Source organism: Pinus tabuliformis, chromosome Q, assembly GCF_031772625.1.
Source record: "Pinus tabuliformis cultivar Carrire ecotype Pingquan chromosome Q, CPIR1, whole genome shotgun sequence".
In the NCBI taxonomy this organism is placed as follows: Eukaryota; Viridiplantae; Streptophyta; class Pinopsida; order Pinales; family Pinaceae; genus Pinus; species Pinus tabuliformis.
In genome coordinates this window covers 365207309-365351487 of record NC_142296.1, presented here as the reverse complement: position 1 = coordinate 365351487, position 144179 = coordinate 365207309, and positions in this window count along the sequence as shown.

The following is a 144179-nucleotide window of genomic DNA, read 5'->3' as shown; positions in this document are numbered from 1 at the left end:
GGAGTAGTCTCTTGCACTCGATAAGGATGCGTACTACAACAGACATAGTGCATGATTGTAGATTCATTACATGTTTAAGGGGAGTGTGTTTAGTTTCAAAGATGGAATTGGTTAGATACATGATTGGAAGATGAGGTTCCTATTTTTGGTCTACATTAGTCTTGTGTCAACATGGTGTTGATTATGATAGGGAGAGTCATTCTCTCATCCGACACATTTTTGGCATTATACTTTAGTGTTTGTATGACCCTTTTCCATTTATGTCAATGGCGGAGAGATTTTGGATTCTTGAGTCAGCCTCACATGTTGTATTGAGGTTGATATCAATGCCAAAGAGGGAGTTTGTGGCCATTGATGTCAACAAGATCATGGTGTCGCTGGTCATATGCATGTGTGATGTGTGATGGTTGATTGGCTTGATGGTCTTGTTAGTTGGCATTGATGTCAACATACCTATGACTAGACCTAGTGGAGGTTGAGTAGAGATGAATTCCTCACGTGATGTTGGATTGAGTATTGACATGCTATGTTGGTTGGAGATGTTGCTACAATAGGAGGTTAGATTGCTGCTCTTGTTGTTGCATATGTCTCTTTATGTCTTGGATACATTGGATTGTTGCTTCATGTGTTGAGATGAGGTTGTATGTGTTGCAGGTAGTGGTATGAATTAGAGATACTGCTACAGGAGATGTAGATGCTACTACATGTATTGGAGATTTTTAGAGAGGTTGTGGTTGTTTCTTGAGGAGTTGGAAGTGTTGGTATTGGTACTAAGGTTGGTAGAATATGTCTTATATGTAATTCACCTGTTCTTATCCTATTTCATCAGTTGTAGACTTGAAATAGAGGTTTAGAGGAGTGGTCAGGTGCTGAAGAAGGTGTTCCATTAGTTGGCAGAGGTTCTAGACTAAAGATCCATTGGTTTTATTCATCCTTAGCCCTAGTCACATGGAGCGAAGCTTGTGGGAGTGGCTGAAAAGTTCTAGTCACATGGAGAAATGCCTATGGGAGGAACTGTTATGTTCTAGTAACATGGAGATAGTGTCATGCATGCGAATGAGCATTTGCACAAGTTTTTCTCTGGATTTATCGCGTTGATCAACCAATTTTTGTATTGTGGCGACGTTCTTCTTCAAAACTTTTTGGTTTATGGTCAAAAAAGTTAGTGGGACCTCCATAAGCTAATCAAAGTTGAAAATATCAAAAGGATAGTGGATTTAGTGGTTTGATGGAGTCAATGAGTTGAATCTAGATCAAATCAAGCATATGAATAGAGTTGTGAAGCCTACTAGTTTTGTGTAATTATTTACTTGGGAACTTGAGTTCATCTTTATATTGGAGATAGCTCAATGATAGTTGGGTTGGTTGAGTCTTTTGTGTGTTGAGTAAGTGTGGAGGATTGTGTGCAAGCTACATGTGTTTCCTAATGATGAATTTCTGAAGCAGTTTGCAGTTGTAGCAACAATGAGCTGAAGTATGTTTCAACCATCATATTTATACAATGAGTGAGGAGTTGATTTGAAGATTGAAGTAGAGTTTTTAGGAGTTTTTTTGCAGCTGGTGTGGAGTTTTAGTGTGGAGTTTTTTATTGCAGCTAGTGTTGTAGATTTGTTATTTGATTGTGCTTTGATGCTATGTTGTTGCAGTCTTTATGTTGAGTGAATTGGGAGTCCAGTTTGAAAATATATGAAACGAGGCTCACATGGAGGAAGTAAGGGAATAGAACCTTTAGAGTATATATTTATTTTGTGGAGTGAGTAGAAGGAAGATATTTCTCCATCCAATAGGAGTTGGATAGTCCAATGGGAGTTTAGCGAGGATCATTGATCATGGGAGCCTTTAGCGGATGGTAATCAGTAGATCCATGATAGAAACAATTTTTTGTCTGATAGGTGCCAACATACTATGAAATGAGTCGAGTTTTCCAACTCATGGGATTGAGTTGATCAATGTAAAATTTGTTCAACAAATTAATAAAAGAATTGAGCAATGCAGCAATAGTGGGGTGATTTTTTTCCTAGTGAAGTGTTTTCCACTAGACATACTTGTGTCCATTGTTTTGATTGATTTTATGGTTGCATGTTTATTTTGATTCTCTAATCTATGGTTGTGTGTTTCAGTTCATGCATGGTTAAAAATATTAATAATTGGAGAAAATTTTATAAGTGCCATCACTACTAATTCACCCCCCCTCTTAGTATTGATCTGGTTTCTAACAATAAGTGCACTGTAAGAGTATGTAAGTTGTGTTAAAGGGAACATATGTAGTGCACAATGAATCAGGGTAACCATGATAAACATTACGTTAAAAACATTTCAAAGCTGCAAGCACATCGAGTCAGCATGTAAATGAAGCATTCAAAGTTACATTCAAGGAACACATAGTGCGTTAAGCATTGTATGCAGTACACTGAGTAATAAGAAGAGGTAAGTTACATGTCACCATGTTATTGGAAGATCTATAGAGAGAGTCACACCTCATAGAAGTAGCCTGGACATCATTACATCCTAGAAGAGCAATATGTGCCATCACTATCGCACATTGCAATAATACACCATTGCCTAATGCAATGTAAGAAACAATTGATGCAGTGAAACAAGCTATTGAAGATTGGAATTATGCCATAAAGTAATGATAAAATGAACATCAAATAAGTGATGAGGGTGTTTTTAATAGTGCATTGAGAAGGAGCTATTAAAATTTCATCAAAATGTTCATGGAAAATATTCCTTTAAGATGTGTAGAGGCAATTGTAAGGGGTCACAACGTGTACCATTGAAGTCAAACCAAATCACCATCGCAAGTTATAAATACAAAGGTGAATTTTTGAAGCAACAAGAATGCAATATTGTGATGGAATGTGTGGTGCATTGGTGCAATCATGCTAGTGGGGTAAAGAAGCAGGCAAACCTTATCCTCCTTACTATTGGATATCCTGCATCTGCCGAATCGCCAGTGCAAATGATAACAATAACACAATTCTGCAAAATGAAATCACACAACTAAACTATGACCATGTGATTTTGTTTCACCTTCCAACCAATCACCAAATAAATAATTTGATACATTTATGCTCAATAGGGTTATGATGGGAAAAGGATTAAACAAACGTGTGGTTGGGATACTATGATGTGTTGGAAGAAATATGAAAGGTTATGTATACAAGAAGAGTATAATATGATATACATATCAAGCCATACTATAATGTTTCACACGAGAACAAGACTAAGGTTATACATAGTAAAGGCACAAAAATTATATAGTGGTAAGCGCAGGTCATTTACCAAGTTTGGATTTGAATGAAGTGATTGAGTTACATATGATAGCCCATAAGAAAGGAAAAATATGACTAGATGCTCATGTGTGAAAGGACACCTCAAATACTAGAAAACTTGTATATTGGTCATGCACGAAGAGATAATTATTGAAATACCCTCACAAATGCCAAAGAAGATTCAACCAAGAAATTTTTACATCAATCTTTTGCGGCTATGAATTCGTATTTACTCCTCAATACTTTTATATGAATCAATTTTAATTGTAATAATTATTTCTTATGTTATTAGAATATGCCCATATTGAACCCTAACGAATGATTATGTGTTTGTAGGGTTAATATTGCAAAGCGTTTATGAGGTGTTTATATCCAAACATTTTTTGGAATAATGATCCAAATTGGTAGTGGTCGTCAAATATTCAACTAGTGCCTAGGTGACCCTTGAGCACAATGAAGGCACCACCAAGTCGCTACATATAGAGCATGTTGAATTTCTATTTGGCCTATTGTAAATATATTATTTTGCCAATTGTGAAAAATATTCAAGTTATGTAAAGAACAAAATAAGGGACATCAAAAGTCACGACAGAAGTCTAAAAGTCCTAGGGAAGATAAAGAGTCATTTGGAAGTCGAAAGGTCATGAGGGAGTCCAAGAGTCACAGGAGAAGGTGAAGGGTCACCCTCCTCATTTTTGTAAATGTAACCGCATGCCTCATTCAAGGGGACTTTTAGCACTTAAGATAACCTAGTAATAGGATTATTATTTTGTGCTTAAGGAGTTGAAGGAATTCTCTCTTCATAGCCTATAGGTGGAGAGATTATGAGGCTAGTGTTGTGTCATGAAGATGATATGAGCTACTCTCATCCCACTATTAATTTTTGATGAGCTTGTGTACATGTACATGAATGGGTGACAATATTAATGAGAAGCTTCCAATTCATGCATTAATTCCCATACATTTTAATGGAACTTGTAATGACTATTTATGTATGTGGGTTTACACAATGATTACATGTTTATGAACTATTTTGTTTCTTGCAGTTGGTGTGTTGGCTTTGAATATTTTCCCCTTATTTAATGTTAATGTTAGTGATTAATTGCTAGCTAATTTTCATTTTGTCTCTAACACTCACTTACTTGTGTATGCCTTAGTTTGTTTCAAATATTTGATTCTTCCTTAAGGCATGCTCTCACTCGTGATGTTATTGTCATGTTCTTGTATCATGTTCTGCAAGTCATCAATGGAGGACTAATTTCATCCTCATTTGTTTGATATATTACAATTGGTATCACTGTTATCTCTAAATTCGATATCCAAGATAAAGACACACATGTAATGGAAGCCAAGTCAAAGTTTTTGATGGGGCTCCTATCTGAAATGGTGTGAGGTCTAATTGGGACTTCATACCGGGGAGACCCCCTAGTGTTGGTGGATTATCTAGAACCATCAACAAGACTAAGACCTTATTAGCTATCCATGTGGTATTCCTTATAGGGTAAATGTTTTTAACATTCAAAATATGCTTCAAAACTTTATATATAATGATCTCTAATGATGGGTATATACCCTTGTTTCTATTGGAAAGCTTTTGTATCCATCTTCAACAATATGGTATGCTAAATTATATTTGGAGAATATACTTGTAATTCATGATAAGTCCATGGAAATATGTCTTTATATTGTTTTAACAAATTGATATACCATTTCCTTTCCATTTGAGTGAAAAAATATCCAAGAATTTCCACATTTGGGTCTTGCTAGGTTTCTAGATTAATTGCTTCATAACTCTTTGAGGACCTCATTGTTTTTGTATTAACTAGTTTACAAACCCTATATTCTCAATACTAGCCACTTTCTTTGAAATGGCATTGAAGTGAGTGTTAGTGATTCTTCCATTATAATTTGTGATACACTTATCATGCTATTCATCATCAATGATGCCACCTTTCAACATTTTAGTATCAGGTAGGAAATGAATAATATATTGGTCACACTTAAATACTTGTTTTTTTATTATATTTGTTGGGTGTGACTTTTTACCTATTTCTTACACCTTCTTTCCCCAATTTTGATCCTCTTATCCTCTAGGCCCATGAAACTTTACATGATTAATCACCCATTTTCTCACTTTTTACAACATATTCCATTGTTATGTTATTTTTCCATATTTTATTGAATAATACGATACTTTATTTCTTTTTGTGGCTAACTGGGGTGAGCATTGGAGGAGTGTTTTGGAAGTTCTTCTCCTTTTTAGGTGTTTCATGCGGGAACAAGGCTATGAAGTAAACAAACATCTTTGATTAGCTTCAGAGTAGGATATATCAGTTCATTGTTACACCCTGCATGTTGTTACAGGTTGTTGTTACACATTGAATGTTGTTACAGGTTGTTGTTACACTACGCACTGATACAGAGAACCGTTGTTACACACAGGATGTTGTCGCTTGTGATTGTCATTACATCTCGAACCGCTATTCACTCACAAGATGCTATTGCACTGGAGCTGCCAAGATGTAGGTACTATTCCACATAACATTCGTCGAGCATTTAGGAGTTGTTTATTTTAGAAGCAACAGACCCAAGTGGTTGCAATCCTAACTAATATATTTAAGAAGTCTTTGTATTTAGAAATAGGTTGTAACTACTTTTATTTTTTATCAGCATGAGAATTGTGAGATTCTCATGACTGATCTATTCCTAATTTCAGGCATGTAATAATTATAAAAGAAACTCGATTTCTTATGTATAAGGATGTCATATAGAAGAGTACTATTACTCTGCTTCTGTAACTCTGAATTATTTTTAATATTAAATCACTACAGTGATGTTGTTACTGCTCTTCAGCTGATTCATTAATTAATCTCATGTTATTCCCGCACCCCTTCTAAGGAGGAAGGGCCCTCCTCTTTAGCAGGGACTGCAGTGGTAGAGGTAGTGTACGTTCTTGTTTTGTTTATTTGTCATATGGTTTCCTGATGTTGCTGTACAAATTATGAATTACATTCGTTGTTGTTCCAATTTATATTCTACTGTTACATTGAGTCAATCAACAGAATGGTAGTAACCAGTTGGAGTAGATATTAATCACTCTGTAGGACACCCTTACTTTGGTAGTTTCGAAGTGTGATTTCAATTCTGTGGAGTGTTTTTATTTCTACATGAATGGTTTGATTTATGCAATTTGATTCAATGACATATTTTACTATTCTTTCTATTTTTTTCATTCGTGGCTGTAATGTATTGGGACAAAGAGTGCAAACTCCATTGAAACAATAAGACCTACCCTTTACAATTAAATGTTGCAATCTCGGTCATTTAGGATTTATTAAAACAACACTACATTTTGGCGCCGTTGCTGGGAATGGTAGTTGACGATACCGTCAGCCAAGTTGTTTGTTTGATGATAGAGTGTTCCTAGTCCACAATAGTTGGGTAGTAAGATGAGAAGTAAGAACTTGCGCATTGCTCTAACATACTTGGGTAGGCTCACCATTGTGATTACTAGGGCACTTAGGGCATGGTTATTTCAGTGTTTTGTTTAGCATGTCTTCAGCTCTTCAGTTGTTGGGTGGTAAGACGAGAGGTAAGAGCCTATGCATCACTCTAGCATACCTGGGTAGGTGTCACACCAAAAAATGTCACCATGACTATTTGCAGTTTGTATGGCTCCATCACCTGTCATACTATCCTCCTTGGCAAGTCTCATGCCTTTGCTTTCCATGTCAAACTCAAAGAAAGAGAGAAAAGTCATTTAAAGTCAAGTTATCTCTAGTACGCAGTTTCTCTCAACCTTACCTGCGGGTACGCAATCCAAGTTCACAATACCTGCGTACTTGTACGCTCTGTCTGTAAAGCAATGGGTGCGTACTCCTGTAAAGGTCAATAAGCACAAGTTTCACTCCAAAAACGTTACTTGTGGTTATTTCTAGAGCATTCTAGAAGCTTGTTTGACGTGTATGGAGCGCCTCCAGATGGTTCATGTATCCCTATAGAAGAGGAACTTATCCCATCAAGAGGGGAGCTAACCCACCCAAAAGAGGGGCTTATCCCATTGATGGTGGACCTGATTAACTTCCTCTACAGCACTATAAATACAGGCATTGGGCTAGAAGGAGGGGAGGTTGAAAGCTAAACATTTCTAAGGGTAGATGCTGCTGGAATTAGGACTCCCATTTAGAAACTTGTGAGGAGAGATTCCCATCCTTTCTTGTTTCATTTGGAAGTGGGTGAGCTTTGTCAAAGTAAAGGAGAACTCTTGATGGACCCTGGGAGGGACTTGCACAACACCAAGGCTCAGGTTGTAATTGTTCCTTTTGTTTCCTATTAATGCAAATGAGTCCATTCTTCTCAATAACTTGTTATTTATGAGTTGTTTCATGTACTCCTTGGTCTATATGTTAAATATGTTTTATTTTATGAGATTATCAAGTGCTATTTAATCGTTTGATTGTTAGTGAATGCAGGTTTCGAAGTGAAGGAGGAGCTCATCCGGATCGGCGAGACTGGACTACTACAACAGCGTTGGACTACAGGTAGGATCTAAACACTTGATTTCTTGTATGGTAAATGCATGTTTAGAGAAGGATTGCTCTTGTTTGTCTTGTTTGTCACTAGAGAGTCTTAGACTCCTAGGGAGGTTGGTTGTGTCCGCACTATCGACTCTTTCCGCCTGACAAAATGGCGACTCCGCTGGGGAATCCATTGATGTGAATGTTTTTTCCTTTGTATGAACTTTTGATCTGAGAAAAGTCGTTTGTTTTCTGGTTTTTGGCTATCTGACTGTGTTTTTGGGTGGGCTAGCTTAGGGTTAAATTAGATTTTAGTTTTTCTTTGTTTTGCTGGAAGTACGCAGCCTCTGCGTTGAGCACAGTGCGTACCTGTACGCACTGCAGCTTTGTGCACAGAGCGTACCCGCACCTGTGCAAATAGGTCGCCTGCGTACCCTGTCAAAATTAAGAAAATTTTAATTTTCTCCTTTTTTGCCTTTTAGATTTTAGTTTTCATTTATTTTTTCTGCCCAGATCCACTGGTTTTCTGCCATTAATCCTCATCTAAGCTTGTTTTCATTAGCATTCCTACTCTAAGCTTTCATCAATTGGGTGTTTTGTGTCTCTTTTTTTTGAGGAATTCTTAATTTGATTTCCTTTGGTCATTACTTGGAGGTTAGTCTCAGTCTTTTCACAATTTTGCATCTTTTTGCTTTTGTTTTTGCAAAAAAAATTCCCCCTCATTCTCCGGGGGGGGGCTAAATTGTGAATGAGTGTTAATCGCCTTTGAGTGTTTTTATTTTATGATCTTTGGAACTCTCACCCAATTTTCTCGACTTGCACTTGATTGGTTCTTAGATCACATTAGAATCATCTTGTGTTTGAGAATTATCTTGCATAGATCCCATTTGCATAATTAGAATTCTCATTTTCAGAATATGAATGAAAAATGTGCATAGATTACATTTGCATACTCTTCAAGTGAATTGTGCATAGATTACAATTGCATAGTTTATATTCTGAAAAATCAATTGTAGATTTAGATCAGTTTTCTTTGATTTGAATTTACACAAAAATAAAAATAAAAAAAATGGTTTGGAATTGATTTGCATTAGTTTTTCTTGATAAAATTAGTGCATTAGAGAATTTGTTATATTTTCTCTTAGTGATCAATTTTTTGCATTGTTGGAAGTGAATGGAAACTCTCTCCTTACTTTAGTTAGGATTCATCGAATTGAAAAGATTACATTATCATATTCGATTGCATTTAGTTGAGTCGGGTCATAACACCATTGGTTTCGTATCCATTTACCCTTTGAGTAATAACAGCCTTAATAACCCAGTGCTTAATTAAAATTCATCTAGTAATTTTTACATTTCTAGGGCTCTGAAACACCAACATAGCTTAGGCTAGTGTCTTGGAGTAGGAGAGTAATTAACTCTCCAAGACAGTAAAACCAAACAAGTAGCTCATCTTGTGGTAGGATAAATCCAACTGTTACATTTATGCTCTGGGAAAGCTCCTCTTAAAGGAGAAGCACGAGACCGTGTCCGAACCAGTGAGGGGATCAATCCTCCTTCATTGGGAAAGACGCCAGATACGCACGTACTACAAACGGTAAACCTCGGATTATTGTCGAGGAGCCTGGGGTCACTTGTCGGTAAACCTTGGATTATTGTCAAGGAGCCGACAAGGGGATTGAGCTTGTTACTCTGCCCTTGCGTGCTATCGGGTCGTAGACTGTTCCCCCAGGTGTATTTGTTGCTGTTGGTGACCTTAGTGACCATTATCTTTAGGGTTCTACCCAAGGTGACGGTGGAGGGAAGATCCCACTGTACCTGGAGCAGACGTCGGCTAGACTCACTTGGATTTTCTGGGGGGTTCACTTCACTCGAGACGGTTAAAGTGGAGGAACTTGGTCCAGTCTATTCATTAAGCAGGTTGCCGGGGTAACTGTTCCACCCGCCACTTCTGTACTGAATTCTGCAATGTTGGATTTCATCCCCAACTAGTGTTTTCAGTCCGGAAGGTTACTGTTTGTGTATGGTTTGACTCCTAGATTTGATAGCGCGTGTTAATTTGTTTGTTTTTACTTTTAGAGACCATAGGTGTGAATTGTGAATTTTAATTGTTAGGTGTGAATTGTGAATTGTTAATTTTAGTTATAAATTGTTAATAAAATTCACAGAAGTTGAATATAATGGCAAACGTTCCGGAATTTACCAACCTAGGAACCCCTCCTAACGAGAATCCTAGTACTTTTCCTTACTTTGGAAATGTTGGTCCTCCTTATATGGCTACTTTGTCATTACCTGGATTTACAATAGGATTACTGATATGGTTATTTTCAACTTCGTTGGCCCAAAGTACTCCAATTGTTCCACCTCAACCGGATGCTTCACCTCAACAGAGTTCACCATCTAAACATCACCAACCTTCTGTTGACCCTTTACCTTCTTCGCCTAATTTTTCTTCCTCCATTTCTTCCTCTTCGCTTGGTAAAAGCCTTGACGCTAGTAACTAGGTGTCTAAGAAGAAGAAAAAAGGGAAGAAGAAGAAGAAGAAGACGAAGCAAGATAAGAAAGAAGTCAACCAACCAACCACGACTGTAAGTGTTAGTTGTGTTGAGGAAAACTCCGACATGCATCGTAAACCCAAATACCCTTGCAGGCTTTGTAAGGGTGACCACTTCCTTGTCAATTGTCCTAGTATTCCAAAGGTCTTGGAAGTATGGTCAGAAAAATCTCATCAACTTTCCATTGATTCATCAACCAATGATTGTCAGGTTTCTAGGAAAAAGGGTAAAGTTAGGTTTCCTTGTAAGTTATGCAAAGGGAGTCATCAAACTCACATTTGCCCTCACATGGATGAAGCCTCAAAATTGTTGGAAAACCTTACTGTTCCACAGCAAGAATTTCCAAATGGTTACCGTAAACTTTCTCCCAACCTACCGTCAACTGACGGAGTGATTGATCTAAATTCAAGTACAGTCGATCACACTCTTCCATTGGAGAGTGAAACTCATGTCACTCAGGTTGACGATCAATTAGTTGATCAAGTGGTCGATTCAATTTCACATTCGGTCGATCCCACTTTCCCTTTAGAGAGTGAACTTCATACCGCTCAGGTTCTTCTTGTTACATCAGATTCTTCTATGCCGGGGGGCATTTCACCTGTTTCTACAGAACCCCCTCCAAGTACTGAGGTCTTTTCCTTTGATTGGAATAGACTGACAGAACCTCGTCTTCCTTCCTCCATCCCTTTCCAAATCATTGTTAAGGCTGGTGGTAGGGACATACATTGTACTCAGGTAGATGAAGGTGCTTCTGTTAGTATTTTATCCTCAACTGTTTGGAAAGCTTTGGGTTTCCCTCAGCTTGCGCCTATTACGCAGAATCTGAAAGCTTTTAACAGAACCATTAGTGAACCTTTAGGGATCCTTCCTAAGTTTTCTATTACCTTGGAAGGTAAAACTGTCTGTATTGATCTTATGGTAGTTCGAGGTCCCTTGGATTTCAATTTACTCCTTGGGCGAGACTATGTTTATGCAATGAAAGTTGTCGTATCGACACTCTTTCGCGTGATGTCTTTCCCTCACAATGGCAGTATTGTGACTGTAGACCAGCTTTCATTCCCTAGTCTTGTTTCACCTACCAATAATATGACACCCCTAAATGTTCCTGATTCTAAAGTGGTATCTACCCTGCCACGGGTTAATTATGTGGCAACTGGTCCCATGCTTTCAGTTACCGATGTAATTGACATGGAAAATTCTATGGGATTACTTGAACACGATGTTCTTATCCCTTTTGAGTCCCTTGACATGTGTTCCTTCCAGAGAAGTATTCTTCCTTCTGATGAAGACCTCTTGGAAGCCATGATCAAGGTGTGCCCATTGACATGTATTTCTTCCAGTTGGAAAAATGAATCAGTGAGTGTGAGGAAAGTTCCTTTTACTGTGTCAACCTCGTTAAAAAATGAATCAGTTGTGCGAGGATAGTTTGTTCCTCTCTCAACCTCGTTAAAAAATGAAATTGGATGTTACGAGGAAAGTTCCTTTTACTGTGTCGACCTCGTTAAAAAATGAATCAGTATGCGCGAGGAAAGTTCCTTTTACTATGTCGACCTCGTTAAAAAATGAATCAGTGGGTACGAGGATAGTTTTTTCCTGTATCAACCTCGTTAAAAAATGAAACAGGTTGGCTACGAGGATAGTTTTTTCTTGTATCAACCTCGTTAAAAAATGAAACAGGTTAGCACGAGGATAGTTTTGTTCCAGTCGCAACCTCGTTAAAAAATGAAACAGGGTGTTAGAGGATAGTTCCTGTTACTGAGTCAACCTCATTAAAAAATGAATCAGAAAGATTTTAGGATATGTAGGTAGATTGTAGAAAGCAAGGGTTTGAGGATAGTTCCTGTTACTGAGTCAACCTCGTTAAAAAATGAATCAGGTATGAGGATAGTTCTTTTCTTGTGTCAACCTCCTTAAAAATGAAACAACTCCCTTTTCAAGTTAAATATTGAAAGTAAACCTTCATTCCATCCATCTGGTTGAATGCAATGAAGCCTGGGGGGCATGTACCTCGCTTTGCATCATTATACTGGGGGCATGCGAACTTCTTGAGCATAGTTCCTTGTCTTGTGTCAAGCTCGTTAAAAAATGAAACAAGGATAGGTTAAATAGGTAGATTGTAGAGAGTAGTCATGAGCATAGTTCCTTGTCTTGTGTCAAGCTCATTAAAAAATGAATCACGGATTTTAGAGCATAGTTCCTTGTCTTGTGTCAAGCTCGTTAAAAAATGAATCAAGGTTTTTTAGCGTAAAGTTTTTGTTAGGTAGATTGTAGAGAGTAGTTATGAGCATAGTTCTTTTCCTGTGTCAAGCTCACTAAAAAATGAAACAACTCCCACAAGTCTTTCCAAGATCTTGAAAGTAAAGCTTCATTCCATCCACCTCATTGAATGCAATGAAGCTTGGGGGGCATGTACCTCGTTTTGCGTCATTATGCTGGGGGCATGTGAACTTATAACAAGCATAGTTTTTCGTTTCAAGCTTGCGTAAACATGAAACCAAATCCGAGCATAGTTCTTTTCCTGTGTCAAGCTCGTTAAAAAATGAAACAAATCCTCCTCTACTTGTATCGAGAGTTTGACTAGATCTCGTAAATGTTAAGTTGTATATTTAGGTTAGTTATTTCAGTTTTTGCATAATTTTCTTACAGTTTTAGGTCGAGTCTTTCAAATGATCTCGTAACTCAACCTTCATTTCATCCAACTGGTTGAATGAAATGAAGCTGGGGAGACATGCGCTCTAGCAGTTATGCTTAGGGGGCATCAAGCACAGTTTTCTCTCTGTTTCAAGCTTGTGTAAAAATGAAACTACTTTGAAGCATAGTTTTTCTCTGTTTCAAGCTTTTGTAAAAATGAAACCTATCTCGAGTCAATTTCAGTTATTTTCAAGACTCGTTAAACTCATGAAAATCTCGAGATTATTTTGCTATCTTTCATTCTCGTAAAACAAATGAAAATGCCGAGTTCTTTCCGTCTTTTCCTGCTCGTAAATTAAATTGAAAGTCGGCCATATGAGTACATTTTTATCATTTTTTCAAACTCATTAAAACTTACGAAAAAGTGAAAACCATGAGTACATTTTTATCATTTTTTCGAACTCGTTAAAACTTACGAAAAAATGAAACCTCAGAGTCATCTTTTAAGCCCTTTTTCTGACTCCTAAAACATGAAAAGATTGCCGAGTTTTCTTTTTAGCTCGTTAAAATGGAATTAAAAAGACGGTCCCCTTATAGCCCTTTTCTGACCGTAAAAACAGGAAAAGATTGCCGGATTTTTGTCGTTTCAAATTCGATACTGGAAATAAAACGACGTGTCCTTGATCGCTTTTTACTTTTCAGGTCAAAGACACTAATCATGAAAGTACTCCTTGGTCGTAAGATCAAGCGGTTCTCTCAAGTATTATTTTATACTTTTTCGGGCTTGGGAGACACAAATTTACGAAAAAGTTCAACCCTGGAGTCTTCTTAAGTTTTTCAGACTCTCTAAAATTGAAAAATGCCGAGTTTCTCCTATACTGGACTCGTTAAAATTTCACAGTAAAGGACCTGTTCGATTACAAACAGGAACGAACCACTCCTTCCTAGGGTTCGAATCAAAACTAGGTTGGACTCATCCGAAGGATGAGCTTATAATCAAGCATATGTTATCCTCCTCAAGCTTGTTAAAAATAAAGAGGTACTTGCCAGAAATGGTGGGGGAAAAGAGAGAAGAATGAGCCTATTTGTTATCCTTTGTCTCAGAAGAAACCTTATTACCACTCTTGAACACGACACTTTTCATTCACCTGGGTTGGGAAATCCTTTGCCTCACAGTTGATCAAACCACATTGAAAGTCTTCAATCGGGTTCCGGGGATTAACTTTGAGTCATTCGTTACCAAGCCATCTGTTGTGTCGTTATGTGTTCAAGAGGTCTGCAAACAAAACTTTCATCTGCAAAATACTTGTCATCCATTTCGACCATCCCTGAGTCAGTCCTTACAGCAACATTTTCTCCAACTTGGACTATGATTTCGTGTTGTGGGCTTGCCTGCAACGGGTCTCTTTCTATCGACATCAGCACATTATCTAGAGAGATGACTTAGAAATCGTCAGTACCTTGAAATCTGCATGCATCAATGGCAGGTTTCTCGCCTTGGACGTCAGTTTACATCACTGACTTTCGATCGAAGGATTCCGTGAAATGTTCGACATCAACTCATTCATTCACATCTCATGGATTGTACTGGGTACTTTGAGAACCATTGACATTACTGGTGGTCTCTCTCACACTTGTTAACAGTTTACATCATCGACTGGTAATCAAGTGGTTTCTACCATGTTCGACATCAACTCATTTATTCGCATGGCTAGAATCGTACCAAATCGGGAAGTAGAAATGAAGACCCTGGATCTAGTTTCCACCATCCAGGCTGCGAGGAGTTTTGTATTCATTATATAGTAGAGCAATCATAAACAGATGGCTGTGTCCATACTGTGTCTACAAAAGTCTATAATTGTGATGTACTGCAAAATCATTCCTGTATCAGAGCAGTAGTTAGATTGTTAGTTAAAGTTTTCAATCTGAGTATGGGAATGCCTACCTCAGCGGTGATATCATCTTATATATGTATTTTGTGTTGAATATTTGCAGGTTTTGACCGGGTCCTCCGCAAGATACTCCTTGAAATGATAAAGTACTTCACCCTTCCTAGATCATATAAAACCCTAATCTACTTTAGGCTTTGCACTTTAGGGGGCAATCTGTTACACCAAAAAATGTCACCATGACTATTTGCAGTTTGTATGGCTCCATCACCTATCATACTATCCTCCTTGGCAAGTCTCATGCCTCTGCTTTCCATGTCAAACGCAAAGAAAGAGAGAAAAGTCATTTAAAGTCAAGTTATCTCTGGTACGCAGTTTCTCTCAACCTTACCTGCGGGTACGCAATCCAAGTTCACAATACCTGCGTACTTGTACGCTCTGTCTGTAAAGCAATGGGTGTGTACTCCTATAAAGGTCAATAAGCGCAAGTTTCACTCCAAAAAAGTTACTTGTGGTTATTTCTAGAGCATTCTAGAAGCTTGTTTGACGTGTATGGAGCGCCTCCAGATGGTTCATGTATCCCTATAGAAGAGGAACTTATCCCATCAAGAGGGGAGCTAACCCACCCAAAAGAGGGGCTTATCCCATTGATGGTGGACCTGATTAACTTCCTCTACAGCACTATAAATACAGGCATTGGGCCAGAAGGAGGGGAGGTTGAAAGCTAAACATTTCTAAGGGTAGATGCTGCTGGAATTAGGACTCCCATTTAGAAACTTGTGAGGAGAGATTCCCATCCTTTCTTGTTTCATTTGGAAGTGGGTGAGCTTTGTCAAAGTAAAGGAGAACTCTTGATGGACCCTGGGAGGGACTTGCACAACACCAAGGCTCAGGTTGTAATTGTTCCTTTTGTTTCCTATTAATGCAAATGAGTCCATTCTTCTCAATAACTTGTTATTTATGAGTTGTTTCATGTACTCCTTGGTCTATATGTTAAATATGTTTTATTTTATGAGATTATCAATTGCTATTTAATCGTTTGATTGTTAGTGAATGCAGGTTTCGAAGTGAAGGAGGAGCTCATCCGGATCGGCGAGGCTGGACTACTACAACAGCGTTGGACTACAGGTAGGATCTAAACACTTGATTTCTTGTATGGTAAATGCATGTTTAGAGAAGGATTGCTCTTGTTTGTCTTGTTTGTCACTAGAGAGTCTTAGACTCCTAGGGAGGTTGGTTGTGTCCGCACTATCGACTCTTTCCGCCTGACAGTAGGCTCACCACTGTCAAAGACTGAGACACTTAGAGTGTGAATTAATACACATAGGGTCCATGTGCGCAATTGTAGGGACTATAGAAATACCAAAAATACCCCCCACTCTAATAAGTCACAGGAAAAGCTGGTCATAAAAAGGAAAGGAAGAGTGTATATTTGGAAAGGAAAACATTTATCCAGTAACTAATCTCTAAGGCAGAAAAAGAACAATCAAGCTCTCAAAGGGATGCAAGGAAAATAGGGCCACAAAAAGCTGTCGCTCCCATAACAAGGGCAGAAGCCTCTTATTCATCTATCTTGGGGCCATATCATTCTAAAGCTAGCACCTACACTTTGAAGATCAAGAATCCAATTCAGGAGCAGCAGGGGGAAGCCAGTAGCTAAAACTTTAGGACCAAAGGATAACGGGAAACTGAGGGGGAACATCAAATACTTGAGATGGGACACCTATTGCTTTATCAATATCCAGGTTCAGGTAGTGCAGCGAAACAGCCAGCGCTGGAGATACCTGAGCCGTCAATCACACCTACAAGAACATCACAAGAACAATTTGAAGAACGTCAGTTACAACAAGGGTTAGAAGGATTAGTCATGGGGGACAACAATGACAATAACTCTAAAACAGATGCTACCATTACCACCTTTGAGTTCCCAATTGGGGATATTTGGGGTGACACTCCTATGAAATTTATCCCTCTATCATCCTTACCATCCTTCCAGGGGATGACTGTGGAAGACCCAAACACCTTTTTATTTGAATTTGATGTCTTATGCAGGAGTTATGACTATATCTCAGATGCTTAGAAACTGAAATTATTTCCTGCAACTTTAAAAGGGGCAACCTTGAGATGGTTCATGGGATTGGGCTCCACTTCTATTCAAACATAGAACGATATGAAGGAGACATTCTTATCAAATTACCAAGACTATTACAAAACCAGGGACTTAAGGGAGGAAGTATTCAGAATGACGCAGAAAGAGGACGAAAGCCTAGAAGACTATGTAGAGAGGTTCCACTATAATCTGTAGAGGTCTAAGCACAACGATTTAGACCCTGAAATATTGAAGACCATATTTATTAGAGGAATGAGGAACAACTGCCTTGACACCCTAAACCTACTACGGAAAGGGGATATATCGTAGAAACCATTCGCTGAAATTGTAGAGCTCTATCTAAGATGCTCTAGAGGATCGTCAAAGGGGAGAAGCACAATTCTAGATGTCTATGCCCCAATCAAAAATCTGCAGGAGGAGGAGTAACCAAAGAAGAGATCGGGAATTTTTCAAAAATTTCTAGACCAATATCCTCAGTACTCTCTCTGCCCAGATAACAACAACACAGATCAAGAAGACACAAGAAGAAGCTGGTACATCTTTGGCCATGTTATGTTCGAATTGTCGGAAGAAGCATCCTTTGAGGGAATGCGAATTGAACAACATCAGCTTGTGTAATATTTGCGAGCTGGAACATTCGACAGGTCAATGTCTGGAGCTTCCTAGACTGAAGGTAGTACTTAGAGAGTCAAGCGAGGAGGTCCAATCCTCTTATTTCATTACACTAAGGAGGCCATGGCAACCACGACCTCCAAGTTTGTGTCAAGATTTTTCCTCTTTCAGTTCGTGGAACAATGCATATAATACTCATCAATATCCATGGTAATATCCTACTCCTTCTTCAACATAGTTTCCTTCACCCTGGAACCACTGGTCTCCATCTCCCTCTATCTAATATCCTCAATCTCAACCATACCCTTGAAACCATAATTGGAGAGGAAATGCCCAGAATACAACTTTACATGGATTACCAATGTAGCAATAGCTACAATTACCTCATTTCCAAACTCCTTCTCCTACACCACTTGTGCGACCCCAACTACCTGTGCAACCTAACCCAAACCCAAACAATAAAGCATCTTTGGGCATAAAGGCTTCGACTACCTTCCAAACCTACCTTATTACCCCCATGGGGCTTAATGAAATTCAATTTTGATTGGGTAAGGTAATTAAACCAAGTCACTCCCCTATCATTACAGAGGAGGAATGTGAACCTTCCAGAAGATATACTGTAGGCTCTGAGGTGGTTGTTGTGCCTATAACAGCCGATACAGAGGACTGTTACTGTTGTAACAACCAACTCAAGAAAGGCTAATACACGTGTAACAACCGACTCGACTGTTGTAACTCAGGACCCTCCATATCCTTAGAGATTGGCTAAACCTGGAATGACTTCAAAGCCCGAATTTGATTTTCTTAGGGAGTTGCAAAATCTTCATGTATGGATTCCTCTGCTGCAAGGCCTTAAAGAAGTACCTATCTATGCTAAAATAGAGCGATATTTGTGCATCAAGAAACCTGGGAGGAAGCCTAAAGACCTTGCTACCATACATGTGATGGGTAAATTATCTGCATTAATGTCTGCTCAGCCTCTTCTAACTAAGTATAATTATTCAGGAAATCCTACAGTTACTGTCTACATTAATGATCAGCCCATAGCTAACACATTGATCGATCTTGGGGCCACCATTAATGTAATGACAAAGGACCTCTTTACCACCCTAGTGCTACAGGAACTTAGACATACTTCTACTGTACTTGAATTAGTGGACAGGTCTCGTGTTAAACCCGAGGGGGTGTTAGAGGATATAGTGATTACAATAGCTTCCCAGAGATATCTGGCTGACTTTCTCATCTTACAGCCCAAATCCAATTTGGGGGGGCATCCTTTGATCTTAGGGAAACCTTGGCTGGCCACTGTAGATGCATTTATAGGTTGCAGATCTAGGTCTATGGTGATCATGGATGGCCAGGTGACAAAGAACCTTAATCCTTACCCCCCAAAACGAAATGTGGATTTATATAACCCATGGTTGGATGAGTTTGAGCCTGAATCAGATCTTTCCCTACCACTCCTCACTCTGGGGAAAACCCAGTATTTCAAGGATGAGACAGTAGATGACATCATTAATGGTTTTATTAGTAACTTGCTTTCTATCGCTTCTATTAAAAATTAAAATGAGGAAGAGGAGGTAGAAGATATATATTTTGAATAAATGAGAACCACTCTGAATACCGGCAGCAGTCCAATTGAAATAGAACCAAGAAAGTTTTTGAATATTAACCCCAATCTGATTGCTGAGCAAAACCAACTGTTGTTACAGCTGTTACAAAAATACAAGAAGGCATTTGCATGGGACTATATAGATATGAAAGGGATCCACCCTAACCTGTGCACTCATCGTATTTATTTGAAGGATGGCTGCAAACCAGTCAGACAACCACATCGCCACATGAACCTTACACTGAAGGAGGTGGTGAAGGAAGAATTACAAAAACTCCTTAGTGATAATTTTATTTATTCGATATCTGACAGTCAGTGGGTGTCTCTGCTTGTCATCATTCCTAAGAAGAATGGAAAGTAGAGAGTCTGTGTGGATTACAGAGAACTCAATATGGCCACTCAAAAGGACCATTTTCCTTTACCATTTATAGATCAGGTCCTTGATACCCTTTCCGGAAAGAAATTCTTTTTATTTCTAAACGGGTTTAGTGGCTACAATTAGATACATATGTCCCCGAAGGAGCAAGATAAAGCAACCTTTACTTGCCCTTGGGGAACTTTTGCATACAGAGTAATCCCTTTTGGACTCTGCAATGCGCCAGCAACCTTTTAGAGGGCAATACTGGGATTTTTTTCTGATTTGTTGAATGGATGCCTTGAAATCTTCATGGACGATTTTACACCTTATGGAGATGCTTTTGAAACATCATTAACTAATCTGGAAAAAGTGTTGGAACGATGTGTATAGACTAATGTTTCTTTAAGCACTGAAAAATGTCACATGATGATAACTGAAGGGATCATGCTTGGACACTACATTTCTGCTGATTGGATCAAGGTAGACCTTGCAAAAATAGAGTTAATTCTAAAAATTCCAACCCCCAAGACGCAAAAAGAGGTACATAGTTTCTTGGGGCATGAAGGGTATTACAAAATATTTATAGAAAAATTTTCAAAAATTGCATCGCCATTATTATCTTTTCTCGTGAAAGATGTCGACTTTTTGTGGACAGGAAAGTGTGAGCAGGCCTTTTTAAAGCTGAAATGTTGTGTATTAGCAGCTCCGGTCTTGCAAGGACCTAATTAAGAGCTATCATTTTACATAGCTACAGATGCATCTGATATTGCTATAGGTGTTGTTTTGGGCCAACTGGAGGATAGGAAACCTTATGCTATTTACTACATAAGCAAAAATCTAGCTCCAATTGAGCTCAACTACACAGTGACCGAGAAGGATTTCTTAGCAGTTGTGTACGCCATCAATAAATTCCGACATTATATCACCGAGTATCAAGTATTTGAACACACTAACCACTCTGCCATTGGTTTTTTAATGAATAAAACAATTACCAATGGTAGAATTACATGCTGGTTATTGTTGTTAGAAGAATTTGATATCACAATTGTCAATAAACCTGGAAAAGATAATGTAGTAGCTGATTTTCTTTCTAGGTTAACTATTGATGACAATTTCATTCCTATTGAGGATTCTTTCCCTGATGAATATCTCTTTTCTATTTCTACTTACTCACCTTGGTATGTAGATATAGCCAATTATCCTGCTACAGGGAAGTTTCCACAGTATTTGTCCTCCAAGGAGAAAAAAAGGATTATACAACAAAGTGCTACCTATACCTGGATAGATGGGAATCTCTATCACACAAGACCAGATTTCTAGATCAGACGTTGTGTTAGAGAAGATGAAATCCTTGCCATCCTTAAAGCTTGTCACGATGAACCTTGTGGAGGGCACTTTGCAGACAAGCGAACAGGGTACAAAGTCCTTTCGACAAGGTATTAGTGACCAATGATATTTCAGGATGCAAAGAATTTTGTGAAGGGATGTGATAGTTGCCAAAGGATGGGCCAACCACTGTAATCAAATGAGATGTTGTTACAACCCCAAATCGTCTTCTAACCTTTTGAGAAATGGGCCCTAGATTTTGTGGGACCAATTAATCCTTCATCAAGACAAAAATATTACATCTTGGTCTGCACTGACTATGTCACAAAATGGATTGAGGCAAAGGCACTAACCAGAGCCACAAAGCAGGTTGTTTCAAACTTTCTGTTTGAAGACATCTTTGTCCGATTTGGTATACCTAGGGAGACAGTCACAAATGGAGGGCCCCTGTTTACATCCCATATGATCCAAAAGTTAGTTGAAAAATATAAAATCCATCATAGAATCACAGCACCTTATGATCCACGAGAAAATGGTCAAGTGGAAAGCACTAACAAAGTCAATGAGGGGATCCTTACCAAGACTGTGGCAAGTCACCGAAGGAATTGGGCCAACAAACTTCCAAAAGTGCTGTGGGCATACAGGACTACATGGAGGAATACCACGAGATTCTCACCATACGAACTTGTGTATGGAAAAAATCCCTTATTCCCTATTGAGTTCAAAATCAAGAAACTAAGAATAGCATTGCAGGTAAATTTGGATCTGGCTACAGCATAAAAGTAGAGATTGAACCAACTCAATGAATTGGAGGAGAAACGGTTAGCTGCTATCCAACAAACAAAGATTATCTAGCAGCATAGAGCTAAGTGGCATCACAGTTTCATCAAGAAGAAGAAGTTCCAAAAAGAAGATTGGGCTCTCTTATATGACTCAAGATTCAAAGACTTCAAGGGTAGGCTCTGCACCAAATGGCTAGGTCCCTATGAGGTAGTTGCAGTCTTTGACAATGGGACTGTAAATTTGGTGACCATTGACAGTGCGAGGACACCATTACTAGGAAATGGGAACCGTCTTCAGTTATATCACAAACCTGCTTCAAGCGATTCATTCGTCAACATTGTCACAAATTTAGATCTTCAGATTAGAGGAACAGGGGAAAGCCCCCCTGTGCTGCAAAAATTATAATTTCTCCAACAAGTGTAACAGCTGAAAATCACCAACTGTTGGCGGTTGTTACACCTTTAAACCTAAAAAAAACAACAACAATAATAACAACATAATAAAACAATTTGGCTGTGAAAACCTTTTCTGGCACAGAGAGACAATTTCTGTAGCAGTTGAAAACCACTTTGTGTCAGCTGTTACACATTCTGTAACAACATTTTTTATTTCAAAGCATACTTTACGATAATGTTGTTACAAGACCTTGTTTTTTTCTTTATATTTTTGTAAAAATTAATAATACATAATAGTTGTCTTGGCTATTACACCTGTAATCGCCGACGATTTCTAGAAATCATTCGAACAAGATATTTATTGCAAATTATAGCAGGTATCATCGTGGTTCTTGTCATCGGAGTTACGCATCTCGCCACCAACAACTGCGCCCCATGTAATCTAGGTACATCATACAAAGGTAATATCATTATCTGTTTTTATTCGGTAATTATGGCAACTTAACACGTTTTCCCTTTTGACGGCTAAGGTTGGTTGTCACATTTAAGACAGGGGGAGCGAATCATATTGCGACATGACCTTTGCATGACCTATAATTATTTAAAATAAATCGCAATTAAGGCACGATGATCTGGTAATGATTTTCACTTAATGATAGATCATACCAAAAAAGGGAAGTGTACTTTTAATGAGACCTCCCATAAACTAGCATTAATAAGGCAACATTACTGTGCAGTACGAACCATGATTGAAAAATCTTAATTTGAAATTCTCACTTGTGCCACCCAACCATTTACCCCTACTGGAGCATTGCATCCCCATTCAGAGTGCTCAGAGAAGTGGAAAATAATAGTTGTAGGTTGTAATAGCTAAGTAATGTGCCAACTACTCTGGGACTTCTAAAGAAAGGAAAACAACGCTGAATTTGTGTAGTGATGGGTGGAGCAGCAATTCGTCATGAGCCAGGGTCAACAGAGGCTTTGGAGAATTGACCAGATTTTTAAGGACGCGGGCTGGTTTGAGTTATTCCAGAGGCTGGAGGGATCAAACGAGGGAGTTTCCCTGGAATTTGTGAAGAATTTAGAGAGAAATCAGATGAAGGTTAGGGGATTGAAGTTGGAGGTTAGAGAAGAGGTGATTTCCCGAGTGATGGGATTACCAGTAGAAGGAAAGAGGTGGCTTAACAGGAAGGCTAATGAACCCTCCTTGAAGGGGGATTTCCTCCAAGAGGAAGAGTTGTTGGTGAAGAAAGGGAGGGGGATTGACAGGTTGTCACTTCCCCAACCATGGGCTGACATTTCCGTTTACCTCATCAAGTACATCAAATGTGAGGGAAGGGAAAAAATTGTGTTCAATTACCACTTTCCATTGCTAAACCACCTTCAACATCGATGACTAATAAATATTCCCTACTTCTTACTGGGAAACATTAAGCATATGGCTGCGGCCGTGAAAACAACGCCGCATCCAAAAAAATGCATCACAAACCATGGCCTCATCAAGCTCATTGTGCTGGATGCCTTAAGCTGCCAGGGCAGTGTTATAGACATTTTTGTGCCTTACAGCATAGAGCATGAAATGTCAATAATCTAAGGGATCCAAAGTCCCTAAACATGTTGTTCCTACCCCTAGAGGAACAAGGTCAGCAAACCACAGCACTTCAGATCAGTTCTCCACTGAAAAACACTCAAAAACAGGTCAATTTTGGATCAAAGCAGCTGCTCCACTAAGCATCTGCGCTGAATGTCAAAAGCTCTATGGTGTACCTGCGCTGCATAGCAAGTGCAACAAAGGCTACCTGCGCTGGGCGTACTTTGACATGTGGAGGAATCTTTTCTCAATGTGCCAGTGCCCAGGAAGCTTCCAAAATGACACTTGGATCAGAAGATTCGCCTAATGATGAGTTAAGAGCTTCTAAAACTCCAAGTGGAAGGTAGAAACTCCGAGTGGACTCAAGGACTGAAGAACAACTGGAGTTGAAGAGGACAACAAGTCACACATCAAGCTGACTTATCTTCACTCCAAAACTCTATATAAGGATCTCATCCCATGGGATCTGGAGGCCGGAATTTAGTGCAAAGAATTGCTGTTGGTTTACAGTTGTGAGTATTGGGTGATTGCTTGAGGGAGGTGAAGAGGAGATTTCTTTCTGTCGGGAAGGTGATGCTGGATTGGACCTCTCACGGTTGTATCACCGCCTGAACCTTACTTCCTTATATTAATAAAGCATTTGAGGTTCTTCTATCCGCATGTGTTTCAATGGTGTATTGTCTTACTTGCGTATTTGATTTATGCTAATCCTTGAATCAATTATGAATGCATGCTTCTTGTAGTTTCCTTTTCTTGTCTTGTTCGCAGGATCTCGTGTAGCTGGGCCCGTGAGAAGACTTGGAGCTGGGAGCAAGCGGCAAATAGAGGAGATTGGATCGACCATTTGCGCAAGACATCGATAAGTGGATCTCTTCCTTTCGTCTCTTGCATGTCATAAAGAAGTAACTTTAGATAGCTTTGCTTCAGCTGTTGCTAAGGAACTATCACCCTTAGAGTGGGATAGGGTCATTCGGTGATACACTTTACCGTCGTGGTGTCGATACGGTCCTGAGAAGGTGTCTAACCCATGAGGAGGCCGAAAAAGCCCTGAATGAATGTCATTCAGGCACCTGTGGGGGGCATCAATCTGGATATGCTACAGCACAAAGAATCTTACGAGCAGGATACTTCTGGCCAACCATGTTCAAAGATTGCATAACCGCAGTTAGAAGTTGCCATGCATGTCAGATTTTTTGATAGCAAAACCAGAAGACCCCCCGCTCCTTTACAGCCAATAATAGCTGTGGGGCCTTTCGCCAAGTGGGGCATCGATTTCATGCAATGTAACCCCACCTCGACCGGGGGGCATGGGTATATTATAGTCGCAGTTGACTATTTTACCAAATGGGCCGAGGCGATGCCTACATTGGATAACACTGGTGAAACAGCAGCCCTATTCTTTTTTAATCATGTAGTCGCCAGATTCGGTGTACCACAGGCCATAGTAACAGATCATGGATCGCATTTTCGCAATCACATGATGGTTGAATTAACTGCCAAACTAGGATTGTCTCACGACAGCTCTACTCCGTACTATCCGCAAGCTAACAGACAAGTTGAAGCAATCAACAAGGTCCTGAAGCACATGCTGCAAAGGATGGTTGGGGTTCACAAAAGAAGATGGCATTTGATCCTGTACTCGGCTTTGTGGGCCTACCGAACATCGGTAAGGAATGCCACTGGGTTCACACCGTTTCAACTGGTATATGGCCTAGAAGCAATCCTACCGATCCAGTGTGAAATTTCGTCCCTTAAACTCGCAATTGATCTCCTCCCCGGAACCTCAGAAGAAGAAGCTCGTTTCTTGGAGTTAATCCAGTTGGATGAAACCCGTCGTGATGCCGCCTTGGCCAACAAAGCCCATAAGAAACGAGTCAAAGCGCAGTTCGACAAAAATGTCAAACCCCGTGTCTTCTCGGAAGGTGATTTGGTCTTGCTTTATGACCAAGAATCCGATAAATTGGGAGCTGGGAAATTCAAGTCCTTATGGATGGGCCCTTATATTGTTAAAAGTGTGTTAGCAAAAGGTGCCTACGAGTTGGTAGATTATGACGGAATTCCACTGGCGCAACCCCGCAACGGGTTGTACCTTAAGCGTTACTATGCCTGATAGTAACCTGTATGCTTTTGTTACATTTTTGTTTTCGCTAAAGCGTTTGTTCCGGTTTAAGTAATCCGCTTTTTAAACTTATTGCAGATGTCAAATCCATTGGAACCGTGGGTTGGATATGCTGACGGAGCGAGTCGTAGTTCGAGGAACCTATCCTCTGCAGCATGGGCCATTTTTGACCCAAGCGGCGAGTTAGTGAGTTTCAGGGGGGGTATGTATTGGCCAATCAACGAATAACATCGCTGAGTATAGCGCATTGATAGAGCTCCTCTCTGATGCCATCACCCATGGCATACACCGGCTAGTCATCAGGTTAGACTCACAGCTCGTGGTACTACAACTCAATGGTACCTACTCTGTCCGAAATCCAGCTATTTATGGCAAGTTCCTAAGAGTTAAAATCTTGGAAAGACAGTTTGATTTTATCCAATATCAACACATTTCCAGAAACTTAAACACATTAACCGACTCATTAGCAAACTATGTGTTAGATAGACATTTGCAAAATTGATAAAAAGAGAAGCATCATCGATGTTTCATACATGGATCACATAAAAACTGGAATAAACCCCGAAAATCAAAAATATATATAACTGTTTACGGTTTACATATAATGTTCTGTAACCAAGACAAAATCGGTCATACGACCCCAAAACTCAAAATGGCTGGGGGGCACCCTAGCCTAGTGATGCTCATGATAACATGCCACGGCCTGTGCGATCATGCGCAGAAGACGAGACCATCGTCTAGGAACACCAGCAGTATGTCGCTGCAATCGCAGAGGCAACTCGTCAATCCGTACATCCGGAATCCCAAGGGTAAGACCCTCGACCTGTTCCTGCACAGCTGCAAGAGTCTCGGCCAAGTCAAGGTCACGGAGAATAGCTCTCCCTGGAGCCTCCCCTGCTGGGGCAGCGGCCGGAGCTCTCGGACGAACTGCTGGACGGACGGGACCAACATCTGCATGCACACATGAGTTTGATTAGAGTCTTGATAGAGTAAAGCACAAGGACATTATAAATAAAAAATAGTAAACAGTGATAAGGTCAAAATATTTACCAAGATCACCCCACTGCTCGCCATCCGGTAGTACCAAATCCGGATCACCTCAGAAATCCATACCAATATATGGATACTCGGAAAAAGCCATATCCTGCCGCTCGAACCACCTAAAGAAGGCATCAGTAAAAGTAATCTGAGATTGACCTGCATGTCTAGCCATGTGGTCGACCCACCTCTGCATGCGTGGCTCAGTAGGAGATGGCAAGTCGAGAACAATGTACTGAGGTTGCATCAGGGGTATCTTCTCCAAAGCGAAGGCAGTCAAAACTGAACCGAAGTCAAAATTCTTCAGTTTCCCGTCCTTTACTTTGGTCAACTGGTTTTTCATCTGAACCAGTACTGCGTCACACCAGTTAAAAACTTTCGGCTGAAGACATTCCAGGGCGTGCTGCACATAAGACCTGTTGGCAACATGAGGGGATGCGCTGCCGACCATCCTACAAATCGTGTACAGAATAGACCTGAGAAACCTGTCAGTGATATCACGGATAGAAACCTTGCCGTCTCTGCTCGGCTGGGATCCCTCCCTACAATACTGACGGATATAATCTTTCACGGAATCGCTCCCTCGGGCCGAACTGGACAAGGAAATGGGGGCACCCCGCCTTGACAACCCAGTCAAGAAGTGAATGTCCACTATGGTCAAAGGGATGGACTTGCCCCTAATCTGGAACACTTGGTTAACAGGATCCCAAGCATCAAGCAGGTACTGCAGTAAACGTATCTGTGCCCTCATGCTAGATATACGGAAGAATTTTAGCAAGCCACAGTTCCGCAACGCGCTCACGGTAACAGGATCATGGAGGGCAATCATGTCCTCCTCTTCATGCTCTCGTTCTCGCCACGTAAGAGTCATTCTGCTCCAATAAACTCTGCAAAACAAACAAGAGGAGGAGTAAGATCCCTGACTCGGTAAAGAAAATGGCAAAATTCTCATGAAAAAGTATGCAACCAAAAAGTTTTCTGCGCCCAACGCAGGTAGGGAAGGGTCTCACCTGCGTTGGGAGACAAACTGCCTTTGAAAATGAAAACCCCAATGCAGGTTTCGATATGGGGCACCTGCGCTGATGGAAGAGCGCCCTAGAGAAACCCCAGGGGCTCATGGGGGCAGGAAAACAAGCATAAAACTGAGAAATAAGACCATGAAAAGATAGAGCTAGGGTTTAGCTCCTACCTGGTGGAAACGGCGCTGAAAATCGTCCACAGAATCTCCCGAAATCAGCTGGTGAAAAATCGAGAGGAAGAGGCACCTCCAAAGCTCCAACAAACCAAATGCACATGAAATGGTAAAATGAAAGGTAAAAACATCTTTTAATTGCTTTTTACGTAGTTCAAAGTAAAATATTAGTATTTTTACTTCATGTTATCCGTTTCTAACAAGTTTGTTGCAGCAATTGATGAAACAGTACTATCTCTGGAAAAGAAAAACTAGTCATGGTAAAATATGAATTTGACCTTATCAAACGAGCAGTTTTGGCAGAGTTCATGCTCGTTAAAAAATAAACGCAAAACCGAGCAGTTTTAACGCGGACTTCATGCTCGTTAAAAAATAAACATAAGCATGTGAGCAAGCTTTCCCCCAGAGTTCAAGCTCATCCATAAAAAAATGAACTGGTAAATAACCATTTGAGACCGTAAATTCATCAGCCATAAAAGCCTTGGTCGTGTTTATGCACCGTCACCTCCACTTTTCATTTGGCCGATCATTCACATCCACTTGATTGTTTACCTATTTTGAGGAACAGCTGCGAAGAGTGATTTCACTTAGCCATCCTTGTAATACTGTCGTGATTGGAAAATTCCAACCTGTACCTGGAATCTGCTGCTATCCCTGTTTATCACTCGTTCCTCAAAAGACGAGTCTTCTTTGAGCTATTTTCACTGACTCGTAAAATATGAAAAGTTTGCCAAGTTTTGGCCTTCCAGCTCGTTAAAAGGACCGGAAGAGCTATCCCTCCTCTAGATTTTAATCTTTTTGGACCTGAGGGATTATTGCACAAAAAGATCGAGCGCTTGTCTAGTTCGGCTCGATAAAGATATCGAACATTCATCCCTTTTGTATTGTTTTATACTTTTTCGGACTTAAGGGATTAGATGACGAAAAAGAACCCCTGGAGTCCACTTTATGTACGCTTTTCAGACTCTCTAAAAATGAAAAGGACCGAGTTGTCTTTGTCGCTAGGCTCGTTAAAAATATTGAATAGCGACAAACTTGTCTTTAGACGAGAACGAGTTTCCCTATCGCTAGGCTCGTTAAAACATAGTGATGGGCTTGCCCGAAGGGCAGGTTATAGAACAAGCATATGTTATCCTCCTCAAGCTTGACAAAAATAAAGAGGTACTGGTCAGAAATGACTGGGGAAAAATTGGGAGAACCTCAAAGCTTAATGGTAGCAAGTCGCTCTTGAACATGACACTTTTGCCTCCGTAAATATCGGGTTGGGTTATTATCATTCACCGGTCCCTTCACCATGGTCTCGCCATACCATCCATACATGGGGTAATGCTACCGATCCATCACATCAGTGTCGTTATATGATCAAGAGATGTCATTCAGAAAGTGTCAACCGGGTCCCATCCACTACCATACATCATCTTTCATCCTTCCATGACCGCCACCCTGAATCATATTTCACAGATCGTTTTCACCATCATCACTAGCTCCGTTCCGTGTCACTGATGTGGGATTCATTAAGGCCCTCCTTTGACGGATCACTTCTTGTCGACATCAGCTCATTATCCAAGAAGTTGATCTAGGAACACCCCCTCAGTACTTTGAAGCTTGCATACCTCAATGGCAAGTTTCTCATTTCCGGCGATAGGTATACGTTAATGACCTTCGACCAGGAGACTTTGCGTGGTGTTCGACGTCAGATCCTATATTCACACCACGTGAATTGTGTTGCAGTACCTTGAGGGTCATCATCATTATCGGTGATTCCTCTCGCGCTTGTTAACAATTTACATTATTGACTGGTAATCAAGCGATGTCTTTCCATGTTCGACTTCAAGAAATTCTCACATGGATCGACTTGTACTAGAGTGAAGATCGGACAAGTTTGAAGACCCCGATCTAGTTTCATCCATCCGGGCTGCGATATGTATTCAGGAGATAAAAAACATAGACATGTGCAGCAGATGATCATCCTACTAAAAGGATGATAATTAAAAGCAGAGAATTATCAGTCTATTATCAGACGATCGTCTGTCTATGTACAGCAAATGTATTTATAAAGCTGAGCATGGGAAATGCCCGCATCAGCTAGATCATGAAAAGAAAGTATGAAAAGATAATGTATTGTATTGTATTTTGTTTCAGGTCACCTCCCGACGATTGAATGAACTTCAGATCCTCCTAATAAAGCATTTCACCCGATAAATGACCTCATACTTTAGGGGGCAACTGTTATAGACATTTTTGTGCCTTACAACATAGAGCATGAAATGTCAATAATCTAAGGGATCCAAAGTCCCTAAACATGTTGTTCCTACCCCTAGAGGAACAAGGTCAGCAAACCACAGCACTTCAGATAAGTTCTCCACTGAAAAACACTCAAAAACAGGTCAATTTTGGATCAAAGCAGCTGCTCCACTAAGCATCTGCGCTGAATGTCAAAAGCTCTATGGTGTACCTGCGCTGCATAGCAAGTGCAACAAAGGCTACCTGCACTGGGCGTACTTTGACATGTGGAGGAATCTTTTCTCAATGTGCCAGTGCCCAGGAAGCTTCCAAAATGACACTTGGATCAGAAGATTCGCCTAATGATGAGTTAAGAGCTTCTAAAACTCCAAGTGGAAGGTAGAAACTCCGAGTGGACTCAAGGACTGAAGAACAACTGGAGTTGAAGAGGACAACAAGTCACACATCAAGCTGACTTATCTTCACTCCAAAACTCTATATAAGGATCTCATCCCATGGGATCTGGAGGCCGGAATTTAGTGCAAAGAATTGCTGTTGGTTTACAGTTGTGAGTATTGGGTGATTGCTTGAGGGAGGTGAAGAGGAGATTTCTTTCCGTCGGGAAGGTGATGCTGGATTGGACCTCTCACGGTTGTATCACCGCCTGAACCTTACTTCCTTATATTAATAAAGCATTTGAGGTTCTTCTATCCGCATGTGTTTCAATGGTGTATTGTCTTACTTGCGTATTTGATTTATGCTAATCCTTGAATCAATTATGAATGCATGCTTCTTGTAGTTTCCTTTTCTTGTCTTGTTCGCAGGATCTCGTGTAGCTGGGCCCGTGAGAAGACTTGGAGCTGGGAGCAAGCGGCAAATAGAGGAGATTGGATCGACCATTTGCGCAAGACATCGGTAAGTGGATCTCTTCCTTTCGTCTCTTGCATGTCATAAAGAAGTAACTTTAGATAGCTTTGCTTCAGCTGTTGCTAAGGAACTATCACCCTTAGAGTGGGATAGGGTCATTCCGTGTTGGATACTTTTCCCCACAACAGGCAGGAATTGGGAGGAATTCATGAGAAAGAAGGCCATAACCACTCGTAGGAGACAAATCGGGACATACGAGGAAGATCCAGCAGCAAGAAAGGAACATCCCCAGCCTTCGACAGTAAGGGTTGGTAAGAGGCTAGTCGATAAACCAATTGGTGATAGGCGGCCAAAGGAGAGAATAAGGGTTAGCGGGCACCTAGAGTCCCCATCCATGTCAAAGAAGAACAAAGAGGTAGTAGAGAAGAAGGACAAGGAGCAAGCTCAGCTGGATGAACCTTCCTCACCTGGTAAGAGCGAAACTCAATCCTTGCTGTTAAAAATTGAAAATTTAGAAAAAGAGAATAGAGAGCTAATGCAACAACTAGCAGATGGGAAGGCAGAAGCAAGAGCCTTGGGGTTAACACTTTGGTCGAGGCCATAGACAGGTCCAGGAAGGGATATTTTCTGGGTACTTTGTGCATGGTCTGTGCTCAGAAGCTAGTGACAGCAGAGTTTAGAGTTTGTGCAGCAGAAACCATCTCGAGGGAAATGAAAATGGAAACATGGGAGGCTGACACACAAAAACCCATTGAGGACGTTGTTATTACACAAGAACCAGCAACTGAGATGGCGCAGTCCATTGAAAGTCATTTGGTAGCGGATACACAAGAGCCCTTGGCTGACACTGCTGTTACACAAGAACCAACAGTGGAGATAGAAGTCAGCCAAGGAAAGGAAAAAGAAGCTCGAACCCATGAGCCTGTGGTTGACACTGCTGTTACACAAGAACCAACGTGGAAATGGAAGTTGATCAGGGAGAGAAGGAAACTGCAACACAAAAATCCATTGATGACGTTGTTGTTACACAAGAACTAGCAGCCGAAGTGGAGCAGTTTCACCCTCGGGAGGTTGTTACACCCTCAATTGATAGTGCATGTGGGAGAACACGAGATCTTGATGAAGGATGGTGTTCTGAAAAGATGTTATTGTTACCAGAGCTACAGAAATGGAAGCAGCAGGGGCTCTCTGTACAGGAGGGGGTGATCTTGCTCAAGGCACACAACAGGATGATGGATTCCCTTACGGAAAAGTGGTTAAAGGAAGAATGGGAAAGAGAATGGGAAGCATAGAGGCACAAGGAAGCCATGAAAAAGAAGGATGAAGAGTTGTATCAGTTACAATGATAGGTCTCAGACCTGATGAATGACAAGACAAAGCTCTGTGATTTTCCTTGAACCTGCTAGCATGTAGGCAGTCATCCCCATCGTATCCAGTGTTCCTTTGGGAACAATATTATTTATTTCTATTGAAAGCAGTTTTTTAGAATAGTTCTTATTTGGGTTCTTCAACCTGAACTTTTCTTGAGATTTTTCATACTTGCGATTTTGATGAACAGAGCTTGCTTTGCGAGCTATTTTTGCATAATATCATGTGTGAGTATGTCAGCATGAAAATGGTAGCAAGTGTCTTCTCCTATATGGGAGATTTGCAGTTACAGGCCTTTCTTTCATTTATGAGGAACCAGATTGAATGGCATCTGGCCATGAAATCAGCAGAAATTAATGAAGAAAGGACAACATTATGGGTCAGATTAGAACCAGGGATGGTTTATGAACTCAAGCATGAGTTTAAATTGTTCCTAAGAACTCCAGAGATCAGGGAACAATCAACCACCTATAGGAAAAGGATTGTGAGGATTTTCCTCAATTTGCATGCACAGATGAAAAGTCGAGCGCTAGCAGGGTGTCTTAAACGCACCGAAGCCTATAGCGCTGAGTTGCAAGAAGGGGATCCTTTTGAATACAGAATTTTTGTGGTTGATGTTACACGGGTGCCTAAGTATGCTCATTCATGCAAACATTGGGGGCATTCTAGATCAGGCTCAGGTTTAAATTTCCTCTGATTTGGTTACCAGTAGAAGAGTATCAGCCGGACTACCACCTATGTGATTATGAAGAAGAATCTTGGCCATGTCAGTTGATGGCCATTCAAGGGTACAAAGCTCTGGGTGAAGACACTACTGGTGCTTACAATTTTACAGACTTGCATCGGGGGTATAGCAGGAGAAGCTGAGATTCTGCATGGGGACATGCAGTTGCTTCAGTTGGGGGGAGATGTTGGGTGTGAATTTTTACCTATTTCCTGCACCTTCTTTCCCTAGTTTTGATCCTCTTATCCTCTAGGCCCATGAAACTTTACATGATTAATCACCCTTTTTCTCACTTTTACAACCTATTCCACTGTTATGTTATTTTGCCATATTTTACTGAATAATATGATACTTTATTCCTTTTTGTGGCTAACTAGGGTGAGCATTGGAGGAGTGTTTTTGAAGTTCTTCTCTTTTTCAGGTGTTTCTCACGGGAACAAGGCTATGAAGTAAACAAACAACGCTTATCAACTTTAGAGCGGGATAGAACAGTACGCTATTACACCCTGCATGCTGTTACAGGTTGCTGTTACACATTGAATGTTGTTACAAGCTGCTGTTACACTACGCACTGATACAAGGGACTATTTTTAAACCCAAGATGTTGTCACCAATGATTTATGTTACATCCCAAACCTCCATTCACTCACAAGATGTTGCTGCACCGGAGCTGGCAAGATGTGGGTACTATTCCATATAACAGCTGTCGGCCATTTAGGAGTTGTTTATTTTAGAAGCAACAGATGCAAGTAGTTGCAATCCTAACTAATATATTTGAGAAGTCTTTGTAGTAGAAATAGGTTTTAACTACTTTTATTTTTTATTAGCATGAGAATCATGAGATTCTCATGAATGATCTATTCCTAATTTCGGGCATGTAATAATTATAAAAGAAACTCGATTTCCTATGTATAAGGATGACATATAGAAGAGTATTATTACTTTGGTTCTGTAACTCTGAATTATTTTTAATATTAAATCACTACGGTGATGCTGTTATTGCTCTTTAGCTGAATCGTTAATTAATCTCGTGTTATTCCTGCACCCCTACTAAGGAGGAAGGACCCTCCTCTTTGGCAGGGACTGTAGTGGTAAAGGTAGTGTACATTCTTGTTTTGTTTATTTGTCATATGGTTTCCTAATGTTGTTGTACAAATTGTGAATTACATTCGCTGATGTTCCAATTTATATTCTGTTGTTACACTGAGTTAATCAACATAATGGTAGTAACCAGCTCGAGTATATATTAGTCACTGTGTGGCGCGCCCTTACTTTGGTAGTTGCGAAGTGTGATTTCAATTCCGTGGAGTGTTTTTATTTCTACATGAATGGTTTTATTCATGCAATTTGATTCAGCAACATCTTCTACTTTTCTTTCTATTTTTTTCATTCTTGGTTGTAGTGTATCGGCACAAATAATGCGAACTCCATTGAAACAGCAAGGCCTACCCTGGGATGACAATTAAATGTTACAGTCTTGGTCATTTAGGATTAATTAAAACAACACTACAATATTCTTTAGTACTATAGATCTGAATGCAAACTTCATAGAAAGCATATCCGATGACATATATGTAACAAGTGAAAAGGCCAAAAATGTAGCGACTAATGAATTGGTTATTACATTCTTATCCCTATGAATATATTGAGGATTGAATGATCTTGAAACAAGTGATCAATCCAAATGCCTCTCCCTATATATTTTAAAAGATAGAGAATGACAATGGAATGTGCTCCTAATTTTCCTAACTACTACCTTAGAATTTCCAAACACTTGAAAACCTTGAATATTAAAATTCATGGTTCATTAAGTTCCTAGAATTAAAGCTTTATATTCAAAAAAATATTTGTGCAAAAGAATAATAACCTAAGAGATAACATAGTTCTATTTTGATTGAGGTTAATAAGAACCCATGTCACTCATGTACCAGCAAAGGAATTGACCCCATCAAATAAATATGCCATAACCTATGGGATGGTAAGTTACGTATATTATCATTTACTATATTATAAGCAAGGGTAGTACTAGTTTGATCCTAAGGAAGAATGGGTTCTTCAAGTTGCATTGGAAACATGAAATAAGTTAGCATCATCTTAGATAAGGAATGTATACAATCACAATGTCCACTTCTTGGTAAATCCTTGGGTCTAAAGTTATCTAAAATTAAACATTTTTCAACTTGTATACAATATTTGCTTCATATGTCTTACTATATAATTTGCAAGCTAGATTTAAAAAAATTGAAATTGAGCTTTTAGTATCCATAATAGGTCATCACATTATTGAAGCATTAAGGTCACCATATAATTGTGAATGTTGCATTTTAAAATGTTAATGATTGATAAAAATGAGGTATTCTTAACTCAAAAAAAATTCTATCATTGATTTTTAAAGTGGAGAAATTCTTAGTTATGGAGATTTATTTTAAATATTTCAATAAAAAATCTCATTGGTCACAAATATTTAAAAGGTTAAGCATATAAACATTTTCTCATGTTTTCTTCAATTTCTATGATATTATGTCTTGCATCATAGGAAGACGAGGGTTGATATGGTATGCATCTTGACATGGAAGGGTTATGCAATATATCAAGAACAACTTGTTTCTCATTCCCAATACATAGTAGAAAATCGCTATGTCCTTGCCTAACATGTACCTATGAAACTTCATTTTCTCCTTACTCACATTTTTCTTCAAAATATTTGATGTTAGCGAAGAAGGGACTATCCCAAATTACCATTATAGTTGTTGGGAATAAGTTTAGGTTCTCAACCTATATTGTGGTTATTTTGTTCCCTTGTTTCTTTATTATGTCGGAAGATGTCCAAAGCAATCAAGAACCAAGGACATTTTTTTTCCTATGAGGCTTTTGGTGTAATCTACACCAATATTCTATGGCTACCTTGTCTAGAGCATTATGACTAATCATTTGAGGTAAACATTATGGAATTGGTTAGGTATTTTTGGTTGTTCTATTTTTGTTATATTGAAATTCCCTACTAGTTGAGGCTCCTTTGTTATGTTTCATTTATATATTAGCAAATTCATTTGTAAATTTTTGTAAATTTTTTTGCATTCCCTCAATTTCTAAGTCATTTATACTCAAGTTTATCTTGGCATTGGTAAATGGTTGCAGAAATTCAATGTTTTCTTTGAATTATTGTTTTAAGGGACAATGTGAAAAAGTGCAACATTTATGTGAGAATCACCTAAAGAATAAGATTCCCTTCTCAAGTTTAATATCTTCATCATAGCTAGCTTCCAAAAATTAAATTTAAAATCTCTTTATTAGGATATCTATATTGAAATTAAGTTCATATAGGCATAATCCCAAGGTGAGTTGTTAGATGTTGTGATCTAAATGCCCATATATGCCCATATCTTAAAACATTGTAATTTTGATAAATTTTGGGTTATGAACTTCTAACATGTTCTTTGGGGGCTTTCCTATTTTATTTTCACCCCAAAAACATGAAATCATGGGGATATGGCTTATTCTTTTAATTTCCTTTCTCATGAGCTAAGGAAGATATAAAATGGACAAATAAATAAAAGGTTATAGTCCCAACAAGGAACCCCTTCTAGATTTGTAAGATTCATCCAACTCAACATTCGTACTTAACCTTGATTTCATCTCAAGGTTAGGTATATTGTGTATTGTGTTCTTTTCCTCTTAAGGTTTTCTTGGCATTTATAGAATACATTTTATCCTATTTTTTACAAATGGGTGTAGTTAACATGTCTCCTTTAAAAAATAAGCCACCACCATTATAACAAGTATATGTTTATTTACATATTATAACATTTCATTATTTCATTCATTAATAAAGTATGGGTTTTACTATAGTATTTTAATTTTTACAATATATCTAGGTAATGCCTCAGATTAGTGTTATGTTTATTTAATTTTCAATATAATATAGATTAGGCAACTAGTTTTGATAATACGCAAGTATGAAATATGAAACTCATTGAAAATCCAAATTTTGTCCTTGGGTTGGATTTTCAGTTTAGTCAATTACAATGTAATCATCTTCAAATTTATCCAAGAAATTGTTTTTCAAATTCTTTCCAATGATGAGTAGAAACACACACCAACATATTCTAAAATTAGGAATTTTCTTTGCTTATGAAGGTAAAATAGGGATGTCTACAAACTATAACTCCATGGACAATATTTTTAAATTAAATATCCTATATAAAGGCTTTAACATGATCTACCACTGTAACGTTATCATTTGAATTATACTTAGGTGAATATATTTTGACATTTTTAGGTAAAGTATGGAGCTAACCAACTATCCTAATGCACCTTCATCTAAACACGTTAGTTTTTCTCTAGCCATTATCATTGCATTTGGTTAATTGTTAGACTATGTGTTTTGTATTATAAGATTTTGAATGGGGTTCTTGAGTATTTATTTTCTTTTTGGTGGAATATAGTCAATTATGGAATTAAGATCCTCCATATGTTCTGTTTCTAGTTATATGCAATAAAGTATCATTTAATTATGATATCTTTAGAGCAACAAATATTCTAAGCCCCAAGAGTTAGCTCAATCGGTCAAATCAAGTGCCTCGCCAATGGGAGGTCACAGGGTCGAATCCCGAAAGCTCTTGGGGTCAGGTCAGTAAATAGGCCGAGGGGTGTTGATGCCCTTCGGGTGGTGTCCACTCAGTGTTAAACAACCCTGGACGTAGCGGCTACCCACTGACCCGGGTATCCATGAACCAGTAAGTGAAAAACAAATATTCTATGGTAAAGAAAATCCATACTTGTATAGCAAAGTTGTAAGGTATTATTTCGATTGGTTCCAAGGGACAACTTCCATTACGAGTTGCTTGATTGCGTTTCTCTAAATAAGTTTTAGCAAATCCTTCACATATTGGATATATGATATCTTCCATTTGGTGGTCTTCTTCACTTGTGACTTCCTAGGATCTATGGTATTCTTCTCTATAATCCATAGAAGGAAATACCTCCTAGCCCCAATTTTTTTTAAATGAGGTCAACTTTCACATGGAACACCATTAGATAAATATGGCCAAATTAAAATCTTCACCCAAGATTACAAATCCAAATTGCAATGCTAATTTACTATTTTTTTTATCATTTTTAGTCGTTTGGTTTTATGTAATTTGATAATTTTATGTATTTTAAGAGTAAGGATGGTTGGGTCGGTTGTGTAGATAAAAACTACCACATAATGGAAGGAGATTTAATTGAGAAATAAACATGAACAACATAATAAAAATAAAGTCACTTAGAAATCAAAATACACATTTCTAGTCTAACACAATGTTGAATTTACCATGTTTTCACAAACCAATAAATTGAAACAATTTATTATTAATGTATTATTTGTTAGTAAAAAATAACTACAAGCATGAACTCAATGAATAAACAATCATAAGAAAATACTCATATATTGGTCATGGTAAAAGCAAAGAAACTTCACCACAAATCAATGTGATTATACATATTGTCTCAATTGGTGTTTAAAACTCATATTACCTAATCCTCCTCAATAAGTTCCCTTTTTCAAAATGAACATCTTTATAATGGGTTCACTACAAACATATACATGGAAGATTCAAGGAGGAATTACAAAATTAGCCTTCCCCTACTTGTGATTGTACACATAATCCTTCATCCTTTCATGCCTATTATAAATCATTATAAATATGAGACTAGAATTATTGGTAGGACTTTACAAAGTTTAATTTATCTCTAATGTAGTCATAAATAGTACCTAGCTATGAGAATAATATATTAGGAATACTTAAGTTGTATTTGGATCCTCGACAAATTTGACCAAATTGATATGGATGATACTCTTAACCATAAGGATTCTTGATTCAACGAAATTACATGAGATAACTTCACGGTAGGGCCTTATTTTCATTACGGAACATTAACATTATATGTGGCTCTATCATCTCTGAAGACTCTATTAATCAATGGTCATTGTCCCATGACAAATTACGTAAATATTTTGATTCATCCCTCAGATTGACATTCACTTCTCTAATGTTAAATGATTTCAATACCTCTTCATTCCAATGAAGTGGGCATATATTGGTAAGGATAGATTTATATCTCTCCTTTCATAAAACATTTTTTTTTCCAACTATTGCTTCTTCTTTTCCATATCCACAACTCCTTATAATAACTATTTTTTCACCATTTTCATACTAGAAAAATATCTCTTTTCATATATGGATATGTCAATACAAGTAAAGGATCAATGGGTCAATCCAATCTTCTAAAATTTGAGTGAATGCAACAAATTTGACTATATTATCCTTTGAAGCTTTATAGTATGTACCTAATTTTCCAACCTTGTTATGTATTCTTTTAGCAATCAAGTTCCCGCATGTGATTAAATATTTCCTATCCACAATTTGGGATTATAAGAAACCTAACTATAGCTAAAGTTGTAGAAAAATGTAGCAAGAAAGTCTCAATTTGATTTTTCCTTGGTCAAATTGAGAAAAAATGAATTTTTACGTCAGCAGACAACTTGGATGTGGTTAACTTGTGTGACATGGCTTGTGTCACCCAATTTATTCATTAAATTTGAGTTATCGGAGTTGGAGTTCAGTTAACCATGTGTGATTGATAATTTGTACCAATCAAGGTCAGTTATTTCAAGTTGTTTTCAGTTAAACTAGTTCTAATTGTTGGAGGAACTAGTGGAAGGACAATTGTGCAGTGAGACTTCAATTTAACTCAATGACAATCTAATTAAATGATCAATCGACCCAAAATAGCTAGTGCATGCAGAGAATTTGATTTCCCCAGTTGTTGTGGAGATTCCAAGGTAGTTTAACATCAGTTGTAGACTATTCTTGAGTGTACAGGTGTTGCATGTAGTTAGTGATCAATCTTGGGAATTTTGAAATCATTTTGGAGGAAATTCCTAAATAATAGGGGCTTAATTTCCTCAAGAATTGTACAAGGAAATAGGGGCTCAAGTAGAGGTGGAAATTGTTTAAATCTAGGTCAAAGCTTATCAGTGAGTAGAGAGGAGATAGGTTATTCCCTTGTAGGTTGAGCTCAGATTGAACTAGTAATTGTAAAACATCTCTATTCATCAAATTAGTGCAAGAAGACATAGGGGTTTCTAGCAGATTTCTTTCCTCTAGAAAAATATTTTGTGCATGTGTGTTATTTATCATTGCATGTTTGTGATTGATGTTCTAAATTGTGAATGTAATTCCGCAGAGTACTAGAGTAGGTTTGTGTTTTGTGATTTTGATTAAAATTTCATGACAAGTTGCAAATCTACACCATAATTTCTACAAAATCTTTTAGTTTTTCATGGCAAGCATCCACAACTATATATTGTATGGTTTTAATTACACCCTTCTCACCATCATTATTCCTTCACTTGTGAATCTAATTATTTATAGCTTTGATTTTCCTTTCATATATGTCAAGTAAATTATTTAGCAAATATTTAGTTAAACTAGTTCTAATTGTTCGAGGAACTAGTAGAAGGTCAATTGTGCAATCAAACTTCAATCTAGCTCAGTGATCATCTAGTTAGCTTATCAATTAGCCCAAAATAGCTAGTGCATGCAAAAAATCTAAGTTCCCCAGTTGTGGTGGAGGCTCCAAGGTAGTGTAACATTAGTTGTAGAATAGTCTTTAGTGTATAGGTGTTGCACACACTCAAAGGATAAACCTTGGGAATTGTGCAATCATTTTGGAGGAAATTCCTAAATAATAGGGGCCTAATTCCCTTAGGAATTAGGCAAGGAAATAGGGGCTCAAGAAGAGGTAAGAATTGACTAAGTCTGGGTCAGAGCTTCTTAGTGAGTAGAGAGATAGATTATTCACTTACAGGTTGAGCTCAGATTGAGCTAGTAATTGTAATACATCTCTATTCATCAAATTAATGCAAGCATACATAGGGGTTTTTAGCGAATTGCTTTCCCTTGGAAAAATATTGTGTGAAAGTGTGTTATTTCTCATTGCATGTTTGTGATCGATGTTCTAAATTGTGAATTGAATTCTGTAGAGCAGTAGATTAGGTTTATGTCTTGTCATTTTGATTAAAATTTCATGAGTAGTTGCAAATCTACACCATAATTTCTACATGGTATCAGAGAAGGATTCACATTAGAATAGGAATTTCAAAGCTATTTCTCAAGAGTTTTTAATTTGCAGTTCAATGTAGAAGGACTCTTCATAGTTGAGAAGATGACCTTCAATGGGCTGAGACTAGAGTATGCCTTGGAAGGTAGCTTTAATTTCATTGCATGGAAGGATCACATGGAGGCGGTGTTGGATGACAATGAATTGCTAGAATATAGAAAGGAATGTATTGCAAAACCATAGGCATCTGATGCATAGAACCTAGCCCAATGGAAGAAGGATGTAGCCAAGGCAAGGAGAATAATATTGGGGGGAGTGCAAGACCACATTGTCTCAAATCTCCATGGGAAAGAAACTCCTTATGTAATGTGGCAAGTACTGACAGGTCTATTCCAGAATAGTAGTGACCATAGGTAACTAGCCCTCAAAGACAAACTTTGAAATATCAAGATGCAAAAGAATGACATTATTCTGCAATATCTGAGCAGGTTCACACAAGTTCGTGATGAACTTGGTGGGGTTGGTGTTAATGTTGTAGAAGATGAATTGGTAAGCCTAGCCCTTCTAGGCCTTTACAAGAGCTGGCATAGCTACCACTATTAAGTGAACGAGAGGGAGAAACTACTAAATTGGGAACACTTATGGTCTGATTTGGTACAGGAGGAAATAAGGTGGAATACCAAAGATGGGACTTCATCCAAGGGCGGGGAAATAAGGTGGAATACCAAAACCCGAATCCAGCCAAAGGAGTAAGAAGAAATACTTGTCCAAAATAAAATGCTTCAATTTTCATGAATTCCGACACAATACCACAAAGTGTCCACACAAAAGGTTGAGCAAGAAGACCTCAGGAGGAGCAGGAGGTGAAGCCTTGGCTTCACGTTTTGAGCTTGAATTCAACCTTATTGCATGCATAACCAACATAGTGATGGGGAGTGTGTGGTACTTCGACTCAGGTGCATCATTCCACATGACAAGATGTAGAGACTTTTTCAGTAACCTGGAGGAGAAAGATCTCCATATGCATATTGAGTTGGGGGATGATAGAAGGTAAAAAAAAACTGGGGTTGGTATAGTCATGTTTTAGAGGGAACCAAGATCCCCTTTGAGACTCAAGGATGTCATGTTCGTTCCAGGACTAAAGAAAAAATATCATCTTTTTTGTAGCTTTATAAAACTGTGGTTATGATGTGATCTTCAACAAAGTGAAAAAATTCCTAAGACTAGCCACGAGACAAGTGAAGCAAATCAAGGTTCGTGTGAAGAACCTATATCAGTTAGATGTGGAAGATTATGTTGCATTAAGTAGTAAGGCGGAGAAATTGCAAAGTCTCGATGTCAGTGAACTTTGGCACAAAAGACTTGGCCATTTGCATCATGGTGCCTTAAAGATTATGTAACAAATAACCACTGGCCTCCCTAAAGGAGCACTTGAGCAACAAGATGTATGTAAAGGATGTACCTTGGGGAAGTATGCAAAATCCACATTCCATTATTGGGACAACAAAGCACACATTGTAGTCTTGGAAAGGATCCACTCTAAAGTTTGTGGACCTTTCTTAGCAGCCTCCACTGCTAGACATAAGTATTTTTTTATTTTTATTGATGACTTCTCAAGGAAGTGTTGTATCTTATTCATGTGGAAGAAGGATGAGACATTCTCCAAGTTCATAGAATTCAAGGAATTGGTTGAGAAACAAATCAATAAGAAGGTGAAGGCTCTCAAGAGTGACAATGGAGGTGAGTATGTTTCGAATGAATTCAAAACTTTTTGTGTTAAATAAGGCATTTGAAGAGAGTTGATACCAACCCACAACCTACAATAAAGTGGGGTGGCTGAGAGAAATAATCATAGAATTGTGGGAGTTGCTAGAACTATGTTACATGACCAAGGGTTACCTCTACATTTGTGCGCTGAGGGATGCAATACAATATTCTACTTGCAGAATTGGATTCCTCATTGAATTCTTGGTATGATTACACCAAAAGAGGCCTTCTCGGGGAGAAATTCAGATGTGTCTTGCTTCAATATTTTTGGAACCTCTCTTTACTGCCATGTCTCTAAATAATCAAGGAAGAAGCTTGAGTCGAAAACAAATTTGGGGGTATTTCTGGGTTACACAGAAACTCTTCACAACTATCGTGTGTATTTAGCTTCCCTCAGAATGATAGTTGTGTGAAGGGATGTAAAGTTTGATGAGGAGAAAGTGGTGCAGTGCTCTCTTGAGAGGGAGCTTCAGATCCCACCAGAAGAGGAGTATTTAGCTCCAAAGGAGGAGCCTCAAGAAGTTGTGGAGTAGCCACAAATTGAGGAGCATAGAGTGGAGACATCCACTCAAGCAAAACCATCCAGAGAAGGCAGAAAAAATAACCAGGGAAACTGGTAGAATTGTGCATGAAGCAAGGGAGAATGTGAAAGCTCCTTCAAATTTCTGCAGGCAAAGGAGGTCACCTAAGAGGTACATTGGCTACATGGTGCTAATGATTGATATTGTAGATACCTTGCCATCATATTTTGAGGAAGCACTAGAGAAACTTGTATGGGTTGATGCAATGGTGGAAGAGTATGAATCTATTGTAGAGAACAATGTTTTGGAAGTTGTCCCAAGACCAAAAAATAAATCAGTTGTGGTTTCGAGATGGATCTTCAAGGTTAAGCATGCAATAGATGGAAGAATATACAATTATAAGGCTAGAATTGTGGCCAAGGGATGCTCTCAAGTTAAGGGAATTGACTATGAGGATACCTTTTCTCCTGTAGCAAGGTACTCATCCATTGGATCAATTCTTGCACTGGCTGCATAGATGGGGTGGAAGATCCACTATATGGATGTAAAAAAAACATTTCTAAATGAATTTATTGAGGAGGATGTGTACATCAATCAACCATAAGTTTTTGAGACATTTGATCGAGAGTCTCATGTGTGCAGACTCAAGCGAGCATTATACGGTCTGAAACAAGCACCTTGTGCTTGGTACACTAGGATCAATAGCTATCTCACTTGTTTGGGCTTCACCAAAAGTGAAGTGGATGCAAACCTCTATCACATCTTGGTAGAAGGTATTTTTCTTATTATTGTCTTATATGTTGATGATTTGATTTTAACTGGTGATGAGCAACCGATCAAATCTTGTAAGGAGGACCTTGCAAGGGAATTTAAATTTAAGGAGATGGGTCTCATGCACTACTTCCTTGGGTTGGAAGTATGGCAAGACGATGGGGAACTATTTGTGTCTCAAGGAAAGTATGCAAATGAGATACTACATAGATTTATATGCATGGAGAGTTGTAAACCCATGGAGACACCTCTAGCGACCAACTAGAGGAAGGAAGATGCCACTTTAGGTGAAGAAGTGGATGCTACCATTTATTGGTAGTTAGTGGGTTCACTGATATATCTTGTGAACACACGACCATATATGTGTTATGCAGTCAACTAGCTGAGCCAAGTTATGTTTAGGCCAACCAAATTATTTTGGAAGGCAGTTAAGCATGCTTTATGGTACCTCAAAGACACTACCCAGTATGGATTATGGTATAGACGGACAGAAGGAGTGAATATGCATGGCTTCATAGATGTAGATTGGGCAAGGATTCCATCTGACCAATAGAGTACATTAAGTGGAATTTTCAGTGTTGGGTTTGTAGCAATTTCCTGGTACAACAGGAAGGAAAGATCTGTGGCGCTTAGCTTGGTAGAAGAAAAATACATGGCTACAAGTCAAGCAGCATGTGAGGCAATCTAGATGAGAAATATATTTATGGGACTGTTTGGTCAGATGATGGATCCAACTTTGATCTACTATGATAATCAGAGTTGCATTAAGCTCTATGAGAATCCTGTATTTCATGATCAATCCAAGCATATAGATATCTAGTATCACCATTTATGGGACTATGTGTAGAGGGAGATAATGTTGTTACAATACATTTTGACAATTTGAGAGGGAGTGTTTAAAAATGTTCTTATTGAGAGGGAGTGTTCAAAAATGCAACACAAAAGTCTCAATTTGATTTTGCCTTTGTCAAATTGAGAAAATTAAAATTTCCACATTAGCAGACAACTTGGATGCAACTAACTTGTGTGACATGGCTTTTGTCACCCAATTTACTTAGTAAAATTAAGTTAGAGGAGTTGGAGTTTAGTTAAGCATGTGTGATTGCTAATTTGTAGTAATCAAGGTCAGTTATTTCAAGTTGTTTTCAGTTAAACTAGTTCTAACTATTAGAGGAACTAGTGGAAAGTCAGTTGTGTAACGAGACTTTAGTCTAACTGAGTGATCATCTAGTTAACTTATCAATCAACCCAAAATAGTTAGTACATGCAGAGAATTCGAGTTCCCTGGTTGTGGTGGATATTCCAAGGTATTGTAACATCAGTTGTAGACTAGGAATTGTGCAATCATTTTGGAGGAAATTCCTAAATATTAGGGGCCTAATTTCCTCAAGAATTGTGCAAGTAAATAGGGGCTCAAGCAAAGGAAGAAATTGACTAAGTCTAGGTCAGAGCTTCTCAGTGAACACGAAGATAGGTTATTTGACACTTGTAGGTTGAGGTCAGATTGAGTTAGAAATCATACTACATCTCTATTCATCATATTAATGTAGGCATGCATAGGGATTTTTAGCATATTTCTTTCCCCTCGAAAAATATTGTGTGCATGTGTTTTATTTCTCATTACATGTTTGTGATTGACGTTCTAAATTGTGAATTGAATTTTTCATAGTAGTAGAGTAGGTTTGTGTCTTGTGATTTTGATTAAAATTTCATGAGAAGTTGCAAATCTACACCATAATTTCTACAAAAGCTATTAGTTTTTCATGGCAAGCATCCACAACTATAGATTTTATGGTTTTAATTACACCCTTCTCACCATCATTCTTCCTTTACTTGTGAATCTAATTATCTATGGCTTTCATTTTCCTTTCATATATGTCAAGTAAATGATTTAGTAAATATTCAAGCCATGATGTTATCTTAGAGTTGGTTCCCTTACTAACGAGTCTCAACTCATCTTCCATTTGTGAGTCATGGTTGTTTGTCATGGGTTCTCCAATGTTATGGGCCTATTTGAAATTTGTATAAATTATAGCAGTATAAGGTTCAATAACTCATCTTCCATTCATGGCATCCTTATTTCTATGACCTACTATGGAATTGAGGTGCTCTATGTCGATTACCTATGTTTTCCTTTTTGTTGTAGATAATTTTTTAATATGAAGCTCACATTAATCCCGTCTATCATTTACACTTGCATGGGTTATGGAAAACACTTGAAGATATTATGATTGACACTTTCTCTATCTACAATCCTTCTTTCTAACATAAATGAAATGACATTTCCATCAGGAAATCCTAGTGACAATGGGGTCAAGTTGATCCTTACATTATGAAGTGAAAAACAATATTTCCTTATAGGCTATGGTCTTTAAATTCCCAAGCTACAATTTGAAAAATTGCATTTCATATTCTTGCATTGATGTTGTTTGCAAAATATGTCACTAAAAGGTCCTTAATTGTGAAAGGGTATGTTGGAAAAAGGCATTTACCATGTTCCTTGAATGTGATATTGCCCAAAACTTTGTAGCTTGGTATGATACTTCCATAATCATCGTTACTTATAATACATACTTAAGCAGGGTGTGTGTCATTGAAGTGAAATCTTAGGTGTGTAGGTAATTTCCATGTTACTCCATGTACCAATCATTGATGGGTTCAGGAAACACTAGAGATTCCTTTAAAGTCCCCAGGAATAGATTGTTGAACACTATAGGGGAGTTAAACTACAGGCTAGCACAAGTACTCAAAATGTGACAAGCACTTTTGTTTCTACAATTTCAGATAATGCTCTAGAAGAAGTGAAGAATAGGGTGCCACATGTTATATAGGATTCTAGAAATTCCCTCATGGAGCAAATAACACTCACAAGAATGAAACCATGTGAAAATGGGGATATGATTTTTCCAAATTCTCCAAGCATTTCTTGATAATAGTGTTGAGATGTTGTTTAAGGTGATCTCTACCTAACTGAATATGATTCCCTTTGTTATCATATGGTGCATTATAGAGCTTAATGTTCATGTGTCTGTGAATAGTTCTTCTCCCCATAATCCTACTTATCAACATCAAAACATCTTTGGCTAACTTCTTCAGTTAATTAGTGGAGTATATATTTAGTGGATGCTTGTAGAACAACTTTTCTCTTTCACACCAATTTTTAATTAGATTGAGTAATTTTTTTTTATTGTGGATCTTTAAACAAATCCTTATCTAGTATAATCTATGGAGACAATAGCTTGTATATGGTTTTAAAAGTGTGGGGTGAATAAGTACCAATTCAAATCCCATTCTTAGAATAAACAATTCATTCACTAGTATTCAACCATTAGATTGGCCACTAAATAGTTGATCACAATCCCATGTAGTTCAAAGAGATGTAGCATGTAGTTGAAGGAATTATTGTTGAGAACATTAGTAGTCAATTGCATTGTTGGATTTTCTCTCCTATAAGTGTATAATAGGTTCCCAATAGTTTGGTTGTATGGGATAACAATACTGTGATTGATGTCATACATTAGACTAAGTTTTAGATACAATGAATTATTATGTCTCCTTCTGTTTTAATCTCTTTTCCTTCTTCGAAGTCATGCTACCAACCATGCACTTCCACATTTGAAAAAAATTTAAACATTAATTATTAACTTGGAAAATATGTACAAGTAATATGAATATACTTGAAAGTGGTGAAGATACATTTTAAACTCATGGGGTAGATGAGAAATAAATAAATAACTTTTGAATGGTGGCTTAGGAAGTGAAGACAATATAGGATCAAATGAGATGAAGATACTAGTACTATCCCAATTAGGGGGTAAAAATTATCACATGAAAGCAATGAGGGTTGGAAATATCACAATTAGTTGCACAAGGATAAGGTATAAAGGTGAAAATGGCAATGTAGCTTTACATTTTTTCATGCTTATCTCAATGAAAGTGATATATTTAGATAGGGTATTCAAATTTACACAATGAGGAAGGGGATTAAATAGGCTAATGTATTATTGGACGTGACCTCCCTTGTGCATTAGTAAAAGAAACATATATCATTGTGTTTGTGATTAAAAGCGCAATCACAACCTTAATCATTTGTTCTTAGACTTGCAATTGATTGATTACACCTTGACATTTATGGAACAAGTAACCACTTGAATGCTTAGTAGATCAATATTTACCACAATTGTTGTGCACGCATGAATAAATTAATAGATGGTAAAATACGACAACCAACCACCTATTATAAGCATTGTGAGTGTGCCTTTAACTTCCACAATCATGGTTGCTAACATGAACTCAATGCAAAGTCTTTTGCATGCAAAACTAGCTATGATTTAAATCCAAAACACACTCAAAACTACAACTCATACTAATGCAAAGATTGCCTCATGGTTGTGAAAGACCTTATACAACATAACTAGATTATTGTACCTTTGCACTTGATAGAAATATTTCTCTCATCATTAAGCTTGGTAAAGTAACTTCAGTATTGCTTAATATGCATCAACTAGGCACCTATAGAGAAATACAAGACAATTGGCAATTCCTAAGGGTGTGTGCAATGATATAATTGACATTACAACAAGATTGAATTTAGATAAAGGCGTCTAATTCAATATGGATATTGACATGAAGGGACTAGAGTTAGGCATATAGTTGTAAAGCAAGGAATTCTTATTGTGAAATGGGTTTAAAGGTAATTGGCGATGCTTGGTGAAGATATTGATAAAATTATTGAGTTGATCTATGGTTTTGACTTTGATTTAAAAACTCTTAGAAAGAAGATTTGAAGGCAACATTAAGAAGGGTTGGGAGCTCAAAAGAAAGTCACCCCTACTCCTCATTTATATAGAGGCATGTTAGGAATCAAGATGGATTGGAAAAAAGTTCTTATTGTCATGATAAATGAGATACATTGTAAATCAAAAACATATTTAATAAAAGAAATTTAAGTGTTTCAATGTTGACCTATACTTAAATCACCTATATACAATGAAAAGGCCATATATGTGTACATTACACAACGTACACAATGTGTGGAGCTAGTTATGTGTGGATTTTCAAGAATATTCTAAACCTTCTAAAGCCTTGTCTTTTATTGAGAGTGCGAAATGTAAAATCTTTAACCTTAAGCTAACAACTACAAAAAGTTGTTAATAACTAGCATAGATCTATTTTAACTTTATATTTATAAAGCACTAAAAAAGATCAAATCTTCTAAAACTTCAAGATATCACTTAAAATGGATTTAAATGCAAATGAAAAAAAAATAAAAATATTTCTATACCGATAAAAATCTATATTTCTCTTTTTATCTTTACAAAAAATTATATTAAATTCACATATCAAAAAAGATAAAGACATTTATATTTATTAATATATAGTCTTCCTTATAAATATTATATATTTTTTAACCTAGGTATAAACGTTACCACATAGCACCTCATAAATGTGACAACATCTTTTCCTATAAAAGATATTTATATTTAATTAATATATTATATTTACTATTATTTATTATATTTAAATATTAACCAAATGCACTCCAATAGTTTGAATACAATAAAAACAAAATTAAAAATTTCATAACTCATAATAATATTATTTTAATAGATTCAGAAAACCACAATTATCATTTACTACACATCAAGGTATAATTTTGTGTATATGCTTTCTATATTTCAGTACGAATAGTTTAGGTCTGAACCAGCATAAATGTACGAATAGTTTAGGCCTGAACTCGCATAAACGTACAATATTATTTTGTAATTAAAGAGATTTGTAAGTAAATTTACAATTTATTTCAGTACGAATAGTTTAGGCCTGAACTAGCATAAATGTACAATATTATTTTGTAATTGAAGAGATTTGTAAGTAAATTTATAATTTGTTTTTATCTAAATCGGGAAAATTTTAAGAGTTCTTATTTGAGTGGGTAATTTTTCATATTTTTTCAAAAAAAAAAAATTTCTAATTTATATATATTTTAAAATAATTCACTCAAATTTTATATAGTATAAAATTATTTTTATAAAGATTATAAAATCATTATAAATTTGAATATTTTTACCAAATTATTACCAAACATTTTATAATTTGCAAATTAGAGACGAGTAAAATTCATCACGGCTTCTAAACTTTAAGATAAATTTTTATCTTTAAATTTTTCTTTCCCTAACTCAAAACTAAACTAAACTGAACCTAACTTAAACTTAAACCTAAAACCAACATTAAACCACTTATTCAAAAAATTTTAATTTGATTATTTGAGTGAAAATCTCATCCTCATCCCAAAAAACTTTAAAATTAAAACATCTTGAACAAAATGCAAATTGATACCACCCAATAAAGTTAAAACAAATTTTTTTTTTTCCAAACTAAACTAAACCAAACTCAAACCCAACCCCAACTGAACCAAACTCAAACTCAAACCCAACCCTAGCATTGGACCACTTTAGTCCAGATATTTTAATTTGATTTCTGGGGTTAAAAGTCTCAACCTTGTACAAAAGAAACTCGAAAGTTAAAACATCTTAAACAGAATGCAAACTGATGCAACCCAATGAAGTTAAAGCATATTTTTTTTTGTCTAAACTAAACTGAACCACACTGAAACCCAAACCCAGTATTTGTCAACTTTATTCAAGATATTTTAATTTGATTTCTCGGGTGAAAGGCTCAACCTTGTCCCAAAAAAAATTCTAAAATTAAAATATTTGGAACAAAATGTGAATTAATGTAACTAATATTTTTTATTGAATTCGTCTGGATTGTTAAAAGTGGTTAGAATCTGGGTAAAAAAATTTCAAACTTTTTTGTAAAAGCGTGTTTGAATCATGTTTTTGACGGTGGAAATAGATTCAGCACCATCAAAAATGTCTAAGACACCTAAAATTTTGAAGTTTAATAATTATAACTTGGATTTACAAAAATCTTTGCCAAATTTTCTCTAAAAAGACCAAAATTTTCAAAACTTTCCAAACATATGCTCCAGACATTTTTATTTATAATATAGATATTTTTATTCATATTTTAAATCACGAATTTTGAAAATATTTTAGAATAAAAGTAACAAAAACTTAATTACTATCCATCACATCTACATTCGACAATGCTTCAGTGTCCTGACCTGAAAGGAAGACAAAAGACAAAGGAGTGGAGATTTGAAAATGGACAGTCCGGATTCGCATCTTAAAAGATCGATCACGGGTAAACTGTAGCTGCCATTAAATCAGCGTACAAATGGATATGTATTTAGCAGCAGTATCTGAAGCTCTTCAATGAACAGAGATTTCCACATGGAGCTAAAGTCCGCGCCATCACTTTCCGCCGGTTGTATTGATGAAGAAGGGCCCCGCTGGCTGCCCTCTCTCAGACTCAAAGGAAATGCAGTGGACCGTTAGCTCTGAGACTGTGTTTATCAGTCTCGTCCTTTCCGTTGCCTGTTGGGGACATGCATGCGTGGCGGTTTTCAATCTGCCAACCGTTTGTCGTCACACCACAATTATTGAACCATGAGTTTGAAATTTGGGTATCGGTTTCCTCAGCTCCGGGATGGATTGACCCAATCAGCGTTTCATGATTACAACGGCTATCATTATGTCTGCCACGCCTCTAAAAGCCAACTGTTGTGTGTTTAATGATATAGAATGTACATGTTTGGAGTTTGGTGTAAATTTAGAATAAGATTTTGACTTAAATAATTGCAGTTGTCTATAATGAGATTTTTTGGAAGTTTTTCTGGTGGGTTTTTCCGGTCAAAATCCGGCAGCAACTTATTGGAATCGCAAGTTTGATAGCTAGTTTCTGCACAATCAAGGCGTCCCAGGGGTTTGTCAGGGTACTGAATCCAAATATGCAGTTAAAAAACCATTTTAACTGCAACAAATCAAGATTTAACCTCAATTTCTTCCGCCGAATTCCGTCACCGGAATCTCCAAAAAGTCGCATTATAGAGAACTCCTAAATAATTTAATTGGTGTGTATGTTGTTTGGTAGTGTGAATAGAATTTTGAGCAGTGCGGTTGGAATTTTGTGATATTTTATAAGAAGATAGGAAAAAGATTATTATTGGTTAGATTATATATTAATTTGTAAATTATAAAGTAAATATAAAAAAAAGTTTTGAAAATCATGTAAATTTTGAAAAGTAGTAAAATATTTGGTAAAATCATATTATGAGAGTTTTGTTGATGTGTTTCGAACCATTCAGCTTGACGTATTTCGAACTATTCAGCGTGGTCTATCCTCGAGACTAGTTTAAATTTTTAGAAATTTAGGTTATAGTTGTCAAGTTTCAAGATTTTAGATGTTTGTAAATTTTTTATAGTGTTCAATCTATTTTCATCATTAAAAAATGATTCAAACACTGTTAAAATTAAATTTTTGAAACAAATTACTAGATTCAATCAAAAACTAATTATTAATTATTAATTATAAATTATAAATTAATTTTAATAATTAAATATTTAAAATCACATTATTTATATATATGTAAAACTTTTATTAAAACTCCAAGACTTTATAAAATTTACCTTTATGTGTATTTTTTTGTCGAATGAGAACAAAGGGTCTCATGATAATGTAAAATTGTACTCGTCATGTCCACTTGACTACTTTCACTTTTTTTCACTTTAATTATTTTATATATATATATATATATATATAACTTTTATTAAAACTACGAGACTTTATAAAATTTATCTTTATTTGATTTTTTGTCGAGTGAGAACAAGGGGTCTCATGATAATATAAAATTGTACTTGTCATGTCCACTTGACTACTTCCACTTTTTTTTCATTTTAATTGTTGTATTAAATTTTTAAAATTATTCCACTTTTAATCGTTGGCAATGGTTTGATTGAGTAATTATGTTGTCTGGCTTTAGTCATTCAAAAACCTCCCACTCAAATGAACACCACAACTTTTATTTACTTTATGCTTTGGTGTTGAAAGGCCTTTGAGAGCTTTTGATTACTTTATGCTTTGTAGCTAGTGCATTGGCTATTAATTTGTAGTAAATGATAATAAATGTTGGCCATGTTTGTTAGAAAGTATTTACTAAATGATTCATCGAAAAGCATATTAGAATAATGGATTGTAATTAATGCATCTTTGATAGAGTTTGATAGAGTTAGATTAATATACGTGGAATATTGTGATTTTTTATTTAAAAGTTAATAGATTTGTTTTGTGATAGTAGTGGGTGTTTATGACGATGATGGTTAACATCTGCTGAGATCAAATATTGGTCTATCGGACCTAAAGAAACAGATTATTTATTTTGATTTAAGATTTTATTCATATACTTAAAAAGCTTGGAGAGAAGCCTCCTGAGCTCACTGTAATTTTGACATTGTAAAAGGCTAGGAAGGTCAGTATTGTAACAAAGATTGTGAAACTGAGATCTGATTGGTTGTATGTAGGGCACTCTAAGAGGAAGTTGTTTTCATCCTCGATGTTCCTATTCTCACATATATGGCAAATCCTTTCCATCCATGGCGTTTTAGGAACTGCCCAATGACCTGTTTCACTATGGAGCTCATGAGAATTCGTTCTAATCTTTGCTATATTAATTTTCTTCTTTGAGCTAGTTAAAATAGAGAGATACTTTTGATCTTCTAGGGTGGGGTTGATGACCTTCTTATAATAACTTAATTTTCTTTTAGCCGCTAAATCTTTCTCACACCACATTTTTTCTTTGAACTTAGAAGTAACAATATCTTTAATGTTATTTATGTTTTGCTATGCATCATTCTCGTTGATCTCTCAATAGTTTAACCAAGCCCTTGTGTCTTTATGCCACCCCCGATTGAGCCTTAGGTGGTTTTGGCTGGAGTTTAAAGCTAGCTTAGGAAGTCTATGATCGTCTATGTTATTGAGTTTGTGCTTGTACAACACAAACCTAATCATAGCTAGGCTCTCAATAGGGGAAATACCTGCTTCTATAAGGAGAATAGGATAGGGTGTATTACTTTTAATTTTCAGGTTATAAGTTATAAAACGCTTCTAGATTTTCTCAACCTTTCTCCATGATTCTCTGGAGATGCTGCAACCCCAAACCTCACAGCCATATAAGATAACAGGAGTGACTAAAGTTTCAAAGAGGAACTTCTTTTTATCCCACATTACAAGGTTTGTCGTTTTACAATTATTTTCAAGACCAAAATAAGCTTTCCAGCCCCCATTAATCCTTTTCTCAATGTTATGGTTCCAGTTGAGCTTGTGGTGAATATCAATTCCTAGGTACTTGTAAGAATACACTTCCTCCAAGTTATTATTGTCATACATAAAATTAGCGTAAGTGTCCTTCTTGGATTTGATAATCATAACTTTTGTTTTGTCAGTGTTAACAGTCATCCCCATGGTAGAGTAGAAATCCTTAAGAAGCATGAGTTTCTTATCAAGATCAGATGGGCACCTTGCCAAAAGAACAATATCGTCAGCATAGAGAAGAAGGATGACGACTATCCCAGCTAAGATCATGCCATCACATCCTGCTTCCTCTAAATAGCCTTCAAGCTTATCGATGTAAATGCCAAATAGGGTAGGGGAGAGGGGGCAACCTTGTTTAACTCCGATGTTACACTTAATATCTTTGAACCACCCCTCATTGCTCTTTAGCTTGGCAATTACATTCTCGTATAACCTTATAGCGGCAGCTCTCAACTCGAGAGGAACCTTTAGCTCTTCTAATCTATTCCAAAGGCTGTATCTAGGAATCGTATCAAAAACCTTTCTAAAGTCCACAAAGCAACAAAATAAATTGGATTTATCATTACACAATTCCTCCACAATGATCCTAAGCTTAACGAGGTGGTCTGTTGTTGAGTGATGCCTTTTGAAACCTACTTGGCCTTTAGCCCACTTACCTTCACTTTCAAGCCATATGCTTAACTTCTTTTCCAAAATACTACCATATAACTTGGCTAAGAGAGGGCTGATCACAATTGTCCGATAATTAGAGGGGTTATTTGTATCCCCACTTTTAAAAATAGGGATAATGAGGCTCTCAATCCAAGGTTTAGGGAACCCTTGCTTGACTGCTTGATTGAAAAGCTTGTGGATGTGGGGGATGAGGACAAGACCTCCAATTTTTAAGATTTCCGCCTAGTAACCTTCAATGTCCTTAGCTTTCCCATTAGCGAGGCGATTAACCCCAAACTTAATGTCTTCTAAAGAGAAAACTTCTTTCGTTGTGAGCAGGGTTTCCAAATTATCCATGACATTTGGAGATTCATAAAGCTTTTTAAGATAGGAATTCCAATCGTGAAGAGCAATTTTACTATTATCTTTAGTCTTCCTAGCCAGAATTTGCCTCCAAAATTTCTTAGGAGCTACCTTAGAGAGGTGTAAGAGATTCTCCTGTCTTTGACGAATGTAATGCCTCTTTTTCCTTTTAGTTAGCGCTTTATATATTTTTATCTTGTCCATTTTAAGAGATTCATCAACAACTTCCTTAATTTCTCTCCTCGCACTTTTACACTCTTTGTCATACCATGGATTGGTTTTGCTATTTCTTTTATTATTTGAAACTTCAATTGAGAACTTGTTAATAGAATATGAGAGGGTTGTAGTAAAATTATGATAGAGGTATTCTATGTTGTCTATACTAGATAAAGGAAGCAAATTAGTTTTTAATTCATTTAGAAAGAGATCATTTTTATTTCTATCAAATATTAAGTTCTTTTGGCTGTAAGTATTATTTTCTGTGGGAACTCTCTGCATGACAAAATTGAGAGTTATAAGTAAAGGCCTATGATCAGAGTCAGGTTCGTGGTCGTTTAAGATGTCAAAATTTATTATTTCGTTGTATAATGGGAGATCGGAAATAACGTAGTCTACCACGCTGCTACCAAGTCCATGGATATAGGTCATCTTGCTAGAATTTGGCCACTTCTTTAGACCATTGCAAATTATGAGATCCTGAACTTTATATAATGAGTGTTACATAATAGTTAGTATTTATTATTTAGTTTAGTTTAAATATAGTTAATTGGAATTTGAATTATTGATAAGATATGAGCTTATTAATTAAAGTTTTCATAAAAATATAGAAATGAAGGTGAAAACGTTGTGCTAAAATGATGTTTTCTTGGTGAGAAATTTGTTTTGCATAACTATTTGTCTCGTATAAAGTTCACAGGCATTGTACATGATTGATATAGAGTTGAATGCAATTGTGTTTGTGGCAACGAAAACAAGGAAATGTGGAACAAAATTTTTATTGCTATATCACAATTGCCTCCTATTTTAAACAAGACTGCAAAGTAAAATGAAGTCGGGATGATCTATAATTTGTGATTTAGTATTAAATTATTTTTTAAATTAAATTATAAAGACATGCTAACTAATATTGATGAATAATACACAATAATAATGGTTTTACTTTCAATTTAACAAAAAATTTATAACTAGCACAATTATATAAATTAAATCGCAAGTAATTATAGATAGATATCAAAACACTTTGTTTTTAATCAAAACAATTAGTTCTTTAAACATTTCGTATAGTCAAAATTTAAAAAATAATTTAAATATGGAAATAAATAAAATATATCATCAGATAGTTTCAAATATTATAAGTTTGTTTATGATTTGTTATTGAGTATTAAATTGGTTGAATTTGATACATTCACTTTGAATAAAACGAGATTAAAGCATTTTAACAAAATTCACACATCGACCTTTTGCATGGCAACTGAGACCAATCTTGTTTGGTTTGAGGAAAGAAGGAAAAAAAAGTTTAACAAACCAATTGAAACATATAAGAAACTGAAGAATAACCTCCCAGTAAATGTCGAGCAATCTCTTGCTCTACATGGACTTGAAGCCAAATCTGAAGCCAAATATGGAACTTCAAAGTGGGATCCTGGTAATACCCCATTGTTGCGCACTTGTAGAATTAGTTTGGTTCCCATACACCAACTTCTGCACTCAAAGTGGGATCCTGGTAATACCCCACTGTTGCGCACTGGTAGAATTAGTTTGGTTCCCATACACCAACCTCTGCACTGTAGAATTTGAAAACACTAAAATGAAATGAAGAGCTCCATTGCATTGCATTGGATTTGTTATCGACTAAGTGTCCAACTCTGTTGGAGTTTCAAATTCTTTGATGTGTGAGAAATCCTTTGATCTATGAGGACACATACACGCAGACATTAATCATAGACACACAAAAGGAGAAAAAAATCTTGAATTCTTGAATTCAAGAAGTCAATTTCTTGAATTATTGAATTCATTTTTTTGTAATAAGATCAATCTCTTGAATTCTTGATAAATTAAACAAATTCAACAAAGTTAGGAAAGAAATTCTCACTAAATCCTAAAAGTTAATAACTAGATATCAATCAAACTTAATAAATTAGGAAAAAAAATGTCACACAATTATTGTTTTTTAATAATTTAATTATATACCTTGAAATGAAAGTTTTATTGTATAGTTTCTTAAATTATAGAAAGGTGAAGCGAAAAAAATAAAGTCAAACTAAAAAATAATAAGAAAAAAGTTATGATTAATGGGATTGGAATTGAAAATAGAGAAAAAAAAAACCATTGAAAAAGACAAAAAATAAAATATATGTCAAAATAAAAAGTAATGAAACTAAAAATTAAAAACATATATTGGAAATAATAGAAAAAAAATAAAAATAAAATAAAATAAAAAAGTTAAATAAAAAGGAAATAAAACAAAAATAAAAAAATAGTTACTAATAGAAAAATGGAAGTTACTAAATAACATTCATAATAAGACATCAACCAATCACCTTACAAATAAATAAATTTAAATAATAATAAAACATAACAAAAATTGAATTCTCACCTTAAACTATGGATAATGGACATAAATTTTTGGTCAAGGACAAATTAACAGGAGCAAAATTGAATACCTAATACCATGCTAATAAACATAATTTTAAAATGATAATAGTGGTAACTTATATCTATTAAGATTAAATCTAATACAATAATTTTATTTTTGAAAAGTTTTTAAGAAAGTATTTTTAAATTATGATATTTTTGATTAATTAAAATGTTATAAAGTAGATATTGTATTATATATTTTAAAATTGTGATTTAATATGGGTGGATGTAAATTATTCTAAGATAAGGAAAAAAAATCAACTTTCATGGTGTTATAAATATGACAAATCCTTTCAACCCATGACATTGTAGGGGTTGTTCAATACTTTATTTTGTTATGGAGCTCAATAGAATTTGTTTGTATTTTAGTAATATTGAGTTTCTTCTTTACACTAGTCAAAATAAAGAGATACTTTCAATTTTTTAGATTATGGTTGATCACCTCCTTATTACCCTAAGAGGGCAATGTGTGATTTGGTCGGTACTCAAGATGGTGTTGACACGTGTCCCTTTCAAATAGAATTAAAATATTATTTAAATAAAAAAACAATGTCCACTATAATAATAAAAAAAATGAATAAACATGTTTGGTGTATAGGAGATGTGGTAAAAATATTTTACTCTCACTCTCAACAACCAATAAATGTTTCGATATCCATATGAAGTATTTATATTAAATATAAAGAGATAAAGTAATGAAAGTACAAAAATATTATATCTATACAATCCATTTCTATAATTCGTATACTTTTTAAAAATATTTCAAAACATTTAAATAAATTGTTTGAATATCCATATAGATGTATATATAGAGAGAGTAAGAAAGAAAAAAATTATGTTAATTTTGATGATAGTAAAATTATATTTCAATGCCAAAAAAAGGTAATTCAAAGTAAAAAAATTCAATTAGTTCTTAATAAAAATAATAAGAGGGAGATGTATAATTCATTTTATTCTTAATATAAAATTAACATGTAGAAATTAAAAAATATTACAAATGATAAAAAAATCAACATGAGTCATACATAAAATATTTCAATGTCCATTTTAAATAAACTCTCTCTCAATTGAAAAAATAAATCTTGTGTTAAAAAAAATTCAAGTAGTGTCACTATTCTACATTTTCGTCCCTTTTCAAATGTAGTTTCAAGGAATTGAATCCATTCATGAATATATATATATATATATATATATATATATATATATATATATATATATATATATATATATATAGATATATACATATACATATACATATACATATACATATACATATACATATATACAGAGAGAGATTTTAACCGCAAAACTATTAGGTTACAAGGGAACCAAGTTTTGTATTCTAAAAGAAGTTTGCATAATCCCTATTGGTACTTGCTAGATCCTTAGTTAAGATGGATCTATAATGGTAGTATCTAAGTTTATTTTATCCTCTAATTATTTGGAGCACCACAATTTCTCTCTAAATTTGGATTCTCAAGTTATAATGTGTTACAAATTAGCAAGAACCATTTTGGATTCATGCAATTGTAGATATTAGATATTTACACTACACAATCTAACAATAATAGGGGTATTCAAAGGTATGGAATCTATTTTTGCATTCAAAACAAAATAATCTTAATAAAAGACAAGAGAAAAATTAAATTGAAAATTTTCAACTTAGTGGAAACAAGAGTTAACTGAAAAATTTAACTCACACTCTAAACACAAGATCTACATGGAACACCTATTCGGGAAAAACCACGGGGAAAGGATTTGGTATATTTCTATTACAACAATGAAAAACATATTTCATTTCACTTGCTTCATATTTCTTTGTCACCTATGTTTATTTTTTACTCACACCCTTATAAAAGAAAGATTTCATTACAATACCATGGCCTCAATATCATGAGACAATACCATGGGTTGCCAATACCATGGTTTCTAACAACATTCACTTTGATTTGGTCTCACCCCTAACAATCACTTACATGAGATGAAATAGAAGCTTGAGTGAATGTTTTTGACATTGTTTTCTCTACTTTCTACTAACCCTTTCCCAAGATGCATTTTTATCATGTTTGCATTACTCCAATGAAGGTTCTACAAAATTCTTGTTTATCCTTCGTCAAAGTCTTCTTTAACATATAAGCTCTATTTTAAGTCTTCTTTAACATATAAGCTTGATTTTATGTAGTTTGTATTTCCTCCAATTGTAGTATCCCATCGTTTAACACTTCATGAATCCACATCAACGTGCTTTCCCTTAGAATGATATGTTCAGCTTTTTGCTAAATGAATAGCACTCTAACTATCACAATGCAACACATATTTAGCTTGTTTTATTCCCAAACCTCCTAAAAATTATTGCATCCATAACATCTCTTTGCAACCTTTTGTGGAAGTTATGTATTTTTCCTCTGTTATGGAGAGGGATACTACTTTCTACAATATAGACATCCAAGATATTGTTGCACCTGCAAAACTATATAAATAAGTAGTGGTGAAATTTCTAGTATCCACATCTCCAACCATGTTTGCATATTTGTAACCTTTAAGAACAACATTGTTATTACCAAAACATAAACAATAGTTACTAGTACCCTTAAGATACCTCGAAATCCACTTTACTGCTTATCAATGTTGTTTTTTGGATTTGCAAGGAACTTGCTAACAACTCCCAATGAATGTGTGATATTTGGACGGGTACATACCATGCCATACATCAAGATTCCAACTATTGAAGCATAAGGTATTTTACTCATTTACTCATTCTTGTCATCATAAGGGCACGAATAAACACTAAGTTTGTAGTGTGATGTTAGGGTTGTACCAACTAGTTTGGCATCTTTCATATTGAACCTATCTAACACCTTTTTCAATATATTTTTCTTATGAAATCCACAACTTTTTGTTCTTTTTATCATGTATAATCCTCATTCCCTATATTTGTTGTGCTAGACATAAATATTTCATTACAAATTAACTTCCCAAATCTGTCTTCAACCTATTAGTCATGTTCTTATCATTTCCAACAATTAGCATATCATCCACATACAACAGTAGTATAATATATCATTCTTGGTCATACCTCTCGATGTAGACACAATGATCAACCTCTAGTATTTTGAATCCATGCTCCAACTTAAATTAATCAAATTTCTTGTCCCATTAATGCAATGCCTATTTCATCCCATAAAGGCTCTTCTTCAACCTTTATACAAGGTTAAGTTTGCCTTTTACCTTGAATCCTTATGGTTTGAATCCATGCTCCAACTTAAATTAATCAAATTTCTTGTCCCATTAATGCAGTGCCTATTTCATCCCATAAAGGCTCTTCTTCAACCTTTATACAAGTTTATGTTTACCTTTTACCTTGAATCCTTATGGTTGTTCGATATAAAGTTCCACAAATTCTCCATGAAGGAAAGTTATCTTCATATCTAATATTTCACATTCCAAGTCTAACGCAGCAACAAGACCAAGGATAACTCTTATTGATGACATTTTAAGAATCGATGTTTTTTTCTTTTGTAAAGTCAATATGTTTCCTTTAGGAAAATCCCTTCACCACCAACCTTGATTTATATATTTCCTTCTCCTTACCCTCATGTTTAATCTTGTATACCTTTTTTTTTTTTTTTTAAGGAATTTCTTCCTTTTGGAAGCTTCACTAGCCCCTAAGTTTTATTTTCCAACATAGAGTCCATTTCTTCCTCCATTGCTTTCTTCCACTTTTAGATAGTTTCCACTTCACAAGCTTCCTAAAAACAATGAGGTTTAGCTTCATCAGTTAGCAAAATATAATTTGAGGGAGGATATTTTGTGAGGATTTATGAGCCCTAATAGACCTGCGAACCAATTGTGGTGGTGTGTTCTCCACTTGAATCTCTTGTAATGGTTGTGACAAGTTTTCTTCTTGTTGTTTACCATCATTTCCCACTTGATGTCCATCTTGTTCTTGATTTTTTTGCTCAAATTATTCCAATGGTGGGATATTTTCTTGTTGTTCTATAAACATGTCAACAATTTTCTTGACCTCAATTTCACTTGCAGTTCTTTTAGACATCTCAAATTCATTAAATATTACATCTCTACTTCTAAAATTTTTGTGATTAATTGGATCCCATAGACGATAACGAAACTCACCATCCACATATCCCAAAAATGTATTTCCTCGATTTATCATTTGATTTGGTTTTGTGCCCTTTGGGAATATGCATAAAAAAATTAGGTGAGAATAATTTACCTTTTACCAGTCCAAACTTCTTCAGGAATACCACCATCTAGGACTGTCGAAGGTGAGTGATTGATGAGATAACAAGTTGTCCTCACTACTTCTACCCAAAAATTCTTTTCCAATTTTTCATTTGACAACAACTCTACATTTTCTCCATAATAGTGTTATTCATCCTTTCTACAGTACATTATATTAGGGAGTATCAAGCATAGTTTTCTCATTTTTAATGCCAAACTTATTACAATAATTCTTAAATGGATTGGAGAAATACTCTCCATCATTATCTTTCCTCAAACACTTGAGTAATTCATTAGTCTCCCTTTCAACAATAACATGAAATTTCTAAAATATCTCAAACACCTCACCTTTACTTTTCATATGGTAGGCCCAAACCTTGTTGGATGTATCATCTATGAATGTAACAAAATATGAGGCTCCTCCTAAAGATTTAACATCCAACAATCCAAACATATTAGAGTGTATTAATTATTATAAGTTTGTTTTTGTTTCATGACCACATCTCATAAAATAAGCTCTTTGTTTCCTATCATAAATATAATGCTTACAAAGATCAAGTTCATAGGATTTCAAACTTGGAAGTAGATTTTTACCAAAAAGGAACTTTTAGGCCCTTTTCACTCATGTGTCCCAAACACTTATGCCATAACTTCACTGAGTTTCCTTATTCTGCAATAGTGGCAACATCTGATATGTATGTTGTTTCCCTCATTGTATACAAGGTTCTTGTTTTAAATCATTTAGGCAACACCAATGACCCTTTCGTGATTTTCTTGTCACCCTTCACAAAGGTTGTGGAGAAGCTTTAATCATCTATTTGTCCCATATAGATCAAGCCCATACACATCTCTAGGACATTCCTAACCTATTTCAGTAAGATACCCTGTCCATCCTTTGTGTTGATTCAAACATATCCCACTCTAACAATATTACGAAAATGATTATTTCCTAAATGTACTCTACCATGATCAACTTAGTCACATATAACAAAATTATTTTTGCATGGGGTCACATGGTGAGATGCCCTAGAGTCAAGTATCCAAGAAATTCTATTGCTATAAGTATATAAACATGCTTCTTCTATTAAAATAGTAAATAAGATATCACTTTTAGAAGCTACAACAATGATTTCCCCTTCATTTGTGATGCTTGATTTTTTATTTGTGTTGATTTATTTTTGTTCCTTTTGCTCCTTATGTTCCTTCTTCCAAAACTGAAAATATTTTTTCTTGTGTCTTGCTCTCCACAATGAAAATAGGTAAGTCTTTGTGTTCTTGATTTCGATCTACCTCTTGATTTTGAAGGCCCCTATATGCTGCATTCAATTTTCTTTCTAGGATCAACTAAGGCTAGAGCTCCTCCTCCTTGGTTTTCCTCAATTAATTTGTGTCATAGCTCCTCATTCATTAAATTGTTGCTAACATCACCAAACTTTAGGGTCCTAACATGTGCTGAAGTGCTCATAACAACTATAAGATTCTCCTAGCTGTCTGACATGGACCACATAAGTAAGATAGATTTTATTTCATGGACAAAGGCAAGATGACTGGTAATTATATTAAATTCGTTCAAATGCTTTGCATCTGAATCACCCTCCTTCATTTTTAGGTTATAAAACTTCTTCATCAAGAAGACTTTATTTGAAGCCATATTATTTTCATATAAATCATGAAACTTCTTCCATGGCCCTTTTAGTGTCTTCTTACCCACTACATTAAATTAGATAGTCTTTGTTAGGCACTGCCAAATTGTACAAATGGTCTTCTTGTCCAAAGACATCCAAGCTTCATCTGTCATTGTTTATAATTTCTTTGTCACTCCTTCAATTAGAAAATATTGATCCTTCATAATCAAAAGGGAAAAATTGGCCCCATTCAAATTTTCCATATCACTTATTATATCACTCTCCATAGTGCCTAGCTTACACAAAATGTAACTCTGATACCACTTGTTAATAAAAGACAACAAAAAAATTAAACTTAAACTTAAAATTTTCAACTTAGTGGAAACAAGATTTAATTACAAAATTTAACTCAAACTTTGGACACAAGGTTTAAGTGGAAAATTTCATTCACAAAAAACTACCAAGAAAGAGTTTAGTAGATTTCTATTACAACAATAAAAGAACATATTACACCTAACTTGTTTCATATTTATTTTTCATCCTCACTTTTTTTTAATAATACCCTTATAAACAAAAAATTATAATAACATGAATGCAGTACTAGGAGACAAAATCATAAATGCTAACAACTTTAACTTTAATTTCTTAGACTAACATAATCATCAATCCAAATTATCATAAATGCTAACAACTTTAACTTTAATTTCTTATACTAACATAATCATCCATCCAAATTACCCATCCAAATTACAATTGTGACCAGGGTAAAAATCAAATTCATATAACATTTAGCCTTCCCTGATCTAAATTTTAAATCAATAACACTTTTATATTTATATTTTTTTAAATAAATTATTTGCAATATTTAATCATTATCATAATCAATTCTAAGGGAATCTAAGGGAAAATTACAATAATGTGTAGATCATAATTTATGATATGAAGACGTAATAAAACAAGAGTGCAATGATCTCAAAAAAACATATGATTTGTTTCGTAAAATGTAATTAACACTTCATTACCTCAGGTTTGTTTTGCCCGATGTGCACTTTCCATTCAAAGATGTTAACTATATGTTTACATTGCATTCTATGTTCATATTTTGTATATACACAAGTATATATTAAGATCAACAATCCTAATCTATATTTAAATTACTTTAATCAAGAATGTAAATTCTATATTATGCATTTTTCCATGTGTAATATATCATTTTGTTGTGTTTTTAAGTATATCTGAACATCGACAATCCTAATCTATATTTAAATTACTTTAATCAAGAATGTAAATTATATATTATGCATTTTTTCATGTGTAATATATCATTTTGTTGTGTTTTTAATGGGTATTCATTTTCTTTGGAAGTGAGATAATTTTGTAGGAAAGTAAACATTTTTGAACGAATTTCTTTTTCTTTGGAAGTGAGATAATTTTGTAGTAAAGTAAAAGAATTTCAACTAAAATTTTTAATAAAAATTTAATAACAAATTTCATACAAGGTTAGAGTTTCATAATTATTCAAGTTTCTGTATATTGAAAAACTTGAATATTGAAATAATATTAGGAGAGGTTTTGTTAAAAATTAATACCATCTCTAATTTCTTGTATTATTGGATTTTAATAATAGGAAAAAATTTTGTTGTAAGATTATATAACTCTTTTTTTATTATTTAAACTTTATAAATTTACCTTTTTAGTAATGTATTTATGCACTCTATATTCCCTTCATCATGTAAATTATGGATGACATGGATCATGTCGATTTGACCTTTTTAATGTTGGCATATTTGTCGTCTTTTTTTTTCCCTTTCTGTATTTCATTGTATATATCAATCCAATCCATTTTTTTGTTATATATATATATATATATATATATTCTCTTGAATTTATAAACGATGTTATTAAAAATATAGTAATAATTATTTAATGAAAATAAAATTTCAACAAAAATACAATTCATGGATATATATTTTGTGTCGCATATGTTTGTGGAAAAATACTTAATGAATAAGCTTTATTTCACCAACTAAGAAAGACAATAAAATGAACTATATTTTTCAAATTCACAAGCTATAATATTGAATATGTGAAATAATTTAGAGAATAGTACCCAAAATTTTATAGTAAATGCCTTAGATCCTTGTGAGAAATCCAAATTTCGAGCTTCCAACATAATATGCTTCTCTAATTCTACACACATGTCAAGTAACAAGAACTTCTCAAACAATCAAGTAAATAATAAATAACATAAACTTAAAACGCACTAATTAAAACTAATGTTAGGTAAATTAGTTTCATCCATAATGCATCAATTTGGATATGAATTAATAACATATAAACACGCATTGAACTATTTGGGTGGAAGAGGGAAGGGGGAGGGGTTGAATATATTTATATTTATAATTCAAATATAACAACAATGGCACCTTTATTGCCCAATTTTGGGTTCCTCTATCCTAAACTACTTATCTATCTAAACTCCACCAAATGGTCACGTTCTTACTCCAAAAGGGAAACTTAATTGAGATTTACACCCTACACAAGATTGAAAAGGAAATGTAGAACCAAATGGTTCTGATAAATAAGAGAACATAAAATCCTAGGATAGAAAATCTCCATAAATGTTTCCAACATAGAATCCATATTTATATGATTACAAAGTAGTTTTCATCATTGGGGTTTGAGATCCAAGGTGTCCAAGTGTATGACCTCCATGATCCCTAATTAGAATTGTACATTTGTGCAATTTTTTATTTTTTATTCTTTTTTGAGGTGTTTGTGGGTTGTTAAAGGAAAACCTATGAGTTTCTTATGGGTCACATAAAGAAAACTCCTAGGCGTCAACTAGTGGGCTCAAAAAATTGTCAAAGGAGTTGTAACTCATGCAAAAAATATATGAAGTGGCTTGTCTAAGCATAAGTGATCAAAATCAACCAAATATAGTTACAATAAATGATCCATAATGTGTGGGGTCAAAAGGGGAGTCGATGGTCAAAATACATTATAAGGCATACAAGAATTAGATAAGTGAAACCTAGGTTGAGTCTATTACCTCAAATAAAAAACCTAAGGTCCTTAAGCCAAATCCACCATATGTATGAATGTAGACCATGTTAATAACTGATCTTAAGTTGAAGACGGTATAATTTTTTTGATCATGTGTCAATAATGTATATTATTTCCATGTGCAAGATAACCCACCAGTAATTATTATAGGCACCAAGGTACTTCAGTAAATTCTAAAAAAATAAAATACATGTGCTATATCCAAACACTTATGTAATAATTTGTACAAGGATCATTGAAGTATAACCATAGTCAAGTTGAGAGAACTTTCCAATGATGAATACAATCCCCAAGGTATTGTGAACTATATAAATCTCACTCTATGGGAAAATAAATCAAAGTAAATATGATGATTTCATTTTTAAAGAAGGAATTGGGGCAACCGTCATCAACCATCACAAGAAAGTATCAAGGACATGATTATATTTTATTTTTTGGAAAATAACTAGAAAACATTATACCATCAAGTACAACTTTGGAATGCATCAATTGAGAATGGCACATGAGAAATACCCTATAAGTAAGAACCAATGATGAAAATCGTTTTCTAAGGAGAAGCATTACACCAAAAGGGAAAATGGAATCAAAGTTAAAACACAAATCCGCCGTGTGAATAAATGTCTTATCACAGAACACACGAGAGCCAACTCAAACAACAACCAATGAAGAATGGAATCTATTTAGTACAAGACAAACTACTAATGTTGAAAGCAAGTTCTAAAGTGATCATGATTTTAAGTCTATCTCCCATAGTAATGTGTCATAGTCAATAGGAGATCCTTCCACATCAACACAAGAAAACAACATTAGTTATGGTGATGAACCAAAAACAACTTCATATAGAAAGGATGAGATTGAAAAACAAGATATTTGAAGAATGACAAAAAGTAATTCATAATCTTCCCTTAAACATAAGCACAATGCAATGTTGACTTAGGTAACAACTAACAATATAAGAGATCAATGTTATAAACAATCAACATAGGAGGGATTTGGGTATTATCCATAAATATTTTAAGAATAACGAATTAGTGGATTTAAAACTTAGAATCATGGTACAATTCCTAAGTCAATGTTTAAACTCGACTATAGAGAATTGACTCAAAACAAGTGCTTTGTTCAAGTGTGACATTAATTAACTGCTACAAGATACATACATGAACTATAGATATAGCTATTCTCCTCCACCCCTGTTTTTCTATAATATATATTTTTTATCTTTATCATATTATAATAACCTAAGAAGAATAGAGGAATGCCATCATGCAATGAGGGAGATGAGTGTTGTGGAGCATGGAACAATATGTAGAAGAAAATAAAAAAAGGTGTTATGCAAGATATGGACACTCATGACCATGTCTCCTCCAAGGAAAGAGTTCAAAATGTTATACATCCAATGCAAAGGGTGAGTAGAAAAAGTGAATGCAGTGGCAATAACCAAGATACAATGGATCATTAAACATGGGTGTATAAGCAACATTTAGAAATGAAAATGTAACTCGAACAAAAGGATGTGATCCCAATAGGAAATTAACCATAAAATAATTAGAAGGAATTATTATATTTCAAACATAGAGTCTTGGCGGGGCTAATGGATCTATAGGTCCCATGAGAAACAACATAAGAACCAAAAGGCAAGTGGGGTACTAACTAGGGATGCCCATGACAAGTAAGCTCTATCACCCAAGCTACAAAAAACAAAGGATACAAATGGTTTAAATGTTGCAACTTGGTGGGTTATATCCTAAGGCATAATTACTAGAAACTAAGGCTAGTAAAGAAAAATGCGAGGTGATGGAGATTTAGAGAGAGCTGGTTTTCGAATTTGGAGCTCCCGCACGATCACCTTGACTGGTTCTGCGCCTTCCAGGCCCCGCCTGGCAGCTCCGCTGCTGGGTTTGTCTTCTCTGCGCCCCCCTGGGCTTCCCTCTGCCTTCCAGTTTTCCTCGGGCCTCCTGCCCGTCCCCAGCTCTGGGGCCCCTCCCTTCAACTTTCATCCTCTTCCTCGCTCGTCTTCATTCTGGCTCTCCATCGCATCAATGGCTGGGACTGATCCATCGTCCCCAGACCTGGAAGACTATGAGAAAATGTTTGCATCACTAATCCCTGAGAATGCCTCAACAAGAATACGCCCATCTGCGTCAAAGTTCGTCAAGAAACTTGATGAAATCCCTGAAGTATCTCTTCCTCCTACCCTCCCGAGGAAGGCAACAATCACTTTAGCTGAGAGAGGCCTTGTAGGCCAGTTCACTGGACTCTGGCCTTCGCCCAGAGCAGTCCAAAAATGGGTGGAACGCAACTGGAACGCAATAATACAAGGAAAAATAGCTAACAGATTCTGTGGAAGGGGCTTCTACACCTTTCTGTTTGAATCAAAAGAGGACAGGAACCTTATCTTTAGAAATGGCCCCTATTTCATGGATTCAAGAGGCCTCTATTTGAACAGATGGTCTCCCGACTTTGATCCAGAAATGGACATCCCAAATGCTGTCCCAGTTTGGGTCCGTCTACCCCATCTTCCGCTCCACTGTTGGGGAGATGAATCAATAAAGGCTATTGGGAACGCAATCGGTAAATACATTGATAGATCTGAGCCAAAGGAGAACATGCACGCTTGTGCAGGGATTTGCGTAGAAGTCGATCTCGGGAAAGGCCTGTCGGAAGCCATCAAGATCAAAGTAGATCAATGGACACACATCCAACAGCTAGACTACGAGCAACTACCCTTCAAATGTAAGGTATGTCACGAATATGGACATTTCGCAAATAGATGTAGCAAGTTAAAAATAAATGAGTCTAATGGAAGTGATGAAACCTCCGAAGGCTCTTGGGAGCAAGTAAAAAAGAAAAAATCTACCCACTTGCAAGGCCCTAGCGCCAAGCCTCTTCCAGAAACCCTAAATGCTCCTCCTCCTCCCCCTTCCAGTTCAGCCCCTCCCTTCCCCTCATCCTCCAACCCTTTTTAATCCTTGTGAGTCGAAGATCCCATATCCCCCCCCCCCCGCATCTCCCCGAGGCACTGCCCTCGCAGTCATCCCCTCCCCCTCGCTGCCCCCGTCCTCTCCCCCCCAACCATTGAGCGAATCCTTACCAGAAACAAATTGAAAGAAGCTAGCCTCTCCTTTGATCCTTCGAGAAAAGCAGGCAGGAAGTCGAACAAAGAAATTAGAGACGAAACAGCAGCGAAAGAAATGGCCACTGGAACTCAGCAACCGATGGACACATACCTGGAAAAACAAAAAGGAAGTGGGGAAAAGACAAAGGAGAGGAGCGGGACTCACCCAAAAATTGGTAAATGATGATTTTGGTCTCTTGGAATTGCAGGGGGATGGGCTCCTCCCTAAAAGCAAATGCAGTTCGGGATTTAATCAATCAAGAGCAGCCAGACCTCCTCCTCATCCAAGAGACCAAAATATCTGAACAAGACTTCCAAAATCATATCAAAAGATACAAAAGTTTTACAGGTACAAAAATAGGTGCAGCAAGTGCTTTAGGAGGTATAGGAACTCTATGGAAGAAGAACAAATGGGACCTCACCAATCAAAATTCTTGCAATTGGTGGGTAAGAACAGACCTTCAAAACAAAGTATCAAAAGAAGATTACACTATCTACAACATCTACGCCCTGAACCACTACAGGGATAAAGCTCTTTGCTGGGATTCAATAACTTCAGATTTGCAGTCCGCTCAAGATAGGAACATTTTCTTGGGTGGAGATTTGAATCTAATAAGGAACATTGAGGAAAAACTACGTGGGAACTTCCTCGTGGACCCTTCAAGAGATTCTCTAGAAGCAATAATTCAAACACACAACCTTATTGATATTCCTCCTCACAACGGGAAATTTACTTGGAGCAACAAAAGAGTTGGCATCCACAACATTAAAGAGAGACTAGACAGAATCCTTGTACATGAAAGAATTATCGCAGGCTTTTCCTCAATCAAAAACAAAATTATCCATGCCTCTGCCTCAGACCATAAGCCCGTGGTCATGATTCTGGACAAGGGAGGAAATTTGGGGCCTCTCCCCTTCAAATACAACCAATCCTGGGACTCTAAAGACGACTTCCACAAAATCATCAAAGATTAGTGGGCTAAGGAAGTCATTGGTTCGCCCCACTACATTTGGGAATCAAAATTAAAGTCTCTAAGAACAACCATAAAACAGTGGGAAAGAGCAAACGCAGCAATGGAAAACAAAAAAAGAGAAGATCTTCATAAGCAGTTGGACCAGTGGAACCCGGAAAAAGAGAACATCCAATACACAAAGGAAGACTAAACCCAAGAAAATGAAATGTACAGGTAAATTTACAGGCAAAATAGAGTGGAGGAAGAAGAACAACGTCAGAAATCAAGGTGTCTCTGGCTCAGAGCTGGAGATAAAAGCACCTCCTTCTTCCACAATAACATAAAGCTAGGACGTGCCAGAAACCAAATCGACAAAATTGTGGCAAAGGGGAAAGAGATCAGCGATCAAGAGGGAATCAAAGAGGAAGTGCATAGACATTTTCATTCTCTATTATCAGCAATCCCACAGACTTCGGATAGCACAAAATTCCTTAGACCAGTCGAGAGTAAAATTTCTGATCTGCAAAAAAGAGAATTGGACCAGGATGTTTCAGAAGAGGCGATCAGGTTGGCAGCCTTCAGCATGCAACCAGACAAGGCCCGGGACCCGACGGTTTCACTGTCGCCTTCTACAGAAATCATTGGGACACAATAAAAAAAGACTATGTCAGGATGGTAAAAAATGTTTTCAAAAAATACAAGATGGGGGAAAATACTAAATCCTCACACCTTGCCCTCATCCCCAAGGACCTTAATCCCCTCTCCTTTGACCGTTTTAGACCTATTTCTCTATGCAATGTCTCTTACAAGATAGTCACTAAAATCCTAGCCAACAGGCTTAAAAAGCTCCTCCCCTATCTCATTTCAGAGAACCAAGGTGGATTTGTCCCTCATAGACAAATCACGGACAACGTCATTTTGATACAAGAAGCAATTCACAGTAGCATCAACAGGAAAGAAAGAGGCATGATCATCAAATTAGACATGGCAAATGCCTTCGACAGGGTTGACCATCACTTCCTGACAGACGTCCTCAGAAAATTCGGGATCTCCAACAAATTCATAAGCATCATCATGGAGTGCATCTCTAACCCCTGGACCGCCCCCCTGATCAATGGCCGACCTAGCAGCTACTTCAGAAGCTCTAGGGGACTGAGGCAAGGCTGCCCCCTCTCTCCATTCTTATACATCATAATGGCGGAAGCCTTGAGCATCCATTTGGAAAAACTTCGCAGGCAAAAGGAGATCACAGGAATCAGTATAGAGAGAGGGATTAAAGAAATCAATCATTCATTCTTTGTGGATGACACCCTTCTAATCGGGGGAGCCTCAAGCTTGATGGAAAAGAGATTCAAGAAAACTCCGGACTCATTCCTGGTAGCTTCAGGGGGAAATCTAAACAATAAAAAATGTAAAATATAAAGCTGGAATGTCCCTCTTCAAATCATGCAAAGAATCTCATCGATTCTGGACATCCCAGTGCAAAGAAATTGGAGCTACTTCTCATATTTGGGTTTGCCATTAGCAAAAGAAATAGTCAAGTCCGAAATTTGGGTAAAGCACATAGAAAAAATGAGAGGACTTCTTCAAAGCTGGGGGCTGCCTTGGCTAAATTTGGCTGGCAGAACTATCCTAATTAAGGCTATTCTATCTGCCCTTCCCATTTATCAATATGCAGTAACCTTGGCTCCCGCCAGCACCCACAAGCACATGGAACTAATTATGAGAAGCTTCCTCTGGCAGGGAGGGAAGCAAGATTCAAAAAAATTCAGCCTAGTCAGATGGGACCAAGTTATACTTCCCTTTGAAAAAGGGGGCCTAGCCATCAAAATCCCAAGTCTCTCCAATAAAGCTATGGGATTCAAACTGATCTGGGGAATGCTTATTGGAAAAGGCTCTTGGTGGGTGGAGGTTATGAAAAGAAAATACCTCAACGGGTCGAATTCTAATGTCCTCTCTGAACCAATTGTTGAAAGACCGTGCACTCCTGTCTAGAGACTCATCAAAAAAGTCCTCCCTCAATTTAGAAACCACATCTCCAAAGTGCCTGGCAATGGTAAAGAGATAAATATTTGGACAGACAAAATCATGGGAGTAAAGCCAAGAAACCTTCTCCAGAATTTCAGCACCTTGCAAACTTGGATGGAAGCAAAAAATTTGAACTCTCTATATGACATTTCCCTATGGGATCATAATAGTTGGCTTGATTGGAAGGACCTCCCACTTCCAAATGATATCAGGGATCAATGGGCAGACCTTAGGACCTCTCTCTCAAGATTTGCCCCCACAAACAAAGCGGCTGATGACAGTTTCATATGGGACCCTAGCGAAGGGAACTTCACAGTTAAAGAGGGGTACAAACCTCTTCAGGCAAGCACAGCAACAGGTAAATGGAACCTCTATACTGCAGTGTGGAAATCAAAGTGCCTGCCAAAGATCAAGTTTTTTAACTGGACCCTTCTCAAAGGCAAGATCGTCACAGTCGAGAATCTTAAAAAAAGAGGTATTCTTGGTCCCTCAATCTGCTGCCTATGCTGTGCTGAGGAGGAAAGTAGCCAACACCTCTTCTTTGATTGTCTTTATGCTCAAAGCTGCTAGAATCAGCTCATCAGTCCTTTGAAAATAGGAGAGACCTTCGACCAACTTCCCTCTTTGCACAAAAATTGGGAGAAATGCTACCCTTATCCTAAGAAAAACAAGGCACCTATCATTCGCTTGTGGAAATGCATTCCCTCAACGCTCAGCTGGCAAATCTGGCTCACTAGGAACAATTGTATCTTCAACAACCAGAAGCCAAACCCAGCACGCACCTTGGCAAAAACTATGGCTTTTGTCTCTGACACAATAAGCGCCAACTCCATCTCTCAACCAGATCGATCCAGCTGGCACAAAGATGAGAATGACTGGTTCAACAAATTTTGTCTAAGTTACGAAAAAACCAAGCAACCCCAATTGAAAGCAGACAAGAGAAGGAACAACTGGAAACTTAGGGGTACCAAGGAGGACATAAGTCAATGGATTCTATCACAAAAGCGAACCACTCTTCAGTTTGATGGAGCCTCCGAAAACAATCCAGGGAAAGCTAGGGCAGGGGGAATTATAAAGGATCAACATGGCAAAACTCTAATAACATATGAATGGGGCTTGGGTCAAATATCAAACAACATGGCCGAGGCGTACAACCTCCTCTTAGGCACAAGCATTCTAAAACAGATGAGAGTTCAGAACCCAATCATCCTAGGAGATTCGGCAATTGTAATAGCTACTATGGCTACAGGGGGAGAATTCAAAAAAGCGGTTCTTAGAAATATAAAACGAAGGATCATGGACAACATCAGTCACACGGGGGGATACCACCTTCAAGCACGTCCTGAGGGACAATAATACAGAAGCTGACTCATTCGCCAACAGGGCAACAAATAGACCCATTGGACAAGTTAGAGAAAATGATACCACTTATGATAATCCAATCCCGTAGCTTGATCCACCATTCTACAAACTCTCTGAATATCGGTCACCTCAGTAATCATACTATTCTTCCTGCTCTCTATCCTAAGCTTGTCAAGCTGCCCGCAGTCTTCACCGTCTCTGACACCGACCCCCTCTTCACCTTGAATGATGCAAAAGAAATATCTGGTGCCAAAATAAACATGTACGGGTCCAAGATATCTCAGAATCCCCGTGACATCTCCAAGCAGAAGTTAGGCGTACGTCTCATCAAAATCTTCACCGACTGCATAAAAAATCCAAGGCCTGATCTCAAGACTAGTCAAATCCTTGTGTATCAAACAACAGACTTGGTCGATCAGCCTCTCAACCTGCTTTATATTCTTCATAGATCCTCATTCTTCTCTCAGCTTAGAGCTACAACTCCTCAATTTCAAAAGTGCAAAGGATTGACTCATTCCAGAAAGTTTCTGGAGCTCTTCAGTATCAGACGGTGCATTACGTTCAGCTTCGACAGGACGCTGCCTTCAACCGATTACACTGGTAAATATCGTGTTCTTAAGGTTTTGTTATGTTTTCTTGCTAACCATAGCACTGTTTTCTTGAACCAGCGCCCTCTTCCTACAACGTTCTCCTCCCTTCCGGTTTCATCCTCTCCTCTGCTCTATACTCCTCTTTTCATTTCCCTCCTCGCTGCTTTCGATCCCTCTCAGACCTGCGCTCACTGCCAGTTGATGAGCCCCAATTTTTGGTACAATTTGGGCTCATATTGGCCTACTTACCTTGCTAAACATTCACATTTTACCACTTATGCATTCATTTCTTAGTATATTCGTGTTGTTTGTAGGAAGAAGGGCATGCATTATATCTATGTGACTAATACATGATGATTTCAGGTTCTTGGCATTAAAGAGAGCAAAAGACCACGCAAAAGGAGACAAGGAGACATCAAAGGTGGCATTGCATGTTTATAGGGAGGTTGTCTATAGCTTTAAATGACTTCCCTCATGCTTTTCACCTTAACTCCGAGCTCTAACAGCTCTCCCCACCGAGCTCAAAGGCAGCCAACACGTTCTACAGGATCAACAGTTTTAACAGCAGTTTGACTTTCAGTTGGACAGCCAAGCTCCACGAATGAAGGCATCCAGCTTGATCCTCATTTTGTATAAATATGGAGGCCGTAGCCTTTGTTAGAAGCTTTTTGACTTTTGGAATTACTATTGTAATCTCTGAGCACGAGTTACAGCTCGGTTTTTGTAAGCCAGTTTTGGCATGACATTAGACTTTTGATTATGAATAAAGGCAAGCAGATTTGGATCTAATTCTGAGTTTTTAAGGGAGCTATAGCTCTCAGGTTAGGGCCCAACCTGAGAGCAATAGACCTCCTCTGTTTTGTAGTGTTATTTGCCTTTCGTTCCAGCACTTTGTTTCTTTACTTTGACATGCAATTCGAATTTACAGTCTGCTGATTTAGTTTTCGTGTGATTGAGTAGGATTAGCTTATGGTTACTTTGCTTTCAGCTGCTTAGATTCAATAGGAGGTTTGTAATACAGAGGAGCTCCAAGAAAAGGTTGTTAGAGATCACTGCCATCTCTGTTTAGGGATTGGGGTGCAGTCCATATCAACCACCAAAAAGAAACGCAGTCTTTTACTTCCATGCAAGCTGCAACATAGTCATTTCCATTGAAGATCCATCCATGCACTTTTGATATTGAACCATACTTCTACATTTTTCATTTAATGCACGGCTTCTTTTCTCGGTTTTACATTGTTGTTCATAGGTTTAATGGCACAGGTATCATAGGTTAATGAATTCTCGTTTTTGGTGCAAGACATAAGTCATTTGTTTCATTTACACTGCTCCATATCATTCCACTTCCTTCTTCTTTTTCTTGACCTCTCCTCAAGCCACCTACTCGGCCTCTGTCTAGCTCGTTTACCCTCCAACTCATCCATTACCACGTAGCTTCATCCTTTTGACCTTTTGTTGATCCCATCCTTCTATCCACCAACCACTTCATGCACTCATTCTCTGTCCTATTTCTCTGCCCCTGAGTCATCACAAGTTCCATCTCCACCTTACCTATCCACCCAAACCATTCCATCCCTTCACCATCACCCAAAACTTCCACTCACAGCACATCCTGTAGAAGTTAGAAGACTTCCTGTAGAATTCCCTGAGTTTCCTGTAGGATCCCCTGCAGACATCCTGTAGGAGCCTGCAAACTTGGTTGCCGAGCATCCAAACGTTGTAGACTTCTGTAGACTGATGCTAAGGATCCCCTGGGACCTCTCCTAGCCCCCCTGACCTTTCCCAAGCTTTCCTTCCTTTCGCACCACCTCTGCACAACCAAACCCTAATAAAGAAACAAAATCATCATCACTCCAACCAATTAAGCAAAAATCCAAAAACATGTTCTTCTCAATCAAAGTAGTTTAAGTTCATGCATTCCACATCATTAGAATTAATGGCATCATTTCCAGACACTTGCACTCCACCCATTGCATCCTAGAGGTTAAGCTAGTCAGATTAGGGTTTACTAGGGTTTCCATGTTTTGGTTGGCTTCCAGTTCATTTTTGCAAAATAGATTAATTTCCTTTAAGATAGCCTTCGTCCATCATTTAGCAAGCTTCTTCTGAGAGCATATAGAAGTTGGCTTGAGCCCTAGCGGACTTGTGCCAGCTGACCAAGTGACAGCTGCGACAAGAGCTAGTACTTGTGCATACAGCACCGTCGCTTCCAAGTTTGTACGAACTACCGGGTTGATAAAATTAGAGATAGGGAGCCCCAGGAGTTGTAGCATTATTGCTACAATACTGGAGCCCACCACTAGTTCTCCTCTTCATCTTTTCCCCTTCCTCCCTCTCCCTTCTGCTCCCCCTGTTTCTCCCCTCTGTATCATCTCCTTCAAGCTCCCCCCAAGAGAGGTCCTGAAATGGCCGAGAATCCAACAGACCATGATCCAGCTGAGAACCCCCTGGTGCGAATAATCACCAACAGTAGTTGCACCTTGTGAAAAGCTCACTGTTTTATGATAGCAAGATTTGTAAATCACTTCAATACCTCAAGGAGGAATTCCAAGCTGATAGTAAATCAAAAAGAAAAAACTGGAGAAGCAGAAAGTGGAGATCGAAGGTCTCAAGGAAAAATGCAACCATATGGAAGAAGCCATTGCTCATATCAAATCAATAGCTCAGAGCATGCAAGTAGAGGCCTCGACAAGGGCCAGCGCAAAAAAGGAGCCTCAGCCCGATGATTCTTTCAACCAGCGACTGTAACTTGATCTATGTCTTGTAAATTTTGTTTTCTAGTAGGCCTGTTTGTACGGCAATATAGCCGTTATCTTTTTCAAACTGCATTCCACAAGTCCACGATCAAGGATCAAGGGTTTGCATACCCATTTTGGATCCTCCCCTCTCTGCTCCCTCTATCTTATGTAACAGGACTTGTTCCTTGAAGTTTTATAATACATAAGTAATCGATTGTGTTAAAAAAAGAAGAAGAAAAATGCGAGGCAAAATACCCATCCATAAATGAAAATTGAAAATCATTTACCTCAAGATCCAAAAATGATGACATTAAAAAATGAGAAATAAATGTCACTTAATTTCTTCCTTAGTCATGTAGGTTATAAAGAAACAACTTTATCAATATTAAAACACTCAATAAACTAAAATGTACAAGAAAAATGGTGAAAAGGGGTGTTTCACAATGCAAGATGTGGTCAAGTTTGATTTCATTCTTGAAAAATATAATTTTTACCATTTCATTTTTTTAATTATCAAATTGAGTGGAAAAAATATTCACCCCATACTTTACAATACAGATTCCAAGAGTGCGAACCTACTAATTTTGATTCCATGCAAACTAAGTACCTCATATGCCCATGCTCTTTCTATTTCATGCTTTTCTTTTCATTTTTTTATTATTATTTTATCTATGAAACTATTTTAAATTTTGGATATGCATGATTGTAGGTATTCTTCTACCAAGTCACTAGGAGAAGGCCCTACCCATGACTTCTCTTAAGGAAAATCACAAGTGTTAGTTTTTGTAGCGTCAAATATGTTCTAGTCACGAAACTTGGTGGAGAGGATAGAATACATGAGATATCCAAAACCCATAAATCGTTTCTGGAAATTCCATCTAGAGATGGATTAATAAGATTATTAACCTATTTTTTAATGTTTCCTAAGTCTAAACTTAGGAAAACAAGTTAATTAATAAAAATTAATTAAGTCAAAGTGAGAATTCTCTAGAAACTCACATAGATCAACTCCGCAATGATCCTAGCCATGGATTAAGATTTAATCTTGGTCGTTGGCGCTCCAACAGAGGATTATAAGAAGAAGTCAATATGTTATTCTAGTGGTACTTGGAGAATACAATTGTGAGAATGACAGAGAGTTTGTTTTCATCAAAGGGTTCGATTTTTAGAGAGCCAACAATGCTGGAAGAATTCGAGCTTTAGTAGGGAAGCAAAGATAGTGAGGGGCAGGGACAGTGAGGTTGGAGGAAGTTTTCCAAATCCAACGAGTGCATCGCAAAGAGGTAGAGATAGCCACAGTGAACCTAATGTAGGTGTTGCTTAGGAGCCTCTAGAGGAAGTTCGATTTGCAGATTTCGGAAGTCGTTTCAGAGTTTCAGTGGCAGAAGAATTTTGCAAAGGCCCGAAGAAACATTTCTAGAGTTAGTGTTAAGAAAAATAGGTAGTTCAATGTGAGATCTAGTCCATATGTATTTGTGCCTACATAGAGCCCACATAGAGGGTGACATAGGGAAATTCGTAGAGGGGTTTCAAAGGCCAATCGTTAATGTCAAATTGCTTGTGGGGTGATGAAAATTTCTCACTAGATTTTCGCCATTATTTTTCTATGTAGGTTTACAGATTTTGGCATCCAGATTATTGTGCTCAGAATTTCTCACCGCTGCACCGGTTTTCCCAAGTTGGGTTTTTGCAGGGACATTTTTCCAAAAATAATGGTGTAAATTTCATGTGTGTGTGTGTGTGTTATATTTTCTTAGATTCCAGTTCTATTTCTATTCCATAGTGTTTATTTGTGAAAATCACAGTGTGAATTATTTGGTATTATCATAGCAAAACACAAATAAATTGTTAAATAAATTAACAATTAGAAAAATAAATTTCAGTTGTTGTGATAGATGAAATTTTCACATGGTATCAAAGCATGAGTGATCAATCGATAAGCTCAAAAGCTAAAGTGATAATTTCGTTGTTAAGAGGGAAAAGTAGGTTGAAATTATCAGAGGTTGCAAAAAACCTTGACAGACAGGCCGAATTGTTTGGGTAGAAGTTTGATCTTCAGTTACAGGGTTACAAAAAAGTTGATTTTCTGAGAAGAGTGATTCTAGTAGTCGAAGGGAGCATCAACAACTTAGACTTTTTGCTAAAAAAAAATTGGTTGGACGTAGAGGGTTTTGGAGCAGCAGAATTAACGTCGGGTGGAAGAGAAATTACACATACAGAGGGATATTTTTCTCAGAGGTCTTCTAGCCAAGAAATCTAATTTTCCCATATGAAAATTAGAAGTAGCAGCTAATAGAACTACGTGTTCCAGGAGGGAGTGTGAGTAGTAGAGAAACAACCAGGCAGATGAAGGGGGAGTTTCCAGATCATATTAGAGATAACCATAGTCTGGGTCAAGGACCAAGACAGATTGGAGGGTGCCTCTAGCTATGTCATCTGGAAGGCTAGGATATCCTTCCTTCTGGATGAATATGGCCTGAAATCCTATGTGGACAATGTGGTGGGAGTTCCCTAGGATGCATATCAATAAAAGGAGTATAGAAAAGAAATGTTGAAGGTGAAGAAGATGATTTTGGATGGCTTCTGAGATCATATAGTCTCACATATTTTTGGAAAGAAAACTGCAAGGGAAATGTGGGTAGCTCTCTCCACACTATATCAGTGTTCTTCTGAGCAGTTAAAGATGTTTCTCTAGGAGAATCTAGGAACTATCAAGATTCAGAAGGGTGAAGGCATAGATCCCTTCCTCACTCGGATTCAAGAGATCTAATATCAGTTATCAGTCATTGGTGAGGCGCCCCAATCAACAGAGCTTGTACAATTTAAACTAAATAATGTCTCATCAGATTGAAAAGTGTTTTTCCAAAGCATATTGGGCAGAGAAACTTCGCCTAGATGGGACAGGATGTGGGTCGATCTGAAACAACAGGAGTTGAGTAAAGCTCTAGTAAAGAGCATCATCAGTGGTAGTCGCAGTAAGGTTGTGAAGAGTGAGAAGAAAGAGGAGAATGTGGCCTTAGCATCTAAAGGTCCTAGTCAGGGGAAAGGGGAGCAGAGGAAAAAGAAGAAGGACATGTCAAAGGTAAAGTGCTTCAGATGTGGTGATCTCGGTCACTATAGTACGCAATGTCCTCTTAAAAAGAAGGACAAGCAAGAGAAGCAGGATCAGATGACAACTTTTGTCGAGATAAATAATTTTTCCTTCGGGTTGGAGGAAGACTTCACTATGATGGCATTCATACCTCCAGGAGTGAGGTGGGGCGACATGTAGTTGTAGTCTAGAACTACAAATATTGGGAAGGATCCTTGAGGTGTCTCCTCATGGATCAATACCTAGCTACGAGGGCCCATAATATTCAGTAGTGGGATGAATCAGTGGCAGTTGATGTAGTCAATACTATAGTGACAGTTGCAGACTAGTAGCAGTCAGATGCTAGGGAGTGCAGTGCAAAGTAGACAGTAGTGTAGAGTGGCATAGTGAAAAGTCAACAACAATGCATATTCTTCAATGACAATGCAATACCTAGTAACAATTAGCACTTGGCAGACATATGCATCATACTAAAATCAGTTGGTTCAGTATTTCAGATCCTTCTTAGTTTTAGTTGTTGTAGTTACAACAACAACATATGAGAGGGAGTTGTAGTGTTGGTAGAAATAAAGTAGGGTCAATAGCAACATGGATGTAGCATCAAAGTTGCACAGTGGTTGGTGGGTAGTATGGTCTAACATCAACATCATAACAAAAGATGATACAGAGACAAAGTGTTGTAGCAAGGTGTGCAACACTAGAATACAGTCCTCGCTAAGAAGGAGTGTTAATTTTTGTAGCATCAAATGTGTTCTAGTCATGAAACTTGGTGGAGAGGATATAATACATGAGATCTCCAAAAATTAGAAATTGTTTCTGTAAATTCCACCTGGAGATGGATTAATTATATTATTAACCTATTTTTTAATGTTTCCTATGTCTAAACATAGGAAAACTATTTAATTAATCAAAATTAATTAAGTCAAGGTGATAAATCTCTAGGAACTCACAAGGATCGACTCTGATATTATCATGGACCTTGATTCATATTAAATCTTGGTTGTTCATGCTCCAACATAGGATTATAATAAGAAGTTGATGGGAACTTGGAGAATACACTTGTGAGAACCACAAAGAGTTCAATTTATTAAAAGTGTTTTACTTTCAGTGAGCCAACAATGCTGGAAGAATTCGAGCTTCAGTAGGGAACCAGAGACAATGAGGGGTAGGGATAGTGAGGTTGGAGGAAGTTTTCCAAATCAAGTGAGTGCATTGCAGAGAGACAGAGATAACCACAGTAAGGTTGACACAGGGGCTGCGCAGAAGCCTCTAGAGGCAATTCAATTTGCAGATTCAGGGATTCATTTCAGAGATTTAATGACAAAATAATTTCGCAGAGGTTGGGAGAAACATTTCAAGAGTCAGTGACAAGTAGAAGAGATAGCTCAGTGTGAGATCCAGTTCGTATGTATTTTTGCATGTGCAGAGCCCGCGAAGGGGGTGATGTAGGGTAATTCATAGAGGGGTTTCAGAGGCCAGTCTTCAGTGCCAGATTGCTTGTGGGGTGAGGAAAATTTCTCACTTGATTTTTTCTAGTGTTTTTCTCTGTAGGATTGCCAAATTTTGGTATCCATATTATTGTACTCATAATTTCTCACTATTGCATAATAATAAAAACCTCAGCGCTACACCGGTTTTCTCAAGTTGGGTTTTTCTAGGGACATTTGTCCAAAAATAACTGTGTAAATTTCATGTGTGTGTGGTTATATTTTCTCAGATTCCAGCGCCATTTTTCTTCCACAATATTTATTTGTGAAAATCACAGTGTGAATTATTTGGTATTTGTCATAGTAGACTACAAATAAATTTTCAACTAAATGAACAATTAGAAAAATAATTTCTAGTTGTTATGATAGATGAAATTTTCACAACAAGAACATGCACTTGTTGACAAATAAAGTCATGAGAACCACCTAAGAATGAAAAAATGAAAAAAAGATTGAAATGTCAATCACTCTCAATTTTTTTGCTAGCCTCACAATGATCATCAAGACGGTGGATTGGAAATAACATGAACATGAGGAGGATAAAATAGTTTTCGATGCTCTTTGTGGCTATGAACTTTTTAAATTCTTTGCATGTCTAAACATGAAAGGCTAGAAGCAATTATACCATAGATTAGTGGGAAACTAGGATACTAATTGAGATGTTTTTCAACTTGATGATTATATCTTGGGGATAATGGTATTATTCCAAGGGGTCCTAATGATATTGAAAGGAGGTGATAAAGGGGGAGGGGAGGTGCAGTGGAACTCTCACACGTTACATCCACATATACTTTGTAGTAGGTATGTAAAAGTGACTAATTAGGTCCCCATATCTATCATCCAAATCTTTCACCTCAAGACTAGTAAGCTTATCATCACACAAATATTAAAGGATATAACACTACACTTGGCTTATCATGCATTGAAGTACTATGGCATACAACATTTAAGGCCCTTATAAAATAGGATTTAATTGGTCCATGATTCTTCTTTCAATATGATCGCCTATTTTATAGCTTGTAGGTTATGGAGATAGAAGAACTTTGGTTATGGGATTATTCGATGCTCATTATTCTTGGAGAGAATCTCTTCTATGCACACACACACACACACACACACACACACACACACACACACACACACACACATATATATATACCACTTACACTGAGGGGAGCCCAGGTCAGCCATTCCTTTGAAAATGATTTATTTAACTGGAAGTTTGAGAATGTAGTGCATCAAGGACCAATCCTATGTAGGAATTGATTTCCAGTAGGATCCTAAGCCAACACTACTTCATACCCCATTGATAGGAATATATATATATATATATATATATATATATATATATATATATATATATATATATATATATATATATATATATATATATATATAATTTCCAGCATATTTAAAGTTTTTTTGTTTCAAATTATTTATTTTCTTTGAGAGGTATAAATTTTTTCAATCCTTACAATGATCAATTACAATGACAATTTCAATCCTTGAAGCTCAACATGCACTACAATACTGATCTCATGCTATGCCTACTCTAACCAACACTTAGCCAAAATAGGCCTCCAACTTCCTCCTGTTTCCTTGCGCAGTTCCTCCCCCTAAAAAATAGGAAGCTCCTATTTCCTTGCGCAATTCTCAAGAAAATTAGCTTGCCTGCATGACAAAAAATCTATACACTCACTAGAATACAATAATGATTACATTAATTGCTTTTTCCTCTACTCAACTAGGAAATTCGAATTGCATGCATGACTAGGGGTATGTTTAGTAATTGACTAATTAACTAAGAAATCAGTGAGTTAACAACAGTTACAACTACTCAAATGAACTCCTATTGACTCTATTCATCACTAGAGCTTAGATAACTAAGTTTCACTAACTATAACTCCACCGGATTACTAGATATTAGAAATCAACTCATGCACAACTCTACTTCTTTCCCACAAACTCAAATTGACGGACTTGACCAAGTGACTTGGCCATGTCACTCCTACTAACTACAACTCAAGTCATCTTGCTGATGTGGAAATTCAAATTTCTCCAATTGACCAAGACATAAGTCAAATGAAGCCTTTTATTGCTACAGTTTAACACTCCCTCTTAGCAAGAAAAAGGTTTTGAAAAACCTCAATAATTCTCCTCTATAGGAATGTACCATAACACAGCTAACACTCCCTCTCATTTTTGTTGTTGCTACTGCAACAACTGCAACTCAGAAGCATCAAAAAAACTGAATCAACTATGTCTATGTGCTACAGCTGTCTCCAAAGATATGACTACATCAACTAACATTGATCCGTCTGCTACTGAATATTGTGGGCCCTTATAGCAAGGGTAATGATCCATGAGAAGAGTACACTGCACTTGTTACTACTATCCTATGGACCTTGCCCAAATCTTTTCAACTCTGGGACTAAGGCTCTACATCGCCTCACCTCACTCCTAGAGGTATGGATGCATACATGGTGAAATCAACCTCTAGATTGTAGAGATTTCTAACTTGAACACCAATTTTTTTACTTTACCAGTAGAAACATGCTTTAGATAAGCTTTCCCCTTATTGAACACCACATCATATCCTTTCTCCTCAAGTACAGCTACAAAAACTATATTTTTCTTTAGGCCAGGCATATGTATTACATCATTTAGGTGAAGATGGGAGCATGACTCCCTCTTGAAGGTGATAGTCCCAATCCATTTGGTACTATACCTTACATCATCTCCAAGCTCTATGTGTAATTGTAGGTCCTTCTCCTCTAATATGTTGAAGAAATCCTTATTTTGTGTCATATGATATGAAGCACCAGAGTCTAGGTACCACTCACTCCCTCTTACTATGCTTTCCATGAAAACAATGAGGGTGAAATACAACTCAAATTGTGAGGTGAGAGCATCTCCTCTTGCTGTTGTTGTAGTATCCTTAGTGCACTTTTGGTTGCATAGGGTCTATATTCATGGCAGTGAAAGCATTTAATTTTACTAGGGTCTTTCTTCTTTCCATGGTTCTAGTTGGATTATGCCTTGCCTTAGGAATTCTTGCCTTTGACATTCTTTCCTTTTCCAACTAAAGCACATTCTTCTTCCTCATCAGATCTAGATGAGAATCCATATCTAGTGTTTCTTCTAATCTCCTCTTGCACCAAGTCAGACAAAAGTATCTCTCAATTCGGGAGCTTATCTCTTCCATTAACTAAATCCTGATATCTATGACAGGACTTTGGTAGACCAAGGAGTGCTACGATCACAAGTCCATATGATCGCATATTTTCTCCAACTCCTCCAAACTAATCTCTAACCTGAGTGAATCCTTATAGGTATTGAACAACATTTTCATATTTTTTCCATTTGATTGTTCCTAAGCTTGTTTCTCAATGTGAATTTCATGGCACCTCTACTACTTTGGAATAGATTTGTGAGGGTTTTCCACATTGAAAATGGAGTCCCTTTTCCATGCAAACTTCAAACCACGTGATCTTGAACTCCCTACAAAATAATCCTCATTGATTTTGTTGTGTCTTTCTTCCACTAAGCCAATTGTTGTGCATCTGGTGCTACTGGTTTTGGAATATCATTTTTTGTGTATTCCAATACTCCATTATTATCTAGCACAACCATTAGGGGAATTTTGAGGTCTAAAATGGGCCTTCTACGAAAATGTACAACCAAAACAAACTTTATAAGAACCAATAGGATTCATGATGATGATGTCAACCATGGGGGATGATTCACCATTTTTGGAATAAAAAAGTAAAAATATTAAAAAATAATAAAATAATAAAACTACTTTTTCAGCTTGTCTCCCTAAGGGTTTACTTAAATTTCGATCGGGAGTACTTGTTGGATGAAAAATTTACTTCCTCATCCAAAGAGTACACATGTCGAATACTTTCGATCGACCCTTCTATATGAAAAAAGAGAAATACATGAAAAAACGTTATTGCAATCATGTTTTTCATGTATTTCTTGTTTTTCGTGTAGTAGGGTCCATCGAAAGAATGAACATGGCTACTCCATGGATGAGGAATCAAATTATGCATCCAATGAGTATTTCCTCTTGAAATTCCTATCTTTCCAAGCACAAAAATTTGAGGTTCCCTCCAATGCATACTAAAGCCACAATCCATTGAAAGACATTGTTCCTGCACTAAAGAAAATCTGCACCACAAAACTATGTTATTCAAAATTTCTTGAGATATTGATCAAGAACTTGGTTTTTATGTAGTTTTTAATTTCTCTAATACCATGTATAAATAACTCTAAATTTGTTGCTACTAATGAAGTTAGACTAAAATCAATAGACAAAAATTTATTCTACTCAATTTGTGGAAAGTAAAACATACAATAAAAACACATGCAATCATTCAATCACAATGAACACAATATTTTCACTAGGGAACCAAACTAGGAAAAACCACTCTTTTGTTTGTATTGTATCAGATGAGACAATGATCATTTACAATGAAAACTTCAATCCTTGAAGCTCAACCTGCACTACAATACAAATCTCCTCCTCTGTCTTCTCTAACAAACACTTAGCCAAAATAGGCCTCCATCTTCCTCCTATTTCCTTTCACTATTCCTTCCCATAAAAAATAGGAAGCTCCTGTTTCCTTGCACTATTCCTGAGAACATTAGCTCACCTGCACGACACAAACTCTGTACGCTCACCTCTATACATCATGATTACATTAATGCCTTTTTCCTCCACTCAGCTAGGGAATTTGAATTTCATGCATGACTAGGGTTATTTTTAGTAAATTGACTACTTAATTGAGACATCAATGAGTTAACAATAGTTACAACTACTCAAATGAAATCCTTCTGACTGTGTTCATGACTAGAGCATGAATAACTGAGTTTCACTAACTATAAACCCACTAGATTGCTACATATTAGCTATCAACTCATGTACAACTCTACTTCTTGCCAACAAACTCGAATTGACAAACTTAACTGATTGACTTGTCCATGTAACTCCTATTAACTATAACTCAAGTCATCTTGCTAATGTGGAAATTTGAATTTCTCCATTTGACTAAGGCACAAGTCAAATGAAGCCTTTTCTTACTACAATTTAACACTCCCTTTTAGCAATAAAATGGTTTTGAACAACCCCAATCCTGCTCCTCTATAGGAATGTAGTGTAAGACAACTAACATTCCCTCTCACTTTTGTTTTTGCTACTGCAACAAATGAAACTAACAAGCATAAAAAATACTGAATCAATAATGTCTATGTGCTGCAGCTATCTCCCAAGATCTAATTACATTAACTGACATTGATCCTTCTACTACTGCATACTATGAGCCCCTGTAACAAGGGTAATGATGCATGAGAAGAGTATACTACAACTGCTTATTATCTCCTATGGAACCTGCCCAAATATTTGCAGCTCTATGACTAAATCTCTACATCACCCCACCTCACTCCTGGAGATATGGTTGCATACATGGTGAAATCTACCTCTAGCTTATAGAGATTTTTAACTTGAACACCACTTTTTTTACTTGCCCAGTAGAAACATGCTTTAGATAAGCTTTCCCCTTACTGAACACCACATCATATCCTCTATACTCAAGTAGAGCTACACAAACTATATTTTTCTTCAGACCAGGCACATGCATTACATCCTTTAGGTGAATATGTGATCCTGACTCCCTCTTAAAGGTGACAGTCCCAATGTAACATTCCCACTCCCATATTTACCCAATTTCACTGGTCTTCTAAGGTAAACATGAGATGAAGAGTTACTATGACATGACCTGATGTCCAAGGCTTAGTTATGGAAGTGGGGCCAACAACTAAAACCTTATAGATACTCCTGAAGGCTTACAAGACACTTAGGGGCCAAGGAACCACCCAAGGTGACCAAACCCTGATCTGGATATCTTTTTCACTAACTTGGGCCCACAACCGCATGCACAAGCCTATAATGGTGCCTTTATGACCATCCAACTGCATGCATAATCTTCCTTCCCGATGATTATAGCCAAAATCTCTAATTCAGAGGTGTGGTCTTGAGATCTGAGCCACTTTTCCAGGCCAGACTCCAGACCACTACCCAAAAATTCTTGTAACTTCTTAGAGTGATAAATAAAATAATGTTAATGTTATTGATATAAAATTTTAGCAAGCACTTTACCTAACCAGACCTAACCATGAAAGTCATTTTGTCAAACATATGGTGAACATGTAAGCTACAAGTTATGAATGGATATCTGATTATTAGCGTCTGAAACTTATCTGAGAACCACCAAGAATGTCTAATTCCCTATCATAGTAGTTTTAATAGAACTTTTTAGCGCATGCCTTCATTAACCATCAAATACTAACAAATCCTGAACATGTCAATGCTAGATCACATTTAAATCCATTTTTATAACCAAAATAAGTCCTGGTTAAAGCCCCGGAAGTGATGATTGATGCTATGTGATTCGTTCTCCACATTTCACTAGAATCACTTCTTCACCCTGTGAGCATCATGCAATGAGTGCTAAGTGAACTATTCAAAAATCATGAGAAATTAGTCAGTTACGACTACCTCTCATGGAAATGGTCATACGTTTGAATGACTTACTTAACGCATTGAATCCCAAAATGATATCTAATATAATGCACAAATCCCCCATACTTACATACAACCATATTATTAGCCATGACAGAAAAACCATCAAATAACCATAATAAAATGTTTAAGTTCTCATAGAATACAATAGGAAAATAACTCTTATTAACTGATGCAAAATCCAACCAAGTGAGGGACTTCCATGTACCACCGGACCATAGATTGGACTGAACCAAATCTTTATTTATGCTAATAAATATCATGCCATATTCCAAGCATGAATGTGGGATCTCAATACATAAACAACGAAGGCATCCTAGAGATTAAACCACCTCCACCCTCAAGAAACCATGATCTTTCCAAAACTGGTGAAGAGATCACAAAAACAAAATAATCTAGGATGCCTCAGAGTTTCTTCACCATTACCTTGAGGAATTTTCCTATCTCCACCCACCTATCAAGGGCTTCCCAAATATTAAACCACATCCACCCCCATCCCTTAGGAATTTTCCTTAGACCACCTCACCTAGTTCCAAAACCTTCCAGTAATCCAAAGCTCAACCAAGCAAAAAATCCCATCATCCCATCGTTATCCAAGAAATGGAAAGGCAAGGCTGAAACCACTGTCAATCTAGGAAAACCCCATGGCAATAATAGAAAATGAACCAAATGAACAAATGCATGTACCATGCATTCACACCTCATATAGGAAATCACACATGCAGCTTGTTACCTGCAAAATCCTCTTGTTGAAGCTACTTGATCCAACCTTCTTTGCTTGTCCTTTACTTTTCTTGTCCTTCCTTTGCTTTCCTTTCTCCAATGCTAGAGTGATCCAATAATTCTCTATGTGTTCAAGAGTATGAGAGAATAGAAGAGAGCCCAACATTGAACTGACAAAAACTATGAATTGATCCTCAAAATCCTTTTTATTATTGAGGCCTCTACTTTCTTCATTTTTCTCTACTTTCCTTAAATTTTCCTCTCACGCAAAATATGTGTCCCTTCACCTTCCTTTTTTCCTTTATTTCATAAATAAATTCCAATTAATGTCTCTTTCCCTTTGCCAGTGCCTTTGCCAATTTCCTTAGCCATAATAAACCAAAGTGACACCCACTAGGATGTTTTTCCCAACATTCAGCTTGGAATATGGGTCCCATGACCTTGGTTTTATTTTTCCTTTATTATCCTTTGTTACATGAACTTTTTAACCTGAGGCTATTACACCCAATCCCTTTGGTACTATACCTTACATCATCTCCAAGATCTATATGTAATTGTAAGTACATATCCTATAAGTTGATGAAGAACTCCTTATTTCGTGCCATGTGATATGAAGCACCATAGTGTAGGTACCACTCACTCCCTCTCACTAGGATTTCCATGCAAGAAATGAAGGTGAAATATAACTCGAATTGTGATGTGAGAGCATCTCCTCCTATTGTTGTTGTAGTCTCCTTACTAGATTTCCTATGTGGGCACTTGGTTGCATAGTGTCCATATTCATGGCAGTGAACGCATTTAATTTTACTAAGGTCTTTCTTCTTGTCATGGTTTTATTTGGATTCTACCTCACCTTGGGCCTTCTTGCCTTTGGAATTCTTTCCTTTGAAAACTAAAGAAAATTATTCTTCCTTATCAGATCTAGATGAGACTCCATCTCTAATGTTTCTTCTAATATCCTCCTGCACCAAGCTAGACTAAAGTCTCTCCCAATTTCAGAGTTTATCTCTTCCATTAAATAAATCCTGATAGTTTTGTCAGGACTTTGGTAGACCAAGGAGTCCTAAGCTTACAAGTTCAAATGATGGCACATTTTCTCCAACTCATCCAATATCATCTCTGACCTAAGTGATACTGGATAGGTATTGAACAACAATTCATTTTTTTCCATTCGAATGTTCCCGATCTTGTCTCTCAATGTCAATTTCCTAGCATCATTGCTACTTTGGAATATATCTACGAGGGATTTCAAAATTGAAAATGGAGTCTCTTTTCCATGCAAATTTGAAGGCACGTGATCTCTGAATCCATCTAGAATAATCCTCCTAGCGTTTGTTGTGTCTTTCTTCCACTGAACCAATTAATGTGCATTTAATGCTATTGGTTTTGGAGTATCATTTTGCGTGTACTCCAATACTCCATTGTCATATAACATAGTTTCCATCTTCTTTTTCCAAGAAAAAAAATCTAAGGTTCCCTCCAATGCATACTCAAACCTCAATCCATTGACAGACATTGTTCTTGCAGTGAAGAAAATATGCACCAAAACTATGTTATTCGAAATTTCTTGAGACATTGATCAAGAACCTAGTTTCTATGTAGTTTTCAATAGCTCTAATACCATATATAAATAACTAGAAATTTGCAGTTGCTAATGAAATCAGATTGAAATCAATAGACACGGATTTCTTCTACTCAATTTGTTGAAAGGAAAGCATACAATAGAAACAAATGTAATCATTCAATGACAATTAACACAATATTTTTACTATGGAATCCAACTGGGAAAAACCATCCTCTATTTGTATTATATCAGATGAGACAATGACTGCACTACAATATTGATCTCCTTCTCTACCTGCTCTGACCAACACTTAGCTAAAATAGGACTTCAACTAATTCCTCCTATTTCCTTACGCAATTCTTGAGGAAATTAGCTCACATGCATGACACAACTTTTATACACTCACTAATATACAATAATGATTACATTGATGCCTTTTTCCTCTACTCAACTAGGAGATTCAAATTGCATGCATGACTAGGGATATTTTTAGTAAATTGACTAGTTAACTGCGAGATCAATGAGTTAACAATAGTAACCACTACTCAACTGAACTCCTACTAACTCTATTCATGACTAGAGCTTAGATAACTAAGTTTCACTAACTATAAATCCACTAGATTGCTACATCTTAGCAATCGATTCATGCACAACACTACTTCTTTCCCACAAACTCAAATTGACAGACTTAACTAAGTGACTTGGCCATGTCACTCTTTCTAACTGCAACTCAATTCATCATGTTGATGTGGAAATTCAAATTTCTTGATTTGACTAATGCACAAGTCAAATGAAGCCTTTTCTTGCTACAATTTCAAACTCCCTCTAAGCAAGAAAAAGGTTAAGAACAACCCCAATCCTGATCCTTTGTAGGAATGTACTGTAAGAAAAATAACACTCCATCTCACTATTGTTTTTTCTACCACAATAATTGCAATTGAGAAGCATCCAAAATACTGAATCAACTGTGTCTTTATGCTACAACTATCTCCCAAGATTTGAATACATCAACTGACACTAATCCTTATGCTACTGAATATTGTGTGCCCCTGTAGTAAGGGTAATGATCCATGAGAAGAGTATATGGAAACTTTTGTTGCTCTCCTATGGACCCTACCCAAATCTTTGCAACTCTGAGATTAAGGTTCCACATTTCCCCACCTCACTCCTAGAGGTATGGTTGTGTACATGGAAAAATATACCCCTAGATTGTAGACATTTTTAACTCGAACACCAATTTGTTTTGCTTGTCCAGTAGAAACACGCTTCAGATAAGCTTTCCTCTTACTAAAAACCACATCATATCCTTTGTCCTCGAGTATAACTACAGAAACTAGATGTTTCTTTAGGCCAGGCACATACATTACATCCTTTAGGTGGAGATGGGAGTCTTACTCCCTCATAAAGGTGATAGCCCTAATCCCTTTGGTACTATACCTTACATCATTTCCAATCTTATATATAATTATAGGTCCTTCTCCTCTAAGCTGGTGAAGAACTCCTTATTTCGTTTCATATGATATAAAGCACTAGAGTATAGGTACCACTCACTCCCTCTTATGATGCTTGCCATGCAAGTAATTAGGGTGAAATCCAACTTGAATTAAGAAGCGAGAGCATCTCCTCTTACTATTATTAGAGGCTCCTTACTTGATTTCCTATGTGGACACATGGTTGCATAGTCTCCTCTTGTCGCTTTGAAAACAAGCCTCTAAAATTTTTTCCTAAGTCAATTTTGGAGCCTACATGAACCGTCGTTTGAAGCCCCTTAGTGTCGTCGCATTATTTGTTTTGTTACTCTTATGTTTTCTCCTAGTGTCACATCCTTCTAAGTCAATGTTTCCTAACTGTCATCATCTAACCCTTAGAAGCACTTGTGTTATCTTGTTCATGGTTAGGTGGACCTATGGAATTTCTTGACTTAGAAACTAGCCTTTTTGCCATGCACACACTAAAAAAGAACATGAAAAGAACTCAAAACAAAACAATAGAAAGAAAATAACCATTTAAGGTGAAAGAAAACTTCAAGTTGACGAAGACATGCTCTTGTGTTCAATGCACTTTATTGGCTCAAAGAAGTGCACCCTCCTTGAGTGCACTTCGTTTTGATCAAGTTCACCCTCCTTGAGCGCATTCTCCCTGCTGAAGACATGTGCCCTTATTGAATGCACACATGAGCATACTTGTTGCATGTGGACACACTCATAGAAAATAGGAGCCCACATAACATCCCTTAAGTAACTCATTCACCAGCCGACAAGTGGAAATCATGCATGAAACTGATTTGCATGTAATTTATTTTAAATCAACCCAATTAATCATTCATTTTCATAATCATTCTCATATGGGTTGGGTACATGATTGTGGATCAAGAAAACTTCATCTATTTGTGTTACAAGTAAGTTTTTCATGTTGAATCCATTGATTTTCTTTCATGATTTCATTGTCAGTCTTGCTTTCCTTACTGGCATTTCTTTGCTTTTCAGTTTATTTACTAGTGTTTATATTCCATTTTGTTTCTCCAAGTGTTAATTTGTTGTCACATGCTGAAACTCTGCATATTCCTCAAGTTTTCATATTCTCACCATGATTGCGACAACATCCATAAAATTTAGTAGATCCTTCTTCTTCTCATTTTCATCACGAAATCTTGTTGTTAGACTTGTTCCTAAGCCATCCTCAGGCAGAGTGAACTTCTGGATCCTGAAGCCCGTTAAGCTCTAAACATTGTGCCCAGGATATGCCTATTTGCCTCTTGAGTGCACTCATTCACCACGAAGAACTGTGCCCTACCTGAGTGCATGAGCACACCCCAAAGGCTTGAGTGGGTTTCCTTCGTCTCTTTGGCATGTGCTAGTGTGCCCTCCTTTCCCTTAGGTGCATGACCACACCTCGAAGGCTTGAAGGACTGAAGACATGTTCCTTTGTCCCTTCAGAGTGTGTCAACGTGCCCTCTCTTTCTCCTTGAGTGCATGAGCATACCATGAAGGCTTGAAGGCCCAAAGCATCATCCTTCACCCCTTTGAGGTGTGCTAGTGTGATGTTGGTGGTTTTCCTTCCTTTGCTTAAGTGCATGAGTGCACTGCAAAGTCCTGAATGATAGCATTATCACCATTTCGTGATTTGAAAGTGTGCCCTCCTTGTTTCAATGCCTATTTTCTTATGCATGCAAGTGATTATGTGTTTTCATTCATAGATTTACATTCTCAATTACATTTAATGGCTCTTTGAGTGTGATTTTCTAAAGATATTGCTTCATAGTTAGTTTCATAAAGTTAATCTTATCATAATGAGTGTGCTACCATAAATAGGTGTTTGATCCACGAGTATTGTCACCGTTTCATCATCTGCTGGAGTTATGCCTCCCCAAAAAGTGGCCTCCAAAGAAGTTTTAGAGGCAAGCATTGAGGAAGTTGTTGAAGTGACAAAGCCAACCATTCCCCTTTATGCAGATACATAATGCTTCATTGATAAGTATTCTTAGGTCAAATGGAGTGGCATAAAAGACACATTCATGTAGAAAAGGTTTCCTAACAACTTGGAGGACTTGGAGGTATATATTAATATAGAGTGATCTAAGATGCATAGGATCGCATGAAGATTCTTGATCATCCCCTGTGCGGAAGTGATTGAGTGAATCATTACACATATGGATGACTCTCTGTTATGGGAATAATACACCCTAGGGTCTGGGTTGAGAACCCCAATAGGTTGAAGGGAATACACCAATAAGAAACAAGAAAACAAGCATTCCTAATGCTTAAACTACTAAAGTATGATGAAGAGATAGTACCCAAAGGTCCTACATTTGAGGTTGTTCTTGTAGGGTCCAAACCCTCTGCTTCCTCCAATGCTTCAAAACCTACAACTCATTCAAGAAAATCATATATACTAGCAATAGTTCAAAGCATGTTCAAGATATAGATGTTAGATCATATAAGCATATAAATATAAAACATGAAATCATACATCATTAGATTATAACATGAATTAAAGCATTAATATCATAACATCAGGAACAAGACAAAGCTTCTTTATTGATGACTGCAAAAGAATGTGGAAGAATACAACCTGATTCGTCCACGGCTCCAAGCGAAACCTTCCTCCGGATCCATCCAGCCCAAGCCTCAACAATCCTCTTTCAAAAGCATACACATAGATGCCATATAAAGGAGATGGACATCTCTACGAGGAAACAATGGTTTCCTATAGCTAGGAGTGTAAGAGGCATAGGGATAAATTAGACTTGATGAGTGACTAATTTAATATAATATCAATATCCTATCTTTCTCCTCCCTTTAGGCCTTCTTGTGAGGTGTATTTATATCACCCCAAAATAGTTTTTTTAGTTGGGATATAGTTAGGCCATGGGCTCATGTAGGTAGGCTTCCAATGTAACCTGTAAAACCCACCCAACAAATAGGGATTTTATATTTTTTTGATATTTTAAATCATATACGTGGGTTGGGTATAGTTGGACCCACGTGTGCATGCACTTTTTGAAAGGCAAAGTCGCGTATGGAATTTAAAATAAGGTTTTTTAATAATTAGACCAAGTCTGAAGGGAAAGGGCTACCGAAGGCCATGTCTCAAAGCATAAAGTATATAAGGGTGATAAATGATGCTATAATAGATGCCCCCTATAATATGAGGTTGGAAGGGGTACATGATGGCTGAAATGTATTAAGTGTATTGAAAGAATCATGCGAGGACTTGGGAGGAGATCACCAAATTCCATTGTGCCAAACCAATGGAAGAGATCAGGCAGGCATACCCATGCTCAGAGATAGTAAATCACATTCACATATCAAGTGTAGAGTGGATCCAATATGTTTACAAGTACAAAGGAAATAGAGAACTACATAGTGGATCATTTGATCATTGCCACAAAAGTACATATCAAGGCCATGTCCCGATATCACATATAAAAGAACTTGATCAATGATGTTGGAGTAGAAATCTGATCACTGATGTCACATCACTGCTCCTTAAAAGTGCCAAGTCAAAAAGTGGAATAATGGTACTACATGAAACTAAGGTGCCAACATATAGGATGTTGTCGTGATGAACTTCAACATATAAGGTGGCTGGTGTCACTAGTAGCAAAATGGAGGGATCTTCACCAACCACCATGGTACATTTCTACACTATGGGAATAAATGAGCTGAATTCGACCATGTGAGATTTTGTTTGATTACCAGTCATTAATGTGTAACGTTAACAAAAGCGAGACAACTCATCGATAATGATGAAGAGAGTCAAGGAACCCCAGTACAATCTAACAAGTGCGAATAAATGAGTTGAAGTCAAACACTTGAGAGAATCTATCAATTAGAAGACATTGATGTATTCTCACTATCGATAGTGAAGGAGTCTACCACTAATGACTGCAAACCCTAAGGTATTGAAAAAGGACCCTAGACCTTATTCCGATAGCAATGAGTTGGAGTTGATGGGAAAATATATGCTAGATGGAAGACATTAAGGCATCCCACATGAATCTAGCACAAATATAACCCGCAAGCCAATAATTTGGAAGGAATCAGACGAAGAAAGATGAAGTAAACATACCGTAGCATATTTCCAACATACAAAAGATGTGGCTAGCGCATGACATAAACCCTATGAACCAACCAATAATGAAAGCTGACATAGAGGCAAGGAATCCACCAATAAGGTCAAATGGAAACGAAGGTATTGCATGAATCCCAATGTGTGATAATGTAAACTGATATCGAACACAAGAGAAACCACTTAGTCAAAGACCCATGATACTGATCAATGCTGAGCACAAGGTCACCTAAGAATGATGGAAATAGGACCAGGGTCTGGCTCTAGGCCTACTCTTAGAGAAATTTGTCGAAGTCGATAAGAGCAGACCCACCAACAAGGAGTCAATGGAGACCTTCTTAACTGACACAAGAAAAGGACCAAGTAGCTGATGTGATACTAAACATAACTCTAACAGACCGGGTATGGCCAACTAAAAATGAGTCAAGAGACACCACAGAAAGTCTGACTCAGGTTTACTTCCCTTGAACAAAAGCATGACTCAAATGTGACTGTATGGCTGCATATGATAAATTTGTATATGTTTTTCATGCAGGAGGCATAAAAAAACTCTCCATATGATTGGAAGAGATAACCAATCGGAGGAATATTGACTCAATGAAAATATTATTGATCTCCTAAGTCAAACTAAAGCCCATCCCGATGGAGGAAATACTTGCCTTGAGTGCTTTGTTCAAGGGCGAGACAATTGACTCTTCTTGCCATCAATTACGGAAGTAAAATCTTGTTCCCACTCTTTTTGGAATATATATATATATATATATATATATATATATATATATATATATATATATATATATATATATATATATATATATATATATATATTCTTTTTCATATTTAGAAAGCCTGAAAAAGAATAAAAGAATGCCTATGGTACAGTGGAAAGAATGAGTGTCCAAATACAGATGCGCTAGTTCCTGGGAGGGGAACATTCCTATGATCAATGCAAGGTGATGAAACTGGTCAATGACACTCAAAGGAATGTTATTTCCATGGGCATAAGGTGTCAATTTGTAGAGGCTAAGTGATTGCAAGGTTGATTTTGCAAAAAGACATGGTCAAAAAGTGGCTTATACACGAGTCCAAGTGAATCCCGTTTAAGGCCAAAAGGTACAAATAGTCAACATGCAATGCAGTAATACAACTCAATGTGTGGGAGCCTTTAGAGTATAAAGCCAGAAAAATAACGAAGAAGAAGGAGAATGAAGCTTCATTGCAAAAGTCATTGCAGGACTAAAGAGGACTCCCGAGCCTACTCAATATTTACATCATGGACAGCATATGTTAGCAAGGATCTAACTAGGAAGCCCATGTAAATGAAGGATCTACCATCATGTCATGATTTTATAAGTCAGTGAATGAAAATGGTTTAAGAATCATAACACTATGGGGTCGACCCTATGGCAACATATCGCGGTATGGAGGCTAGAATGCATAATTCAACAAAAAAAGTGGTCTTCCCTAACCTATATGACAGTGACCAAAACGATACCTGCCATGATGGGTCAACGACCATGGAATAGAATTGGTAGAAAAAATCTCAAAGACTTTAATTTAACTTGAAAGACAACCTATCCCAACACTCAAAGCCAAAAGGTCACAAAGTTTAGAAAATTAAAAATAAAACATAAACTTTGTAAAAGTGGTTTTTTAAAAGTTTTTGAAATTACTCGTTATAAATAGACCTTTTGACATTCCAAACCTCATTTGTGTTTTGAAAAATTGAGTAAAAGAGATCTGGAGAAAAAAAACCAACAACCACAATCCACCCTGTTTCTCGACCTAAACAACTACCAAACTTCCAGGTAATCCTCAAATTCGATTTCTCAATGAACTTTTATGCATTTCAAGTATTTTCTCAACAATTTTACCATAGGAATTTTTCTTTTATATTTTTACTCTACGCGTACCTAGGTTGGGCATATCAAAGTCGTATATCAGAAATCCTTATACACGACTGTGTATGAAGTGAACATGCGTGTGTGCAGTGAAAAATTTTAAACCATGAATTTTAGTGGATAAAATTTCTTGAATTGCGGGATGCCTATCACATGGAAGGAAAGAAAGCACAATGCAGTGGATAATGAAGTAATGAATGACCCATTGGCACTAGATGCACTCGAATGATGTCGATTATTTAAATTTTTCAAAATGCCAAATATGAAAACCAACACTAGGTTGCTAGAAATGCTTGTAAATTACTGGGATCCATAAGAAGATGCTTTTATTATTGATCAAATGCCCCTACAAATCGAATTAGAAGACATATACTTCACCACTGGACTTTCCCAAAGAGGAGAGCTAGTTAATTTACAAGGGAAGGCCAGAGGAAACCTCAGTGTAGATGATTACATCCACATTTACTTCCATGGGAACAATGAGAAGGTATGGACACAAATCCCAATCAAGAATGTGGAGAGTCTGCCCCTCAAAATTCTCCTTTATACTATTGTGAGGGTAGTAGGGTCATCTTGATTGCACCAAGCTTCAAGTGTGACAATGAGCTTAGCATTCGATTGCCTCACCACAGTCTTTGATTGGTGTACAACCCTCCTAATCAATATGAAAAAATAACTTACTTCTATTAAGAAGAGTAATACCAAACACTTTGGGTATGGTACTATCCTTTGCACTTTCTTCTTTGAGAGGAAACCAAGACTTCAACCCAAAGTAATTTCCACCATTAGTAGCCCGAGAGATCCACAGATAGGTAGATGGTTGATTTGATGAAGAGACTAGGGGGTGGCGAGGTCCCTAGAATGACATTTGATGACAAGTTTTTCCTTTGGTGGGAACAAGAAGTCATTACCATCGAGGAATACCCCTATGAAGGCATGGAATTTAGAGCGGATCCAGATCTAGTGCTTCCACCCGGCGCTGCATGGGGTGCCGTTGGTAAAATTATTTTCAAGTTTTTTAATGTTATTTATTTTTTTTGGATTTCAAAATTATGAATTGAAATTATTTTTGATGAGATAAAAAATCTTACAAATTTTTTTGATCATGATACAGATGTGGGACCGGTAAGACCTAATGGTCTACCCAGGCATAGGCATCATGGAAGAGACACAAATATTGTCATAGTTGACACTAATAGAGTCCTTCATACCATACATAAGAACTTGGAGAGATTGACTCACCAGGTACCTATCACAGTGATAGAGGATATACCAAAGACTATGCATAGACGCATGGTAGGAGTACCACGAGATTGGGTGAGACTCTTCCGATGGGTGGCTACTGCCATCATCTTCTTCCGAGATGCACATCTAGGGTTAGACCCATAGATATATATTAGAGATGTCCACATCCTTTTGATAGACATGGTTGGGTTTAAACCCTAATTTTGTAGAACATTTTGTCCTGATTTTGTATAATATTTTGAACATAAAACTTCTATCTATATACAGATGGTTTCATGATGTGATTATCATATATACAAATGATTTTTTATTATATTTTATTTTAATGTGATGAATGATTAATATTCCAATCTAATGCTTGATTAGCTATTGAATCAAAAAATTAATTTTCTAATCATGGAATATGAATAAATGTGATAAAAATAAATGATCTTTGTAAATAAACACACTCTTATAAATTGGCGATATAAATAAAGATCTCTCCATGGTAGATGTTATTTAACTGAGACACCACTAGTTGTGAGTCCAAGTACACAACTAACGAATCAATACCAAGAGATATTTCTTCATATAGTAAATTAATAACAACAATATATTCGACAACATTGTTTGAAGCAGGGCTGATACATATGCCTCTTGAAACAAACAATTGAACGAATGGATAGTAAATCACCCAAGTTGCGGAAGCCAAATTTCGAGTATGTCAACTAGCACCATCGGAAAACCTTAGAATACTAGATCATCCATTGATACCTGCCAAAGAAAATCAAAAATATCGATATCACTATGAAACCTATAGATAGATATGTAAAAATATATACAATATCTACAAGACCAAGAAAATTCTAGGCAAAATCCTGTGCATAAAACTTTTTAAGATAGAGCCCATTGCTGGGCTCCGTCAGCTTGTTTCCATCAAAATCAACCAATTTGTAAGCTCCTTTTTTCAAGACCTTTTTAACGATAAAAGGATCGTAACACATGGGTTTAAACTTACCTGCCCCCAAGGCATATTTGTCTTGGTCACAGACCAAGACAAGGTCACCTTCAGAGAAAACCCTAGGACACACATCCTTATCATATGGGACCTTCACTCTCTTTTATGAGCTTTGTTAATTGTGGCTTCATCTTGATGCTTATCATCTAGACATTCCAAATAAATGAGTCGTTCTTCAAGACTGGAAGTGTTTGGAAGATGTTATATAGTTAATTTAAGAGAAGGAAGTTCACATTCCACAGTGAAGACTGATTCCAAACAATAAACTAGTTGAAAAGGAGTGAAACTAGTAGCGGTCTTAACCAACATCCAGTATGCCCAAAGTGTAGGATAAAACATGATATGCCAATTGGATCGAGATTTATTCATTATCCTTTAAAGGATAACTTTTAGGGATTTATTCACGACTTCCACCTGACCATTGGCCTAAGGATAGTAAGGAGATGAATGCTCCTATTGGAAACCTAATTTGAGAGCCAATTCAACCATCATCTTGTTCTGGAAATGACTGCCATGGTCAGTGACAATCTCTTTTTGAATACTGAAATGAGAAATGACTTAGTTGAATAGAAACAGGGTTGTCATTTCACCGTCATTCACAATAGTGGGCATAGCTTCAGCCCACTTAGTAAAGTAGTCTACTGCTACAATAATATACCTATCACCCTGAGCCAAAGGTGGGTTACAAGTTGTAAATTCAATTCCCCACTTTGTGAACAGAACGATTGTAATAATAGGAAAGAGCGGAGCTGGATGAGTGCGCATTTTTCGAGTATAAACATGACAAGGATGGCATTTTTTGACTGCTTCAACACAATATTTGAAAATAAAAGGCCAAAAATACCGTGCATGCAAGATTTTTTGGGTTGTAGCAAGCCCAAATAGATGACCACCACAAGCTCCACTGTGGCAATCATTCAACATTGACTCAACTTCTTCTAAGTTTAAGAAGCGTCTAAGGATTGAATAAACCCCGCCACAATATAAAGTGTCATCGATAATAACATAACTTTTAGCTAAGTGATGTAATTTTCTTCACTCATCCTTTGAAAAAGTGAGAGGAAACTTCAAAGTTTGAAGATATATTATGATATCCCCATACCAAGGATCATGTGAAAAAATAAGGAAAAGATGTTTATTAAGGAATGACTCCTCATAAACCATTTCTTCTTCACAAGGAAACTCCGAGATTAATTCCACAAATATTAACGATTTCATATATTTGACTAAAAAGAACTCGAGATTGAATTCTTGTAAAATAACAGTCCATTTGTTATATTTTCCCCCAATCACTCGTCTACTGAGAATAAACTGAAATGTGTTGACAGCCGCCAAGGAAATTTTTTTTCTAAGCAGAATGTAGTGTTGAAGTCATTGGAGAACATGAACTATTTCCAAAGCTAATTTCTCTACATGAGAGTATCATAATTCAAGGCCTACTAAGTCTTGACTTAGATAATAAATCACTTGCTCATGGAATGCATCATCTTCTTGAACCAAAACCATACCGATGGTTGATTCTGCCATAGCGAGATATAAGAGGAAATCCCTATTATAATCAGGTGGAATCAGTAAAGAAGTAGAGGTCAATGAATTTTTGAAAGAATTAAACGAGCATTGAGTGAAATCATCCCATATAAATGGAACTCTTTTCTTCAGCAATCTCAAAATCCCTTTGTAATCTAAGTGTAATTGACAATAAATCTCCTCATGAAATTGGCTTTTCCTTGGAGACTTTGAATTTGATAGATGATAGATAGGGGAGGCAACTGAAGTATTGCTTCAACCTTGAAAGGATATACATGAATCCCTTTAGTAGATACTATGAATCCCAATAATCGACTGGATGTGACAGTGAAAACACATTTATTCAGATTCAACCGGATTTTATAATAACGACATCACTCAAAAACCAATTAAAGATGATGAGGATGATCAATTATCTTTCAAGAATAAGTAGCTAAGTCATCCAAATAAGCTTCGATGATATGTTTGATATCTTGGAAAGCATAGGACATAGCCCGCTGAAAAGTCACTCCAACATTTTGAAGGCCAAAAGGCATCTTTTGTATGAAAAAGCACCCCAGGGGCAGATAAAATTTGTCTTATTTTTCTCTTCTAGACATATAATAATTTGATTATAACCCGAGAAACCGTCCATGAAGGAGAAAATCTCATTTCCCACACATTCATCGATAATCTGATCAATAAAAGGTGTGGGGAAATTATCTTTAGGATAAGCCTTATTTAGATCCCTAAAGTCTATGCATACGTGGATCGTTCCTATTTTTTTATCAACGGGGACTAGATTCAAGATCCACTTGATGAGCCTCATCATTGGGTAACTATATGGGCCTTAATCCACCTCCTAGCTTAGTCAAACCAACTATTCTCATAACTTATTGCATACTTTTGATTATATTTTGTTTATGAGATGAGTTAGAGTTGGATATTTTGCTTTGTGGTCTAATGTGCATTTAATGCAGGATTAAAGGATAAAAATAAGGAATTTTAGCAAAGACCTTGGTTAAAACTCGAATGGAACAAGAATTATAGGAGGGAAATCCTCCTCATTTACTACCCCTCCATTCGAATATTCCTCCATCAGCTCGGAGTGCAACCAGCCAAATCATGAGGACTAGAAGGCAACCGAGCAAGTGGAAGTCAAAGCACCATTTTATCTCTAGTTTGGGGGCTGAGCCTCCCTAATTTTAAGGAAGTTGTTGGAGACTTCAGAAGTATAAGTGGAGAGGCCTAGGACCTCAGTAGGATTCAAACTTTTGATTGTAAAACTTTACTCTATTTTTGAGCTGCAAGACTTGTTACAATTTTTTGATGTAATCCATTGTTTTTGACAACAAGAATGAGTTTTATTTTGAACCAGCATTGAGTTAACTCAGAGGGTTGAAGCTCTTGGGTTAGGGCCCAACCCTAGCAGCCAAAGCTCCTCTTTATTATACATGTATGTTAGCATAGATTTATGGTTTAATATTTCATTTGATTAAGTAGCTACATTTCCATTACAACAGTGTAGCGCATAAATTCATGGTTTAATTGTTCATTTGCTTAAGTAGCAGCATTTCCATTACAACAATGTAGCATAGATTGGTTGTGTTTTAGTTTGCTTCCGTTTGTGCCTTTTTCTTCAGTTAGTAGGTTAGCAAGGATTATACCCATAGATTTCCTTTCACAACAACCCTGACCAACCACCGTCAACCGCGTGTCGCATAGCTTCTTCATATTCATTTCAACGTTTGACTTTATGTGCTCCAAATCTCCACCGTCGATTTGTCTAGCTTGATCCAACGACTATCACGTCGCCTCAATACTTTATGTGCCCCAAATCTCCACCATCGATCTATCTAGCTTGATCCAACAGCTATCACGCAATCTGACGCAGATTTTTGCACGGTCGATATTTGCCTAAGAGCATGCAAGAAAAGTGGTTTTCCCGTGCTACGTGTCACCCAGTTAGGCTAATTGCGTAAAATTTTAGAATATAGCTTACATATTTGACGGCGCGCGATAAACTGCTTACCACCTATGAAAACCCGCTCCATCATTCCACACATTTTTTTACCCTTTTGTCACCTCGTGACCATCGATCTACCTCGCTTGATCCAATGGTTATCACATCACCCGCTTGCCAAATAGCTTGGCTGATCTTCACCGTTGATCAACCCCGCATGATCCAATGGCTATCACGCAATCTCGCACAGATTCTTGCATGGCCGATATCCGCCCGAGAGCATAGGAGAAAAGTGCTTTTCTCGTGCTACGTGTCATTCACTTAGGCTAATCCCGTAAAATTTTAGAATTCCACTTACAACTTTGAATGCACGTGAGAAACTACTTACCACCTATAGAACCCACTCTATCATTCCGCACATTTTTTTACCCTTCTGTTGCCACATGACTTGATGTGATCCATCCATCTATTCACTTCATCTCCGTGATAAGATCTCCTCCATTCATCTTTCGATTAGTCCTTGTTCATCCATCTCTTGACTTAACCTCCCGCGATAAGATCTTTGCCATTCATCTCCTGTTAGTCCTATTTGTCCATCTATTGACTAAACCTCTCACGATAAGGTCTTCACCATTCATCTTCCATTAGTCCTGTTCATCCATCTATTCACGTAATCTCCTGCAATAAGATCTCTGCCGCTCATCTTCCATTTTTACTGTTCGCTGATCAATCTAATGGTCCCTATGCACTTCCGCTTCATTACGTCCTCCTTTCACTGATTTCGATCTTCGCTTGCTCTTCCACTTGACTTAAACATACATAGTTTAGTTTCCTTTCTTACACATTAGTTTGGTTTGATGCTCTTTACTTCTGTAACTTAGATAGCAGCATTAGGCTAGTGTTGGTTTAGAAAAACTATTTAGTTTAGTTGTTTAAATGGTTAAGTAGGATATGGTGTGATTTAGCATTACATGTTTTTTTCTTCATTACTGCAGTAGAGTAGCTCTCTTAGAATAGATTTTCTCTTCTTCCATCAAAGAATCAAGCTTCTTCTGACTCTATTGAAGTTTGGCTAATAACCCCTGGGGTCTCTTGCCAGATGAACAAGTGACAACAGGCAGGACCTTCACTTCTACTTGTGCATATAGCATTGTCACCTGCAAGTTTGTATGAACCTCGAGTTGATAAGTAAAGCTAGTAACCTAGAAGTTGCAACATCCTTGCTACAATAGTAGCGCTCATCACTTTTTGGCACCGTTGCCTGGGAGGTGTCAGAGTAGAATGTGATCCCTGCTTTCTTTTCTTCTATTTCTAGTCTTTAATTATCTTCCATTAGTTTGTTTCTGCAAAAGTAATATAGTAGCTTCCTTTCTTTCAGTTGTCATTATCTTCTTTCCTTTCCATTTTGCAAATAGAACTTCAATTCAGCAAGTAGTTTCTTTCTGTTAGTAGTTTTCATTCAATCAACAATTTCATTTCTGTAAAGTATTTTCTTTCTAAACAAATCTTCCAAAAACCAACCCAAAAACATTTCCTTTCATGCCTTGTAGGAGTAGGTACAATTTAGAAAAATTATTGCCAAATACACCGACTGCATCCAACAACCAACCTTCTCTCTTCTTTGATGGTTGTGAACTAGAGGAACCCTTAGGTGAGCAACCTAACATATTTGAAGAACCTACCAGGAAAGAAGAGGAAGAGGAACCCATTCCTACTGAACCAATGGCTGAAAACCGAAATGACAGAGGAAATAGAGAGAGAATTGAGGGTGCCTTCCCCATGAGGGAAACCAATGGGGACACTAAGATGAAGAATATAAGCCCCTCTGCTCTACCTCATTTCCATGACCTGACCACAGAGGACCCTGACACTTTCCTATTTGAGTTTCTTGTTATATGTCAAACCTATGACTATACAGATGATGAGCAAAAGTTAAAACTATTTCCATCTACCCTCAAGGATGTAGCATTGCGCTGGTTCATGGGTTCACCTGGAGATAACATCACAACTTGGGCTCAGATGCAACAGGATTTTAACAACAAATATAGGGACTACTGTAGGTCAAGGGATACTAAAGAAGAGATTTTCAGGATGACCATGGACTAGGATGAATCCTTAGGAGACTATTAAGAAAGATTCTAGCTCAGTTACAAAAGGGCTAGGTGCTCACTTGACCCTGAATCACTAAAGTTGGTCCTGCTTAGAGGAGTAAGGGAAGAACTTCTGGATACCTTACATTTGAGCAAGATGAGATATCTACCAATTACCCTATGAGGATATCGAGACTATCTTTAGAAACCATTCTAGGACAGCCAGGAAGAAGGGTAGGAGTAGTCAACCTATGGCCAGTACATCATCTTCCAACTCATCCATCAAGGGTGCAATTTGAAATATGCTGGAAGAAGTCAAAAGTGAGACGCTGCAAACCCTTGCCTTGCAATTGGACACCATGAATATCAAAAAGGAAGCAAGACGAATTAGAGAGAGCCTTGGCCATCTTTTGTCCTAGATGCACTAGGAGGCATCCCAGGAATGAATGTCCATTGAACTACATTGATATTTGCTCAGTCTGTGAAGAAAACCACTCCACAGACAAGTGCCCTTCTTTACTCGTACTCAAAGTTGTATATCAAGGAGCTAAAGGGGTCATTGAGCAGATTTTCTACATCAACCAAAGGAGACCTCCTAGGCCTAGACCATACCAGTAGGGTATGCAAGGGTCATCCCATGCATATTATAGCTCCAACCAAACCACAACTATACCTTCTTGGGGACCCCCTACTCATCCTTCCTAGTCTACACCCCCTCCTTTGTCCTATGTATCTCAGTATCATTCCTAGACAACTAGCTAGCCAGTCATTTCAATCTTAAATTCCACCACAACCTCAGTGGAATACCCTACACTAGGGGTGGAGGCCCCAATACAACAATGTCCCAACTCTATTGCCTCCACCACCTACCCAACCACAACTCCTACACTCTTTTCCACCCAAGCAACCCCAAATGCCTACCTAGCCAAATCTAAACCCAAACAATTGGCGGGCTCAACAAGTATACAATGGAGAGACATCTTACCCATCTTATGCTGTAGAAATCCAGGAGATCAACCTAATATCTAGGAGAATTCTCTCAGATAACCAACCTCCCTCTCCACATAGGGAGGTTGAGGAAGAAAGAGAGGAAAGAAACCTTAAAGTAAATCCACCCTTTCCCGAGAGATTAGCCCAACCACTCCAGCCTACCCGAGAAGAAACTAAACTTCTGGGAGAATTGAAAAATCTGTGTGTAAAAATCCCCCTTCTCTAGGCAATAAAAGATGTTCCCATTTACAATAAGTTGATTAAGGAGAAGTGCTTCAAGCATCCAGGAAGAAGAAAAAGGGATGACCCTACCATTAATGTCTTTGGGCAGCTGTCTAACTTAATGTTGGGGTAGGTAGTATGTTCAAAATATTTGGACCCTGGAATCCCTGTAGTAGATGTGCACATCAATGGCACCATTGTCCCACACACTCTGATTGATCTTGGGGATGCCATTAATGTGATGACCAAGGACACCATACTCAAGATCAACCTCCAAGGGTCATTAAGGAAGACCACAATAGTTCTGCAACTTGCAAACCATTCCACAATCACCCCTGAGGGAATTGTGGAGGATGTGATGGTCTCCATTGACTCCTGGGAGTACCCTGTAGATTTTCTAGTTCTCTAGCCTAAGTCTAAGCTTACTGGTTACCCTCTCATCCTTGGGAGGCCATAGGTTGGCCATATCTGATGCTTACATTAGCTGTAGAGCAGGGAATATGACCACCAAGAATGGGCATATGTCCAAACAGTTAGTCCTATACCCTCTTGCTCAACCTTCTCTAGAGCATGATTTACCTTTATGGTTGGAGGAGGAGGAAGAAGATGAGATTTATTCAACCCAACTATATGCTTTAGAAGCAACCATAGGAGGAGGACAACAAGATGATAATGACTTAATTGAACACCTGCTCCAAAGTCCAACTCCTAGTTCATTACCATTAGAAGAAGAAGTAAGGGAAACCTAGAACAATCATCCAATAACAATGTAAACTTTGAAACGGGAACTATAAACTCAAAAATGGGAACTCTTTGTATCCTCATAATGTGCTACCATTTCCTCTGTGAAAATTGACCACGTAACAAGTTGTTTACGAGAACAAAGCCCTTCATACCATAAAAATTGTTTTGGTTCTAAATATGAAGATGCAATACATACCTTTTGTAATAGTGGTACACCATATAGATCAAAATATTGCTCCATCTGAAGTATCCAATTTACTGGATCCTTGCCATCAAACTTCCTCATCTTGCTTTTTCTTGATTTTAGGAGCTCGATCTTGAAACGATTGTAACTCTATACTTTCCAATCATCTAGATCTAAATTTGTGACCTGCAGTAGCCCTCTGTGTCCTCTTTACAATGCCACACGTCTGACCCAAATTGGATTCTCCAAGGAAGAGTTATGCGAAATCTCCCACAGTGACTTGATTATAGACTAGTTCAGTAGAGCGAACTTGTACGACATGCCACGAGTCACTGTTTCAACCTTTGGATCTGAAAAATGCATACAAGAAACTACAGTCCGTCCTCTTTCTGTATCTTCTTACGAAATTTCAATCTGATCCCCAGAGAGAAAGTTATGACACTTTTCCTTAGGTCACCTGTTTGGAATGTAATTCAGGAGTCTGCAAAAAAACCAAATTCCTCAGATCATATCTCCGCAAATATAGTGAGAATAGCTCTGAAATTCAGACCCGAGGGTTAGCGCGATTTCTTCTCAAATGGGTTCTTTTTGCAAGTTCTGAAACGTCGCAGAAAAAAAGTTATAGCGAAAATTCCACGATGACCTGTTTGGAATAGCGAAACCCTAGAATCCAAAGCTCTAATACCAAATGTTAGAAAATTAATAACCGAATTAACTGATTTGAATAAAAATAAATAAATAAATAAATATTTTAGTCTAACTAGCCGTTTCCTGGTCAAATCTAGCTGTTACTTGGATATTCCGCCCGATCTATTTATAATGCATAGCAAGATCTGCTCATTCAACTTGTCTTGACGATGAACCACACTGGTTGGTTCGAAACGCGTCGACAAAAAAATTATCTCTATGTGATTTTCGCCGAAGATTCTTCTCTAAATTGATATGGATCATAGAAGCCTAAATTCAAAAAAAAAAAAAAAAAAAAACCCATTTTTTTTATTTAAAACAAAAAAAAATTATTTAAAAAAAATAATCAAGTTTTTTTTTTTTCTATTTAAAAAAATATATTATTTAAAAAAAAAATTACGGGCTGTTGGGCTGGCAGAGAGGCAATTCCAAGAATCGCCCCTCCGCCCATGGCGGTGAGGCTATGGGCGGAGGGCCTGCACGTAAGCCCCTCTGCCCACGGCCACGCCACCAGCAGCGGCAGGGGGGTAGGGAGGCGAAGGCCCTTCACCCACGGCCGCGCCACCACGGGCGACCTGGGGGCCCCTGCGGAAATCACCTCCCCACCCACCGGCCACATGGGGTGGCGCAGCCATGGGCGGATGGGCCTGCACGGAATCGCCTCCCCACGCACCGGCCGCCCGTGGTGGCGCTGCCGTGGGTGGAGGGGCCTGCACGCAGGCCCTCTGCCCACGGCCGTGCCACCACGGGCAGTGGGTGGGCATGTAGGTAATTCTCAGAATCGCCTCCCCGCCCACCGGCCACCCGTGGTGGCGCGGCTGTGGGCGGAGGGGCCTGTGTGCAGGCCCGTTTCCCATGGCCACGCCACCACGGGCGGGTAGAGGGGTGATTCTCGGAATTGCCCCTTTGCCTGCCCGGCCGCCTGTAAATTTTTTTTTAATAAAAAAAAAGTTTGTTTAAATTTTTTTAATTATATTTTTGTTTTAAATAAATAAATAAAAACCTGTTTAAAAAAAATTAAATTTTTTTAATAATTTGTTTTTTTGAAAAAAAAAAAAAAACAAAATGGTTTTTTTTTTTTGTTAATATTTATTTTCTTAAATAAAAAAAAACAATTTGTTAAAAAAAAAAATTAAAAATTAAAATTAAAGTTTTTTTTTATTTTTTTGTTTTTTAAATAAAAAATGTAAGTTCAATATATTTTATTTTTTTTAAATAAAAAAATACGTGTTTATTTATAAATTTTAAATTTTTTTGTTTTGCTTTGTTTTTGTTTTTTTTAACCTGAAAACACACACACACACATATATTTGTTTTTTTGAGTTTTTTTTTTTGTTTTTTTGTTTTTTTTAATGTTTTTAATATTAATTTTACTAGTTTTTTATTTTTTTGTTGTTAATTTTCTATTTTTTTTAATCTAGTTTGTTTTTAATTTTTTTCATTGTTTTTGTTGTTGTTGTTGTTTTTTTTTTTTTTTTTTACTTACTTAATTTTATATATATATTTTTTCCAAATTCTTTTATGGTTTATGAGATAATTTTTTTTTAACATTTTTTTAATTTATTTTTTGTCTTTATATATATATATATATATATATATATATATATATATATATATATATATATTTGTTTTTTTAAGTAATCAACATTTAAAAAAAGAAAAATAAAACAACTTGAAAATTCGTTAAGCAATCATAATTTAAAAAAAAATGGACATAATAAATTTTAAAGTGCGAAAAATAAGTCCTCTAAAAAAAAGTTATGCTATATCAACACGTTGCATCAACACGTTTCAAAATCAGCATAAAAATCACTAATATTTAAAAACAAATATTTATATTTGATACATAAGAAAATTTAAATTGTCAAAAATATGCTCCAAAAAGAAAAGAACTGTATTCTGCGTCACCACTTTTCAAAATTGGGTCACTTTTTTACTACCCCTACGAAATGGGTAATCATATCGGTTATTTAAAGTGCCAAAAACTATGTTCTAAAAAAATTATGTATGTTCTGCATCGTCCATTTTCAAAATCGGGTCAATTTTTTGCTATCTCTACGAAACGGTTAACATTATGAGTTCCCGTTTCAAAGTTTACATTGTTCAATTGACTTATGCTTGGCCAATTCCAACCCACTCCATGTTAAAACCATAGAATTTGGCCTAGAGAAAACTTTGAAAATGAATCCATCTCTTTTTGCTCTTGAAGAGGAAAAGCTATGTAACATGTTGAGAGAAAACCTAGAATCCTTCGCTTGGAGTTACAAGGAAATGAAGGGAGTACACCCCTCAGTGTGTACTCGTCACATATATATCTAAGAAGGTTGCAAGCCAGTCAGGCAACCACAAAGGAGGATGAATCCAACTCTTAAAGATATAGTCAAAGAGGAACTGCAAAAACTGCTAGATGCATGATTCATTTACCCTATCTCCGACTGTGAGTGGGTCTCTCCTTTAGTGTTAGTTCCCAAGAAAAATGGTAAGTGGAGGATTTGTGTAGATTATAGGGAGTTGAACAAAGCCACAAAGAAGGATCATTTTCCCCTACCCTTCATTGACCAAGTGCTAGATGGCCTGGTACGGAAGAAGTGTTTCTCTTGCCTAGATGGATTTAGTGGGTACAACCAAATCCAAATCTGCCTAGAAGATTGGGATAAGACCACACTCACTTATCCTTGGGGTACTTTTGCCTATAGGGTCCTTCCTTTTGGCCTGTGCAATGCTCCTGCCACTTTCCAGATAGTAGTCTTGAGTATTTTTGCCAAATTAGTACATGATGCAGTGGAAATCTATATGGATGATTTTACACCTTATGGATGTGATTTTCAAGAACCTTTGACTAACATAGGCAAAGTATTGGACAAATGCATTGAAATGAACTTCTCTCTCAGTCTAGAAAAATGTGAATTCTTGATGAATGAAGGGACCGTGCTAGGTCATTCAATATCTAAACAAGGACTGCAGGTGGACCCAAACAAAATAACAATCATCCAAAGGGTCCCACCTCCTCAAAAGCAGAGGGATGTTAGGAGTTGCTTGGGGTTAGTTGGATACTACTGAAGGTTCATAAAGGACTTTAGCAAGTTGGCCTCTCCTTTATTTGGGTTGTTGGCCAAAGATTCAGAGTTTATATGGTCAAAAAGTTGTCAAGAGGCCTTGGACATTTTAAAGGGTAAGTTGACCACTGCACCAATTCTTCGAGGCCCAAACTGGGCCCTCCCTTTTCATATTCATGTTGATTCCTCACACAAAGCCATAGAAGCAGCCCTAGGTCAGGTAGAGGAGAAATTTCCCTATCCCATCTATTTTATCAATAAGAACCTGTCAAAGGTTGAGCTAAATTAAACTGTGACTGAATGGAACTCCTGGCCGTTGTGCATTCATTAAACAAATTTAGGCATTACATTACAAGCTATCAAACATTTGTACATACTGACCATGCTACAATCAAATATTTAATGAATGAACTAAATGTGAATGCTAGAATTATAAGATGGTTGCTTTTATTATAGTAGTTTGATCTAACTATTGTTGATAAGCCTGGTAAGGAAAATGTTGTTGCAGACTTTCTATCTAGGATGAATATTCCTGCAGGTGAGGAAGGAATGGTGGATGACCAATTACCAGATGAGCATTTGTTTTCTATTTCAGTTCTCTCCCCATGCTTTACTGATATAGAAAACTATTTGGTATCAGCACAGTTCCCACCAAACTTTCCCTCCAAAGTAAAGAGTAAGATAGTAAGGAAAAGTGCCCCCTTCACCTAGATTGGGAGCAATCTTTTAAAACTTGGTCGAGATCAAATCTTGAGAAGGTGTGTAAGGGAAGAGGAAGTTTTTGACATCCTTCTGACCTGTCATGACAGGCCTTGTGGAGGTCACTTTGCAACAAAGAGGACAACATTCAAAGTGTTACAAGCAGGCTATTATTGGCCCACTCTTCATTAGGATGTGAAAAAGTACATTAGTCAGTGTGATTGGTGCTAGAGGATGGGAAAGCCTATTCCAAGAGATGAAATTCCCCTACAACCTCAAGTGACTTTCGAGCCATTTGACAAGTGGGGCATGGACTTCATTGGACCTATCAACCCTCCTTCAAATAAAAAACAATACATTATTGTGTGCACTGATTATTTGACTATGTGGGTTAAAACCAAGGCGATTAAGGCAACAACAGAAGAGAAGGTGGCTGAGTTTGTAACGGAGAATGTATTCTACAAATTTGGGTACCCTAGAGAGCTAGTCACAGACCGAGGTAGCTAGTGTACCTCCAACATGATTGAAGAAATGCTAATCCATCACAAAATTAAGCATAGGACCTCCATTCCTTATCATCCACAAGCTAATGGGAAAGTGGAGGTGACCAATAGGGCACTAGAGAGCATCTTAACCAAGGTAGTGAGCAGCAGTAGGAAGGATTGGGAAGAGAGACTAGTTGAGGCCACCTGGGCCTATAATACAATATAGAAGACCACCATTGGATTTACACCCTATGAGTTGGACTATGGGAAAAAGGATTTGTTGTCCATTGAGTTTGAATATAATACATTGAGACAGGCAGACCAACTAGATTTAGATCTCAGTCATGCATAGAAAGAAATATTGATCCATTTGAATGGCTTGGATGAATTTATAATGCGGGCCCTCCTACATACAGAGATAGTTCAGCTTCAGAGGAAGATTTGGCATGATAGACATATTAAGGAGAAGCAATTTCAAGAGGGCGATTGGGCATTGCTATACGATTCTAGGTATAAAGACTTCAAGAGCAAGCTAAGGACAAGATGGCTCAGACCTTATGTGGTGGAAAGATGCCATGATAATGGTTCAGTGCAAATAAGAACTATAGATGAAAAAGCCATTCCATTGCTTGTTAAAGGACACTGATTGAAAATGTACAAGAGGCCTTTATCAAAACAAGAGTTCATTGACAATATCAATAAGGCAGCGATGATGGCGGAGCAAGTTCCAACTCCTCTCTCATCAGGTCACTGAAAAAAAAGAAAAAAAAGAAAAAGAAGAATAAGGATTCAGGTGAAAACCTCCATGAGGTGCCTGAGTCCCATCTTTCGGTTGAAAACCTCGTGAGGCGGACCAATGATGAAAAAATAAATAAAAATAAACAAGAATATCCCTGAGTGAAAACCTTCATTGAGGTGCCCAGGGAGAACATCTAGGGTGCAAACCTCTCTGAGGCAACTTAGGTGTTTTTAAAAAAAAATGAAAAAAGAAAAAAACACATAATTGTTATTTGCAAGTAGGCGAGAAAGACAATCAAGGAGCAAAGACAAGATCCAAAGGGAACCCTGCCTCACATATATTCATCTCCTCCACTCCTTACCATGCATCCCTCTATCAATTCAATTGTTTTTTTCACTTCATTGCTTCAATTCAAGAAAAGACCGTGTTTTCTACAATATCCCCTGTATTCCTACAGGATACCCTTAAAACCTACAGGAAGAAATCTGAGTGTGAATGGTAGGTTGGTCAGGTCATATAGCAGCCTATCCCACAAAATATCAATCATAAACTATAGGTCTTCACTAAGATGAACCAGATAGTAGACAGGAGACAGCAGACAACAGTCAGCAGAGAAGGAAGAAGAATCACCATACAAAAAATAAACAACGCAACACATCTGATCTTCAACAATTGGAGCATGACATCGAGACCACAGGTAAGTATCCCGCTCACTCACTCATATGCATAATTTGATCAAAATTTGTAAAGGTGACGAGGTAGTTGGGTTATAAGAGAAAAGGTGGCTAGTTAACTTGGCCACCTTCGTTTAGTCATCACAGACAAAACCAGGTGTCCTCTCACACGTGGCCACAATCAACTCAAAGATAGAGGAGGAGTAGGACAAGAAGTGGTTAACTACGGATCTACGAGGTGGGAGCAGATTACGAGGAGTGGGAAACAAAACATCGTTTGCATCATTCATGCATTCCACCTCCTCGAAGTTCCCTCACTCAAGTCACTCTTATAACTCTCGCCACCCACCAGAAGCAAGGATCCTTCATTCTGCAAAATAATTTCTACAGGAGCATGCACAGGAACAGTCCATAGGAGCAGTCTACAGAATACATAGAGGCAGTCTATAGGATAGGTAGAGAAGGGTTCAAGAGGGAATATCATGAGAGTGTCCACTGCCACCATTCTAAAGAGGTAGGATCTAAAAATCCATCCCCATTTACAAGCAAATGAACTAGAAATGCTCTAAAAGCTAGTGGATATAACAACTGTGGGAGGTGAAATACATACAGAGGAAACTCCGTTTTCTCTTGAATTTAAAATGATAGGAGCGTTTAATAGGAGAGAACCCACAAACACTATGAGGATACAAAATCACCCCCAAGTGCTTGAAATCTTTACAAGACACCAATGGATGGGGTTTTTCGAAAAATTCACAGGGTATGATGATGAGGTGGCTCAAGAATTTTCTCATTCCCTCACTCCACACAGCAGAATCCATGACACTGTTATAGTTAGATGGCTTACTATAGATCTCACCCTAGAGCTCATGAGTAGAGTCACCACACTTCCCCTAGGAATTCCATGGAAAAAAGAAGACAAAGCAGCCAGTCAGGTGGAAAAAAGGAAATTATTTTTAGAAGGTGAAGAACCTACAGAGGATAAAAATGGAGTAAGGAGGGACAATCTACCATACCCATGGAGTGAGGTAGGTTATCAACTCATCAGATATATCTCATGTGAGGGTAGATACAATGTTTTTTATGGCTACCATTTTAGGATGCTTGAAGAATTAAGATTTGGGCTAGAAACACCAATTCACAAAAGACTTAGCATACCCTATTTATTGATGCAATCACCCATAGACTTCAGCAACAAAGTAAAGGAATGGAACTCCCAACTATGGGCTCACCATGGGTTGATTAGGATCATCATTGAGGATTCTATCCAAAACCTCAAGATCCCTATAAAATGGTCAGTCTTCAGAGACTTACTAGTAGAGGATGACATCAAAACTCTCACCTATGATGTTAGTCCTTATGTCAGTGAGGAGGAGGAAAAAAAACAAGAAGAAGATACAAATCTAGATGGGGATGAGATGGATGAAGAAGAAACTAATACAGAGGAACACGATGAAGCATAAGAGAAGGAGGATGATGCTGAAATAGAAGAGGAAACGAAGGAAGTAACTGATGGAGATGAGAAAGAATAGCAAGAGGAGGAAAATAAGAAAAACAGAGAGGAAGAAGGCATTAAAATAGAAGGGGAAGAAAACAAGGAAGAGTCCCCTAGGGTGTCTCCAGAGGCCCCTGTGAGGGAGATAGCAGCTGCCCTCACTACTCTCAGCACCCTGGTCAAGCAAAAAGGGAAAAGAAGGAGGTAAACCCCTCTATATTTCAGAACAAGAAAGATCACAAGAATCAAACAAGGGAAGCCATAAATATCAACAAAAATCCCTATTGAGATTGAAGATTCCCCTACACCAAGGGACCGAGAAGCAATAATGAGAGATCAACTTGAGAGGGAAAATGCATGGCTGAGAGGATAACTGCAGGAAAAGGAAAACCAACTAGCATGTATGGCCAACCTCTCCTTGGAGGCCATCCAGTGTAGGATGCCAGCTAAATCCTATGCTCTTTACGTTAGATAACAATGCTTGCAATTTCATATTAAAACACTAGCACAAAAGGGCACCATGCCATTTCAGGACTATGGGTAGTTTATTGATCTTTGTGATCAAATTACACTGGAGGATGGGGCCAAAATGGCTAAGTTTTACTTGCACAACATGGCCCTCACAGACATGAATGTTTGGGATCCTAATGATGAGCTAGGAGATCTAGAATTAATGGCTTTGGCATCATGGATGAACCATGAGGAGTTGAGGGCTGTATAGATGAAAAGAATATTAGCCAGGGAGTAGAATGAATCTCTTTTCATCAAAGTTTAACAATCAAATCCCAAGAACCTAATAAACACCCATAATCTAATTGCAAATGATCCTTAGTTAGCACCTAGATATCTTGCTTCCAAAGAGCAAGCAATTTCACATTTTGAGGATATGTTTAAGCTGCTAGGAGATGATAGTATACATTCCTACTCAAGGAGATGGAACACACTACCACACAGCTTGAAGATCAGAGAATATCACTCCCCTCAAAGGTTGAGAGAGGCACTCAACAAGACACTAATGTATAAGCAATCAATGCAAAGGTTGAAGGTCAATTAGATAGGCCTAAAACTCAGTCCACCACTACTCCTAGGGATGCTAGAAGGGAGAAAAGAAGAAGAGGAAAAGAGGCAGTGGGAAGAAGTAGAAAGGAAAGCAGGCTTCTATGAACAAGAAGAAGAGACCACAACAGAAGCATGGGATGTCAGAGAGGCTACCAGAGCCATGAAGGACATGGACATTGACTAAGTTTCTTAGAGGATGAGCAACACTTTCAATAGGGGGTGATGATGAGCCTCATCATTGGGTAATTATATGGGCCTTAATCCACCTCCTAACTTAGTCAAACCAGCTATTCTCACAACTTGTTGCATACTTTTGATTATATTTTTTTTATGAGATCTCATGAGTTAGAGTTGATTATTTTTCTGTGTGGTCTAATGTGCATTTAATGCAGGATTAAAGGATAAAAATAAGTAATTTTATTAAAGACCTTGGTCAAAAATCGAATGGGACAAGGGAGAAGAATTATAGGAGGGAAATCCTCCTCATTTAATACCCCTCCATTCGAATATTCCTCCATCAAATCGGAGTGCAACTAGCCAAATCATGAGGACTAGGAGGCAGTCAAGCAAGTGGAAGTCAAAGCACCATTTTATCTCTAGTTTGGGAGCCAAGCCTCCCTAATTTTAAGGAAGTCATTGAAGACTTCAGAAGTATAAGTAGAGAGGCCTAGGACCTTAGTAGGAATCGAACTTTTGATTGTAAGACTTTACTCTATTTTCGAGCTGCAAGACTTGTGACAGTTTTTTTGATGTAATCCATTGTTTTTGATAATAAGAATGAGTTTTTTTTTGAGCCAGCACTGAGCTAACTCAGAAGGTTGGAGCTCTTGGCTTAGGGAACAACCCTAGCAGCCAAATCTCCTCTTTATTGTACATGTGTGTTAGCATAGATTCATGGTTTAATCGTTCATTTGCTTAAGTAGCTGCATTTCCATTACAACAATGTAGCGTAGATTGGTTGTGTTTTAGTTTGCTTCCGTTTGTGCCTTTTTCTTTAGTTAGCAAGTTAGCAAGGATTATACCCGTAGATTTCCTTTCACAACAACCCTGACCAACCACCGTCAACCGCGTGTCACATAGCTTCTTCATATTCATTTCAACATTTGACTTTATGCGCTCCAAATCTCCACATCGATCTGTCTAGCTTGATCCAATGACTATCGCGTTGTCTCAATACTTTATGCGCCCCAAATCTCCACCGTCGATCTGTCTAGCTTGATCCAATGGCTATCGTGCAATCTCACGCAGATTCTTGCATGGCTGATATCCGCCCGAGAGCATGAGAAAAGTGGTTTTCCCATGCTACGTGTCACCCAATTAGGCTAATCGCGTAAAATTTTAGAAAACGGCTTACAACTTTGAGGGCGCGCGATAAACTTCTAACCACCTATGAAAACCTGCTCCATCATTCCACACATTTTTTTACCCTTCTCTCGCCTTGTGAGCGTCGATCTGCCTCGCTTGATCTGATGGCTATCGCATCACCCAGTCACCAACTAGCTTGGTTGATCTTCACCGTTGATAAACCCCACATGATCCAACGTCTATTGCACAATATTGCGCAGATTCCTGCACGACCGATATCCACCTGAGAGCATGCGAGAAAAGTGGGTTTCCCATGCTACGTTTCATTCACTTGGGATAATTGCGCACAATTTTAGAATTCCACTTATAGCTTTGAATTCGTGCGAGAAACTGCTTACCACCTACAGAACCCACTCTACCATTCCGCACTTGTTTTTACCCTTCTATTGCCACATGACTTGATGTGATCCATTCATCTATTCACTTCATCTCTGTGATAAGATCTCTACCATTCATATTCCGATTAGTCTTGTTCGTCCATCTCTTGACTTAACCTCCCGTGATAAGATCTCCGCCATTCATCTCCCATTAGTCATGTTCGTCCATCTATTGAATAAACCTCTCGCGATAAGATCTCCTCCATTCATCTTTTGTTAGTCATGTTCATCCATCTATTCACGTAATCTCCTGCGATAAGATCTCTGCCGCTCATCTTCCATTTTTACTATTCGTTGATCGATCCAATGGTTCCTATGCACTTCCACTTCGTTACGTCCTCCTTTCACTGATTTCGATCTTCGCTTGCTCTTCCGCTTGAATTAAACAAACTTAGTTTAGTTTCCTTGCTTACACATTAGTTTGATTTGATGCTCTTTACTTCTGTAACTTAGATAGCAACATTAGGTTAGTGTTGATTTAGCAATTTTGCTTAGTTTAGCTATTTAAATGGTTAATTAGGATATGGTGTGATTTAGCATTACATGTTGTTTTCTTCATTACTACAGTAGAGTAGCTCTCTTAGAATAGATTTTCTCTTCTTCCATCAAAGAATCAAGCTTCTTCTAACTCTATAGAAGTCTGGCTTGGAACCCCTAGGGTCTCTTGCCAGATGAACAAGTGACAACAGGTAGGACCTTCACTTCTACTTGTGCATATAGCATTGTCACCTCCAAGTTTGTACGAACCCTGGGTTGATAAGTAAAGCTGGTAGCCTAGGAGTTGTAGCATCCTTGCTGCAATACTAGCGCTCATCACCACTTAATCAACAGAACGAGGTATGTGAAACCTGCCTTAAGCAACTTCTCAACCTCGGCTTTGATAGTTGTCGCTTTCCTGGGGTTTACCAGTCGAAGCTTTTTCCGTATAGGCTTTGCATTCGCATAAGTCTTGATCTCATGATGGACTATTGATGGATCAATTCCAAGCATTTCCTCATAAGATGAAGAAAACGCATCACACAACTCTTTAAAAATATCGGTATAAATTTGAATCTCTTTAGGGGAGCATTCAGTTCCGATGAAAAAATTCTCAATTCTATTGGGATTCCTGGAGATGTTCACCAGAACAGTTTCCAAAACGATAGACATGTGACCTTCGGCAAAAATTTGTGCTAGAGACAAAGTGTTTGAAATTGTGTGAACATCACCAATTGATGAAGGAATAGATAAACTTGATTCTACTTCACACAAGTCTGGGAGAAAATATGACCGATGATGCAAATCATCCCACAGTCTGTCTATACCCGTGATTACTTCTAGGATTGCTTCCTCAGAGGGTAAAACAATATCAAGGCAGTCCATAGAAGAAGTAGAGTCAACAGTCCAAGCTCGAGCCACATCTCTATATAAATCCTCCGGTGAAAGAGGAGTAGGATTGAAATCTACAATGTTAACTATAAATTGATAATCAATTTCGGTTGTAGACATGTCATATACCATTCCACCCTCTTGCCCATCTTCAAATGTGGTTGTAGAATATAGCAAGGGCCAAGGATCTAAAAAATAATGAGTTCTGAATAACTCTCTTGGAGAGGGGGCCTTGGATGATAAAATGGAATTTATTCAAGCAATAGGAGAAGGAAGATCAAAAGTACCCATCAAGAGGAATACATTTTGACTCCGAAATTCTCAACAGGTTGCTTGGAATTCTTCAACAAAGGAAGAGTAAAATCAGAGGATGCATTGGATTCTTGCAGAGAATAATCCATCTGATCAACAGTAACAACTCTTCCTTCATGGGGAAAGCATAGGATTCGAAATAATGATGATACAATGGCATCTAGTTCATAAATCCAATTTCGTCCCAATAGAAGATTATAATCCAAATTCGCATCGACTATTTCTACCTCGATATTTACCACTTTTCCCCCAACATAGATGGGAAAAGCTGGAATAATTCCATGTAGCCTATGAGAATGACCATCAAATGTAGTCAAGAGAGTAGGTGAAGGAACAACTTGAGGAGATCCGATAGCTTTCCAACATGAAATCAACATGACACCCGTGGAAGCACCCTCATCAAATACAGTTCAAAAGACATTGATATTTCAATATGTAGATTTAATATGGAAATCCATATGATGAGGTAGTCTCTTCTTAATATTTGACATGTCAAATGTAACAATAAGAGAGTTTTTCAGATCTTTTGCTTCGATCGCAGTGAGCAATGCACTCCTTTGGGATGGACACGATTGGAGTACCTCTAACGCAGACATTGCATAAGGACTTTGAGTTAGATCTTCAACAATGGAGTAGTTATGGGTAGCCCTGGCATTAAGGTCAATCATCGAACATTTTGTAGAGCCTTTCATCATCCAAGGTATAGGCTCAACTGTGGGCCTCTCAATATGGAGAAACTCTGGGTTATCAGGAGCATCCTTAGCCTTAGAGGATTCTGGTTAGCCATAATCATGTGATCTTGTAGCAACATCAACATGAGAACTCATCATGTATACAGTCGATGGATTTTCCCCTTCTTGGTTGCCCCCTATGGGGTTTCCAGTATTAGAATTCATGCCAGAAAACATTTGCTTCCCTTTGGGAAAAGGGTTAGTCAAAATTGCATGGGAGCTAGAAGAACGTTGCTGCTCTAACAAGCGCTGAGAATCCTAAATCTTAGGGAAAATATGAGTTAAATTTTCTCCATTGTACAATTTACAAGGAAAATTAACTTTCTTTTTGGACTCCTTTTTACCCTCCCCAGTATTAATATTGGGTTTGTTCGCATTACCCTTCCCATCCTTATCTTTCTTCTTACCATGTCCCTTTTTCTTCCCATCAGATTTTTGATTTCCTTTGGGGTTAGAAGATTTGACAACGTTAATAGATGAAGGCTAAGAAGGCATAGTCACTGACGGTGATGCCTAAATCAAAGAAGTAGTTTGTAAGGACAACTGCTGCAATTGACTTAAGAGGTTAGCCATGTTGTTAACAAGCAATCTGATTATCCTATCGCCATGGGGATCTGGATTTGGTTTGGCTAAATCAATCTTGGATCGAGGAGCATCAAGCAAATTATTTTCAAGAATCCTAGACTGAGAATAGATAAGTTCCAACTGCTGGGCTCTAAAGATAGCCTATTCCTCGATGAATACCCCGGAGAGTGATACATCCTTAGAAATTTTTGGGTGTAGAGATTTTAAAAACCATTCAAGAAGGAATTAATTAAGAATATAGGCTTTGATAAGCCTCTTCCTTCTTCGCCATTCCTGAATATGGTCATAAATGTGAGTTGCCTTATCTTGTTCGAAACTAACCAATAGCTCATTTCCAGCATCATATTGAAAGAGCAACTGAAAATGGTTCAAAAACATAGTAGCCAATTGACCAAATGAAGCAAAGGTACCCCTACTAAGCTCTATATGCCATTTAGAAGCATATCCAGTTAAGGTGTGTTGGAAAAATTTCAAGCTAATTGAATCGCCAATTAGATAGTTAGATGAAAACCATAAATGCAATCTTGTTATATGGTCAGCTAGATCCTCCCCAGACTTTCCCCTAAATTTTGGAATATCTGATGGAAGTTTGGTGGGAACTAGAGGAAAATCCGAATTATATCAAATCAAATCGTTCATCAATTTTGAGAGATCTGGAAAATTTAGGGTTGCCAAGAATGGTAAGTGTGGAGGATCTTGGAAATTCCACCCACCACAAGTAGATTCCTAACATTTTGAAAAGAATATTTTGGATTTGTAAAGGCACCAGGTTGTCAAGGATTGTTTGCAAAAGACACTGAATCGTAAGGAAAACCTTGTGGTCCAGAAAAATTTGGAATTTGACAACCTCCTACCAAAAGGTTACCATAATGAGGAATATTTCCCCCAAGTGAAGTATTAAAAGGAGAGGAGAGCCCTTGGTAAGGGTTCCACGCATTGGTGAAGGGAGAATAAGATAGAAAGGTACTTACGCAGGAGTAACGTATGTTCCCATGTTGACCAGAATAAAATTGATTCCTAGCACCTAAACCACTAAAAGCAGGGTTAGTCCATCCTTGAAAAGGATTATAACTTTGACCTTGAGTGGAGAAAGGAAGAGATCCTAAAGAAGGATTATAATTAGTTATATGACCACTTCCAAAAGGAAACCCTGAAAAGAGGTTGAACTACTAGCCATCAAAGTCATAGTTGTGGAAATAACGAATGGGATGGTTGGAGGAACTGAGGGAATTCCACTAGAAGGAATCCCAAAGGGGAAGGAACCAATGTGGGAAACAAAATCTTGGGTGCCCCCACTCGAAGATGGAATGGAGGTAGAGCCAAATATTATGGTACTAGGAGTGATAGTAGATATAACAAAAATACCTCCTCCTTGAACTGAAAGAGGAGTATGCTCACTAGTATCACTCATAGCCAGATTCTTGCTCCCAATAGTGGCCATCGAAGGAAAATTATGATTAAAACCAGGGCTTACCAACCTCTAAGTCGGGGTCCCAACATATAATAGAACTACTGGATAATTAGGAGGAAGAGGTGAAGAAGGAGTCACAGGGGACTCAGGAATATCTTCAACCTCAACTTCGTCTTCTGACTGGAAGAGAACATTAGAAAGGACATGAGTGTTCCTATCCAAATCATGACTTAACCTGTGCCGCCATGTGAAACTATCGCCTGACATGGAGGATCAATCTCTAATGCATTCCCTTCTACTAATTGAAAATCACCAACAAAATTATTCCTATGCCTTCTAGAAGAGGGCTCGACACTCGTAGGTGAGAGCCACAAAGCCTCCTAGACCGATGAACTGGTCGATCGGCCACTTTCAATTACTATGAGAACTTGTAAATACTCAAAAAATTATAAAGCTATGGCAATCTAGGAGCAAAGAGCACTCACTGAAATGTCCCTAAAGATACAATCAATCAAGCTACTTTCAGGTATTTTCGCTCTAGGTGATTAGGACTGGACACCAAAGTAGAAGAAAGAGAAGTAAAGGACCTTCCAAAGATAGTTTGGGATAATGAGAGCCCAAGCCTACCTCCAAAGGTAGTAGAGATAGTTACGTAGACCTCCAATCAAAAGCCTTTGCTGGTGCAACTACCCGAGCTTTGCAAGGGCACACTCCAAAAGTACTAATGAGAGTGATACGACACCTGCCTCAGGTACAATGGGAATTCCCCCCCCCCCACAGTGACCTATGTGTTCCCTAGGAATAGAAACTAGGGTCACCAATTCACATCAGAAGCCAGGCGGAACAGTCTTTGGTCAAGATCCAACAAGCAGGAGGGGGGTATCTCTCTTCCTTGCCTTCACTCACCCTCATGCTTAACTCCCATAAGAGAATAGATTTCCCAGACAGCATTAACGACACCGGATTTCACTCTTTTAATCAACTTATATGTTTAAATTCAGAGTGGCTTTGGAGAGTTAAATCTCCACACACCTATTCCAAGGCCCTAATATGACCTAGACTAGTTGATGTTACTGTGACAAATAAAAAAAACTAGTTCATTTTAATTTTAGTGCTTGATTTTAATGATTTTTCTTTAAGTCAAGGGTAAAATGGAGGTGCAAATTATGATGTTATCGATGAAAAAATAAATCAATATAAAGCCTAGCTACATGTATATGCAATTTTGTTTCTTCGATGAAAGAGATTTCTACAAGGTTCTACGAACAAACTATGAAAGAAAAAAATTTTTTTTTCTTTTTCAAAACACACATTCACACACTCAAAATATACAAAAGAAATGCTTACAATGCAACTATCCTAATGCAAACTAAATTCTTAATGCAAGATCCTAAGGGTTTCTCTTAAACCAAGAAAATGTTTTTCTCAAAGAGATCAAGAGGCCAAAACTTGACAAAGAGGAGGAACAAATCCAATGACAAGCTCTTCCCAAAATCAAGTGAATTCAACCTAATGAAAAGACTTCACACTTTCTCAAAAACAATGAGAAGACCAAAAACAAAACCAAAAATAGAAAGAAAGGCAACAAAAGATGTTTTTATCTTTTTTCTTTTTAAGGACACCAAAAGTTCTCAAGAAAACAAAAGCTACTGAAGACTCCAAGACCAAATTCAAGCATAAAAAACCTCAAATTTCACAAGCCATAAGAATCATTATCATGATAAGACTTAAAGTGAAAAAAGGCTACAAATTGAAACAAATTGATCTGAACAATAGCATAGAAACTCCAACAAACAAGAAATATTTCAAGAATACGAAGAAAACTTTTCAAGATTGCAAGAAGGAAAAAACCAAGAAAAAACCAAAAATGTCAAACTTTCAAGAAATCAAGGAAAAGCAATGTAAAGGTTGGGTTATAAATGAATTGAAACCAATTCCCTGTTCCAAAAGTTTAGAAAATCCAAGAACTTCATTGAGAAGCCTTGAACCTAAACACAAAAACCAACACTTCACCAAAACACAAACCCTATGTTGACTAGGTCTTTCCACAAAGAGTGATAGGAAATTGAAAAAGTGCAAAAAGAAAGACTCTCCCAGACAATCAATGACTATACAGGAGCAAGAAATATCAGGAAAAACCCTTTACTGGACTCAACATTTGAAAAATTCTTTCAAAACCAAGAATACACGACTGTGTAGTGACAGTCCCACATGTATACATGATTGTACCTAAGGAAATGTGTGTATACGCATGTTTCTTTAGACAAAATCACTTGTATACATGACTCTGTGAACTAAAACTCGCGTATAAAAAAGTCAATAAAGAAAAATGAAAATTTAGGTTTGATCTAGAAGATCATACTTTTTGCCCAGATTGTAAACAAGTCCAAGATACTGGTAAAATAAGGAAACCAAACAAGAAGGCCCAAATCGAGTGAAATCACCCAAACTAGGAAATACAAGATTGTATTACCCAAGGGAGTCACCAATTCTATTACGGGAATAATACACCCTAGGTTCTTGGTTGAGAACCCCAATAGATCGAAGGGCATACACAAACAAGAAGCAAGCAAACAAGAAGTCCTAATGCTTAAACTACTAAAGTAGGATGAAGAGATAGTACCCGAAGGTCCTACGTTTGAGGTCGTTCCCATAGGTTCCAAACCCTCTGCTTCCTCCAATGCTTCAAAACCTACAACTCATGCAAGAAAAGCATATATACTAGTAGTAGTTCAAAGAATGTTCAAGATATAGATATTAGATCATATAAGCATATAAACATAAAACATGAAATCATACGTCATTAGTGACATGAATTAAAACATTAAGATCGTAACATCAGGAATAAGATAAAGCTTCTTTATTGGTGACTACAAAAGAATGTGGAAGAATACAACCTGATTTGTCCATGGCTCCAAGAGAAACCTTCCTCCGTATTTTTCCAGCCCAAGCCTCAACAATACTCTTTCAAAAGCTTACACATAGATTCCATATAAAGGAGGTGGACATCTCTATGAGGAAACAAGGGTTTCCTATAACTAGGAGTGTAGGAGGCACAATGATAAATGAAACTTGATCAGGGACTAATTGGATATAATATCAATATCCTATCTTTCTCCTCCCTTTTGAAATTCCCATGAGGTGTATTTGTATCACCCAAAAACCATTTTTTCAGTTGGGATATAGATAGGCCATAGGCTCCTGTAGGTACGCTTCTGGTGTAACCCTTAAACCCCACCCAAAATATAGGGATTTTATAATTTTTTCATATTTTAAAACATATATGTGGGTTGGGTATAGTTAGACCCGCGTGTGCACATGATTTTTGAAAGGAAGAGTCACGTATGAAATTTAAAATAATGTTTCTTTAATAATTGGACCAAGTCTGAAGGGAAATGGTTGCCTAAGGTCATCGCTCAGAGCATCAAGTATATAAGGGCTATAAATTATGCTATACTCTATCATCTTGTTCTCTGTATTGAAAGTAGCAGTTAACTCACCCCCTATTATGAGGAAGATGTGCAAACCTACTACAAGATGCTTATCCCACAGAATATGAAAATGATGACTTCTACATTAGGTAGGTCGACCTCAATGCAAATGACATCATCAAATCTTTGTGTTGAGATCCTGATAAGTTTTGTCACTTCCCATTCACAGTTTATCCGACCAAGATTCTTAGAGATGTATATTAGTGTTTGATCACCATGTTCTACTGGTTGCGTTGTTGTCTTCCTAGCGCCTAACCCAGGTTCAACATTAGTTAGCCAAACAAATCCCTACACTACTGGCCCTTTCAACATCAACTCGTGGAGCGTGGACTGAAGTCTCAATCAAAGCAGTATGGGGGGATGTTGGAACCAAGTTTCCACACCCTGAGATGGTTGTGATGTCGGTTTATACCCTCAGCCCCTACTCTCGCACAGGTTGCTAATCCTTAGGGCTTTGTCAATCTACTCTTTATTCTGCCCTTTAGTGCCTTCACGAAGGTGTACGATTGACCTTCGCGTAGCCCTAAGCCGTGATCCAAGTACTTCTGTGCAGCTATGACAGTGTATTGTATATGTTCCCAAGTTATCTTAAGTATTTTACTTATCTTACTAATCAATCACAGTTAGCGCCACGTAAACTGATGTCCTTACTTGCGTTCAATTAACCAACACAATCACATATATTCATGCATCACATGAACATTGTAAATTAAACCCAAAATGCAATATAATCAGATGCAATAACAAGAACTAAATACATAGTAATTGTAGAATACTTCTCTTTATTGATATCTTTAAGTTAATACAAAATCTATCTGACCTGCGCACACAGCTGCAGGGCCTCTACCTACGCTAAGTCCCGAAACACTTAGACTTCTCTACCAAGAATCCAATGCTTAACTCTTCACTTCATTCTTCACTACCAACTACTTAGAGGTTACTTAGCTCCTTTTTATACAATCCCATGGTCCGCGAACCATGGGTGGATCTTTACAGTTGACTTTACATTTTACAAAATAAAGGCGGCCAAACCTTTATGACTCTTGACACCTTCGCACTCTGCGACTGCAAAATGCGGAGACTTTACAACTTTATTACAAAATTGTCCCAAAACATGGGCTTTTATCCCCAAAACTATTCTTGCGGGAACCCATTCCCAACAGAACCCCAACACAAACATGGTGACTCACCCTCGAGTCACTCCGCAGGCGCGGAGATCTTGGCACGAAGACCTCCCAGCTCGACCTGTATGACGACAATGTCGGTGGTGCACCGTGCAGCTACCTGCTTCACTTCTTCAACCAATTGCTCTATCGCTGGTCCTGAACTGTCAGCTTAAAGCTTCTGCGGAGTCGCTTGCAGATTAGCTTGCTTGCCTTCAATAGAGGTCATGACCGAATAAGCCTGATCCAACCACGACTTCAAGTGCACCTTCAACACCGCTTCTTTGTGTTGCACTCGTCTACCTGTTATTTCAATGTTTTGGCCTCCTGCAGCTTCACCATTCTCTGTGTGAGAATGACGGTGCACGCTGTACCTTTTACTTCCTCGTAGTGTTGCTGCAGTTCTTGCGCCTCTATCTCTAGTTGTTGTACATTAAGACCCTCTTGCAGGCTCGTTAGTACCTCAAATGACTGTTCAAAAAGTCATGTGTTGTCTGCTACTACACTGTCTACTGCCGCTATCGCCTCTGTGACAACGATTACACAGTGCTCCTTTACTTCTGGTGGAGTTGAAGGTTGGGCCTTCAACTATAAATACACAATCTATAGGCTCATCTTCAGCTGAACCTTAGCCAACTTTGTGCGAGCGTCGCTTGCCCCTGTAGCAAGCTTGCAAATGCGCACCTCGACCAGTTCTCCCTCAAGAATTGCCGACTCTGGGACCATTCGGGATGCCTCCTCCACAACCTGAACTATGCACTTGTTGTAGTCGATTACCTTGGTCATGCGGAAATGGCAGAGTCTCGATGTAGGGTTAGCTACACATTATTTATTTGATGTTCACTGATTATCTGCACAACGCATTGTTCACAGGTCCTCAGCTCCATAATCACTCCATCCTGCAGTAGGTGGAGCACCTCGCTAAGGAGCGCTGCCAAGTTCAACCCCACTCCCTTGAGGACGCTGATAGTGGGCCTGTTAACTTCGTTTTTTGTGGTTAGTGCTCCATCCGGTAGCATTATCGCTCGGGATTCCTTCACACACAGCATCTTGACAACTTTTGAAGTACCATTTTAGTGGGGTTGGTGGACACCGTGCCAACCTGTGATGTGCGATTTGAAGCTCATGTAGACCCATCTAGGTGGCTCCTAATAGTTTTTTTTGTTGTTGTTCGAACTGTTGTAGGACCTCCACGGTGACATCCCACATCATGTCTCCAATGTCATTCAAATCTCCCTTTGTGAGGGTGATTGGGTGCAGTGATGCCTTACTGGCCTTGGATTTGTTCTATGGCCCCAATTTTCTTGTTCTCTTGGACATTTTATGTGGTACGATGCTGTATGCGGGTCCGCTCCATGCTGCTCTGTTTCCTCATCCATTTCTTCTTCTATTTCGGGCGAAGGTGACCTCGTGCCTTTGCCAGAGCCACACTCTGTTTCACTTGCTAGGCGGCACCGCGCTCTGCCTAGGCCTTGAGCTTGGCCTCCTCCTTTTTGCACTGTGTGGTAGACTTGCTCAACCCCATCGCCAAGTCTGAGGAAGTCTACCACTCTGCCGGTTAGCGATCAAGAACTCCATCAATCATGTTGTCCATTGCCAAGTAAGGCAAGGAATACCATGTCTGCTCAGGGTCCTTCTGTGCCCTGATCAATACGTAGTGAAAGTCTGCCTTGAACTTCGCGTACTCCTACAGTTTGGAAAATGTTGGTTAATAAAAGGTGTCTTTTAAAAACTCCTAATTACACCACACTAATCATCAAGCCGGGCAAGTCCTTTTATTCCAAGAGTGTACACAATATGTGCATGCTATGAATCTAGAGAGTAATGTTTCTTAAAATGAAGTATAAACCTTTGATACAAGAGTAAATGGTTGCATTTATAAAACTCAAATTGCAATTGTTAAAGGAAATATTATATCTAAGCATCAAGACTTAATCCTCTGCTGAAATCATAATCAAATCTCAAACAAGAAATTCAATTAACAATAGCATCAACTAAGAGCATAGTAGTAATAACCAAGCTCTTCTTAGTTGATTCAATCTAAATCACACTCAATCTCAATTAAGCAATCCAAATGGAAATGATGTCAACTGAGAGTTCAATAGCGATAACCAAACTCCTTCAGCTGATTAAATCAAATAAGGTTCATTGTCTTAATGACTAATCAAGTTAATCTACAATAAGCGCAAATAGAATCAAATGACAATGCTACAAAACATGTAAAGAAAATTACGAACTTCAATATAGGAAATCGGTAAATAGTGAATAAGATAAAATCACATAAAATGGGAAAAATATCAAACCACACAAACTTGCATGAATCAGAAATATATAACACAAGGGATAGCAGTTCAATCCACCAGAGGTCGGGCCCTTAGCCACTAGCGAATACTGTTGAGCTACTTTAGAGAATACAAATGAACAACAACGTAACTTATATATAATCATTGAACTCAAGTCTCATTACAATACGGTCATGTTCCTCCAACAGCATGAGTCTGTAAATTAAAATTACAATTTGAAATAAAACATAGATCGATTCCTCCCCTTTCCTCCTATAGTATTTTGCTTTTATAGTCAGAAAGAGGTAAAAGATAAATGCGATCCCTCAGGATTGGGAGATCCTGAGGGATTCACAATTGAATGTTATCTTCTGACACCCTTCATATTTAGCATTGATCCTCCTTATTCGTCCTCCGACCTGACCGCAACTGATGCACCCCATTCTTCCTTCATTAGTTTATGCTGTTCCATCTCTAGGGAACAACAACTGTCCCTTTCGTCATTTCTCTGCATAAAAAGGAGTAAACGTTAGTTACGGTGGCTAAATCTTAATCGAAGGTAGTTCATCCATTTCTTATCATAATCCATCAATATATTAGTGTATCAAGATATCAAAAGAGATAAGAAAAGAGGAAAAAGGTGATGGAATTAAGAGTAAATACATACCTATTTCGTAACTCAACATACTCCCATGCTTACCCTATTTCATGTCCTCATGAAAAGAAAATAGTTCTTATGCAGTGCAATTAAAGAGTAGGCTGGAGAGAAAGTGTCAAAAATTGGACTAAAACCATGATTTTGAGCTAGAAGCGCAAAGGCGGACCCTTCCTTTCCTTTAGTCAATTCGTAGTTAGCCCGATAACCTTCAGGGGGATACCAAATAATGGGGCTCCGGAACTGACATCCTAACAAATAAGGTCCTTCTCTCATAATAAGATTGCTATAGGTGACCACACGGTCCACAACAACTTTAAAATTTCTATGATTAAATGGTTCCCTATCTTTCACACTACCAGTGGAGATCGTCCATCTGAGCTTAGATGCAGTTAGAGATCTTTATTGAATGGAGAGGAAATATGATATTCCTTTCTGCACAATCTCCTTATGTATGGGCCCTAAAGTTTTAATCACCCCTTCTCATTTCATCAGACTCTTATGGTTGGAAAACATTTGTAAGGGGTGCTTAGGTTCACTTCTCACCCAAAGATCCAATCCATGTTCCTGTCTTTGAAATGAATTATAAGCTTTAAACCATTTGAGCTGGTTAATTGCAAACGAAATAAAGGCCTGGAATTGAACATCTCCTACAAAAGGGTTAGGTTTACTTTTCACCTCATTCTCTAATATAAAATTGTACAGATAAAACTCACAAAGAAGCCTTTGGACCTTTACACCATGTTTCTTGCAGCAATTTATAAAATCTTCAATTGTTCTTAATTCAATTGGTTTACCAGCTCTTATGGCTTTGATTTTCAATAACAGGTACCGTTCTAATAAAAACAAGGCATAATTGGTAGCAGGAGACTTGCATGCCAGGACATCCGAGTATAGTGAGCAGATGGTGTTTGTCTGACTTATGACTCTGTCTAGCTTGAGCATGATCTTGTCCATTTTTTCTTCCGCCTTTCTACATCTGTAAAAAGTCTTGCTCTTTGTTGTATTCATTTCCCAAAGTTGTTTCTGTAGCTCTTGATATTTATGCTGGGAAACGGTTTCTTGTTCAGATCGTTCCAACGCGAGCCGAGCTTGTCCAAATTCCTCCTGAAGATTTAGTAGAAGGGGGTCATGGTGCATCATAACGCCTTTGGCTTCTATGTCTGTCTGAGTGCCTATGCTATAAGAGCGGATATCTTCTGTATGTGATTCTTTATTGTAGGAGGTCGAAACCTCTATTTGAGTAACTACATCTACTAAATCTGTATGTGGTCCTTCTTGAGTGACAATTGTTTGAGTGGGAATGAGCTCATTTTGAGTTTCTGCAACCTTACCTTCATATACTTCAGTTTGCACGGCCACATTTACTACCTCAAGGGTATTGTTCAGAACCTTTCCCATTGTGATTTCTTTTATTTTTCTTCAAAGCCTCTTGACCGTCTTACGAAGCCTCTGGTGTTATTTTCTTAGCTTCAATTTCGATCTAGCTCTGTACCTTTTCTAAGGAGTAACTAGTCTACTAACAGTCTCGTTAATAGTTTCTGTCTCTAAGGAGCCTAGTTGTTCACCCTGGCTTTGTTCTAATAAGACTGTGTCTCCAGATTGATTATCAGACTCTCAAATAACCTCTGTCTCTACTTCTTCTTCTTGGCCTATGTTTTCTGTGTCTAGACCTTCATGACTATTTCACACTGGGAGCATGTCACCAGATTGGTTCTCTAATTCTTGAATAACCTTTGTATCTGTTTCTGCTTCGCGGTTTGTATCTTTTGAGGAAGACAGAATTATTGTATAGCCAGAAGTCCCTGGAGATTGGGTTTCTCCTAGGTTAAGCTTAAGCGATTCTTCAGGTTGCATGTAGGCATTCATGCTAGAAAGGACTTGGGCCATCCCTGCCTCAAAATCGTGCAAAATATTGTCTTGAGAACTCATATTTGGTGTTGGAGGAGGCCCCACTTCATTTCTTCGTTCATCGTCAGAATGTCCTGCTCCTTCCTCAGATTCTGGTTCAGGGTTATCTTGTCCTCCTGACTCTGGTTTCCGGTCTTGTTCATTTACTGGGCTGGATAATTCTATGGGTTGACTAGTGCTGCCTTGAGGATTTTTAGACGTTCCCTGGTTTGACTTCAACCTTGAAGATCGTTTGCGTTTGTGAGGTCTGCTTCTTGAAAGGGCAATCCTTTTTCTTTTTGGAATGGGGTTAGATGTTGGCAGGTTTTCACCTCTTTCGAGGGCCAATATGAGATCATCCCAGGTTGATTGTTGTTGGGCAAGGTTGTGACTAACTATTAACCTGATCAAACAATGGTGGATAATTACTGTTTCTGGATGTTGAGACCGTCTCAGCCTCTTGGCAGTGTCATGCAATAATGAATTCAACAATGCAAGCAAATTAACAAAGCATTTTTGTTTTAGCACTCCTAAAAGTTTGAGTTGTCGCGGCCTTACCACGTCTCTACAGCCATCGTAGGTAATATAGTTCTGGACAATTCGTGCCAATTTTCCCCATGGCTCTCTGAGAGAAGATGGTTGAATGCCTTTACCCTTCTTGATTAGCTCCTGTCCTTCGTCCCTAAAAACCTCCATACCATTATGTAGCCTTAATCGCTTACCAGCCCATACTGGTCCTTCTGCCAGCAACCTAGACTCTTTTTCTATCATAACATCTGTTACAACAATTTGTCTACCTCTTACCAAGGATTGTCCATTCTATAGATGCTATAAAAATTGGATGGCGATTTCCTCATTGGGGGGTTGAAATCTTATAAAATATGTTGTCCACCTTGCGCGAGCTAGAATTTCCCTGGCTTTCTCAGAGATAGCCACTGTAAAGGTTCTCAGCGCATTGATCTTCCTCCCATGATGCTTGACTTATGCAAACGATTAGTGTAGTGGAGAAAGCATAGCAACGAGTAGAGTCGAGAGATGGAACAACAAATTGTTGTAATGGCTCTATCAAGTGATGTTTTATAAACAAAAATACCGTTATCGAGGACTGTTATAATGCCACATGCTCTGTGATTATGGGATGTCGTATTATTCTGCAACATCAAATGAAAAGGTGACAACACATGCATGATTATACTAGAGGTCCTCGCCCAATCTTGAAATGATAGGTCGCCTACGACCGAATGGATGAAAAGATGACGTGCTGGTGTTATAGACATATTTAGGCACTGCAACCCAAATCACATATGTCAATAAACCAAGGGCTCTCAAACCCCTAAAAGTGTTATTTCATACCCTAAAGGATCAAGGTCAACTGATTACATCATTTCCTAGACGTTCTCTCTGAAAAACTGCTCAGAACTGGTCAAAACTGGACCATACAGACTGCTCCATACTGAGGGTGCGATGCATATCACATGCTACACACAAAGGGTGTGATGCATACTAAAAATCCCTTCTATAGGGTGTGATGAGTGACAACAGATAAATGGCAGAGGCAGTTTGCTAGGTGGAAACTAGAGAATCTTCTAGAAACTGCTCATATGACACTTGCCTCTCTGAATTCGCCCAGGGATGAATAAGAGATCATGAAATCTCCAAGTGGAACCAAGAACTGTCAGTGAAATGACACTAATCAAAATCCCAGAAGATGACTCACTCCCCTTCAAATATCTATATATGGATCCCTCATCCTAGAGATCCAAGAGGCTAGAATTTTGTAATTTTGTAAGGAGGTGTTGTTGGTTTCTCTTTGAGACATTGTATTGTTGGGTGATCTTGCTTTTCATGAGGTGAAGAGGGCTTTCATGTTGGGAGGATGATGCTGGATCAGACAGCTGGGTTGTAATCCTCTCTTCTACTACTTCTATCAATAAAGCTATTCGGGTTTTCCTCCATATACTTGTATATTTCTGAATCTTGTATTTGTGTATGCATTTTTATGGTTAATGTACATCTGATTCTAAATTGTTTATGGTTATAGATCTCTATTCTTTGATGGTATTTTGCTGCTCTGACTCTATAGGTGTTCTTTGAAGCGGGACAAGTGAGAAAGGAGTGGCGAAGCTATATCAAAGGAGAGAGGAAACAAACAAGGAGCCAAGAGAAAGGCTGACATTGATACTCTCTACTTCTCTCTCATCTATCTCTCATAAAGGAAAACACAAGTTACTTTGAATTGTTTGTTTCTAAGATAGATACTCGTCTTAGTGGGACTAGCAGCTTTGAATGGACACTAGTTTTCTCGGAAACAAAATGGAAACTCCACTGGGGAGCGAATAGTTTGTTTGTTTGTTACTGTTGTTTGCTTTATAAACTATAGACGGAGCTTGAAGTTAAGCCAGCTAGCCTTCGAACTACTTTTGCTATGTAACTGCAAAGTAGATCAACGCTACTTTCGTCAATCTTCAGGTTGGTTTATGAACTGAACATCTGACTTGCAAACATCCTAAGTGCCCTGGTGGTGGCTCAATAACATCATTAGATCAGCCCCTATACTTTGTGTTTACTATCTATCATAAGCTCAGCCTAAATCCCTGAACTTAGCTGTAAACTATGGGTGAAAACCAAGCTTAGTCTTGTCCCTGGACCATCGCACTGTCTCTCATTGGTAGTCTGGATGCATCGCACCTCCCATGTGCTGCAGGTGAGATGCATCCATGTTTTCCTTAAGGACAGGTGCGATGATTGAATGAGACTGTTTCTGCCTCCAGATTTTGGTTTTTTCTTCATTGTTTTCAACTCTATTAAGTAGTTTTGTTGTCTATGATCAGTATATCACTGTTGAAACCTTCTTCCTTCACATTATTCAGCCTCCATTGATAAGGAATTGTGAATGTTTTTTATGTAATTTTCATCATTTACAGTCCTCCTTTGCAAACAGTAGCTTAATCGAACTGTCGTCTTTTGATTCGAAAGTGTCGCAACTATCGTTTTCAGTCAAGAAAAAGAGTGTTGTAAAGTCTTCCTCTTTTAGATAGTCGATTACACTTTTTCCATTATATTTGATTTGAATTATCAATTCTTTGAAGTGTCGAAAACAGTTTTCCATTCAAAAGAGAAAGTGTCGTCTTAGTCTTCCTTTCGTTTTTTGAAAAGAAATTGTTAAAGTGTCGCTTCGAGGAAAAGTAGTTCAGATTTGTACTTAGTTTTCTTTTTGTCATTCTCACATTAAGGGAACTGAAAAAAAAATACATGCATGTGCATTTTCATTTAGACTGCATGCGGAAATTGATTTAGGAAAAGTGCATTTAGTGTGTGTTCTTTGCTCTATGTTGAAAGAATCATATTTTTCTTTCCTTAGTAGCTAGGATTTTCATTGCTAAAAGAAAATAAACGACTATTTATCATTTTAGATTGCATATTTAGGAGTTGTACATCTACATCATGCAGTGAACCTTGAAAGGCAAACTTCTTAAGAAAGATCAACTATAAAATAAACCTCAATGAACATAAAAATTCTTTGGAACCTAACACACAACATCTAGAAGTCTAGGCTAGAGACGTATTCCAGCGTCGTAAAGCATGGTAACTATCGTTTTCATCGTAGGTTGGGTGATTCCTCCTTTTTGATACGAAAAGTGCCAATACGGACCTGTGCTCCCACGTACCGTCGAGTATATATTGGGAGACCACAATAGGCTGATATCCTTTATCCTTAGGAAGTTGTGTCTGCCGCCCTATCGATCGCAATGCACTGAACATGGCATTTGGGAAGATTGACTACCGTACGTAAAGTCCTCGGTAATTTCTCTATAATTTAGCAGCGACGTGTATATTGCGGTTTTGCGATTGGTTTGGTAATCCCTCTGTCTAGATTTCCAGAGTAGTCACTTTCATTCCTTTTTAGACTCCTTAAAAGAAAAGGTCCATCTGAGCACTTGTCACTTTAGGCTCATTAAAAATCAAAGGCGACTAGAGTCATCTTTAGCTTTTTCTTGACTCTTAAAAATTTAAAAAGCAAGTTGTGTCAAAGCGTCATAAAATTTATTTAATTCGAAATAACATTTTCCCCTTTTTATTTTGAGTTGATCGAGTAATCCACAATCGTGGAAGAAAGTCAATCAAAACCCAGTTGTTTACAGAGATTAATGAGTCAACCGTCTTTGACTCTGGAAACGAAACCATTCCAGGCCAAGCGATCTCGTTTAATTGGGTCGAAGTCTCCTAGTTTGTTTGAAACTTGTGTTTCAACATCCTTAGAGACTCCAATTACTCCAATTATTTATGGTACCCCTGCCTCTACAGAAGAAGTTCCGTAGTTACAAAAGGACATTAGAACTGATCCTAATGTAACGGAAAACAATCTATTCCTGAACCACCTCCATCTAGGGCTGATTCAGAAGGTGTCACCCCTCCAACATCTATTACTGTAGAGTTTATACCTTCTTTGGCACCAAAAATATTTTACGGACCTGACGGTCTACCTCTTCCACCCAAACTGATATCTATAGAAGAGATTGTGGAGGATCTTCCATCCAGTACGCCATTGCATTTTGGAACTGGGATCCACCTATATTCTTCTACCATAGAAGTTAGTTCTTTTGATCACCCTTCATCACAAGTTCCTATCGAATTGCTAGGAAATCTTTTGGATAGACTCAATATGTTTGAACAACCATCGACATCTAGGAATGTGTCCTCTGATACAGCAACAACAGAACTTCCTGCCGCTAATCCGACAATGTTCACTGGTATACCATTTGTCCCAACTAGTTCTCAACCACTAGATGGAGTCCACCCAGGGATTGTTTTGATAGCATGGTCTGTTCCTATTTGTTCATCCGGAATCTTATTTGGAGTTTCTTATGTTGAGACTTAGCAAATTGATCCTTCACATCAGTATCAATTTGGACATTCCAGTCTCCAATGACCAATTTACCCTTTGAACACTAGATTGCCGCCATATGGGGGGTAGTATGCCTTTTCATTGTTCCCTCTGGGGGAGTAACCATATGAGAGTTTACAACAAAGTTTGGGTCAAGCTAGAATTACATCCAGTGGTTGGGTGCCAATACTACCTCAAAAACCAAGAGTTTTATATTCAATACAACAAAATCAACCTATTTCGAACATTCCCACTACACTTGCTATTGTAATGGTGTCGCAAGTACAAGCGCTACATGTTGTATGTCAACCTCAAGTCTCTCAGGTCGTAATACAACAACCTCTTGTGCTTGCGACTCAATCACAACCACCGATTAGTGGCTTCTTAACTGAAGTGACTCATGCTCAAACGAGTGCTCAAACATCCAGTATTGGACAACAACAAATGGTCTCACAGCTATGGCTGGTGCAATATTAACAACCGCAATTCCAGCAAGCTTACCGAGGACCTGAGCAACAAAGCTTTGTAGGTAATGGGTAGCCGTATACTCAAAATGGTTACCAACAATCATATTATAATGGTTATGCCCATCAACCTTATCAAAGATATCAACATCAAATTCATTATGTTGGTATGCAAAGACCCACTGCTCAGGTGACCCCATCTTATCCTGGGTATGCTTCGCCAAACTTGAATCAACAGTTTCCCTTCGTAGCAACTTTAGAATTACTAGATCTCAATCGGTTAACAAATGATCCAATTGCTTACGCCCCTTGGTGTCCAGTGAGTCCTCATAAACTTTCGTCAAATATTCCTAAATTCAATGGAAATCCGGGTGAATATCCATCGAATCATTTGATGACATTTCATCTGTGGTGTTCGTCAAACACCCTCAATGATGATTCGATTAGGGTTCACCTTTTTCAGTGAACGTTAACTAGTCCAGCAGCGAAATGGTACATCGAATTGCCTAGAGCTTCATCTGTTAACTTCAGCGCCCTTGCCACCACCTTTTTAACCCATTTTCAGTTACCCATAAGGTACGAAATAGAAACGGAACTCCTTACCAATTTTAAACAGACAACAGCCACTGACATATCTGATCATATTCATGAGTGGCGATTTCGTCGTCAAATGGTAAAGACATATGTTCCTGATCATCTTCTAGCTGAATGGTTTATTAAGTCATTGTTACCTTCTATTACAGAAGATGTGGCCAAGGGAGGAGTCGTCACTGAAGAGCAAGTCATTGCTCGTGCATAATATCTAGACTTGATCTATACTCAGTCTGGAACGCTCTATGAAAAAATTCTTAATGCTCCTAGACCAGAATTTTTTGTTCCTCCTCCTCCTAAATCGAACAGGGACTCTCACGCCGGCGATGGCATGATTGGCACCTCAAGTACGCAAACTGCCAAGGCCCCATCTGGTAAAGCCCTTGCAGTTACCAATAAAAAGGCAAATGACAAACTTCCTGCCTCAGAGGTTAATGCCGTGTTGACCGACAAAGGCAAAGAACCGAAGCAACCAGGGGGAAAGAAGAAAGGGAAAAACAAAAAGAAGAAACAGGAAGATTCGACTCATGAAAAATCTTCTGGAAACCCTTCTGGGCAAAAGAAACCTAATCGGCCATGTCTCATATGTGATGAGGACCATTGGACGAAAGATTGTCTGCATAAAGCTAAGATTAAGAAGTTCAAATACCTCAGCGGTGTTGACTGAACCGTTTCCAAACCCAGAAACCAATCTGGTTGCTAGCAACAATGCTTCCCCATCCCAAGTGCTTATGTTGTCCATTTCGAAATAGTAAAATGATGCTTTGATATCGACAAGGAATAAAGATTATGGGAATCCACAGATGTCGAACAACAAGGCTACAGATCAACCTAGTAGTTTGACAACAACTTCGACAGAAGTTGTGCCACCCATCATTCATGAGCTAACAATAAAGTTGCCAAAGGGATTAGTACGCAAATCGACATTTAATCCTCGTACTCAAGCAGCACAGAATTATAATATAGTAGAGGATCTGGTCCAATCGCCATCTGCTATGTCAATGCTTGAAATACTGCAAAATTGCCCCTCCAAAAAGCAGGCTCTATTATCAGAAATAGGTGGGATTGACCCAGTAGATTCCAATCTTGCAGCCTTTAATCATAAAGGATACGAACCTCAGTTACCAGCTCAACTCGCTTTCCTCATACAAGTGAAAGCCCTCAACAAAACTATTCATCAAATAATTATTGATGAGGGGCATCTACCTGCATTATGTCGATGAGTTGTTGGAAAAATTTAGGCTCACCACCCTTGTCAAGATCATCAATGAAATTAAAAGCATTCGATGGATGAACATACACCCCGTACAAGATTTTAAGTAACTTGCAAGTTGAATTGGGGGACAAAACAATAGAAATTGATGTCGTAGTTCTCGATGGAAACCTCGATTACAATATCCTACTGGGAAGGCCTTGGATTGATGCTATGGCTGATGTTGTGTCAACATACTTTAGAAAGATTGCATTTCCATTTCAAGGAGGAATTATAATCGTTGATCAACAAACCTTCCTCCCCAATAGTTCACAAATTAGAGGAAGCATTCCAATGATCCATGGAAGCTCTCATTCACTTCAAAATGTCAGAGTAGGCCTCCTAAAATACCCTGCCTTAATGGGTAATTTTTCCCTTTCACCTCCGAGTAATCTGGCAAAAGTGGCCATAGTGGAAACCTGTCATATGATATCTTCTACATCATCAAAGATTAAGAAGGACTCTGACCATTTTGATAGTGTCAATCACAGTGAGGTTTTCAAAGTTGATCCTTTATGAGTTGTGATCAAAGGTCGCCAGAGGATAGTTCGTTGACTGGTGTCAACCTCGTTAAAAAATGAAACCAAGGATCTGAGCAGAATTGCTTGTCTTGTGTAAATCTCATTAAAAAATGAAACAAGGTTGAGAAAAGTTCCAAGCCGAGTCTTTCACTTGATCTCGGAAAGGAACCTTCATTCCATCCACCTAATTACCATGAGTAGTCTGGTGAATGTAACAAAGCTTAGGGGGCATGCAACCTTGTCTATTTTGTGGACAAACCCAACTATAGAGATAAGTTTCCCTGTAAGTTATGCGATTGGTCCGAGTGACCTCTAACCTTTGTCTATTTGGCAGACAAAGTGCAGGGAGTTTTTTGTCTAAGTATTGACAGAAATCATCCTACTTAACCACAATAAGTTTCCATATGGTTACTGAAGACCTTTTTTTTGCTGGGGGCATGCAAACCTTTTTAAACAAGAAAAAATGACCAATTTCATTTTTTAGCTTTTTAGCGTTTTTGCTTTTTAGCTTTATAGTTTGGTCATTCCTAGCTTACATAAAAAAGAAAAAGAGCAATGTTCCCGCAAGGTTCAAGCTCATTAAAAAATCAACCTGCACTGAGCACATGTTGGCACAAGGTTCAAGCTCATTAAAAAATAAACCCGCCTCTGGTAAATAACCTTTTGTGATCGCTTTGCTATCTACCCTTTTGAACTTTGGTTGTGTTCCTTCCATCACCTCCATTTCATTCGGCCGACAATATGCTTCCTGTTGTGAAGGTAAATCCCCTCTGCAGATAGAGGCGATCCCTACTAGCCCAAATGGGGTCTAGCAACAATCAAACAACGCTAACACGCAGGTTCCTAATTGCAAATCAAAGACCGATGATGAGGGCCTACCCGGATTCCAACGCTAGTACTTCTAGAAGAGTCGTCGCTCCCATTCCTTTGCTCCGGCTGGTCACAATCCCCACGATCCTCGTGAACGGACACCTACACATGCAAAGAATGACACAAACGCAAGCATAAAATCCAATAGATGCAACTATATATCAGTCAGAAAGGATATAACTCAATCATCATTACAAAAGACAATTAAGAGTGGAAACATAATGATAATTGTCTATTATTGATAAACAACAAAGAAGAATACAACCATAGTTCTGACGTCAAATCCTCCTTTGGATGGGTGATCAACAGCACATGCCTTGCAAAGCTTGTTGGGAATGGGGAACAAACCTCTCTCTCCTTGGTTACTTGGACAAGAATCTCCTCACTTTAGATTTATATTCATGGGAATGAAGAAGGCTTCTTGTAGCATGAGCTTAGCAATTCTCAAACTTTGGGACTTCGAATTTCGAACTTGGAGACTAACTTGTCAAAGGCAAAAGGACAAGTTTTTATAGATAGAGGAGAAGGAGTTAGGGTCATCCACAAGATTCATGGGATTGGATTTATCACTAAGAAGCTTCCATGAGAGGTGGAGAACTACTTCCCTTCTATGGAGATTCGAAGCCCAACTGAACTAACTCAAGATGGAATGAGTTTATGAATAGGTTAGGAAGAACCTTCGTAAGTTTGTTTGTTAAAAACTTTACCCAACTGGGCTGGCGCGAGTGCGACTCTGAGACAGAGCGCCAGCTGGCGCGCCCTCTTTGGAGGATTTCCCCCATTGGCGCGAGTGATACACAGTGGAACCGCGCCAATTGAAAAAGGGCTATTTTTAGGGGTATTTTGCAGAAGGTGTCTTCAGGGCATATGAAGTACATACTCAAGGGGATACAATGCAAGTGTTTTCAGGATATGTCACTTCTCACAGGTCCCAGAATAAGTCCTCCAATGTGCGGGAGAAGGGGTAACAGGGACGGTGACAAATTACTGTGTAACACTTCCACTTGATTATTTACCCTTTTGAGGAACATCTTCGACGAGTGATTTTGATCACCACCCTCTTCACACTGCCATGATTGAAAAGTTCCAAACTTACTTGGAATTAGTTGCTATCTGAAAACATCACTCATTCTTCAAAAACAAGTCTCCTTTTAATTGGCCTCTCTAGCTCGTTAAAGTGATTGGAATTGCCATCCCTCCTTTATATTTTAATCTTTTTGGACCTAAGGGATCATTAGACAAAATGATCGAGCGCTTGTCTTTTTCGACTTGCTAAAGTGATCGGAAAAGTCAACCCTTTCGTATTATTTTATACTTTTTCGGACTTAAGGATTATATTACGAAAAAGGACTACTGGAGTTTCCTTTTTGTCTCTTTTCAGACTCTCTAAAACTGAAAAGGACTGAGTTATCTTTGTCGTTAAACTTGTTAAAAAAATAGCGACAAACTTGTCCATACAGACAAGAGCGAGTTTCACTGTCACTAGGCTAGCTAAAACATAGCAACAGGTTTGCCTGAAGGGAAAATTATAGAACAAGCATATGTTATCCTCCTCAAGCTTGAAAAAAATAAAGAGGTACTGGTCAGCAATGACTGGGGAAAAAGGGAAGAAAACTTGAAGAACTTCATTGGTAGCAGGTCGCTCTTGAACATGACACTTTCACTCCATCACCATGATTGAGTCGGGTTGGGTTATTCCATTCACCGGTCATATCACCATTGGTCCTCCGTACCATCCATTTTGGGGTTAACACTACCAATCCATTCCAGTGTCGTCGATATGTTCAAGAGAATTCACTTAGAGAATTCACCAACCCAGCTAACACCTTATCCGCTGCAATACCTTCGTGTTCCATTTTTCATGACTGCCACCCTAAACCTTGTGTCATCAGATCGTTTTCACCTCCACAAAATCATTTGCTCTGTTCCGTGTTGTAGATGTGGGATTCATTAAGGCCCTCCTACTATGGGTCACTTCTTGTCGACATCAGCTCATTATCCAAGAAGTAGACTTAGGAACAACCCTTTCAGTACTTTGAAGCTTGCATGCCTCAATGGAAACTTTCTCACTTCCGGCGAAAGGTTTACATCAATGGCCTTCGACCAAAATATTTTACGTGGTGTTTTACATTGAATCATGTATTCACACCACGTGAATTGTACTGTAGTACCTTGAGGGTCATTATCATTATTGGTGATTCCTCTCGCGCTTGTTAACAACTTACATCATTGGCTGGTAATCAGGCAATGTCTTTCTATGTTTGACACCAGAACATCTT